This window comes from Psittacula echo, assembly GCF_963264785.1.
Source record: "Psittacula echo genome assembly, chromosome: 4".
Classification (NCBI taxonomy): domain Eukaryota; kingdom Metazoa; phylum Chordata; class Aves; order Psittaciformes; family Psittacidae; genus Psittacula; species Psittacula echo.
In genome coordinates this window covers 111,964,183-112,108,361 of record NC_137738.1, presented here as the reverse complement: position 1 = coordinate 112,108,361, position 144,179 = coordinate 111,964,183, and the positions used below count along the sequence as shown (strand labels likewise).

Genomic DNA, 144,179 nt, shown 5'->3' with positions numbered 1-144,179 from the left:
GTTTTTATGAGAGCTCACACATGGACATCTGTTTCAAGACATTCCTATGACTGCCAGGACGCTGGAGGGCTTTCTTCCTGCCTGCCTGGCCATAATACTTCAGCTGTCCATTGGGAACCTCCCTAACATTACCTGTGCTTTCATCAGGTTGCCAAGGTGATGTTACTCCATTCACAGACACATCATGGATAACTAAAACCAAATCCTGAGAACAGTACAGCAGCCCCACTTTTTTGCACTACTTTTCAAGGGCTGTATTTGGTACTCATATTATGCAATTTCTTCCACCTGACCTACTCTGCTGTGAGACACTGGTTACTACCTGGAGACAGGACTGTACAGCAAGGACTTAATGCCAATTAGTTATTTGGCCTAATAGGTTAGGATTCATCTGTTTTCAGTGACTGCATTAAATGGAGACACTGAGAAACACTGGCAAATGTAAGAGAACAGTGTTAATTTAGAGTATCTGCTGTGTGGAGCACTTAGGCAGACATGGAACGTGCATCTATCTTCCTCAAGGTACAGCTGTTTAAGGCTAACCTTAAACAAGGACTATACAAGGACTCCAGGGAGAAGTGTTGGGCTCCTATGCTTTTTAACAAAATAAGATTCAGTGAGAGTTTGTCGCTGTCAAGACCCACTCTAGCCATTTCCTCCTTTTCCCAGTCCCGCTCTTTCCTTCCTCTTCCCAGAACCACACTGTTGGTAAACTGCTTTCTTCCAGCATATAACATTACAAACCCATGGGCATTTTCCTTTCCTCTGCAGTTCCAGCCTCTTCTGGGGAATTAAGTTATGCATACTGCATGAAAATAGGACCACAGGCTGGGCCTCTACAAGCTGCTAATTGAAAACCTTGTCGGAAGTAGGAGGAAGTGGCAAGAAACTTGGCAGGCCCTCATGTTTTTCATGCTGTACTTAGCTCTTGGTACTTATGAATGGCAGCTCTGCAGTACTTTGCAGAGGTTTACAAGTTGTGCCAGTGCTGTCTCTGCAATTACAGAACAACATGTTCTTCTCTATAAGCTGAAAAAACAGAAAAGAGTGTTTATATCCAGAAAGCCACGTCCTGTGTTTTTCATCCAGGTAATATTGCTGCTGAAACGAAAGTAAAGGAGACGGAAAACAAGACTTCACATCAAACACATCAGACATGCATGGCTATCAGCTACAGAAAAAGCTGATGAGGCAATGTTATTCTTTGAAAAAGAACATAAAAATCTGCATGCTAGATTCCTGGCAAAGATGATCTTAGGCTGTGATAGGTAAGACAGTGAAAGAGGGCACACGGAAGATGCCTGGACCTGATCCTGCAGTTCTCAGTTGAATCCTCTAAAACACCAACTCACATGGGAGCTGAAGGATCCAACCCCATTAAAAATTACTACAAATTACCTGATATGAAATGCTTACATTATGAAAACAGAGATGATTTTGCATCTGTTAATGAGGATAATGACTAATATATTCAGGCAGTAGACGTGACAGCTGTCTGTACGTTTTTAGGGGCATGTATTTTTAGATGCCATTTACCTCCAAACATATTAACTACTACATTATCCCAATGTGCTCCAAGCCTCCAAAGCTTAAGAATGCAGGTTAAATTTCTTTCTGCTTTTGCATCACTCAGTTACATCACATTGTCTCATTATTTGAAAGCTCTCCTAAATCTGCCACTCAGATCCTCAACTAAGTGTTATGGAAAAGGGAAATGGCTAATGCCAGTGTGAAACAAAACAATTTGAAATCACAGTCCACTGAAACACAAGTGCTGCTCCATTTTAACTAGTTTAATCGCTTGCTGACCAAGCAGGGCTTATAACTGTTAAGGAATATATGTTTGTACTTTTCTTCTATTTTTCAAAACCAGAGATTTACAAGACGAGCTCCAATTGTAAGACAAAAGTCACCCCATTAAATCTTAACAGATGTTTCTCAAGTTTAGAAGATTAAGAAAGATTTCAGCATCAAAAATCAAAGAAAATATTCTATGACCTTAAAAAAGGATAAATCACAAAGCTCTAAACAAACCAAAAGTCCACTTTGACAGCTGCATCTGACTGAATTGATGAGGTGCTATTGATGTTTGGATTAAACTATGCCTCTGTGATCAAGTACTCAAACATGGGATAAAAGAGGAATATATTCTTTAATCCCACCAACTAATTTCGTTTAGGCAGCAGTCACAGAAAGCAGTGGTTACAGAACAAACGTTGGAAGTGGCTTCACTTTTCCTTATTGACAAAGCTATTTTTATTTCATTAATTCACCGAGTATACTATCAGCGTTTAAACTAACACAGGGAAATCTATATCAGGCACAGTATTCTCCACAAACAAATCACTGAAAATTTCAAAGTCATTAAAGGTAGAATCAATAGGATATGATTCTGAAAGGCTAGAAAGATGCAGTGCTAAAGTGTAATAGAAAAATTAGATATTGATTCTTTCATATAATCTTGATAAACAAAGTAAACAACACAGGAGATTCCAGTTCTGGTTTTATAGCATCTCTTCTCCAAAAAGGAAAGGCACAGGTTAAGAGACAGTCAAGTAACCTTTCAATTATTGTCTTCATCTATCACTCTGTAACCCTAGAAACTTCCCACCACTTGGAGAAGACTACATGACATGTGATTTCCAAAACTCCCAGCAAGGGAGGAAGCAAAAGCTAGGCTCCAGATGCTACATTAGTGGAATCTATATAGGAGAAACTCTAAAACAAAACTAGCAGCCTGGATACCTAGATTCTCATCTGACTACAACTGGGAAAAGGATTTGGGGCAAATGAGAATCAGATCTACAATGTTTAAACAGTGACATTGTGTTCACTGCTGTATGCTGGGATACCTCCTGATTCCAGACCCATCATGAGGTATATGAAGGAATGGGAAAGACTGGCTACTTGCAGGAAGACCAGATCCAGGCTGACACCAGGTTGCACCATGCAAAAGTGACAAATGATATGAACCATAAAAGAGAAGCATTACAATGTCTTCACCTGACTTACAAACCCAAAAAAGGTATATTCTCAGCTTTGGGATAGTTTAGACTCTTTATACGCACGTTTTCAGGAACAAGTTGGATGCAAAAAGAACTTTACATTGCTGTCAGTTTATTGTCTTTACAGTCAGTTGTTCTTGAGGGATGCCAAAACACACAATAATGTGGCTGGAAAACACCAGATGAGAAAATGTATGTAGGAATATGTCCATGTATTAATGGTTATTTCTATAAAAGTATTGTGTTTCTGTGTTGTAGAAAAATACACAGAATATTGACAAAAACTTCGAGCTTATTGCTGCTTTTTAGTTTCAGCTGGATAAAATAAATCTTTGTGATTCTTTGTTTCAAACTCTTTTTTAATTCACAAATATATCTTACGCTTCCAGAATCATAAATATGAAACCAAGCAACACCACTGGTTATGATTTATATAGCCGGTCTGTGACTATTATGCAAAGGCAGGTTTTACCATTACAATTATATTTATGTAATTCTGACAGTTTTCTTTGTGTTGCTAGGGAATTCTGTAAACAAACCAAATAAAACCACAGGGTACTTCAATAGCAGTGACAAAATTTCATAGCCACAATACTGAGAATATGGTCTAATTATTCTATAAACACACACTGATTTGTTTACTTCAGTGTCAAATTAACTTCAAATATGTAACAACAGTCACTGATTTGATATGGTATACAATACTGCCAGAGACTGCTTTCATTGTAGTGTGTGTAAATCTATCTCTTTTGAAAATGAGTTCATTTCTGCAAGCAGCTCTGCCGTACATTGTGAATACTAAACAGTGAAACACATATGCAACTTATTTAAAAGAAAATTATTTCCAATGAATTTTGCTATGATCCAGTATATTTGGGCTCCATTTTCTTTTTCCTTTTGCACAGTAGAAGGAATAATTTCTAGGAAGATTAATAACTCATGACTTAGCAGAAACAAATTATAATCTCACAGGGGAAAAATGAGCCAAACTAACCTCATCTCCATCCATGCAGTTGCCCTGAACCAGTAGATTGTGCTTACTTTAAAAGAAAGACAGAACTTTGACATTATAACCAATATATAAAACTGGGACAAAAATCAAATTTCTTGAGCAGTTGCAAAGAACACTGATCCTGGAAAGATGCACTGAAGAAACAAATGATTACACTGCGGTTTTCATTTCATATTGTATTTGACTGAACTCTAATCCAGGGAAAACATCAACGGCTTACAAAAAAATGGCTTAAAAAAGAAGTTCTTTACTGTGAGGGTGGTGAGGCACTGGAACAGGCCGCCCAAAGAAGCTGCAAATGCTCCATCCCTGGCAGTGTTCAAGGCCAGGGTGGACAGAGCCTTGGGTGACATGGTCTAGGGTGAGGCGCCCCTGCCAATGGCAGGGGTTGGAACTGGATGATCTTAAGGTCCTTCCCAACCCAAACCATTCTGCAATTCTATGTTGAATTTTTGCTCTGTTTAGGGAGCTCTTTTCCGGGAAGCGGTTCCTGCACACCATGACCATCAGTGGTGGCAAGTAACAGATTCAGTAATGGCAGCTGCTGCTCTGCACAAATTACTTTGAAGTGGCTTGTGATACACATGTCACAGCTTGGAAAACCCTGGCTTGTGTCACAAAGTGCCTTTCACAGAGAAGGATCTCCAAATGGTTCACAAGCTGCGCATGCTATAAACAGGTCAGAAGCCCTCTCACTGAAACAAGACCAGCTCAGGATGGAATAAGGCTGCCGAATGGCATCTGTAAAACTAAATAAGATCATTAAGCAGAAAAAAAGAAGTAGCCCCATATTCTGTCAGAGCCAGCTGCTCCTGCCCATTTGCCTATATGGTACTGGGAGGTGAGACAATATCCAGTGGACCAGTCTCCCTTTCAGCAAGAGAGCAGTTAATGTCCCGCTCACAAGGGTATAATGCAGAGAAAAGAAGACAGGAGCAGGGACTTGAGACCAGTCGCAAAAGCAGAAGGGGGTAAAAAAGTTAGTAATGAGAGATACCACTCTTATCCAAGGTCTCTCAGCACCGGACTGGCAAATTTCCTCCCCTGGCATAAAGTTTTGCAGTTTCATTAGGCAGGCAGAATGCACTAATCCATGCTGGAATTTCTTCAGGAGACCAAACACCCATTCTTGCCTCTCTGGAAACAGCAAGACCTGCAATGAGGTGGAAAAGATGAATCTTCATTTTTTTATCTTCACAATAACAGTCCTTCAGCAAGTCTGTGTGAGAGACTGACTCAAAGACAGAGGCATACATCTCTTTAACTCCATACCACATGGCTTTCCTATCATGGAGGATGTGACTGCATCCCAACCTGTTTATGCAAGCTGTCTGCTGTGAAAAAAGAGCAAAATATTTCTGTTTCAATAACTGAAATGTCAAAATATTGCAGAGAATCACTGGAAGTTTGGGGGAGCCTGCGAGGACTTCCCTCACCCTGTAAGGGAACCTCCCGGGGTTCCCAGGTTTCTCATAACAAACAAGACAGACACTATCTTGGCAATACGAGAGAGGGACAGAACAACCTCCTATGAGTGATTCAGGAGAACAAGGCTGGCTGCACAGCTGATGACAGTGTTGGGCTGGCATCCTTTCTGGCTCTGGCATGAGAAGTGATAATAAATAAATGGATTCTAGGGGAAAACAATCATAGAGACAAGATGTGAAAAAGACATATAAAGAAGTGTTGTATTTCCTCTGGGACATAAGAAACCAGCTTGGCAAAGACTCCCTATTTACCTTTATACTCAAAGATCGGGGAAGGAATTGAGGAAATGGACTAGGAAAAGGCAGAGGATCTGCCACTGTGTAGGGTCAGCCCCCAGCACGTACAGATGCCAGTACTGCTCAGGTTGCTTCAGCCTTCTGGTCTCTACATAAACACTTCCTGAGACATCTCGCTCCTGTTCTGCTGTGGGACACTTAAGGAAGCTTTGGACTCACAGAGATCCTAGTGACTGTGTACTGTGGAAAGGATTTGGTCCCAGGATGCTGACATATACAGTGTAATCATCAGCAACACACCACAGTGGACACCAGTGTTGCCAGCAGTGCACCTCAAATGGTGCCAAGCAGAGACGCAAGGACTCATGCGCTTTAAAGGACTAAAATCTTCAGGAAGAAAATACTGGATTTACAGTCGTTAAGATGAAACAGTCTAGGGATTCATGGAGAACTTAGAGTTTTAATACTTGTGAGGTAGAAATTGTGGAAATTAACAATGAAGTTGTGGAAATTAGAGCTTATTATTACAAAGCCTCTACTTAAGGGATAATGTTCTTGGCAGAGAAATATATGAGGCAATAAATTGCATTAGTAGGTGATAATATTCCCAAAGCAAAAACTTCAGTGATGGCTGAGTAAGTAACCACAAACACCATTATACAATAAGGGATAGGATAAAAGCCATCATATTGTGCCTTCTAAAAATATTTCATACACACACATTATTTTCCTCCATTACTAGTGAGTTTAAGAGTATTGTGCTTCATCCTTCTTGGCATTTCCATATTTACCCAAGTAGTACAGATGAAGGCTAAAGGAATTCATTCAGAGGTGGGCCTTCGGACACCTGACCCACCTTATATCCATTGTTAAGGACATACAGATCATTTGTAGATCAAGTTCATGGTTAGGGAAACATTTTCAGCTTCTCAGAGGCCCTCCTATATAGTTCTGCACTTTCATAAGCACAGGAGTATAGCAAGGAATCAAGGGGAAAGGACCATCTTCCCAGAAATCTGTGGTCTATCCCTCTGGGGGCACTTCCACTGGCACAGATAATATAGAGCCCCAGATCAGCTCCTCAAGCTGATGGGTGTATAGACAGCAAATCCCTCCTCCCCATCCTTAGCTCTTAGTTTTCTCAAAACCCACTCCTCCCTCCAACTTATTCAGGGTGAATTTCATCCAAAAGAAATAAATCTTCAAGCACACAGCCCATATGGTTAGCTGAAGCAAAGCAAACTAAGAAATACAGCAAGGGCCTTATCTTCATCTTTCCTGTACTTCAGGCTTTGCTGCTTGGGGCTCTAATGGCCTCTTGGGCTATTCCAAGACTGGTAACAAGGATTCCCTTCTTTCCCTCATTATGTACGGCTGAAAAATTTTAACTGTTTCACAAGGCATGAGCCTCACTGCCATTATTCCTGACTCCATCACGTCACTGTAAGCTTGCTTTATGTGTATGGAGCACGCACCAACCCCAGGCTACACTTAAACTTGCTTGAAGATGGGAGCAGAGCTCAAGATACCATTGTTATGCGCAAGTTCCCAAGAAAATGATTCCTCCTCTAGAGTTTGCACTGACTGAGAGTAAGCATCCATGAGCGGGAGGTGTAATGCAGCTGATTTTGCCCTATAAATCACTGCTTAGCTCACAGCCCATCTACCTGGCTATTACTCAGTTTCCAGAAAAGAAGGGGGTGCTGGAGCCTCTGGAAAGACCAGTTTCAAGCTCAGGAAGACCAAGTTCTCTAGCCAGCATCTATGGGCAACAGAGGGAAACTCTTCTTCCAATGGACTGGTGAAAACTGTTATTCTCTGGAGTCACGTGCCTGGAAGGAGGATCTATCCCTGTCTCTAGAGTTTGGGTTCCCTACACTGGGGCTACCCTCTATGAACACACTTCCCACTCTGGAATAGTGGCAGGTTTGTGTGCACAGACGTTCCCCAGCTCTGCCATTAACCCCTCTCTAGCTTATTTAATGAGTTTGTGAGAACACTTCAGTGTCTCTTTTCTGGAATGGTTTTATGGATCCAAAGAAGGGCAGAGATGATGGGGGTCTGTTGCAACAGGCCCTAAATAGTTTGTCACCATATTCCTTATGGGCCCTCTTTAAGTATAGAAAGGCCACAATAAGGCCCCTCTGGAGTCTTGTCTTCTCCAGGCTGAACAACCCCAACTCTCTCAGCCTGTCCTCTTAGGAAAGGCATTCCATCTCTCTGATTAATGGATGCACTGATTTGCACTCCTTACTTTTGAAAATGGGCCCTTCCAAAGCCTGATAATTCATCTTTTATTTATCATGTTGACTTATGACTTCTGAAGGTGAAACACAAATAACACTGTCCTTCTGTTAGCAGACAAGTACCCAAGCACCCCACCATAACTGTCGCACAAGAACAACAGGCTCTGCTGCTAACTTGGGCTTTATAACTCCTAGTGGTACTTCCAAAACTCAACACCAAAGCAGCAGAGCTATTGCTCCAAAGGGTAAACTGAAACTTTACCATCTGTTCCTCCAGGAGGAACATTCTTTGACCATTCTACTTATCAAAGGACCAACATTAATTGATTAAACTCACCCTGCCATGGACAGGAAATCCCAATAGAAGGCAGCTGCCCAGGAGGGATGAGGACCAGTTAGAGGCTGGAATTGGAGTTCTGGAGATCAGCATTTATTTCTCCATACTGCATAGATTTCCTGTGCAGTCTTAGGCCAGCCACTTGATCTCTCTGTGAGCTGGCTCTGTCTCTGTTACACTCAGGTCCACGTCGCTATGTTCTTCCAGTGTGCCTCACTTGAGACTGCCGGGTTGGGGAGCTCAGGGATCAGCAGGTTTTTCATGACAGCACAACCCAGCACAAACTCTACCAGTTTGCAGCAAGCGCCCTCTTCCAGAGATGGCTGTGCCACCTGGGGACATTCTCAACACCCAGTATCTGTGACTTACCTAAACTGAGTCCCACCTGTATACTGCTGGCACTGGCAAAAAGGCTCATCACAAAAGCTCTCACCAAATCTGCATCCAGCAAAGTGGAATTGCTCAGCTCAAATGATCTGTTTAAGACAGCATTGTTCATTTTGTCTTGCAATGACTAACAGTGGCTTTGTTTGAGCCTTGCCTTTCTGTTCCACTGTGAGCTCAAAACAGCTATATCCACCTCTACTCTCCTCCCCTCTTTCCTTAACGGAATATGCAATTTCTCCTATCTCCTGGCAAACCCACCTTGTCTCCAAACCCCAACCCCACTTTTAGCACACAAACACATACACATTCAGCCTACCCTACACACCTGCTATCTCAATTCAGCAGCATTCCAATCCTGAAGACACCTTGTCGAGGCAAGAGTCAAACATTCACTTCCCTAGCTCTTTGGCATCTAAGGAGTACAAACAGCCATGAAACTCTCTTGGGCAGGAAAGCAGGAAGACATTAACTGTAAAATCCTTCCCAAGGTATTTTCTGTGAGTCCTCAAGGGATGACATCACCTTGCCTGAAACTGGGCCCCTCACACACTTTCAGAGAAGTTTGATTCATTTTCTACTATCATTTGCTAACCTAATAATCAATAAACTGGTCATTGGTTAACAATCAGTTTAAACCAACCCATCTGGATTTACCTTTAACGGATTAGGGACAATGCATATGATCCCTTTTGCAGGCAGAGTTATTACACTGAGAAAAAACATCTGGATCGTTTTCAGCTCTTGCAGCTGCTTGCAAAGCCTTGGACACAACAGCAGCAGTATTAAGTGAGCGACACAACAGCAGCAGTATTAAGTGAGCAACACTCCCACTACAAGGGCTGGAGTTGGTCCTTTGCAATAAGCATGTATTTTTACCTATAAATGGGTTTCCAGGCCTTAACATCTGAATCAGATGTGCCTCTGTTACCTGAGAACTGAAAAGAAGCAAAGCCAAATCCAGAGCAGACCTATTCAGAGGAAGACCTATAGAAGTACCTGAAAGCAATATAAGGCTTTAGGATGTTTTTTATATATTTTTATATATATATATTTCCTACTTATCATACTAGCTTATAAAAAGGAATATGCCCTTATGAATAAGTCTAACTGATGATATTTTTTGCCTGTCCTTTTAAATATCCAACACAAGGATAATGCTAGCTTTTTTCCCAAAGCCCTTTTTTTTTTTTGCCCTCAGTGGAGTCTTCTCTCTTACCTCCTCACACTTCTACACGTGTAAGGTGAATACCAGCTGCATTACCAGCTATGCTGCCAGGATTGTGTGCAAGAACAAAAGTCTGGGGATTTCTAGCACATGCGTTTGGTGTGTCAGACACTTCATGGAGTGCTGCAAATCCCCAGTGAAGGCTTTGGATTTGTGTACATTGGCCGTAAGCAAACACATTTCTTCTGTATCCCTCAGTGCTCACAGAGGCCTTGTGCCACTCACTTCTCCACATGAGTGGACCAAACTGGCTTCCATGCATGTGCTGCACCAGGTTATGTCTCTGCTGAAAGTCACCCCAAGGAAAAACAAGTTAGTAGATATCACAGTTCTTGGTGTTCTTTTTTCCAAAGACCAGATACATTTGGGATGCAGAATAGGTAGAAAAAATTAACGGAAACCTGTTTAAAATATTAACCCTCCTACCATGGTAATGATGTTTCTGTGTCTTTCTCCTCACTTCACTCTGACATGCTCTACCTTACACATTCCACTACTACCAACACACAAGGCAGTAACACACCTTCCAAATCAGCTGATGGTACAGACAAAAGACCTAAAAACCACCCAACATGTTAAATCACACTGCGAGCTGTTGGGGGAATTGCTGCAAATGATTGTCCTGAGATTCAGAGAAGAAAAAGCCCAAGCCACATATAACAGGTAAGGGTTTCTATCTCTGCACCTTCAGTAGAGCAATTTGTAGCTGACAGGATGTGACAAGCATCCCACTAGAAAAAATTTCTTCCACATATGAGCTTCAAACCCCTGGGATCATCAAGGAAGAGGATGGGAAAAGGTGTGGGGGGGTAGGGGAAGTTCTCTGCTCACTGAAGTTCAGTCAGATGCAGTAAATATCATCAGCAACTGTGCATTGACAAACCATCCCGCCAAGGTTTTTAGGTGAGGCAAAACTGGGATTAATGTTCTTAATTCATTATATTCTAATTTCTGCAGGAGATCTGAGGACTGTCATGTCCCACTGCTTATATACCATGGGCACACAGCAGTTCTACCACATCCTTCCATCAGTGCAAACTGAGATCTGGTGTCAAACTGAGATCCTGATCTCTCTCTAACAGGAGGAAAAGTGTCATTTTCAAATCAAAAAGATCTTGGCCCAGTTCCAGACAGGTAACTTTCCAGAATTTCCCTAAGATCTTTTTCTTCTGTGTCTGCTCCCGTGTGGGAACCAAAGCTTTGAGAGGCGAGGTCCTCATAACCAAGGGCTAGGAAAATGGCCATTCAATAGGAAGGAAGGCAAAACACAAAGGGCAATTGGGAAACTATGTATTTAGTAAATCAGACCTACCTAAAAATTCTAAGTGCATGGCACACAACTTCTCTGAGATGCCCAGTCTTCTGAGAAATTTTCATGCCAAGACCTAAGTAAAAGATTAATAAGGCTGAAGTCTCAGTTTAAAAGATGAAACTTGGTACCTAAGCAAACTGTTCAGTAAACTTCATTGCAAATTAAAAGGGCCAGTAGCCCAGATTGACTATAAAATGGGCCCAATGGCTTATGCCACTGTCTAAATAGGAAGAGGCTATACCTGATTCTAAAGTGATAGATTCTCCTTTGTTGAGTTCAGGAGGTCTGCAAAGCAGAAGGGAGGCAGGACCCTGTTATTCTGTTAAATGGCAGGAAAGAGCCTTCCTTATTCAGTCCAAGAGCAATTCTTTAGCTGTAGAGCACTAGTAGGATGGGCTGTCCCCTAGAAGCCACAGAGAAACCAGGCACCAAGCAGAGGAGAAAAAGAATCTGATATTGCCAGAAAATCCTGTTATGTGTTGCTGTTAGAAGAGGCTTCAAACAAATGACCTTTTGGGTCAGTATTCAAGCTCAATGAATCATTTAGTCACTACTACTATTCACTCAGTAGCTATTGAATCTCACTACATCCAATTCAACAACTAACAGCTAAAACATTACCTAGCACATCCGAAGTCAAATACCCTCAAGCTACTCCAGAGAGGGGCAACAGCAAAGAAAAAAAAGATGTAGATACCTTTAAGGCAGATACAGAAATACCAACAAAAAGGTGGCTCAGAGATGCGCTACCTTTTTTAAATAGTTCCTTAATAGACTGTGGGTGTGTAAGAGAGGAGTTGGCTCAGCTGCCTGCAGTAGAAACCTTAATGGTTTTGCAACACAGTAAAACACACACTGAGCTGAAAGTAAGTTGGAAGACAGAAACCAAATTTGGGGTCAGAAAATAAAAGGGCCTCTGTACCTGGCAGGAAGAAGGGAGCATTAAGCTCAGCCAGGAGCTTGGAAACACCATGAGAGAGCCCACGTTAGGAACAGGCTGTTTTGCTGGTGAAAATGTCAGTTGTGAGTCTACCTGCCGACTCTGCAAATGCATTCATAAAAGCAGAGCGAGACAATTTAATAAGCTCACTCCTGCTGCCAATTCCTTTTCCTCCATTAAAAGAAATAACCCATCCCTCTGGTTCCAGTCTGCTAACCATCTGGCATAAAGCCCAAGCGGGGCTCGGCTCTCCAGCCCTGAAAAGGCAAGAGGTGAAATCCAGTCCTTGCTTAATACGAACAGTGTAAAGCCAATTTAAAAGTCTTTAAAAATCTATCTTTGATCGAAAGGAAGATGTTGTTTAATTGAAAAGTCTCCTTTTCTGGAACAGCTGGATTTTCCTCAAGCTGCAGTCACTTCAAAAGGATTCCCAGTAATGTCAGAGCTTCTTAGGTTTAAACTGTCAGCATAGGAAGAGCTGCTACAGGCTTTCGTCTCCTCCAGGTTCCTAAAGACCTCTGGTGTATAAAGATGCATTTTAAGTAATATAATTGCTTTAAAAATATAGAAAGGAGGGAAAATGCTAAGAAAAAGAGTTCCCTCCAAATATAAAGTTATCACAGTTTCTGCTGAGGACTGATTTCTGCAGCAGGTAGGTATTTTCTTTAATATTAACATTTTTCTTTCTTGTTCCTTAATTTGCATAGCATGTAAAGAGTAATGAGGTACCCACTGCTACAGACACCCAAAAACACAGTTTGGAGTTGCTGCTTTACTTCAAATGCACTGCATTTAAATGCAGATGGAAAATGCACTTAGGCAGGCATTATTATTCAATAAAGTGTGCCCTGTCATGTCTCATCATGCTTGACTCAAACTTTGTAACTGTGGCATAGATGGCATAAAAATAGGGATATGCAAGTATCTGGATGGAGACATAACATTCTCCTCCAGGGAGAGCAGACAGCAGCTTAGCAAAACTGATGTAATTCCCAAACCCCACTGAGCCCTCAAAATAAGATAGACCAGCTTTTTAAAACTTTCACAACTGCCCTCCGCACCTTAACTTTGATGACCCATGTAAGGATTTACCATTTGTGTATACATAGCTTCCAATTCCTGGCACACTCCATCTTTATAGATCAGCAGAAAACATAGGCAATCGGCTTTAAAAGTAATTCCTCCACACAGACAATGCTGAGGTCTGTTCAGGATTAAAGTAGATGAACAGAGATACACCTGTATTGTCAAATCTATGGGCTGCTCAGGGTTAAGGACAAAAGACTTGAGACCATTTCACTATTGGACTAGGGAGCGCTGTGCCCTGGTGTCTGCAGAACATGAGGTAAGATTAGTTCCTCTGTTCCCTCAGCTCTCTGCTGGACTCACACAGACCATATTCAGCTGGTCTGAATTCTACTACATCTCCACACCTTGCTTTCCTGCACATAAGCTCTAATCATAGAATCACAGCCTGGTTTGGGTTGGAAGGGACCTTAAAGCTCATTCAGTTCCAACCCCATGCCACGGGCAGGGACACCTTCCACTAGAGCAGGCTGCTCCAAGCCCCTGTGTCCAACCTGGCCTTTAACACTGCCAGGGATGGGGCAGCCACAGCTTCTCTGGGCACCCTGTGCCAGCGCCTCACCACATCTCAGGGAAGAGCTTCTGCCTAAGATCTCATCTCAATCTCCCCTGTGTCAGCTTAAAGCCATTCCCCCTTGTCCTGTCACTACTCTGAGAGACTTTCTGTTCAGCAGCTCATGTAAGCTTTGGCACTTTCCCTCCTGGACTTAGATCTCTTAACAGTGAGGTCCCCTGTGAATCTTGTCCCTGTGTTTCTTTCTTTGTGCTTAAATTCCTCACTTGCACAATAAGAACCACAGGACTTCAAGGGGTATTTGTGAGGACAAAACAGGGCTGCTCAGAGACTGTAGGAATGCAAGTCATAAAGTGAGACACTGCAAAACACATGACAAGAAAATCTTCTAGAAGATATGCACGTATTTAATAGCAACTGATTTTTGGGTTCCCCATGCATGAGAACCCATAAGGAATCTTCTGTCATGTCACATTTTATTAGTCATAGTTATACCAGTGTATTCCCTTTACAGCAACCGGGGTGGCTGGTTTTCTGAATACTCATGTTTGCTATCAGTAAATTTGGGAGTGAGGGACAAAGGGTTAGATAAGGACAATTAAAAGCTTATTCTATTATCAACTACTTATATTGCTATGCTATCTCCATGCTGTCCCTGGTGTCATTCTATTAGTTCTTGGAATTACAACAGGGACAAATTTGGCTCAAAAGCTTAAATATTTTTTTGTATTTGATACTCATGGCTGTATTTATATCCAAAGCAATATGTCTCTTATTACAAACATAAGTCTTTGTAATGGCATAAGCCCTGAATGCATAGGACATTTAGCCCATAAAAATAACCAAGGTCTGATCCAGTCTCCATTGAAATCATCTACAAAACTCCCATAATTTCTGATGGGAAAAGAATCAGGCCCCAGCTTTTCTGCCCTTCGAGGGGAGAGCTGCATTATGAGTTAGTGGTAATATCCCCATATTGATGAGCCCCTCACTTTGCAGTACATAACATTTTATGAAGTAGAGAATCACTTTCCCTAAGCAATTACAATTTTGAGACAGGATCTCAGGCCCTGGCAAGTTCCTTTGTTTCACAGCCCACTCCTGTGTGGCACTACAGCCATTCTTAACACCCTGCCTGGTTATTTGCTAGGGTAAATAATTGGTAAAATGCGGTTTCTGCGATAAGAAGAGGTCCCAGATGGATGTTAAAGTGTGGGTTAGGATTCTGATGAGTGAGGGTTTTCCTTAAACTTCTCATCCCATTTCTTCAGCTTCTTGATTAGGGACCTATCAGTAAGAACAAGAACATCCACCTTTGAAGCGCGTTAGCCCTACTGAAAGGAGTCCCCTTTAACCCTTGCCCAGTGTTCAGTATGAACAACAGAAGCTTATCATGTATGTAACAACATGAGCAAGTGCAACTACTACAGAAATCTTTAAAAACCTCTGTGTGTTACCACAGCACTGGCAGAAATGTGGACATTACTTCTACCACATCTTGGGAAATACTTCAGATCACTAACAAAACCCTCTCATATCTCCAGCAAGGCTGCTAAGATCTGATGTGAGCTCTGCCCGCAGGAACAATGGCTGCACTAACAGCATTCTGACATTTACCGCTCCATCAGAGAGAAAAGTATGTGTTGGTATCAATCGCTCAGCTTTGGTCAGTGAAAATAGGAAGATTTAATTTTAGAGGATGAAGCCGCAAAGCCACTCCTCTTTATTAAGAAAGAGAAAAGATGTAAAAATGGACAGGGCATCTAAAGGCATTTGCTAGGTTCGTTCGCGGGGGTGACTGTATTCTGTTCAACTCGGAAGCGTTTCACAGTACTTAAGCAAAGCATTGCCTTGGCCACTTGCTCCCTCTAGTGGCCGCATGGCGAATAACCCAAGCCTTCTCGTACAACAAGGCTCGTACAACGTTTCAAAGGTTTCTAAAGGAGAAACACTTTTAGAAAAGACAAAACTACAGGCTTTAAACGGAGATCATTAAACATTTGATCTGCCACTCAAAGCTTTGTCCTCTCACCATCAGGCTGGGGAGGATGTAGGAAACAGGACTGAAGTACGTGATTTTCCTCTAACAAACCTCCTTCAGCTGCTAACTGAACTCCCTGCTTCAGCTCTCAACATGGTCAAAGTGTCCTTGAGACACACTGCTGATGTACAGAATGACTTTAGATGGGGGAGAGGGATGATTCAAACAGTGAAGATCCCAGTTCTGCTTAGCTTTTACATGGTATAATACAGACTACAACCTGCTCAAAGTCCAAGAGCAGAAAAAAATGATGCTCCTAGAAATTAAATTGCCATGGACACTGAAAACATTCAGTTCTTTTTTGAAAGGGAAATGCAATTATTACAACCCAACACAGTCATATCAGCCAGGCTTTCTGAACCAAAGTATCTGCTTCCTCTTCTACTATAGCTTCTGCTCTTACAACCCTCAGATTGCCCAGCAGCACTGTAAATCCACTTCTAACATTTTCCAACAAAGGGCTGTGGATCTTTGAGTTATGTTCCACTAGAACTGGAGAAGACGACTTTTAGAATTTAAGAAGAAATAAAGGTTATAGATGAGAGTCTAAAACAAGTGGAAAATAGACATAAATTAAACAACAACTTACTGCATAACAGCAATGGAAAAGACAGTGCCAAGGCTTTGGTTTTAAATAGAATACTTTCATTCCATGAAATGTTTTAAATCCAGAGACTGAAGTTCCAAGGCACTACCTCAGTCTATTGTTTAATGACATTTATAACTCTATAATAGTATTTTTCAAAAATTATTGCTTAGGCTTAACATTTCTGGTTATGGAACAGACAATACAGTGATGTCACGAATGCAAAGCTAGCAAATTATAATCTGTCATTTGGCTTTAAATAAGTGTATTTCTTCAGACAATAGGCATGATGAATATAAGCACAAATGAACCATGAATCTTTTCAATTATTCTTATTTAGATTCATTTTCCTCTGAATTTTCATTTAATTCCAATCACAATCTCTTTACCATAAATCAAAGGCAGCCCAGTCTTGTGGCAACATGTCTACTTAATAGAATGAAGAAACACCTACAGTCATTAAAAATAGCATTTCTGTGATCCAAGGTTCTTTTACAGCAGTAGAGTCTTGTGTTTGAGGCTATATTCTGGAGTTTACAATATTGTCCCTTCTTTCCTACCCTCAGATTGCTACTAGCAACCACAGCAGTTACAGGGAAACTACATTGAAAGCCCTTAACACTAAACCCAGGTAACCTGTGGTGAGTAAGGATGTGATTCTCTTAGTGCCAGAACCTCAGCTCATCTACCCATCACCGTTCACCTCTTGCCCTGGCACGATGGAAATGAGCTGGTATTATCAAAATAGCCCATGTTGCCTCACTTGGACTCAAGCCCAAGGCCTGAGAGATTCCAGATCCAGCTTTTCAGTTCAGGCAGATCCTCAGGGGGACAACGTGGGCTCTAATTGCATCAGTACTAATAAAGATGCTTAGCTTTAGCTGTCCCACTCAAGTCCACAGCCCCCTTGAACATGGCGAGCAGCTGGTTCAAAGTTTCCTAGCCAGAATCTTTGTGCTTCATCTGGCTCCTGCTGTCTTTTGAGTTGCAAACCACACATCTGCAATGGGATTTCCATGCTGCTCGTGACACCCTGAAACCCTCCTTCTGGATGTCGTGGTCTCAGCTGAGGTCATGACCCCTCGGCGAGAGTAAGCAAATGCATCCTAACTCTCCAAGTGGCTCCAAAAGACTCCTGTCATGCCCTCTGTTGGGAATCCTGATTTAAAGCCCCACACAAAGCCCTAGGGTCGTAGGGTACAAAAACTGTGCCACGATTCCTTTATGTTGCTTCTCCCTCACCTGTTTGCCTCTTAATACCATATCAGGTTTTAATCTTCTGTTTTCCTAACCTTTGTGGCAAACAGTTGATCAACTTCAGCCCACTTCCCAAAGTGATCCTGTTCACCAGTGGAGCCTCCTGCTCCTCTCTCCTGACACTCCTATTGTAAGCTAGCAGAATAGGCGGAAGGCAAGGAGATAATCAGGCAGCCGATGTGGTCTGAATACAAGTCTCGTTATCTCTTTATGCATTCTCTCCTCAAATTGTATGACCTGCATTTCAGGCACCCTTGGGCTTGGGATTTACATTTTTAATATCAGGGGCTTGTGACGCCGTCCTCTTGTTGGTTAATTGGTATCAGAGAGCAAGTGTTTTCCCTTCCACTGAAATAAATCTCCCCTAAAGCTGCAATTGCTCATTCTTTTGTTCCAGCCTCATTTGAAATGGGTTCTGCAAAGCCTCCACACCATGCTAAATAATCTTCAACTCTCACTTTTTAAAATCTGTTGGTTTATGCCTTAATGGCTTTGATGGGCTTTGCTATTCAGTCTTGTTACTTAAACCACTTTCCTCCTATTCCTAAACTCTGTGTTTTCATTCATCCTTACCACAGTGGACTCTTTGAAGCTGAAAGGATTTATTTATTATCCAGAATACTTTTCGCCCCTGATTTTGGAAACATACCCTTTTAAAAGACAATGTGACACAGTTCAGGGCATTTTCTTGGTCTAGAATACTGAGCCTAAAACAAATGCATTTTGTTCTGATCTGCTGAAAAATCCATCTGTACCTCACAGGGAATCATTTTTCCAGTGGATCTGTGTCAGGTCCAAACAATAGAAACGTTGCACTCATCATCAGTTTAATGTGATCTGAAATAACATTCTGTTTGAATTCAGTTGTTAGTGGTATTAATAAAAGCTAATCAGGAGCAATGGTGAATTTCTGGAAGATTACTGCACATGAGCTTTAATCCTCTGTCTTCAATATGCATTGCAATTTTAAATTAAACTAATTTGGACACACATAGGAAATGTCAGTCTGGGTAACACTGTGTAAACAGGCTGAAGTATCACAGAGGAGGATCAGGAACAAATAAACTCATCTGTGTGACTTTGTTCTTAAATCAATGTTGACACTTTTGCTGTTTCTACAACGATAATGTAACTTTCAGCTCTTTCTTCATGTGCTGTCCTTATTGTGCAAGCATAGAAATACTGAAAAGTGTAATCATCATTTTGCCAGTCATTTATTTTGATACTGTTCTCCAAATATTTGAAAATATCTAAAAACAAGGGCAGAATTTCCAAAGCTCATCTATTAGTAGGAAGCAGTCAGCTCTCTTTCCAACCCACACACAGCTTCTTCGAAAACTGGAAAGATGTCCGTGGATTTGAAACGTTGCCAGCTGCTTCCATGCCAAGACAGCTGATGTGCTCAGATTCCTCCATTCTCTGGGGGGAAAAAAATGCAACCAGAACCAGGAGCGGAAGTTGTTTTGGTTTCTCTTATATTTTTTCCACTGATTCCAGAAAGAGATGGTGTCTCCAAAACACTCTGGTCAAAAAGAGGTTTTCTAGTGATGGAAGCTGTGATTCAGCTGCAGAAGACATGGGCCTTGAGCCAGCCTGAAGCCAGAGATTTCACTTCATCTGGCTTCTATGAGAAAAGAACTGAACCCACACTGAGCCCCAAATTTCTGGGCTGATACGGAATAGCATTTGCCCAGTTAAAGTCCATCTGGAGGCTTACTGCATAGGAGCATACAGTAAGCTTTTACTTCTTCAAAGCTGTCATCCACAAGGCTTGGCTGGAGACTGTTGCATTCTGTGACCTAGCTGGGACACGATGGTAGTTAATGGAACTCTTACTCTTTTTGTATTGCAGAATGGCCCCTGGGAAAGCTTTGATTTCCCTCCAGCCATGGTCCCTCACCTGCAGTACTTACATGCTCCAAGCTGCAGGCTAAATACCAGGTTTAAGGGTGCGGTCAAATACAGAGGCAGGAGCCGAGGTGTGTATCTGCACTGGGTAGCCAGGGGTTAACCTACTTAACTACATTACAGTCATCTGCTTAGTTTCAAGTTGAGAATAACACCACTTATTTTAGTATCTCACAAGAGAGGAGGCACTACCAGCATTAGTTGATGCTCGCAAAGTGCTCTCGAAGTTGTAAAGAATTTCAAGTGCTATTTTGAGAAGTTGTGTGCAGAGCATGACAACACAGGCCACTCCTTACCAGGTCTGTTGGTCATGATGGATTTCTCCAGCATCAGGTTTCCAAGTGATGCAGTTCCCTGCTCAAATTGTGGCTTAGATTTCACCAGTGAAGAACTTGGAGGGATCCTACTCTAGGGCAAATGGGAAAATTGAAATCCATTGACAGAAAGTCTTCCAGCAGTCCTTCCAGGTTAGAAACAGGGTTCTGCACTATTGGATAGGCTGGGGCACAGTGGTCTCCTCACACCTCAGTGAAGTGTTCAACAAGGACAAGAAGAAACATAGCCCTGCTCAGCAAAATGCACCATGGAGCAGTTGTTCATAGCCACAGCTCCCCATGCTTCCAGGGGGACAGTAAATGGAACTTCAAAGCAATGTGTATTATCTCCACACTCCAGTAATACCAACCAGTATCCATTAGGACTGAGCCCTGTTATTTAGCACAGCAAAAAGACAGCTTGCCTGCCACGTATTTTTCCCAATTTTTGCATGATGAAAGAGTCTCAGGCATCAGACACACATTCAAGACAGCAGAGCTGTGGTAATTGCCCACGCATGGACACTGAATCTAAAGGAGGACTTTGACTCATCTGAATTAGCTTAACTTTCAACAACAGAAATCAGCTACATTCGAAGTGCATTCCAAGCTCAGGGACTAAGTGGTTGTGCATGCATATTCACCACAGGTCAGACAGCATGTTTGAAAATATTATTGCCAAAGCTGGCTGACAGTCTGTGTCCTGATTTAATTATTTTAGACATGGTATTTATTTTGTAAACTAACAGAAGTAAATCCATACACACCCTTCATGCTGATATTTTTACAGAAGAGCAATGGTATAACTTCTACTACTTTCACATATTCTCGTCTTCTTTAGTTCTGGGCCCCTCATTACAAGAGATATTGAGTTGCTGGAGCGGGTCCAGAGAAGGGCAACGAAGCTGGTGAAGGGTCTGGAGCACAAGTCTGATGAGGAAGGGCTGAGGGACCTGGGGGTGTTTAGTCTGGAGAAGAGAAGGCTCAGGGGGGACCTTATCACTCTCTACAGCTGCCTGACAGGAGGATGGAGTGAGGTACGGTTGGTCTCTTCTCCCAAGTAACAAGTGATAGGACAAGAGATAACGGCCTCAAGACACACAAGGGGAGGTTTAGACTGGATATTGGGAAAACTTTCTTCACAGAGAGGGTTGAAGGCATTGGAACAGACTGCCCAGGGAAGTGGTGGAGTCACCATCCCTGGAAGTGCCCAAAAAACAGTGTAGATGAGGCTCTTAGTGACACGGTTTAGTGGTGGACTTGGCAGTCGTGGAGGAACAGTTGGACTTGATGATGATAAAGGTCTTTTCCAAACTAGTTGATTCTATGATTCTGGCCACAGAGGACGTACCTCAGTCACTGCCCAGCCTTCCACCTCCACTAGAAAACATTAAGAGTGGGCAGGTCATGCAACAGTTAAGTGTTGGTCTAAACAAATGGGGCTAACTAAATAAACCAGCAGCAAGACCTAGTAAAAATGACCCAAGTTAAAAGGGCAAGGCTTGTTAGCAACCACTTTAACTAGTGAAAACTAGTTAAATTAAGTGGGTTTGTTTGGACTTCTATGAGTTGAGGCAGTGACCACACATACAGTTCAGACAGCAGATGTGAAGGGAAGAAAAGGAATTAGACCCCTGTCATTGGACCTCTGTCATTGGGCCCACAGTTATTAAATTGGTGAGGAGCTAAGAGAAAAGACTCCATCAGCCAGCATAACTACCTACCTTAGAAAGGGACATCTGAGATAGCACCTTTCTTAACTGGCTTGGTGCCATCTTAAGGCATGTCAAGGATAAGAGGGTTATGAGGGGCAGTCAACATGGCTTTACCAAGGGGAAGTCATGCTTGACCAACCTCATAGCCTTTTATGAGGAAATAACACGGTGGATGGATGATGGCAGAGCGGTGGATGTGGTCTACCTTGACTTCAGCAAAGCATTTGACACAGTCTCCCACAGCATCCTCATAGCTAAACTGAGGAAGTGTGGTCTGGATGATCAGGTAGTGAGGTGGACCGCGAACTGGCTGAAGGAGAGAAGCCAGAGAGTTGTAGTCTATGGGGCGAAGTCTAGTTGGAGGCCTGTATCTAGTGGAGTGCCTCAAGGGTCAGTATTGGGACCAGTATTATTTAATATATTCATCAATGATTTAGATGAGGGAATTGAGTGTACTGTCAGCAAGGTTGCTGATGACACTAAGCTGGGAGGAGTGGCTGACACGCCAGAAGGCTGTGCTGCCATCCAGCGGGACCTGGACAGGCTGGAGAGTTGGGCAGGAAATAACTTCATGAAATATAACAAGGGAAAGTGTAGAGTCCTGCATCTGGGCAGGAACAACCCCAGGTTCCAGTATAGGTTGGGGAACGACCTGTTAGAGAGCAGTGTAGGGGAGAGGGACCTGGGAGTCCTAGTGGACGGCAGGATGACAATGAGCCAACACTGTGCCCTTGTGGCCAAGAAGGCCAATGGCATCCTGGGGTGTATTAGAAGGGGGGTGGTCAGTAGGTCGAGAGAGGTCCTCCTTCCCCTCTACTCTGCCCTGGTGAGACCGCATCTGGAATATTGTGTCCAGTTCTGGGCCCCTCAGTTCAAGAAGGACAGGGACCTGCTGGAGAGAGTCCAGCGCAGGGCAACTAAGATGATTAAGGGAGTGGAGCATCTCCCTTATGAGGAAAGGCTGAGGGAGCTGGGTCTCTATAGTTTGGAGAAGAGGAGACTGAGGGGTGACCTTATTAGTTTATATAAATATATAAAGGGGGAGTGTCACAAGGATGGAGCCAGGCTCTTCTCAGTGGCAAACAATGATAGGACAAGGGGTAATGGGTACAAACTGGAACACAAGAGGTTCCACTTAAACTTGAGAAGAAACTTCTTTTCAGTGAGGGTGATGGAACACTGGAACAGGCTGCCCAGGGAGGTTGTGGAGTCTCCTTCTCTGGAGACATTCAAAACCCGCCTGGACACATTCCTGTGTAACCTTATCTAGGTGTTCCTGCTCCGGCAGAGGGATTGGACTAGATGATCTTTTGAGGTCCCTTCCAATCTCTAGCATACTGTGATACTGTGATACTGTGATACCCGGAATCTCCACAGGTCACATTTCCCAAGTCCTGCAGCCTCCTCCCTGCAGTGTTTAGAGGCCAAGTGTGGATAACTGGCTCCTGCCCTGTGCTGCTTTGGCTGCTGGCGCTGGTTTTGCTAGTGTGCCTCTTTCACCCTGGCACTATCAGCCCAGGATTTGAATCAGGAAGTCTGAACCCAGAAACAAAACAAGCCTGTACCACCTAGAGGAGACAACTTCTCTCTCCCTTTGCTCACTGATTAGTATTTTTTAGATGCTTCTACTCCCCCTTAAAACTTTTAATTCAAGAAGGAGAGAAAAAGAACTCCTTTCATTAGGAATAACAGCCATGTGAAAAAAAAAAAACCTTTTCTCACTAATTATGGGCATTGTGTTCGCAGTCCATTTGCTCTTGATCACTTCTTTCCAGTTACTCCTTGTACTGCTGCTTCATCCTGCTCAGTGAGTAGGACAGCAGCACAGGGGGATCCAGTACCTCTTACTGCTCACCTACTTCTATTTTTGCATAACCTTAGTGAGGCCTTTCCACCTCTCTCCCAGAGGATAATTAAGTATAGTGAGGGATAATAGTAGAAGTCCAGTGAAAGCAAGTCCTGTCTAATGCTACTCTTTACAGACAGAACATATCTTAAACAGGTAGGCCAGCAATATTTTTCCATGGATTTTTCCCTGTCTCAAAGGAAAAAAGAAAGAAACCAATAATCTAAATATAGCAAAGCACTTAAACTGATATTATTTCCCTGGTCATCCAAAGGAGTGAGTGAGGACAAGATAACTCTGTGCTTAAAAAATGAAGTTAGAATAACAGATGAGGTCAGCATCCCCAACTGGAAAGGAAAAAAAAAAGACAATTCCAAACTGTTTTCTGTTCATCTTGTTTGCAACCAGACAAACCTCATTACAGCTGAACTTCTGCAGAGCATCATAGTCACATTCAACGGACCACTTGCAAAGTATGCATTTCCTTCAAGTGTCCAGAACAAACTCTGGAGCCAGGGCCAGCTGTTAGTTAGAAAGCCAAGCTTCGGGCAAAACAACCTTCTAAGCTTCCACACTTGCTCAATTTGCCAATTAAACATACAAAACAAATAATGGGGAAAGGGAAGAAGGAGGGGGGAATTGCAGTGTTGCTTTGCCAGAAAATGTCAAAATAAGCCAGAGATAGGAGCCAGTAGAGCTACTTACACCACATTATAATACGCAGAGCATTGCCTGCCTCCTGATCCTGATAGTAATTTGTCATTCTACTGAAGCTTCATTGCGTTTGTTTCCTTTAAGGGAGCCAGAAGTCTCTTAATCCACCCCCCATCTTTGAGTGAATGTGGTCAGGCTGCCTATCAAGACATTTCAAGGGAAGGCCAAGATCCGTGCCTTGGAAAGCCAACAGTTTCTCCGTCTGTGCGGAAACCTAATGGACACAACATAATGTGGAACAGTCTGTCCCAGCAAAGGGCTGAACTACTAATCTCTGGTACTGGCTAAAAGCAGCAAACGCTCCTGCTCTGGAAGCACAGTGAGGTACAGCTCTCAGCCAGCTCACACAAGCAGTCAGCACTGCAAAGGATGCCTTGGGATGCCTCTCCAAGTTTCAGTACCTGCCCTCTATCCGTATCCAGAGGCAGGTAGCCACACACCAGGCAGGCTAAAGGCAGACTTGTGTTAAGACCTACACAGACTCATCCTGACCTCCAGTTCTGTTTGTGCACCAAGAACACAGCGACTGGACACCACTTAAAAAAAGAACAATACTGAAATCCTCTCATTTTATCCATCTCTCTGGCTCTCTGAGGGATATTTCTGGCTGAGAATTGTGACTTAGCAGGTTGGGTGTCAAAGCACACTCACTATGGTAGCTCAGGTTCCTGTGCAAGCTAATCCAACCTTAAGGAGAAGTCAGCTCAGTATTTTAGCCAGAGCTGGCCTGAAACAAGTTTGCACTTCTAAATCCCATTCCCCCTTCCAGCTTCTAAAACATAGCATACCTACCTTAAGCCAGGCCCCCAGCAATGCCTGAGTTGTCTCCCTACCCTAAGACTTAAATTCCTCTTGCCTTTACATGCAGAGCTCAACTCTGTTTGCAAACCTGTCCTTCTTTTTCTAAGTTTTTCCCTTTTTAAGCATCCAAGCCTGAGGGTAAGGTTCCACAGTAGCTCCATCAAGCTGTTTTGATCCCATCTTCATCCCTGTAACAGAAGTCACATAATCCAGCCTCCTTCCTCGCACTGTTACTGGTGGTCATACATGTGGACCAGTTTAAGGAGTCAGCACAGCTGAAAATAACCAATACCAGAGAAAAAAGAAATGAATAAGTTTCAGACAGATCAGTCTCCTGAACAGATTTACTGCATGTGAATGGAAAAGGAGGGAAACATCTTTTCATGGGAAAGATGCAACAAAGCAGTATGGACGTACTACAGTAGAACTATTCTCACAGTCAGTTACTAGGTGGATCTGGCCAGGTCAGAACCTGAGGACAGATGGACAGAATGAAGGGAGGATAGTCCAGGATAGCTCCAGCAAGCTGTGTGTACCTAAGCCCAGTTCTGAGCTCTGCACTGCACTGTAGCTCTGCAGTACAGACATACATATTCATTGATCTCAGAGGTGGCAAGCAAACCCATCAGCAGTGACTCTGATTCATCTGTAATTTCCCTTTCTAGCTCCAAAAGTGCCCTGTGAATCTGTTCAAGAGTCTTTGTATAAATCAGGAAATGCACACACTTTGCTTCATTCATGTATTTCTCTCACTACTAGATGACCATCTTGCAGTTAGAAAGCTTCTGATTGCCCTTAAAGTCTAGCTCATATCCACCATTTACTACAAGAAAAGCAGCAAGTCTTACAAAAGACAGACTATTCCAACCCACCATCCTGTTTTAGACCATAACAATGAAAAAAGGTCATTGGTAATTCGGGCTATTGCTGAATATGCCAATTGGTTTGGTTTGTACTCTGAAAGGCAAATCAGATCTTTGCTTTGGCAAAACTGCCCATTGCTTATTGTACATGGTTACTGCAAAACCTCCAGCAAAGACATATTTAAAGCCAAAAAGTTATCAGAGACTCTTGCCTACCCTCTTGCCCCCACATCCTCTTTTTCCCACCCCAGAATCTCACAGCTTTACTTTATCCCTGACTGCAAAATCAGCATAGGAAGTGAAACCTGACAGGAACTGGGGGAGCAGTTTTTAATTAAAGGCAAAACAAACCTTAAAAGGATTTTGAACATTTTAAAATATTTAAAGACTGCGACCACAAAATCAAAGTTTTGTGTTTCGGGTACTTTTATGTACTGGTCTAACCAAAACCAGCTTTGTATAAAAGTACAGTTTTGCAAGTCAGCCCACTTCCATAAAGAGAACTATCCCCTTAAGCTATTGCTGAAAGGTCATTTGGCCTGCAGGGACTTGCCCCCTCCTCTTGTATGCTCCTGTTAGCAGAATGGGAATGACCCAGCATCCCATAAACCTCTAAGCCCTTGAAATACCAGAGGCACCCAAGTCAAAGAGTAAGAAAAGCTATTAATTTGGCATTCATTTCCCTTTTTAGATGCTTGGTGTGAGCTGTTTCTGGACCTGGATCCTGCAAAGGCTCAAACACAGGTTTAGCTTTACACACTGCATGGGTTCTATTTACTTCAACAATTGCAAATGCTGGGAGGCCCAGGGACTTACAGACATACTGGAACTAAGGCTCTGCTATCTGTTTAAAAAGGATCCCCTCTATCTGGAAAGGCCATTTGCTTTTGGGGGGTTGGGGTTATTAACGTATTACAGTTACATTACACCATGATTAGTCCAACTGAAAGAAAACAGCAGGAAGAAAAAAAAAAATAGCTCCTACTTCCTCTCCCCTCCCAAGTTAGTTTATTATGTGTATTTGACGGCCCTTCACGAAGAGGCAGTAAGACCCTGAACCTGCAATGACCCCTGTTTCCACACAGAACATATGCGCTTCAGTGCAGGGGTTTGCCTGGAGAGGGCTTCTTGTCAGCTGAGCTCCAACATCCCTGAGCAAGCAGGAAAACAAAAACATCTTTGAATATTTCCCTTTAAAAAAGAAATGAATACGTCGAGCAGAGTTTGAATAGTCTGGTTCTATGAGACACTTCCTATCCTGTGGTTTTATAACTGAACACATCCCTGTAGGTGCTGGATGCTCCGCAGGTCTGCACTATTTGCGTGTATGGCACCATCCTGCAGCATCTTGAGCTGTGTTACTCAGCACCTTTAATTCTTTCTGAACCCTGCAAGAGTTGAGGGCACTCAGCTCCTCTCCGGATGGGACCCAAAACTAGTTTACTTTGATCTTAAGTGCTGGAATTGTTTGTGATTATATCTAATCTACTCAAACCCTTGAATTTATCTGTTCCCCTAACACTTGCAACTTCACTGAAAACAATACATGTAGAAATCACTGGCATCACACATCCTACTGAAGATGAAGTTAATTTACAGAATCTAGCCTTTAAAATACAAGGATTTCACAACAAATCTGTTGCTATAGCAACAGAGTAAGCTTATGTGAACTTCAGGCATTCATATTCATAGAAACTCCTGAAGCAAGACTGACTGTTTGCCATAACATCCCTACTCTTGCCAAGTTTCAAATAGTGCATGAATTATGCCAAAAAAAAATGGGTGTGACTAATACAAGCACACAGAACACCGAGGGGAAAAGAAACACCCAAGCTTTTGCCTCTAAGGCAACATTTGTTGATAGAAAAGATGGGCATTTGGAGAGCATGCCTTTTCCTTCCCTCTATCTTTTTTGCTTTATTTGCACTTCATAAAAGCCCCACATGCACATTTGCCTCCCATAAATTGTACGACTGCTAGTAATGGCACATCTTTGCAGTCTATAGAACAAATCTTGTTTTAAAGACTTGCTCCCTTTGTACTCCCTTGGTATTTAAGGAGCACGTGTGCACTGGAGGAGGAAAGTCAATCTGGTTTAACTCATACCCTTCTCTTACAGAGCTGCAAGCAATTCTTTTTGCAGCCTCTGAGAAAAGCATGCCCAGCCTTAGCCTGTGACAAGCTCTGTGATATCAAACCCATCTCTCTCCCATCCCCTCCTGCCCCTCTCTTCTTAGCACCCCAAGCCAGCCTGCCCACTTTCATTTACCAAGGTCAGACTTTTCTAACGGCCAGCCTGCATTTAACATGCTGTATCCAGGTCCCGAAGCTTCCTGCTAATTACTGTGGTCACACTTCCTAATCCAACAAGCATCAAACTGCACAGTAGTCTCTCAAGTGGAATAGGTCACCTAGCTATCTGCTGCAGGTCACTCACTTGGCAGATTCTTCTTGATGAAAGAGAGTTCTGCAAGGTAGCTGTTCCAACATGAACAGCAATCTAGACTAATTACATGTGATACACCCACTCTGACTCATGCGATAGCACAGAAGGAAAGGGAGGGAGGAAGGGGAAGAAGATGAAGAGAAACAGGAAGGGTAAGCACAGTAAGTCTTTAACTCATCTAAGGAACAGAGGAAAGTCTCACACTTTCCACTCTTCCCTATGGAATAGAAAGCTTCTGCAAATTTTGGATTACAAGAATTAATTCAAATCAAGATGTTACCCCTCTTCACCTGCCCAGCTCCATTTCCCATTACAGTTCAACCAAAACATTTCCTTCTCAGAACTCAGTAACTGCTTTTGGGTTTGATAAACTCTATAAAGGCTGAACACCACATTATTCAAGCAGCAAAAGCATCTCTCTGGCTGCCATTTCATCCCATGTTCCCACGGTTGATTTTACATTCTTTCACTCTGCCCAAATCCTGATTTTTAATGATGGAATTAACCCAAACACATGTTGAGAGCAGAATGTGAAGAGATGACAGAGCTCAGGAGACTTAGCGGTAAGGAAAACATAAGGCCCATAGGATTAATTTTACAACTGATGTTGAAATTCAGAGTGGGGATATGGAAGAAGGATTTTGTCCTTGCATGCACTGCCCCAACATTCAGTCCACCTTCTCAGGTCAAGTGTTAGGCCCTGAACCCATAACCTTTCACAGCACGTTCTACATAAAATGCTGGTCTTCAACATGCGTTCATGTCAACATGCCTTCCCTCCTTTCAGGAGTAATGACATCCACAAAGCTTCAGCTCAGCAACTAAGTGTGGACAGAACTTTATCCAGGTCTTCAGATGATCACCCCACAACTCCTATGGGCTTATTAGCATAGCTATTTTTCATTTATTTTGCCACTGAATTGATTTCAAGTGAGTTGAACAGTGTTCATTACAGAGGCTGGAGATAAACTGTTTGATAGAAGTCAGGCAGGTCAACAACTGAAAGCAAGAACATGCCATCTCCTTGGAACAAAAGAGTTGGCCCAATGGGATAGATTAAGTAAGACACAACTTGTTATAACATGGTTGCTTCAGGAATGATGCCACATGGCTGGGTTTCCTTGCATGAGTCCTGTCCTTGGTGGAGGTTGTACTGGTTGCATTTGATGTTCGTTGCTGCACCAAATAAAGCCACCTATGCAATGCTTGCTAATTATAATATCTTCTGTTAGAACGGCTACAAACGATCGAGAATGAAAGGCCATGAAATACATTAGGTCCTTATGATAACAGAGGACAAGAACACAACTTGCTGAACCATTTTGTCAGTCCATTGACAAGTCCATTTGTGAGAGAGAAGGAAGTTTCCAAGAGCTAGGCCTGGAAGCTGGGAGATATTCATAGAAGCACAGAACAGTTTAGGTTGGAAGGAACTTTAAAGATCATTAAAGATCATCAAGTTCCAATCCCCTGCCACAGGCAGGGACACCTTCCACTACACCAGGTAGCTCAAAGCCCTGTTCAACTTGGCCAATCTTGTGTGAAGTATGAAAACAAGAGAAAAATAAGGGGGCAGGGGAAGGTGAGAAGTCACAAAACTACTCATGGTCCACAGATGATTTCAGAACACCTGTGTTACCTGAACACTTGACCTTGCTCTGCCCTGGATAATTCACAATGCTGGCATCAAGTTGCCACTTGCCAGGAAAATTGTATTGCGTTACTCACCATCACATGAGCTGGGCCTACCTCCAAGCACTGCAGATTCAACCAGTGCTGAAAATTGCACGTATTCATAACCCTTTGCCAATTGACTGCCTATTTCCCAGCCGTAAGAGTTTTGGTAGTTTACCCTCCAGCCTTCTTGCTAACAGCACTCAACTGAACATAACATTTCTGCTGAGCATGCTGGGGCACCAGCAGACACTATAAAGCCAAATATGCATCCGAGGGCTTGCTCAGAGCTCTTAGAAGGACTTACCTTGGCTAACACAGGCCTTGGGTCAAACTCCAGTCCCTCATATCAAGGCCAGCAGTGGGGTGAGGAACCAAGATGTGGCCTCACCCACTAGATTTTACACCACCAATCACAGTTGGTTTACCCTTAATTTGAGTTAGAAGTCACCTCAATCTAACTGAGCCCTGTCATCTCATCCTGAAACGTTGGCTGTGGATTTTGTCTTCTTGTTTCACAATCACACTTTGGTCTCAAGTGATGGGTTCTTGAACTCTGATGGAGCACTTTCACTCCTGTCTGGTCACAGCACAGCATTCACTGTACTACATGAATGCATTTTCCTCTCAGAGCTTTAGTAAAGGGCTTCTGCGGGATGCTAACTTGCACTCCCCCAGGCTTTAGATCATGCATTCTTCCAGCACCATAATGCCAACATCCTGAGGGCAACACAGACAGTCCCTGGGAAGGACTAGCAAGAGGATCTGGAACTTACTTTCGTTTCTACTCGTTACACATTTCTGGTGCCCCCTACCCTTTGGCAGAAATACTGAACTACCAGAAAGCAGAAGCAAATTCCTGTAGTTTCAAACTAATAGTAGCCAAGGCTGTGTTGGCAGGCCAAGTAGTGCCCATTGCCTTTAAATGGATTAATTCTGCTCTTTGGAGAAGCATGCAAGTGAGTCTTGGCAGAATAGGAGTTAAGATTTCAGGGTGGCTGTCCTATAATAGTAGCTTAGCTTAAAGAGTTACAGGTGTTCCACATGTGGGCCATCATGTTCAAATTGGCATTCATAATACCAACTTCCAGAACTGCTCAGGACTTGTAGCTCTGTCTTTCCAAGAGCTGTGATTAGCTGACTTCACTGGAAACCTGAGCTCCCAGTCAAACTCCATCTTCTATTTCTTCCCTCTAAACCAGATAAATATACTTCTACCTATTTTAATCTACTGTACTTCTTACTCTTTTCTCCCAGAAAAAAAATGTCAGCTGTTTCTAGGCTGCAGTTTTGGGGAGGCAAAGAAGTTTCAGGCCAAAAAAAGCATTTCAGTCAGTTTGTAGCTGTTACAGCCAGGAAGTGTTTGTTCTTCTGTGAACAATGAAGGGGCAGTCTCTGCAGAAGTGCAGGATGTTCTGGACACTGCCACTGAACTGCCCACCACTACACAGCTGTTAGAGGCAGCCTATCTAAGCAAGCACAGTGGTCTTGGCCAGGTGTTCTCCAAGGCCTGAAACTACCTCTGGAGGAGATCAGTTTGGTCTTGAGTGCCTCAAGGCTGCCCCTTCCTTGCAATACAGGCAATATCCAAAGTCCCTTAATACTCCCAGGTAAGTGACCAAGTTCTTCTGGGAACTGAGAAGTCCTATGTAAATTTGCAATGTCAGAAGTGTAAGTGACAAAGGACATGGTATTGCACAGGGCTTCCCATTTTCCAGCTCCTGGGATCCAAAAGGCCACATATTAAAATTGAGTAGACAACACACTGACACCACTGTGAACTACTTGGGGCCAGTAGAAAAGACTCTTACAAATATTCATGGACTGAAACAGAGCCACTGGTAAGTGTTTGTAGATGCATCCTATTACTCACACTGAAAGAGCTTAACTACTTCTAAAAGACAGAAAAGAAAGCACATTCCTAAATGTTATTTCAAATAATTCCAGTGCTTTAAATAAGTGCACTAAATATCTCTTAAAGTGTCAGATTCAGAATGATTCTGCTCATGGTAAATGAAGGCTTGAGGTTTCCTGGTAGCAAGATGGAGATCTGGTGCATAGAGATGAAAAACATCTCTCTCATTAATTTCAATGGGTCTGCCTGGAGACCCAAATCTTAAGCACATGCTTATGTACTTGACTGAACACAGAAAGGACTTAAGCACATGTTTAAGTGTTTTGATGAGTGTTGCCATATGAATTTCAACATGGATTTTCAGATATCTGGCTTGACTGACAGACTCAACCCTTTCAAACATGTATTATCTAATTAGTGCCTGAAGGGAAAGGCCTAGATATAGAACATTTGTCTTTTAGCATACAACTCACACAGCATTTCATGACGTCTTGACACTTATTAATTGCATTCAGTTTGAATATAAACACTGTCACATGATCCTTAATCGAGAATTGGCTGAAATACCATAAACAAAGGATTACAAGCAGAGAGAGGGAAGGATGGATCTCAGGGGATGCCACGGGGAATTTTGACTGTGTCCAGTCTTGTCCTCAAACGATAAGGAAAATAGATTAAAAAACAAGCCAGAGTTTGTAGATGGTAGAAAATAGACATGAGAGGAGCTAGAAAAACATACCTAGAAATGTTTGAAATTTGGTGGAAAGAAAGGAAGAGTTATAATGGAAGGGAAGAAAGAAATTTCTGTCTTCTTCCTCTCAGCTGGAACAGAGACAATATTCTTGACACCTTCTCAGTTAACAAAAACATCCATGGATGATCCAAAATAGGCACAGAGCAATAGGAGAGATAGTATCACAGTATCATACAGAGCAGTAAGAGTGGAATACTGTCTCCAGGAAGAAAGGCAGAGGTAGGAGGTTTCTGTAACACTACCATGTCTTCTTAAAAAATCCTAGCAGCAGGAATGGCACCAGTATAAATCCCCTTCCCGCCTCCCTTCTGCCTGCCAACCTTCCTCCCTGAGGCTGTTCCAGATTTGCCATTTCCAGGTCTACAGACTATGGACTTAAGTCAGCCCAACTCCTGTTACAGGCTGGAACTTGCGACAGAGGCAAAATAAACTACTTTTCCTAGCTTTGCCATGACATCTCATCCAGGAAATTCCTTCCTTGCTCAAGCAATCAGAGCCTGGGACCAGGATGTGACTGCCACCAACAGGCAGTGGAAGAAGTGGATGACACAGAAGCACTCCTGTGGTTTAGTCTCCTACAGGCATGTAGGACTTTGCATGTGTTCACAAGAACATGGAAGCTTCTAGGAGACTGCAGGACAAGAGCCTAACCATGCATTGGAAACCAATAGAAGGACTGCAAGCTGATATCCTCTTTCTGGATGGAATATGCTCTACCCTTCAGCTAAGAGGAAGCAGAATGCTGGAGCCTGCACCCTGTATTTGTAGAGCTGCAAGAAATTAGCCCAAAGACATTTTTCCATGTTAGTCTGGCATTTGCTAAAAGCCACTACAGTTGCATTTATAGCGTATCATTTTTCAGATGACCAGAAGACTTATTTTCATCTGTCTGTCAATTCATTCATTTATCATTCAGACCTTTCCTTTAAGTAAAAGTGTTCTCTCATAACTTTCATACCATTGTAAATTTTTACCATGTGGGGGAATCAAGTAAAATTCATCAGAGCTTTCAATCAATGTGAGATATACATAGATACAAAGAGAGATATATGAAGAAAACGCAGCAACAGTATTAAATTTCAGAGCAAAATCATTTATTCTGCCTAACAATGAAGCTGCTATCTGGAAACAAGACTGATTATTCATACTACTACCCACTGCTATTACCAGAACTCTTTACAGCCCCCGATAAGCTTTTATCCAGCATGTTTAACATGTCAAAGTCAATTTGCCTTTCCACATGTATATTTCATAACGTTACTTAAGTATACAACCAGACACCCAAGTATTATATAGAGTATACATTTGTTTGTATTTATTTAATATTGCCCTAGCTCTTGACAACTTTAAAAGAACAGGCGTCTTACAAATAACTGAGGTTTCTTTAGGAAAAGATCTGCCATGAAAAGTTATGGTTTTTCTAAACCTCTTAATGGTAGAGGGTTTCTATTTAGAAGTAGGAAGAAAGGTTGTGTAATTATATATCTTTATAGCTACATATTGCAATATACAGTCTAATTTACATAGCTAGAGTAACAAAGGACAAGGTTACCTCTCCTAACAGCCAGCAATGGCAAACTCCAGGTAACATGAGAAATAAGGGGTACACCAGGGAGCACACAGCAGATAAACTGACCACACAGATTCAGCTCAGATCCACCAGGCCTCCTGACCCCTGCAAGGCCACTAGTCCCAAGCCAGCTACTGGAATCACTGAAAATGCACTGTGCAGGTGGGGCTTCAATAGCTCAAGTACAGCAACATATAGAGACACAGAACAGATCCAGGGCAGCCAGTGCTGAACCAGAGCTTTCAGCCCCACTGACACAGGGGTTGTCTCTACCTGTGCTCACACTTCTAGAGGCACCAGATCTATCAGCTACCAGCTCAAGGGCTGCTTAACAGCAGTGCCATCACTTCTGGCATCAAGTTACTCCTGAAAGACATACAGCTATTCTCCCTCCTGCATCTAAGCCAACACACCCTATGTCTCTACACAGAGCAAGCCCAGGTAGCCCCATATTCATAGCCCTGGTATAACCCAAAGTACCCTGACAACATCCTGCAAATAGTTTCATTTGCCCAAGGAACTCCATGGTTTTACCTGGAGCACCTGCAGGGATAACACCCGCTGCTTCCTCCTCACACCCCCCTGCCCATCCCCAAGTACATCCTCATCAGCTCCCAACACTGCCAATGGAGCTAAGAACAGATCACCCACCCTTCAGAGAGCAGTTTCTGCTGCCTGGTAACCTCAGGATCCTGCTGCACCTCAAACACAGGGCCCCATCTCCAGAACCATCCTTCCCACAAAGGCACAGCTCTCTCACTCCACTTCAACTGAGCATCCTTTTATAGCCCAGCCTCCTCATGCCGCACAGGACTCCCAGGCTGACTTGAACGCCTTTTAATGCTCCTCTGCCTGGTGAGGGTGGGAATGTGCCCCCTCACACTGCTTTACAAATACTGGACAACTTCACATTGCCCCTGCAGGACAGAGAAATTGTCTTGTCCCCAATGGGGAAACTAAGGCAAGCAGCTTGAGCATCATCCCTGCTGACTGTCAGTACCAAAGCTGTCCCTTTCTTACCTTAGCACACTAAGTCAGGAGTAAGCTGTGTAGGCTGTAAGCAGATCAGCTCCTCACACACAAAAAGCCTGTCTGAAGTGCCCAGCACCGATGAGCTCTGAAGCTGATTTCCACACAGTACTAGCAGGGCTTTCTTTTGGATGTAGCACCTGCACAGCCAAAAATGAAAGCCTGAGGAAAGCTTATTATCCATGAAATGTAGACTTACCAAAAAAATACAAAACCCCTCAGCATTTTGAATTTAGCTTACCTTGGAGCATCCCTGCTAGTTTAATGGACAGACACATAAGCATGCAAACACTGAGGCACAGGTTAAGAACAGTCAGCTGAAACCTAGGGCCCAGTTTTCTTCCTGTTCACATCTCTGAAATAAGCCCATTGAGGCCAAGATATTTTTATGCTTTCCCTTCACCACAATCACGAGCAAAATCTAAACTATTCCTGGTAAAAAACTTCTGGAACATTCAGCTTTAAAATATGCGTGTTCCTTCCTCACACTACGTACCTGACGGCACAAGAGAATGACAAAATACACTGGTTTTGTGTGATCACTTGTGTTCTTCTGATTAAATACAGAAAATACTGAAAATTTCCCCCGAAGTTACTTTGGCAAAGCTCCTGCAGTCATTCTCGCAGTCTACTGAGCAATTCCTCTAACAAATGCAACACCCAGAAAGATTGAGTTCATGTCACAGTGACACATCTTTACAGCTGAGAATCGTTTTCAGGCTTTGAATACAGCTAAAAAGAGACACATTAGCAAATGCAGACAATGCTTTCCTGTTTCCTTTTAAAGGAGATACGACCAACACACATGATGAATTCTGAAACCTTTGCATAATATAAATAAACAGACATGATTTTTCCCTATTATTAAATGGAGCATTAGGCAAACTTTTTTAGTTTGAGATGGAAATGAAAGAGACCGGACTTTTTCCCATCTATACCTTGGACAGCGCTGACAACCATGAAAACGGGGTAAAAAGGCTTCCCCAATACCTTGCTATTGTCTGTATGACCACTGAATTTTAATAGCAAATTCAAATAATGAAGGTAGGAAAATACCAGGATCATAAGAACAGTGCCATTTTATTGGGAAACCAGAGGATTCAGCTGTTAGCCAGCAATGAGAAATCAAAATAACTGCAAGTAGCCTTGGGGCTAGAATCTGCTCTTATTTACACCAACCAGGTAATTCCATTTATTGCAGTAGGATTACTCCAGGCAGATATTGTGGTCATGCAGCTGTTTAACACCTCGTGCAGAATAGAGCCCTCCAAGGAGAGAATGTGGATCCATGCATTTATGCTTTCTATCAGGCACATACCCCTCAGGGGCTATAATGCAATGTTAAATAAATAAGGTAAAATAAAAATAGGGACTTCTGGCTCAGGTTTTAACTCTGCCCTCCCACACAAGGTTCCAACTGATTTACCAAGTTAGTATTGTGCCTGGAAGGCACACGGAAGTATGAGGAGTAAAGAGCTCATTTCTTCATTACTAATTCCTATTACTGTTATCTGGAGTCAAGAATAAGGTGATTCAGAGTGAAGATATCAGAAAAAACGATCAAATAACTTGAACAGACAATAACAGCACACTGACTAGCTACAGCAGCTGGACTACAGGTGGTAGTTCTTGCTCCCATAGAATGGCTGGCATAGGAAACAATTTTCAGGGTGAAGCATGAGACACTGCTCAGCAGAGCAAGGGAAGATAAGAGTCTCTGAATGAATTCTCCATTGCTGCAACCTGAAGTAAGATATCATCCTAGGAGGAGAAAGATAGACTTTTTATTTCCACATGACCTTATGTTTCCTTATGCTCCCTTAGGTTTCTCAGTCACTGTGGAAGAAGTGTCAGCTGTTGATGAATTTATCACTGAAAGGTAAGCAAGTAACATGGCTGGGGATCTATCCCCTGCAAAGGGTCTTTCTGTCAGGCTGCACATGAAGATGATGTCTTTGGTTGAGACCAGTACACAAGGAGGTGCTTGTGCACATCAGTAGTTCCAATGGTGTGACCAGCAATAACAGAAATTTACTCCCTGCCACTAGCTCAGGCAGCAGAATCTCATCCAGGTGGCTGGTTTTTTCCTGACCTTTCCCAGCTGTGGCCCTTTGGTGGAGCATATTAAAACAAATGTATTGCCTCCATCATATCCCCTCAGCTCCTAAGTAGGTTCTTGTGACCTCATCACAGTAAACTATGAAACAAATGATCCACAATATAAAATGACTTCCAATCAAACTGATGCAATTCCACAGGCCTTTAAGGACATGATTTCAATAGAATGTATGCAGATGCTTTTAATCAGATGCAGACAGAAGCGGTTTGCTGAATGAGAAGCTAATGTGCAGCTGTGAAAGAGAAAGGTTGGCTTGTTAAGTATAAGATTTCTCACATACCTGGAATAATATACCTGCTTAAGTTGGAGAGAAGTAACTATTTTGTACCTACACTACCCACTGAAGGCCAAGCAACCAAGTATGTCTTTTGTCTGCACTGAAGTTGCAGAAAAGTCCAGGCAAACAACTTTGCAGAGAGAAAGCACTGTGTGCCATTGCACAATATCGATGACTTTTTCCTTTACAAAACACTGCAGGGGAATGGCAGGGTATCAGTACAGAGAAGTTCTCTGTATTTGGTGACTAATTCAACTTTGTAAGATACTGCTACTACAGCAGATAACAGACTTAGACAGAAGTCCTGCCCCTGAAATCATTTCCCATCAATCTCAATCACTCTGAAAGGCTCAGCCACCAAAGGTTCCCAAGTCAGCTGGCACACAAATGTCCAGGCCCTGCCAATATTTTGTGATCCACTTACTGTAAACACACAGCTAATGAATGTTCATTCCCTTGATGAGTCTTTTGGAAAGTGGAGACACGTCTAAGAGTGTTTAGGAGGTATGTAGTACTCCAAAAAATTGATGAATGTTCTGACACATTGAGAGGCACCAATGCCTTCAGCCAAATGAATAATGCTAATCTTGTATAAAGACATGAGTTATCTCAGGAGCCTCAATGTATTAATTTCATTATCACTGAACACTGCAGTTGTTAAATATTCTGACCCCATGGCTTGGGGAAGCAAAGGAACAAGACTAATGCAGATGAAAATGGTTGGCTGTTAAAGAAACCTTTGCATAACTGTGATGGCAGTTTCGTGCCTGCCTGTGGATTACATATTTCCACCATCAGCAATGGCCATTGCTTACCCAAAGTGCCCACTTAGCAGATTCTGGGGCTGTACAGCCCTTCCAGCAAACAGGATGCCTGGACTCTGGAAGAAATGCTGACCTGCAAGTGAAAAGGAGATGTGCCAGAGTTGCTGCCTATCTTCCCACTGAGCTAAGCCAGAACTTGTCAACACAGTATCAGTAGCCTACAGTAAGACTTGAACTCAAGTTGTCTTGGTGCCCAGAGGGACTGCTCTTCTAAATAGCTGGGCCCAAGATGCACTGTAGAGACACACTGGTATGCACACAGACATGCATAAATGTAAACAGAGAGTTTAACAATGTTTTAACAATATTGTGCTGAACCACCATGAAAAACATTATTTGACTTGAGTTTCTTTTCACTACAAGGCAGATGATGGCACTCTTTGAACACAGTAAGAATTTGGCAGTATGAAGCAACTTGCAGATGAGGTGTCTGACACCGCACATCTCCTATAAGGCTGCATTCACTGACTGCCATCTTAGAAAGCTTCGAGGCATCAAGGAAGCTGAATGTAATCTTCCGGTCCTCTCGGCCCTTCCACAGAGAGCTTGTCTTCCAAGGAAGGGAACAGGAAACCTGCCTCTGTGTGTGATCATGTTGCCATCTAGTGACCGCAACCTAGAGACTACTCAAGCCCTAGCACTCCTCCGCAAGCACCGACAATACTGTGCATGAAGCAACAAGGTCTTGTATAACCAAGACCTCAGGGGAAGTCCAAGCTGTTGCCAAGATATACAGGATTATTTCTCCTAATGTTACAAGTCTCACTTAAGCAGAAACAGCAAGTTCCTTGAGTAGGGTGATAAGGATCACAGAGGTTGTAGCTCTTGCAGTATCATTTCTGTGCCACCCTTCAGCTCTAGGGCCAACATAGTGGTTCCCTTTCCTGAATTCACACGGGGAGTTGGCCAGACCAACTACAACAGGCAGTCATGGCCAGCGGGCCTCTGCCACTCCTGTGAGATTTGCTTAACTTTTCCTGTTATGCACAAAGAACAAAATATCCCAGAAAGGTAGTGGGCAGTGCAAGGCCTCCTCTACTGCTCTTTGCACCTAGATTCAATGGCAGATTTTCTGGGACAGAGGGGAAAATGCAATTATTGTCTACAGCCCAAACTATGTAGGTAGCCAGCACCCTCTTTTATATGACCAAGACATGTAGGCAAATAAAATGTGGGGATTCCACACACAAGGCACTTCTGAAATCCAACTCTCCCTGCTCTTTTAATCATGCTTTACCAATCCTGGCCCAAGACACAATCACCATAAAAGTTGTTTGAGTGTTTTTTGAACTTACAGTTATGATGCCACATTTCTTTTTCGGCAATTTGAGAAGACAGACTTCCTTTCATAAACATGTGTGTGCTCAGTCCATATGTATGTAAATAAGTGTACATATATGCGTGTGTGTGTGCACGTGTGTGCATGCCTATAAAGACATCTACACAAACAGAGCATCCTCTCCAGGGTCCAATTTTTTTTCCCCCATATACACATTGCTACAAAGTCAGTTGTAAACAATTGGCCAAAAATACAGGGATGCACTTAAGTGTGACTCTCTGCAGTATCTCTGTGAGTTTTTCACCCTGCCTAAACACCAGCCATTACCACTCCAAAGTCTCTGCATCCTGAAAATTACTTCTCCCCACAGTATCAGATTTTGTGGAATCTCTTTGTTTTTCCCTTTATTGGAAGAAGGACTCTGTTTCTGCCTTAACAGAGTCACGCATCAATTTGGATCAGTATCATCTCCTTGGTTCTGTCTATAAACATACACACAGAGTAACAAAACCAGTTCATATGTTTTCCTCTTATTATTCTATGTATTATCTATTTTTTTGCTTTGGGATCTAAGAAGCCACTGATTTGTTTTTACTAAAATGTAAATAAATTTTCAACCATATATTCCCTGATCAAATACAGACAATGAAAGGCTAATTTCAGCATACTTTTCTCCTTAAACCGTTATAGAAGTCTCGGTGTGGTTTCCTGAGAGATATGATACACACAAGAATTGCTACCAGATATCATTTACTGGCTCCAATTTATTAGAGATCAAAGAACAGGGAAAATAGGCCTCATCTTTCTTGTTCTTCTTGGCAGTGGAACCTTTAGATCCTCACAAAAGGAAAAGAAACGAACATGAGGATATACAATTGCACTGGGGAGAATATCACGATCACACTGAAATACCCAAAGGACCTAAGGATGGCTTCCAAAAATCTTCATAATAATTAAATGCATAAACCAAGTTAGATTAAGATTACCAGGCACCATGGCTATCAATCAACCTTGGTGCAGCTATGCAAGTGTGAAACAGCTGAAGATCTTCTTCCACTGTGGTGACGCTCTAGGGTTTCGGATGGGATAGTTCCAGTGGAATAGGGAGGAGAGCACACAGCATGGGAAATAAGGGAATCACATTTCTTAAAACCTTTTCCATCAAAATACACTAGCTGATGAAGCTAACCTCTGCCACTCTGGTTAAATTTGCTCACTTTTCCTGTTAAGCACAAAGAAGAAAAAGACATGAAGCAGAATGAAGGACGCCAATGTGCCGCATTGCTCTTTTTGCTCTATTATGCTATACACGATTATTCATGTAGTTCAATTAATTCTTCCCAAAAATAACTCACTAGCTGAGACTAGAGACAGAAATTTTGTTGTATCCTCTCCTATGAGAATTTATATTCCTCAGGCAATTCCTTAAAATCAGGTTTTACTTTAGTCTTTAGCAAAGTGCTTCCTTTCCAGAGAGACCACCCAGCAGAAAATAGGACACTCCATAGTTTCATATTCTTTGAGGAGCAGAATGCTGAGTTGCAGCCCAATACTTACCCAGCCAGCAAGGAGTTAATGTGTTGAGCAGCTACTTCATGTTCTGCAGCTATGTATGTACTGATTAGCAGTGGTTGGAATAAAAGACTACAGCCCAAGGAAGGCGGAGCATTCTCAGAAACAGCAGTCTGGCAAGAAGCTGTCAAGGGAATAGATCCAGAACCCCCAAGAAGAATGAGACGGACTGACTGGGAACAATTAAGGAAAATCATTCCAGCTTCTATAAAGGAGAGAACAGAGCATCTTTCTGATACTGTGGGGTCCCTGGAAATCGCCAATAACATACGATACTGAAGAGACTAAAAGACCAACAGATTGGACCATCCATAATGTCTTGGAGGATAACAGCAAAACCCCTCACAAGAAGAATGGAAAGTCTTCCCCAGCATTAGTCGCTATCAAATGTATTAATGATGCCAATAGTGCTTCTACAACATGTTTCACCACTGTGCAAACCACAAAACTGCTGGCTGTTTGTTTGAGGGGTCATTCACAGTAGTCATCTATTACTGCCTCGCTATGCAAACTTTCAAATAGCATAGCAAACTGCTCCAATGCCAGTGACCAGAGTCTCCATTCAACCCCTATCTGAGCAGAAGCTGCGCTATGCTGCTAGAGAAAGCTATCCAAAAGTCCATTCCCAAGCCCATTAGTTTTTTAATTACTCTATCGACAGCGCTAATGATTAGCAATGTCTATGGAGAGATGTACGATTGAACTGGCTGACTGATATCACCAGCTCGCTTTATGCAGACACTTGAACAATCCCCAGTCCCACCTAAAAACTTTCTTAGTGAATCTTACTCCATTCCAGCTTGGGAAGCAGACAGAAGTAGTCACCTTAGAGAAAGATAAGGATGTTAGAGATCAACAATCATCTATTCCCCATCCGTGTACTTGGACTTCACCTTGATTCCATCATAAGCTATTATGAAGCTGGTTACCTTAATTAGGCAAAGAGAATTCCTTCTGTCTGTCTCTTGCTGAGTTTTGGTCTCAGTGTAATCCAGCAGCAGTGAGCTTGGCAGACTAATTCTGCAAGGAGCAAGTCTCCTTAAAGACTGGAGACCCAAATGGACCCATGTTTCAAGCTGGAGTTAAGGGCAGGTTAAACTAGGAGAACTGGCACTCTCCTCAAAACAGGACTGAATGGGGAGATTGAGTCATGGAAGTGTGAAACAGAGGCATATGAAAGGAGAGCACGATAAGCAGGGACTCAGTGAGTTCCATTGCTACTGCAGAGGATGTGCCAGTAAGTTGTGTTCCACAGATGATGGAACAAGGAGAAAATTCCTGCCGTCATTCCTACCCTATTCCTTATTTGGGGAACTTTATCACATCCCATCTCCTTGATCCTTGTAAGGCAAATGAATCTGTTCTGTGGCACTGACCTCCTTCTGGTACGTGGGGACTAGACAAGCTGAATGCAATACATGACCTCAGCGCTTGTGTCAAGTACTTTTGTGCCTCTATGCCTCTTTTGGGGATGAAGACAAGAGCAAAGCTGGTGACTTGCATCCTGTCAGTCAACATGTATTCTCAAATTCCCCTGATCATAACGTGCCTGGGTGGAGCAAAAAGATGGGCCTGGTTTTCCAGACTAATACGCCAAGCCCTGGTGTGGAAACAAGAGGCAAATCTGACTTTCAGAGAATTGTCTAATAGTTGAGATTGGAAGGGATCTATGAAGGTCATCTTGTCCAACCCCCACTGCTCAAGTAGGGTCACTTACAGCAGGTTGCCTAGGACCATCATAGAATGGTTTGGCTTGGAAAGGACCTTAATATCATCTAGTTCCAACGCCCCTGCCATGGGAAGGGACATGTCCCACTAGACCAGGTTGTTCAAAGCTTCGTCCAGCCTGGCCAGAGGTGGGGCATTCATCACTTCTTTGGGAGACCTGTTCCAGTGCCTCATCACCCTCACAGTAAAGAACTTCTTCCTCGTATCCAACCTGAATCTCCCTTAAGTTTTAACACATTACCCATTTTCTTATCACTACAGTCCCTGATAAGCATTGTCCCTGTTGTTTTTAGTGGAAAGTACTGGCGCTTACAGCACCAGTGCAAGGCAGATCTCTCACCTTAGGCATGTGTTTTATTTACAATAATATATAGATGAGGAAAGCAAGTGAGAATATTTCACAGGAAGTAGTGCTATTTGGAATGGAGATGGGTTCTGATACAAAAGACTGTAAAGCAGCTATTTCTACATATACACACAAAAAAGAAAGCAGAAATTATTAAAATATTTATGTGCAGGATTAACGCACAGCCTGTAAAACTCTGACTGCAATCTTACATCAGAATGAGCCATCTGCTTATTTATCCATCTTAGTACACTGAAAATACATAGAATAGCAAAACTGCACAAACCGTCTTTCCCCTGAAAGAAAATACATGTTGCTATCTCAACAGTGGGACAAAAAAGAAAAGCAAGCGTCTTTGCAAATTAATTGATTTATTGAAATGCTTAAAGAATCAGCTGGAAATGGTAAAAAGTAAGGCCTCTTAGGCTGTGGAACAATTCAGTAATACAAATTCCTATTATTCTCTTTGAAAGGTCTTAAAGTGCTTTGTAAGGGACTGCTATTAATTTACAGATGGGAAGACCAAGGCCTTGCAAGGTGATATGACTTATCCAAGATTTTACCACTCAGTAGTGGAAAGAGGAACACAAACTAAGTTTCTTAATCCCCAGTCCACAACCAGCTTCCTTTAAGCTTACCTCTATCACAAGCAGGATTCGAACAGCAGTTGATAACGAATCTGTTGACCCTTGTGCTCTCAACTGTGGTTTTGCCAGAATACACGTGGAAACTTGGAGGGATACGATGTTACTGGTGGACACTCTGTCACAAATCCTTCTTCCTCAGGCAGCTAAAGACATGAAGATGCAACGGAGGTCCAGGTCTTCATGAAGAAAAGCTACTGCAACTTCACAGTAGGCTTGAGGGAAACAGCCTTGTGTGGGAAACGCTGGGCAAAGGCTTTGAACAGCTTGCTCCAGAGTTACTTGAAGGTGTTGCTTCTCTCTCCCTTAGGGGAAGTCACTCATTAATGTGCCACCACTTCCTTGTCTCCTTTTACATCAGAAGTGGAACGAGAACATGCAGAGCTCCTACTCTTGAGGGTACAGTTCTGCATACCCATGCTGCTGTGTCAACCTCTTTCAGACTCCCACTTGATCCCCTTTACAGGTACCTCCATCTTCAGAAACATTAAACAACGTGGCAGGTTTAACGCTGCAGCCGTGGCACCACATAGCAGCCAACCAGGCCTCTCCGGCGGGCCGGAGCAGAGGGCTTCAGCCGAAGCGCAGCCCCCCTCCAGGTGAGGATGACCCGGCTGTGGGAATCCTTTCCACCACAAGTTACCTCTTCCAGCCAAGCAGAGCAGGGAGCCCCTAAAGCCCCTCGGGCAGAGGCAGGGCCGGATGCCGTAGGCCCCATCGATGTAGGCACTGCTCGGGCTGGCGCGCTTCGCCACAAGATGTCGCCGTCCCCTCAGGCAGGGGGGCGGCGGCCGCGGGCCCCGCAGGGGCGACTCCGCTCCGGCTGGGCGGGAGCTCACCGGGGCCGCCCGAGACCTGCGGGCCGCCGGCGGCCTGGCGCGGAAACGTGCCGCCATGTCGCGGAGCGGGCTACGGGCCGCGCCGCCGCGGCCTCACAAGGCCGAAGGAGAGACGGGTTTCGGGGCCCGCCCTCTCCCCGCGGGGCTGCTGCCGCTTGCCTGGCGTCCCCTGCGCAGGTCCGAGGCCGCATAGAAGCGTTTGGGTTTGGAAAGACCTTTAAGATCATCCAAGACCAACCATTCACCTAACACTGCCAAGTCCATCACTAACCCATGTCCCTAAGCACCACATCTACAAGTCTTTAAATACCTCCAGGGATGGTGACTCCACCACTTCCCTGGGCAGCCTGTTCTAATGCCTGCAACCCTCTCTGCGAAGAAAGTTTTCCTAATATCCAGTCTAAACCTCTTCTGGTGCAGGTTGAGGCCGTTATCTCTTGTCCTACCACTTGTTACTTGGGAGAAGAGACCGACCCGACCTCACTCCATCCTCCTGTCAGGCAGCTGTAGAGAGCGATAAGGTCCCCCCTGAGCCTTCTCTTCTCCAGACTAAACACCCCCAGGTCCCTCAGCTGTTCCCCATCACATTTGTGCTCCAGACCCTTCACCAGCTCCATTGCCTTCTCTGGCCCTGCTCCAGCACCTCAATGTCTCTTTTGTAGTGAGGGGCCCAGAACTGAACACAGGATTCGAGGTGCAGCCTCACCAGTGCCCAGTACAGGGGGTGATCACTGCCCTGGCCCTGCTGATGATACAGGCCAGGATGCTGTTGGCCTTCTCGGCTGCCTGGGCACAAGCTGGCTCATGTTCAGTTCTGTCAGTCAGCATCCCCAGGTCCTTTTCCATGAGCAGCTTTCCAGCCACTCTGCCCCAGGCCTGGAGCAGTGCATGGGGTTGTTGTAGCCCAAGTGCAGGACTCAGCACTTTGCCTTGTTCAACCTCATACCATTGGCCATCATTGGCCCATCAATCAACCTGTCCAGTTCCCCCTGCAATGCCTCGCTATCCTCCAGTACATCAACACTCCCAGCCAAGTTCGTGTCATCCACAAATCTACTGAGGGTGCACTCGATCCTCTCATCCACACCATTGATAGATATTAAACAGAACTGGCCCTACTACTGAGCCCTGGGGAACACCACTTGTAACCGGCCACCAGCTGGATCAAACTCCATCCACCACCACTCTTTGGGCTCAGCCATCCAGCCAGTGTTTTACCCAGTGAACAGTTAACCATCTAAGCTGGGAGCAGCCAGTTTCTCCAGGAGAATGCTGTGGGGAATGGTGTCAAACCCTCCACTAAAGTCTAGGTAGACAACATCCACAGTCTTTCCCTCATCCACTATGCTCGGTCCTACTTGCTGAAGAAGGGAAGGCTTAAGCCATTTGGTCCCAGGAGGACCAAAAGGGCCTCCTGGGGCGCACAGGCTGCCTCCCCTCTGCAGCGATGTGCCCTGCAAAGCCACAGAGTGCTGGCTTCAAACCAGGTACCCTCTTTGCACCCAGCGCATGGGATGCTCCAGCTCTGGGAGGCTGTTCATGGGCCTCACTCTCTGCTTTACAAGACCTCCTTTCCATGGCCAGTTCATTCTGCTGTGCTCCTGTGACACCACTGTCCTTTAGCCAAACTTATTTTCCACTGTGCCGTCAGAATAAAACAAAACAAATCCATTGGTCTAAAAGCATGCCTGCTATTCCCTGTTGCTAGGAGCATTTTATGGTGACGCGGTGGTAAGGTAAACCTACCATCTTTACTAAATCCCCCCATCTGGACCAAACATCCCCCCAAAAATTACTAAATACAACAAATTGATCCTAAAATGTGTCTCTTGCAAGGCTCAGCAGCCTCCACTCCTGTTCAGTTGACTCCTGGAAGGCAGTTACAAGTTAGGACTAAACAACCTGGCTAGGATGCAAACAGCTGGTCCGCTGGAAGATGTGTCCACCTCCCACTTACTTGTCAGCTCCTGTCTGCTAGAGAGTTACCACCTTCCCAGCTCTGTAGGTGGGATCACCTTATCTAAGTGCTGCCTAATCCACTTCAGCCACAATCAGACAGGCTGGCTCAGTCTGAATTGGTGGGCTGAGCTTAGCCAGCAGATTTTCCTTGAAGCCTGTAGTAGATGCTAGACACACAACTCCATTGAAGTGGTAGTGGTATTAGCTTGCCATAGGTGCATCCAGATAGAGAAGAGAATGAATGTCTTGAAAGCTGAGTGACCCTTCTCAAATGTACCACTAACCTTTCACTAAAGATGTTCTGGTGATCCTGGAGGAGGCCTCCTATCCCTGACATACATAACATCTAGATCCAGCCCAGACCACACATGTTAGTACTCTGGTTCTGAGTCCAAGAGACTCAAACACATGTGAACATAAGTGTGGGGGAGACAGGAGGAAAGAAGTCATCCACAGCAGCCTCTGAGCAATCCTGTAGCGATGGTGTGTACGGCAATGACTTAGGAGGGTTCAGAACGGGAATCTGCTCTCAGAAAATATTTGCCCTCTGTGACACGAGGAGTCCTGCTGATGTCAATGAGACAGGAGTGGCAAGCCCTGGTCCTCCGTAAGGAGTCAGATTTTCCTTTTTTTCTTAATATTCACAGGATTATTATGAACATCTGGTAAACAAATTCTTTCTTAACGATTGACAAGATTTTGACCATTTCCTTTCAGACAGCTGGCTTAGAATAGTGAGACACAGACTCTAGGGTTTAGATTCACTCTTTTTTTCCACATACAGTTTCTTCCACACAAGAACCAGGCAAAGTTTCTGCTTATGCATAACTGTATACACCATAACTGGTGGGGGGAGAGTTTCCCCTAAAGACTGTGTTTCAATTCAACCATCCCCCTTTTCAAGACTGTGCTCATTATTACAAGATGGATGCAATGGTACCAGCTTTGTACAACCCAGTGTTTGTTTGGTACCTCTGGAAAAGAAGATTTAACAATCCTAAACTGTCCAGGAAGTTAGAGAGAAGAGTTACGTTGCGATTCAATGCACAACAAGGAGATAATTAAACTGGCGCACAGGAGAATCTTTTCTAATTGAGTCCCTGGATCGGGTTTTGCTGGCAACCATTGGAAGTGGAGATTAAAGGAGTTTAACAGCTTCCATTTTCAAAAAGTGACTTTTAAGAGGAAAATACCATACTTCATTAAGGATTTCATTGGAGCCACAATGAATTATGCTCTAAGCAAGACAGACTTCATTACTATCTTTGCTTACACTGGTTCTGTAGATTCAAGTGCATTCTAAGGGAGGTTATTTTTTGTTACCATGGTAAAAATTATTTTAACTGTATATGATCACCATTGCCCCCTCTGTTTGCTCATAATCTCTTCTACTCCTCCACTTTCCCCTTCCAAATATATAAGCATCAAGATTTTTTTCTTCTTCCTTTCACTCCACAGAAAAACAATCTCTTAAACACATGCAGGGATGACACCTGTTTATTAACTGCTCTGGATAAAAACCAGCTCTCTTTGTACAGTTAAGTATTCAAGACAAATCCAAAGATTTTAATAGCTAGAAGTTAAACTCTCTTTTTTTAGCCTGGCTTCCTAATGAAATGAGGCTTATGTGAGCCTGCTGTCTGTTTTCCTCTCCTTTCCCATCCTCCTCCCCCATTCAAATGCTTTTAAACCTGTTGGCCAATTCCAGCTGAATTTGGCAGAGAGGTAGGAAAATAATATCTTTGCAACTTTACCAAGCTTAATGAAAATCAGCACTGGGCTGAGAGGAGATAGATACCCAAATGAATGCCCTTGTTTGAGGAAAGATGAGGTAGTTCCACAGTCACCCGTTTGGCTCAAGGGATGACCCAGCAACATGCACACACCCGCCAGCCTTTACATACTGGAGCTTTCCCACCACCAAATGTCTGTTGCTTGGCTAGCTGTTGCTGTGGTGCAGGAAAGCAGGTGGGAGTTACACAATGTGGGGAACTGGAGGTGGTATGGGACTGTGCAAGTCACTGTGTGAAGCTGTAGTTACAGGGTTGTGTATACAAGGTATGGGGTAAAGACGCATAGGAAGCAGCTTTCACTGCATCAGCTGCTCCCAGAACAACTACTTGCTGTGACTGATACTACCCACTTGATAATAGCCACCTTCAAATAGCACAGTAATCCAAACCAGCACGATTCTTTCCCCATGATAACATTTTGCTGTTCTACATAAGCAATTTGGGTAGGTCACATACAAGAAGATTTCCTGTACAAAATACTGAGCAGGAATATTCCTTATCTTTCACAGCCACTGCCTCCAGACAACCTGCATTATGCCCTTTGCATCCTGGGTGGGAGCCAGGACTGCTAGAGTGATGAATCAAGAACATCCATAAGGAAAATGAAATGGAGGAGGCTCTTATTCAGTACATTCATCTTTTGTTAATTGTTGCTATATTTCATTCCAGCCCCCCATCCTTCCAAACGGCTGGGACTGTGACTCAGCTTCAGCAGCTTACATGCTCAGAAGAGAGAGGAGTCACCCTCCTGGGGCTGATTTCGCTATCGCTTCATAAGCTCCACTGCTCAGCAGGCTTGTCCATCACATGGATCCTTTTGCAGATCTCACTTATCCCACATCCCGGGTCCGTGTCTTGTCCCAGGCAGCCAACCACAATGGACAAGGACAGCTACAGCATCAGTGGCCAACAAGATTATCCTGCTAGCAGGACAGCTGCATACTGGTTATGATACCAGGCAATGCTAAACAATGGTACAAGGATTTGATCATCTGGCATCATTGTCCTATCCTCATCACGTAATCTAAATGACAGAGCATGAACCGGGCCTACAGACAGAGAAGCAAGACCCACTCTCCAACCCTGCTGCAGAAATGCCAGCACCTGATGGACAGGCAATGCAAACCAAGAAGGGCAATTCTTTCTTTGGCTGTTGGACTTAAATCCGGTAGATTTGGGTTCAGTCATGAGTCAGCTCTGAAGCAAGCTTGTGCCTTCAAGGTATGGTATAGATGCTTCACAGTTGACACCTAATAAGTCACTCTGTGTATGGAAAGCTTAACATTGCTGTTCCTAGGAAGCAATTACACTAGATGGCAGGTTTGGAAGGAGGGGTTCATGTAACTGGCAGCCAGAAAGAAGGACTCAAAATAAAGTTAATGAGATTTCTTTTTAAGATAACTGCTGTGTACTCTTCAAAATAGGGCAAGGCCCCTCAGGTGAAAACTGAGCGAAAAACATAGTGAAAGCACAACAAAACAGCAGTGAATAGCAACTGGAAAATAAACTAGAAACATATGTAAAACAAAGACAGAGGCAAAACAGACAGGCCTTTCCAAGCCTCACGCTTTATGCCCCAGCCCCTGGAGCCGGGAGATTGCACACCATCCCCCGTGTCATTAAAGACAGCATTTTCTCCTTCTTGCTACCCTCTGCAAAGAAGACTTTAAAAACATAACGTAGATGCACTTTAAAAAAAAGCCAGAAAAGGCACTCAATTTCGGCGAGCAAACACTGGGTCTTTAAAAGCAGAGCGACCTGGTAATTCCTTGAGATTTGTCCCACAACTTTTGAACAGCAAGGAAGTGTTCAAAATGCTGGTAATACTGCCTGGATTGGATGAATCCATAGTTTGGGCCCTGGAAACACTATACAACTATGCTGCTTTCTAGACATAATGTGACTATTTTCACTAAAAAGGTGTTTATATGCAAATATGTAGCTCTCAGGTCAAAGAGAAACCTGGTATCAGCAAGTAAACAAGGAGGACGGAGATGACTAGAGACGCACTGAAGCCTGTAAACTCTGTATTGTAAGTCTAATGTTCTCAAGTGCATCTGGAGATGCTACATCTATATTGCTAAAAGACCCAGCTCACACCACAATGACAATGGGACACTATAATGATATTGCTGGGACACTGTAATGATGCTGGCAGCTGACTGCAAGCCTTCTACTGTTAATGTTTTAGAATAAGTCAGACACCACAACCCATATTTAGAGCATGCTTTTCAGAGACACTGGCCACCCACAATTCCTACAGGGCTGGGCACAGACATCAAGCCAACAGCTGTAAAGCTCTCATTTCCAATGTTGTGTTTCCAGTCAACACACAAAGCTTAGGTAGGGAACATCTTGTCAGGAATGTCTTCTGGGTTTGTCCTTTGGTTTTTTTCTCATCCTGTTTCCCAGCTACTCTTACTGAGGAACAAGAAAATCAAATGACTTGCATGGAGGTCACAGAGTGAGTCATCAGCTCAGCCCAGTGACGGTCAAATAATGCTTATTTGTAAAACTATAATTTTATAGTGCTCTGCTGCATAGCTTTAAAAATGAATGTATGGGAAAAATACACCCACATATGACAAACGTACTTACACTCTCTCTGCTTTGGGTGGACGTTCTGTTAGTCACAGGGAAGCATCTGTGTAAAGCTTTTTTTGTTGCTGCTCTTTGCTTCTCTAGACATTTCATCAAACGGTCCCTGAGTCAGAAGAAGTGGGTTTTGCTATTAAAGTCTGTGTGGAGGCTGCATTCCAAAGCTGTTGGAGGATTCAAAGATAAATATTCCTACTTTGGGGAAAAGGGGGAAAAAAATCAAAATCTTTGATTTAAAAACCAGCAACAACAACAAACCAAACTGAATGTAATGTTTACGAAGACAGTAAATAACTAATGATCCTGCCTGATACTCGCTTTGGAACTGAAACCCAAGAGGAGTTTCATTAGAGCACAAGTTCCTTTAAAATTGCTTTCAATTGTATGGCGTGTGTGCCTACCATGCTAAAAAAAAGGGTATTGATTCATATTGAAACTAATTCCAACAGCAACAAAGTATTAGCCAGCAACCTCATACAGCCACTGTGCGACGAGCAAAGCTCTCTGGAGCAGGAGCCATCTCTGTTCTGTGATTTGTATTTTGTGTGGTAAGGGTGGAACGCAAGCCTGTAATAATCTGTCTCAAGAAAATATCTGGGGGTGAACCTATAGGTTATGACTCCATTAGCTTGCTACTTTGGAAGCCTCATGTATCCTCTCAAATACAGGGCTTGCATCAATAAAATGAGGGAGAGCCGTGCAGGGGAAGATGGCAGAATCACCCCATCCTGTGAAAGAGTTTCCCATATACGTGTAAAACCAGTAGCTGAAGAACACACCAGAGGTGCAGTATGAGGAAGTCGGACTTCAAATTGAATTTAGGTATAGTACTCAGAGTAGAATCCCGGCCTGAGTTCAGGGCAGCCGCTGAGCAGCACCTTCAGACCCACAGTTGCCACGGGCAGCAGACATGACAAAGAAAGTCTGTGCTTTCCCTACGTAGTATCTGTCATCAGCCCTTCCATGGGGGTACCCAAGTCTAGATGATTTTAAACTGAAAGAGGGGAGATTCAGGCTGGATGTGAGAAAGAAAATTTTTACAATGAGGACGGTAAAACACTGGCACAGGTTGCCCATAGAAGTGGTGGACGCACCATCCCTGGAGACATTCCAGGACAGGCTGGATGTGGCTCTGGGCAACCTGATCTAGATGAAGATGTCCCTGCTCATTGCAGGGTGGTTGGACTGGATGGGCTTTGAAGGTCCCTTACAACCCAAACCATTCTATGATTCTATGGCCTTAGAAGGATTTTGCCCTCCTGCATGAGGCAGAAAGTGTTTCCTTCCTTTTGCCCTAGGTATGCTGATGTGCAGGATGGAAGGGCTGAGTTGTTTAAGGACAGGGAAGCCCACAGCAAAGCTGGGCCCTGAGGTTGACTGCAAAGTTGAGTTCTTACCCCATCCCACTTTGCCCATGTCCAGCAATATCCCATGGCTGGGATGATCTACTTTGTACTAAGAGTGTCCTGAATGAGGGGAGGAAGTCTAAGAAATTCACCTAGCCTCCCTGACCCCTGTAGCTTTAACTCTTTCTTGCCCGGCCTAGCAATAAGCAGCTTAGAGTGAAGAGCTCTGCCTCTAGAGGTGATGAGCCTCTAAAAGTGGAGCTTTGCAGAATGAAAGCTGTTGAGCAAGTCTGCATAGGAAAAGGGGACCAGTTTGTTGGAGCTGGCTTGGTCCCAGCCTCACATTGCCTTTGTGATCGTGACAGGGAAGAACAGTCCTCAGGCAGCATTGATGCACCTCATCTCCGATAGCCAGATCACTGAGGCAGCTATAGCTCATGTCCAAGAAAAACTCAGAAAATGAATGAATAAAAATGTTGAAATATTAGATCATCAGTAGAACAATGAAAACCCCAAACAGACACAAACAATGTTAGTGCCTTTTTTTTCTGTTTTTTTTAACTTCAAGCTGAAAACCTGTTTGGGCCAGAATTCTTTGGAATCATGCTACTGAAAGTGCCTATAGTTAGAAGATAAAAAAAAGAGGCGTTAAAGCTGCTAGGAGATGTGATCATCACAATGAGGGACTGGTTGCAGCCTGCAGGAACCTGAAAAGAAACTGGTGAGTGCGGGAGTTAGAAGGCATTGCTATGACAACAAAGCAAACCACCCCTGAAGAGAATAGAAAATACGTACAGCCATGCCAAGATCATAAGCAAAGAAATGTATATTCTAAGAGGAGGCAAATGAAACATTGGCTTGGAAAACAAAATTACGCCTTTAGCATGATTTCTTCTTTATACATGGCACCTACTCAGGAAAAGCATGCGTTTAGCAGAGGGAAAGAAACTTTCGTCAAAGCACTTCTTTGCCCAGTCCTTACCCTTTGAGGAGGTAGCAGAAAGATCTGTGCTCTATGTTTACACTCTCAGGTTTCGGTTAGCCGTGGCTGTTTAAGTTATCCGTAAGGTGGTCTCTATGCTTTTTTCCAGCCAACACTTACTGTACTTGTGAATAAATTTAATGCTTACTTGCTTACATTTTCCCTCCTAGTAAAATTAATCTCATTTACCAGAAGACACTTTTTTATTCACATTCAAAGCTTAGGGTACTCCATGGAGCGTTAAACCTAGAAATTCCTCTAGCATTCTGGCAGAGAAGGGTTCCATGTTCCTCTATAGCTGCACATAAGTCATTAACAAGATTGGTCCAAGCAGTTGTCTGGACCATACCTAGCAGAAAGCTCCCTGGTGGCACTGATGCTTGATGACAGTCAACTCTTGAAATCAGAGCCAGCATGGATGTTGACATAATGGTCTACACTTTGTGTGCTCAGTCAGGAGGGGGAAAATCCTCCGGTTCCCAAAGTGAAGGAGCAAATGAGCAGGCCAGGGAAATACACTGTAACAAAAGTGTGCTGAAGAGACACTGAGCAGCATCTAGGGTTTGTCACTAGGAGGAGACTGGGCAGCTCTGTGCCATGGGATTGTTCTGCATAGCAGATGTCCTACACTGGGAGAATTGAACAGATAATGCTGGAGGCAGAGCAGTATTCGGCTCTACCTGGCCAGTCTTATGATGGCAATGGTAGGAGGGAGGATGTTGTATACACAGACTCGAGTGGGCTGCCCTCTGTCTCTACAGGGCCCTCATGATGAAGCCCCTGCCTTCCTCCAGCAGACCTGAGCAGTTCTGCATCACTTTCTGGCATAAACACTTTCCTGCTTCAGCCTCAGAGATTTCATTCTTCTGCACCACTCCTTAGCCAGAGACCAAAACACAGAGCTCAACTGTTACAAACATACGCTGTGCCCCATAATACTTCTGGAACATCAGCAAACTACAGCATGAAAAACATCATTGTGGGCTAAGGAGATATCCTGCAGTAACAACAACAAAGTGTATATGTCCTTGCCTGTCCTGCGAATGCTACTGCCATGGAGCTGCATGCCCCCAAGCAGAGACATGGCCTGTGCCACCAAAGGGAATTTCAGCCTACGGCAACGCCACCTACATACCCAGACACGCTAAACTGTCAGAAACACTCATCTGTCAGCATAGCTCTGTCTACACCAGCGCCTTGCCAGCAGTGGGGGAGTTGATTTCTTTCCACACCCTAGAATTACACTGGCAAACTCTGTAGGTTACACTAAGCCACAGAGTTCAGGCCACGTGTGCATACACTTTATTGGCCTTCATTTGATCCTGTGCATTAAAGGCAGCTGGGCTTCCTCTCTTTCCAACTAAATAATAATTACACCTATTGTTCCCAGTGGGCAAAGAGACCCTGTTCGCACATATCCAGAAAGACAAGGCATATAATTAACACCTTGCTGGGATAGAGAGCTTTTGTTCAGGTTAGTTATTACATGTCTTGCAGCCTGAAAACAGTGCTTCTTACATTCATTTCAGCTCATTTCCTCCCTGCCTCAAAGCTTAACTCCCTGCTTCTTCCCAGGTCTTTGAGCATGAATGTGTCCAGCAGCAGTGCTCAGTAAACTGAGGCCAACAGCTTAATACAGATGTCTGAAGCAGGGGGTCCCAAACCACCATGTGCATCCCGTGTTCCTGCATGCAGAGGGGTGCTGTGGCTGTCCTTGCTGTTGCCAGACCCATTTGCAAATGAATGGCAAAGCTCTCCACCAAAGATGCAAGGCAAGGACAGCTCTCTCACCTTGAGACTTGGGCTACAGGAAGAAGGTGAAGTTCGACCAGATGGATGAGTTTAAATAACAGCTCATTGCTTTCTTCTTCCTCCTTCCTTTGTCTTTTGTTCCTTATCCCATTCCCATCCACACTGCAGCTCTCATTCTCACGCTGTGTTCTGTTCCTTCCCTTCCCATGAGCTGGACTTCACCCTCTGCTGACCAGTGTGCTAAAAAAATCTCTTTTTTTGTGTATGTGTGTTTAGATTTTTTACTTTTTTCACTTTAGTTTTCATTTTCCAAGCCTCTGGTTCAGTGCATTCAACTGAGGGATCCCAAACATGCTGAAGACCTGCACAAAGGGGGAAGCAGAATAGTCATGGTTAAGGGCAGAAAGGGGGTGGATAGGAAAAGGGGGAATATGCTCCCCTCTTCCAGCAGCAGTCTGTCATTAGATCTGCTTAAGCTCTCTTCTGTAACTTTGCCATTCATTTTACCATCACAGTGATTCGGATTATAGTGCTATGAGGAGGTAGGGAAGGTTGAACTACATTTTGTCAGTAATAATGTTGCATAGGTACAGTTATAGCAGCAAAGAATCACTTCATTTCAGGGCCAAAATCACATAGGTACTGTATTGCCAGAATAAGGGCTATCTTCATGACATGAGCTTCCCAGAAAGGCAACTCACAAACCCTCTGGGACGTGGTTACTCCCCAGCACCATGACCTATCCAGGCAGAGCAGGGAAATCCTCCCCACTCCAGTGCCCCATATCGCAGCCTCTGTGTACATGAACTGCTGACAGGACTGCACTTGCCCTGACAGCCATCAGCACTCAGGAATACAAGGCAGAGAGCAGCTGAAGAGCAGAAGCTATACTTAAGCCATGAGGAACCACAGCAAGACCAGAAACCAAACGGTTTGAAACAATCAGTGCAGGTTTTGGCCATCGACTGACAAAGGAGCAGCTGTGGCTACTGCCTTACGGCAATAAGCCCTGGCAAGCAGCAGGGTTACCGACACCCAGCTGACAGGCGCTTGCATAGCCAACATTTCATCACCTCACTTCAAGCTCTGCCCAGCTGGAACTACCTGATTTGGCGAGGCCTCTGCAACCCCAGAGTGGTGCTTTGCCCACCGACAGCTTTAACTATAAATATCCAAAGCATCCTACTGATACAACCTGAGTGAGAAGGAGCACTTATATCAGCTTAAAGACACCTAAGTACCAAGTTCCTTTGATGGGACTACTCTCTGGTGCCTGTCATCAACGTGAAGCTAGAGGTCAGCTCTGTATCAGAGCACTCCCAAATCAGCAGGATTAACTTAAAACCCCTTTGTCAGCTCCATAAACTAAACATGGTGCACAGCTGGGTTGGTAGTGTATTACATTTTCACTGCCCCAATACAGATAAAGCAGCACTGGTGCTTTGAGGAGAAAAGGTATAAAAAAGCCCATTTCACACCTGTACTAACTTAATAAAACCAATGGTAGCTGTGTTTTGTAAATGGAAAGTGCAGCCACATTCACACGATCCTGGCAGACCTAAATCTCCTGTAGTTCTCTCTTCTTTTGCTGCCTCTAAATGCAATAGCATCTGGTGCCTTGGGGCTTCAGCCCTTCTAATTAACTAACAAGCTTTATCTCCCACTGGTGCAACTGAAAGGTGATTCTGCCATCTCAGGAAACACTGATTGCTCTTTTTTTTCCCTCCCTGTTCTAATTTAAATAACATGCAGTCCCACCCTACCAAATAGCCACTGTAAGGAGCTTTAAATAGGTCTGTACTTACCACAATGAGACGGCAGGAGACAGGTAAGCAATTAGGCAAAACAAGCAGCAAGTTCCTCTAATACAACAGCCATGCAAAGGTACTGTTCATTTCCTGTGACAACTGTGTCTGAATGACACAGGATGTTTAAATGGATTTTGCACATAACATTTTGATAATGATCTCTGGTTTGAGACCTCAGTGTTATGAAATAACATAAAGGTCCCTTATGTACATACCCCACCAAGATTAGTAGGACCTAAACAAGCATCTAAAACCACCATGATAGCAATGTCCCTAAAACACATGGTGATATTATTGGGCTATGATTTGAAATGTTATTGTTAGAATTAGCAGTTAAAAAAAAAAACAAAAAACGCAAAATAAACCAAACCAAACCAAAACCCCAGGGCCAGCTTTAGTTCTCCTTATTTTCCTGTTCTACTCAATAGTATTTCTCTATGCTCTACTCAGCAGCTGCCTCTGGAGAGGCTAAAATATCCCTGCACAAGAGTCAGGCACTGCCAGGAGAAGGACACAATGTGCTTCAGATGGACACTACTTCCCCTATCCCATGAAGCTAGCACAGAACAGCAAGCAAAGGAGTGTTCTTTCAGATCCTTTTGTAATATCAAGCCAGGAGAGCTCAGCAGTGCCCAGCAGGCCAAGCAGAGGCAGAAAGGATTTGTCTCAACTGCCAAGGACACACCTTTCCTACTTTCCATGAGAGGTCTCTAATCTGCTTTTGCTGCTGGTAGCTGAAGATAATAGCAGCTGTGTTGCCTTGGGCATTTTTCTCCAGGATCTCATCTGGTCCCTTGAATAGGAACAGCGGACACACTTCCTTAAGTTCCCAGTCCGTTCCCTCGATGAAAAGCTATCTTCCCTCCCGGTTATCTCAAAAGGACGGCTCTGGGAAGCGTGGCTTAGCCCTGAAAAGGGCCCTGTTGTGAGGAGACAGGGGAAGTAAGATTAAAGAGAAAAGCAGCAACAAAGCTGGATCACAACACCTGATTGAAATCTCAGGTTTTACTCACGGTTTACTGAAACTCTCCCCCACTTCCAAATTTTCTCATGGCAGAATGAATTGCTCCATCAGCAAGTGTAAACGGAAATGATTAATTTACCCCTCCCATCCAAACTGATTACCAAGACTTCCATATCTTCAGGACCTGAGTAATGAATGAGCTTCCTGTGATTATAGCCAGGCACACCATGAGGGCTCTGGTGTTAGCATTCACGCCTCTGGGTCAAAAGCTGTAAGGACCACACAGGGTATCTGTGCTCATCAGAGACAGCAGCAACGTTTTAGCATGGCAAACAGTAACCCCTGTAGTCTTTGACCTTGTGCACAGTAGTAGTATTGGTTTTAAAAGAAAAAACATTACAGTCTGTGTTTCACACCACATGGAGCATCAGGCTAATGGGAAAGTGCTGGATTCCTCGTTTCCTCACCACACAGACCAGCTTGGACTTTGTATCTGAAATGTGAGGCTCAGTTTCCTGGGAGAAACACAAGAGGAATCAGAAGCTCCTATCTTGCAGAGAGACAAAAAGCTGCCAGCAGTTAATGGACGGTATCTTGCTTTCTTATGTGACAAACCTCACTCCTGGTGAGACAGGAATTCAGCGTGAGCTGGAAGCTGCAATTTCTTACAGCTCTTTCTCTTGTAGTGGCATGGTTCCCAGTGGCTGATCTTACCATGTGCCAAGCAAAAATCTGTCCTCCTGCTATCTTTGGCCTCCATGCTATCAAATGCTGACCCTGATTCAGAGCTGCGCTGGTCTGAGTTAAATGGCATAGCAGCAAGACAGCCAGGCTTCTCTGCACTAACTCGCTCCCCGCTGCTAACAGCTATGGGAAAACCAAGCTGGAGATCCAAGCAGGGACATGATGGTCACCCTCCTCTGTTCTGTCCTTCAGGCCAGATGTTGAGCCAAAGCCTCTTCTCCAGCTGCTTTCAAGGTAGAAATAACAAACTGTCACCATCATTCTCAACAGAATAAAGCCCAAACCTCAGCCTTAGTGCACAGGCCAGCATCCCCCTTCCCCCCAGAGGAAAATGGTTTCTGTGTTAAACTTTCACAACTAAACCTGAAACCCAGTGATGTTTGTTTTAGGTTTTGTTACAAACCTAGAACACAGGCCAAGTTTGGGGGAAAAAAAAACAAAACCCACGGGCAAAGTTTCAAGCAAATCAAGACCGATTTATGGTATGAGTGGAAACCATACTCAATTCACTACTTTCACAGGGGTTTGATCTGAAACCAGGCACAGTCTGGCAGCCTCAAGCTGACTTTTGCTTCAGGTTACATTGAAAGCCAAACCCAGCACATCTCCCCAAGTACCCATGTCCTTGCAAGAAGATGGATTCACAATCACAGATATTCCATAGATCCCATAATTGCACAGCAGTACCTACACACCGCTGTGTACTGCAGTCTCACATGGGCAATAGATCTGCCTTCAAGACATGAGAGCTCTCATTATAAAATGTCATGTAATTCAAATTCTAGCCTATCTTTTTTTTATTTGCTGGGGGTTTCCTCCCCCCATTTCCTTTAATTGTTTGTTTTGCTTTTAGTCTCTGTGCTGCTTTGGTACAGTTGGCTTCTTATCAGATTGCAGGCAAAAATTCTGGTGGGTTTGTATCAAAGGCCGTAAGTTGTTGCAGTAATTGAGAATGCTGGTGCAGCACTGATAGTAATTCACCAATTTTACAGTGAGATAAGGTGCATGCCTTACTATGAGCATATACTGCATTATCTCTGATCTTTCTCTGCCTGACACTGATACTTGTGTACGTTTTAGGCCTGCTTTTGAAATACTAATGTGTCCATGTGGAAAAAGCGATGGCAATTGTGAGACAGACAGCGCAGGAGTCAGCATTTTCAGAGGCACAAGGAAAGCTGAAGTAAATAATGGACAACCAAAGCCATTATTTAATGATCTATGCCTGGCTTCTGCCATTATTTCACATCGTGAAATGTAATGTCTTGCCTCCGTGTGCCAGCCCTCTATGTTCCAAGTCCTGCTTAGCACCTTGTGGATCAGACAGTGAGGGTTTATGCATCCCTGAGCTCAATGAGCCGCTCCAGACACACAAACATTCACAACGTGATAGCCCTAAGTCAGCACGTCAGTTTTAGGGCCATGCAGTCCTTCCTTACACAAATGTACATCTGTGCTTGACTATATGCTGGGAGCAGACTTTCATGGGATTAGGCACCGGGAACATTAAGTGCATGCTGAAGTGTTTGTGGGACTGGCAGCCTATCTATTAACAAAAGAAACAGATACATAAATACTACTTTGCACGTATCCAGTCCCCCATCCTAATTCTTTGTATTTTAATCAGATTAAACTTTGCAGAAACATATTATTTCATGACAAAAACACCACGAGGAACAATCCTTTGTATAGGATATCAAAGAACCATCTTGAGACATGGCTCCAGTTGAGTTGGCACGGAAGAGGTAAAGAATCTCCAGCCACGAATCCTCCCCAAGACGGCAGGAAGCCACAGGGAAGTTTGCTTGCTGGAGCCAGGCTCCTGGAAATGTGCTGCTCTCTGTAGTGGTTTCAACAACAACAACAAGAAAATCTGATAGCAAGTATGATGGGCTTAACACATGAGCTGCTCCCCATGCAGCCCCCCTTGATTAGCTTCAATGGGTGCAAGGGAATTGTTTCATTGCCACCTATTTCCCCAGGTCTCTGCTGAGATGGGCTTTGCCCCCCAGGCAGTGCTTTCCCAGCAGATATGGGTGGAGATACACGTACTCCGCTGGCTGCAGCTGTGCTGGCCAAGTCTTTCCCCCCATTGCTGTCCCCATGGGTCCCTCAACCTGCTCCCTTCAAAACCTGCTCTTTAAGCCACATATCAGGCTCATTTTCACCTTGCTGTGACATTAATTGGAAACGGGCTGTGAGCAGCAAACATCCGTCTGCATCTTCACAGGCACATCTCCCATGGGCCAGCGGGGGCCTGCCGGATGCTTTGGCTTCCTTCTCCACAACACCTTGAGCCCCAGCAAGCTGCGACAGCCTCCTCCAGACACTGCTCTGAGTGAGGGACCAGCCAGTAGGTTTTGCCTGCAATTCTTCACTTCTACATTGACTTTGCAGGGCGTTAAACCAAAGCAGTGAATAGCCCAGCACCATGTAACCTGAGTAACCCTAGTCTTTGCTAGCCAGAAGGCATTTGGGGTTGGTATTTCTTTACTTATCCTTCCCAAATTTACCAGGCTATGTAATATTTTCACCTGGGGTGACTAAGGTTAGGAATAAATTTCTAGATGTTAATAACAACTGCCAGCCATGCCACCGCGCAGCTTTGTGCAGAGAACTGCCAAGCAGAAGACCAAATTCCTCCCTCATATAATCCCAACAAAAGGAAGGTTATTCCAGCAGCAGTAATTCTTATTTCTTCATGCTGGCCACATTCCACTTCTTAAATCCAGTTTTCTATTTACATTTTAAGTATCCTCCTCAGAAGATAAGTGAATTAGGCTGCCACGCTGTCTACTAAGGCCGACTGAAAGAATGAAAAGAGAAAACTAGTCCAGCTGAAGCACAGCTGGACAACTTTTCTTGTTCTTATTATTTGATGCCCTTCAGGATATAAAGAAAGTCCATGCTCCATTGTTCCAGTGACAGAATAAGGCCTGCTGAGACCCCACCACTTCATTACAAAACATCGCATGCTGGAGCAACCACAGAAGGCCACAGCTGGCCAGCTCTGGGAGAATCAGAGAACGAGTTTGCTGACTTGAAATGGCTTGAATTCAGAAGTTCTGTCCCCTGCTAGTCAGAGCACACAGCATTATTTGTTGGTCTGGAAGGAAATGCCTGTCACCTAAGCTGCCAGTTACCATACATCTGGCTTTAAAGGGCTACTGCCTTCACGTTAGATGGGAAGAGAAGCTCTAGGACTTGACTGTCCACTGGACATTGTGGTGCAACTGTGGTCCCCCTGGACCAGCTCCCACCTGCCCCTGCCTTAGAGTGCCAACCAGCCAGGCAAACACTGGAGCTGCAAACCACATTTCTGCTTCAGTCAGTTGCTTGGGATGTTTCTCTCACGCTTATCAGCATCACCTCTCTTATCTGGAGCGAGCACAAGGCATTTTGCTCCTCCGTACGTCCCTAGCCTGACTGCTGGTGAGGAAGCAAGCCCTCAGCTTGAGTGAGGAGGTAGCTCCAAGTGTACACATCCATAGCCCTAACAGGGGAAACCCACTGAAGGAGAGAGCCTTGCAGAAGCCCACAGGGGGTGAGGTGCACACTAACAAAACTAGCTCACAACACCTTTCCCATGACTCTACACATCTTCCTCTCTACAACCTGCCAGCAAACTGAGAAAACCTGGAGTTTATTGGGATGAAAGGCTGGTTCCAGTGATCCAGCTGTTAGAAAGCCAACCATCCAGTGGCATGGCCATTTAAAACCACATGCCATAAAGCTGCATGCATCCATCCCCATCCTCAACTCCTTCCTCACCGCTGCTTCTTCAGTAGCTCTGCGGGGAAGTAAGAGGGCCCTGGTAATGCTCTTGCCTTCAGCTATAGCCTGGCTCTGCCTCAGGTGCTGTGGTGAGCTTCACCCTGTGCCCTGAAGACACGACCAGGAGCTGCAAGCACTCCTGGGGCCTCTTGCTAACGTAAGCTGTGGCCCCCATTCCCCAGGTTACATGCTCCCCTCTTCTTGTTCCCGCAGAAGCGATTGCTCAGCAGGAATTGAATGAGACCAAAAAAAACCCTAAAAGATATCTAGGGGAAAGAAAAAAACAGAAACCCAAAACATGCAATTTCTGAGCTTCTAAAATGAATGAAACATGGCAAACATTTTTAACTGTACCCAAAATATAGGGGGAAAGAACATACGTATCTACATTTCTTGAAAGAAATGGTTTGTTTGGAAAATGCCACAGCATTTTATTTCAATGCCTCTTAAACACAACCCTTTGATTTGCTATTTTGAAGTGGCATTTTCCACTCAAAAGAGACCTGAAATAAAAGAAAGTGTGAAAAGCAAGAGGGGTAACTAACCTCAAAGCAAAACATTACATACAAAATGTGATTTGGGTTGACCCAAAATAACATGTTGGGGTTTTTCTCATTTCCCCCAAACAACTACAAAAAAGGAAAAACAACCATTTCTTTCACTTTGACCCAATGCTGTTCATTTTTCCCTGCATTTTCCAGCTCAGCCCCTCAACTGAGGCAGCTATTATTTTGTCAGGTCTTTCCAGAGGGCATATTTTCTGCTTTGTCCTTCCCTGCCATGTAATGTGTGCATGGGCAAACACACAGAGAGCAATAAAGCTTTGCTCCTGCGGAGCAAACCAGACCCTCAGGTGCCTCATTTTTACTCATCTTAACTTCCACTTAAGAGTTGGTATTGTCCAGGGTGGCTTCAGGAGCATCTAAAATACTCAATGCAGATATAGTCTTTGCATGAGTGCATGGAGCAGGCAGGGTAAGGGGAATCTGTTCATGTTTAATCTTCTCCCTAACCCTGTCACAATTACTGTGTGGCTTTGGCAAGTCCATTTACTCCCATGGCTCAGTTTCCCAGACTCCAGAGCAGACACGAGCTTTATCAGCACAGCAAGCTGCTGTGCCTGCTCGTGGGTGCTGTCTCCTGCAAACAGCATGTTAACCACTGCACTCTTGTTCAGCAATATATACTTCTTCCCCCCTATTTCAGCATCTACAGGATACCGAAAGGTTTTAATGGTCTAAAGCGTGCATCTCTTGGGGGATGTCTCTCTGCCTGCAAGGGCAGCCAAGCTTTGAGACAAACAGCTTCTTCCCTTCCCCCTTTTCCCCTTTTCACTTTTTCTCTGCACCTTCCCCTGTGGGTTTCCGGCGGTTCCTCACAGCCCCACAACAGACAGCTGTGCTCACTGTACCTGTGTGTGCGTCTGACTTTTCCTCCCCACGAGATCTGTCTAGAAGATAAGCACAAGCCTGCGGAAATCCTGTGACACCGATCATAGGGCAGCTCTTCAGAGCAGGGATCCCAGCGGCATTTTGTCCTTCTGGAGGTCCCACTGACAGCCACATCCATGCATTTTGCACCCCCTGGAAATCTGAAGTAAAGCTTTGGGTGCCTCACACCGGCTCCACAAACACACAGTGCTGCACTGCTGCTCTGTAGTTTCGCTGTGGCCAAGCTTACTTTCATTTCCACCTGGTGGACGGGAACGTGGTTTGGGTTTCAGAGAGGGAATCCTGCATTGATGTCCTGCGTGCTGCACCTTGAAAACACTGCGCACACACAGGAATGATCCCTCTGAGTGGGATCAAAAGGGAATTTATCCCTTGAGATTTGGGAAAGCAGGGGTATAAGTGCACCAAAGTTATGAGGCACTTGGTTGGATGATGACTTTGAAGGGAGAAAGGATCAGTGAAGTGAGGAAGAGTTGGGGCGGGTGGTGACATGGGTCAGGCACGTGTCTCCTGCACAGGAGAGTCCTGACTTCTTGGCATGGAATAAGGTCAGTCCATTGCAGATTAAGAAGGGCTTGCTGGAAATAAAACCATATCCAGAAAAAACAACCAGGACAGAACAATACCCCAAGGATGCTTGTTAGGACTCCAGGACGGACCCAAGCCTTGGATATCTGGTTGCCCTGAGTCAGAGACAAGTGGGGTGCAGAGCCCCAAGTGGTTTGACTGAGGTTATTGAGGAGCTCAGGGGCAGGAAAATGGATTTCAACTGTTCCAAAAGAGCCACCTTAGTGCCTGAAATAGCCACCTTCTCCTTAAGGACAAAACTTCCCAAGGCTGACTTTACAATATCCATAACAAAGACACTCAAATAGACTTAAAAAGTCAAAGCCAGGCTTCCCTTTCCCTGAAGCAGTGCGTATCAGACTTTTCCAGCTCCACTCCAACCAAAGGGGTATACGCACACGTTTTGTTTTCCTAGTTTAGAAAAGCAAAAAACATTGAGCTTTTGTTGTAAAAATCACTCTGCTGTGACATTTTTCAGCAAAATATTTCAATTAGGGGTTTATTGTTCTGTTCTTTTTTTTCAGCAGGACAGATTTAGTGTCTGGTTCCATGTACTCAGCAAGAGTAAATCAGAATTTACAGGAAACTGGGAAGTCCCAAGTGGAAATACCTGGGTACAGAGCAAAGATTTAGGACTTATTTGGGGACATGGAAGTAAAAAGAACAACATTTCCTTTGGGAGGGGCAGCTCTTGTATTCATGGCTTTCAGTTTAAACAGAGATTTTGCATCACAGGCAACCTGGAATAGAGCAGGGAGGGAAATCCCTAGAACACAATGACAACCTGAAGTAACTCCAGAGAATTCTCCTACAGGAAACAAAAGTCAAAAGAGGAAAAGGAAAAAGGCCAATGTCACCTTCCAGTTCAAACCTCTCTGTAAGCAATTGTTTTGCAGATGAAAATATCAAGGGAGGCAGTGTCTTCTGGTGGTGAATATTCCTGTATTTCCTCTTCCTTGGGAGCTTGGCTAGCACGTTTGTGTTGAGCCTGGTAACCACACAGGCAGCTGAATAACATTTACTGCAATGTTTAAACACAGGAGAGCCCTGCACCTCCTAAATTAGCCCAGGATACTCTGTGACCACAATGCTTTAGGAGAAGGATTGCCAATATCTGATACTTGAAATGGATTGCAAAATCCTTCCCCCAACAGCGAGTTACGAGTAAAGAGGCAAAAGAGGAAGTCTCACTCTGGCTGGAGTTTGGGGGTTCTCTTGGTATACCCACACGCTGATGGAGCTGATGGCTCTCCACAGCTGTCTGTTTGGCTCCTGGGAGTCATGGTCATGGAGAGTGAATTTGGCATCAATCACATGTGAACCCAAAAAGGAGGACTCTGGCTCTGCAGGGCTGCACAGCCTGTGCAAGTTTTCCATAGCTGCATACCTTCAGACCAGCTGCTAGCCTTTCCATGATATATATATGGAGGTGTTAGAGTGAGTCCACAGATGGACCACGAAGATGATCAGAGGGCTGGAGCACCCTTAAAGTGCTTAAAGGGGGCCTACAAGAAATCTGGAGAAGGACTTTTTACAAGGGCATGTAGTGCCAGGACAAAGGGGAACGGCTTTAAACTGACAGAGGGGGGATTTAGATTAGACATTGGAAAAAAAATCTTCACTATGAGGGCGCTGAGGCACTGGAACAGGTTGCCTGGAGAAGCTGTGGATGCCCAATCCCTGGCAGTGTTTAAGGCCAGGTTGGACAGGACTTTGCACAACCACTTTGCACAACCTGCTCTAGTGGAAGGTGTCCCTGCCCATGGCAAGGGGTTTGGAACTGGATGAGCTTTAAGGTCCTTTCCAACCCAAACCATTCTGTGATTCTATGATACCCAAAATAAAGGTGCCAGTGCTGTTACTCCTGGTCTATACCACCATACTGGAGAGGAAAAATTTTCTCCTACAGTCTTAATGAAGAGAAAGACACCTAGAGCTGAACAAACACTGGGCATGACCAGCCCTCCTCAGCCTGCAAACCACTGAGCAAAATCTTCACACCACCAGACCCTGATCCCTGAGCAAGTGAACCATGTGGAGGAGGAGGAGGAGCTGGAAGGCAGAAGAGGGAGAGTTACCCCATCACTGAACTCTGCAGCTCCCTGGGTCGTGCCGGGTGCCTGGCCACAGGGGTTCCTGCACAGGCTCACATCATCCATCCAGCCCCGATTCAGTGCTGGGCTCAGTCTTCACAGTCGCACATGTCTTCAAACCAGTGGGAATTAGAGGCTTTTTGATCCAACTTCCATGATTCAGAAGCTTGCAATTTTGCGGGATGTGGGTGCTTCCCTCGCGTGGGACATCTGAAAAGCCAAGCCTTGCTCATCTTCGAAATTACATATAGTGTTTGGATATCTTTCATGTCGCAGTGCAATTTCCAGGATGAATGCATGTGCTGCACCCCTTTATGGTAAGTGTGTTTTAATTTAGGCCTCTGTGATGTAAGACCCTGAAAAGCGCATTTAAAATGGAAAAGGCAGCTGGTCCTCAACACTAAAGGCACAAATACGATACCACAAAACATTTTCTGAAGGGTGTGCCTTCTTCAAACACACCTTCATTAGAAAGATTAAAATTCAGCAGAGAGGCAGCATCTGTCTTACAGTCATTATTAAAAAAAAGTCAGGGGAAGCATTAGAACTAAGAATCTAAGTTTAATTCTTTATCCAACTTACATGTTGGCACAAGTGCAAAGGAAAGGGCTCTTGTTTAGGCAGCAGAAAGTATTTGTAGGTGAAAACACTTCATTGGAGGGTGAAAAATGTGTTTCATCTGTACAAAGTCTTTTCAAGCTTGGAAATCAGGGAGTGAAGAGTTTTCCTAGGGTGCAAATGCACACTGGAGCATTTTTACTCAAGCCACACCAAGGCAAACGATTACAACCACGTTCAGTTTGATGAGGCAGCTTCACAGCAGCATTTCATTTTAACCCATGCTGCTATAAACGATGAGAAGAGAATAAGCGGTGTGGTATTTAGGCTTGAAGCATTTAACTTTACTCCAAATTCTCATAAGTTTGGAGTAATTCTGATAAGTCTCTGTCCTTTCTGGTAGTGAATTACCAGGGAACAGAGGGGCTTAGGTGATTTAAACACCACTTAGAGCCAAGCAATTAGACACACATAAATAAGCACGGGGAATTAAGCTCAAGTGAATGTTATTTTCCTGTCCTAGATGACTCCCAAGTGCTCCTAAGTCTGAGTTCTCCCCCAACACCTGGGTATCTCCTCAGGCTGTGATTTCTTCTGCTGTAAGGGAAGGCCAATGCTGTTCTTCACCTTACAAATGACTGTGAAGGATACTAATGAAAATTAGCATGTAAGAGCAGACATGATTGCACAGATGCACTAGAGATATAAAAAGTTGCAATATTTCATTTATTACCTGGGTGATTATCTCTTTTCAAGATCTCATGTGCCTCAGTGATTATCTCCTCATGATACTTGGAAAATGAATATGAGAAAATTCTGTACAATGAAGTACCATTGGTAAAAGGTCAAAGCCTCTTTTGAGGTAATTGTGTGCAGCAAAGCTACTGCAAAGCTTGCACCACTTTCTGGTACGGCAGGTGTTATGATCAAGTAAAGCTCTGGCTGTGATTTTGGTGACAGCTGTGTAGTAGTAGCATGAAGTCCTTTCCAGTGTTAGTATTGTTCAGAAAGCAGAAGCCAGCAGGCTCTGGTGCCCTTACTCAAAGAAGGCTTTGCTCATCCCATTACTAGCAGAGGTAAAGTCCATCTGTGAAGGGGATAGAGTTGCCCTTGACTTGATACAGCAATGTGAATATCACCTCTGCTTTGCACCCTCTCAGGATTTTAAAGCAAGACAGATATCCATCTTTCTTTCAAAAAGACAAGGACATATCCTGGTTTGGCTGCAACCCTGAGAGAGGAGAAAGGCCAACATGAAGACTGCCATTTCTCAGGCCTTTGATCAAGTCTTGTGGGGAGAGCTTTCACGTTTGTCACTTCCTTAAGACTCAGAAACGTCAAAGAGGAGACCAAATCCCTTTAGAGCTGAGCAGGAACTGATTTATAAGCAGCTTTTCAATGTCACTGTTGCCCAGAGCATTTTATGCAGTAATAAATGAAACACTGGTAGCGTGGCAATGGCTTTGGTATGAGGAGCAGCAGTCAGATGCAAGGTAATGAATATGGGCCATGCGGTTAGAGTAGTTCTGTCACCCCCTGATGAGTTTTGAACTACATTGTAAGTAGTTCACACAAGGTTCTAGCACACACGTGTTCTCTATGTCTTGAATGGGACCTCTCTGATGTGTGAATGAGTAGGCAGGAATTTGCCATAAGCCACTGAGGGTACAAGTGGCTATTTAAAATAAAATACCTCCTCTTGCTGGCCTGATCTTGCTTCCACTACCTTCAGTAGAGCACTTATCATCAGTGCCACGTAACTCCTCCCACACAAACCACCCCTCCAGCCATACTTTGTAAAGCTGCAGTCAAACAATTATCACATGTCAGAAGTACATGCAGGAAGGGATGAAATTCTCTTCCTAAACACAGCTTTCAGCACATCCACTTAAGTGTAAATGCTGGGGTTTATAGACTCAAAGAGAAAAACAGAATCAGAGGCAACTGTTTACCTGCCATGAATCTAGGTTTCCTTCACAGTCCCTGCAATATAAGTCAAGTGTACTCCTGACTATGGGAATTAAGCTTATTTTCCAGAATGTCTTCTATTTGCTGTTTTCCAGCACCTTCTGAATAATTCTTCTTTGTCACAATAAACCTTAAATTAACCCCACTCCTCCCCTCTTCAGTTTTAGCACAAAAGTATTAACTGCAGAATGAACAAAAGAAGCCCTTCAGTTGCCACTTCAGTACGCCCCATATGTTGGATTGGTTTTACTTTCAGCCTTTAAGGTCAGAACAAGCACTCAACAATAGCCAGTCCTTTTTTTATCCATCAAGACACTGGAGAGACTCCTGTCTAAAACACAGGAGTTTTGTGAGCAGGCTGCAAGCTCTGAGGAGGCAAGCCTGTGCCTTTAGCTTTGCAGGCGTGAAGCTCTCATAACCTGGGCTTGCACTTCTGGGCTTTGTTAACCCTGGCAGCAAACACTGCTGGAGATGCAGCTGGTGGCAAGCATGGGAAAGGCCTTGCACCCAGCTTCTGCAAATGGCAGTGTGTTAATAACCACACACAAAGCAGAGCTGTGCATCTTCATTCCCTTCCAGACAGAGCTGGAATACATACTGGAGTGTATGTACAGTCCCAAAAGATTTGTGTGGGGTGACTAATTACTTTTCTCCTTAGAAGTGGGAAGGGAAGCATAATATGTTTGTGATTACAAGGACATAAAAGGAGCATATGATTATTTTCCATGGGAATCCTTGGGAACAGTGATGCAAGCATCTTGGAGGATGGCTGTCTAAGGTGGTGCTTGCTCTCTGCAGGACCATTAAACTCTCTTCCCAGCTTCTTTGTCGTGTTCTGCGATTTATCCCTGGCAAAGCTATCCAGTGGTGCATGTGGTTAACCATGGACTTTCTTTAGCTCTAACTCTCCACCTCTGAGTCCTCCTAGGACACTCATATGCCATGTGCTATATTTGTCTAGCTGGAGTTGTTATGAGGACATTGGCACAATGGAAAATACCTGCCTGGAGCAGAGGGTGGACTGCTAGTCTTTGAAATTCAACATCGTTGAGCATCTGTGTGGGTCAGTGTCACTGAGCAGCCCTGAAGCCAAGGGCTTGGTTAAGGAGGATACAGGCAGGGTAGAATGCTCATTCCACTTATTTCCCATGTACCATACACCCCAAATGCATGTCCTCATTCCCATATTTCAAAAGCTTAATTTAACTCCAGAAGCCCTTCCTGATCCATACCTATGTGTGGCTTTCTGCCACAGCTGGGTCTGGACTGGGTAAACCTGCAATTATAACTACTCAGGTACTGAACTGAGACCCTCTACTCACAGCAGGATGCTAGGTGAGAAAAGCAGGTCAAGCCACAAAAACTGGTTTTGCCAAAGTAGGTAGTGAACAGTTCATCCTGTCACCTGCTGAGGCCAACCAAAGAGCTTTTCAGTAAAGGAGATACAGTGTTCAGAAGGGATGTTCTCCCACTAGCTGTGTGAGAATGGGAGAAACAAGTTATCTACTGAAGTTTGGGTATTGTAAAGCAATTTACGTGTATTTTAATACACTTAAGGGTTCAAGCCTAGTTCAAATAATCCCAAAGGAGGAGAGGAAAAGGTGTGCACAGCTCCAGTGTTTTTCCCAGAAAACTTTTGTGCTCCCTGAAGTAAAACCGGATTATTTGGCATCTGTTTATCCAGCTCCCATGAGGCCATGGAAACAGCTGTATCAAAAATGCAGAAACCTCTCAAGAGTGGAAAGGCACGTTGAGAGGAGAGCGGCCCTTCCCTCATGCCTGAAGTAGCCCGGCTTCAGGACTAATCCTGAGGTTGCCAGTCCATCCATGCCACTGGCAGAGCCTGTGCACACTTATTTTTCGACCCAGTGGGCCAGGGCATGCTCTGAGCTGGGACTGCACAGAAGCAAAGCACTGCTAGGGGACTGATAGTGACACGTAAAGGTTTTGTTGCAGATGATCTTTCCAAGCATTCTGCAAAACAAAGGTGTGCAAGAAGTTCAAGAAGCAGCTGTGCGCCCGTCTCTTGTTGAGTTCGTGCTGGGGACTCAACTGTAGTGGGACTCCCAAAAAACACCATCCTGCATCACTATGTCTGAAGGATTCACTCCCACCAATGCTGCTGTCTCACTAAACCTGCTAGTGCCACCCTGCCATTGGGGTGAGGCTGAAATGCTGAACTCAAGATCAGAGCGTTTTCCTGCTATCTGCACTTCAAAGACAATGTGCCACGTGCTTGTGAGATTACAATTTAGGGGTTTATCATCCCTTTGTATCAAAAGGAAGTTATGCACACAAAGGAAACACCAAACCATCATGTCATAGAATCATAGAATCATAGAATAGTTAGGGTTGGAAAGGACCTTAAGATCATCCAGTTCCAACCCCCCTGCCATGGGCAGGGACACCTCACACCAAACCATGTCACCCAAGGCTCTGTCCGGCCCCGCCTTGAACGTCAGCGGGCTTTAAATCACATACTGCTGAATATTAAGAGGGCATCAGAGTGCTCAGGAGGAAAGCAAGGGTTTTGAAAAGGCCTCTTTTCCTCACAGACCCCTCATTTCAGTAAACTTTGATTTTATTTTGTGAGAGGGTGAAGGAGAGCACATGGTTTCATGAACACAGCTACAAATGAAACCAGGTTTGTCCCATATGTGTGACTCATGGCTGACTGCATGTGCTGGTCAATGTCTTCCTGGCCATCATGACACTGCTGTTGCCCAGGTGGATCCTGTGGTGTCCAGAAGGAGCTGAGCTCCTACTCCACCTCTGTCTTCAGCTGAAAGCACTAAGCTGCTCCTCTAAACAGCCATTTATTTCACTTGAACCTGAGAGCACTGTGTTACTTTGGAGACCTCTACTCTCCTTCCTGGTTCCTCCTGTTCCCTTCACCCCCCTGGCCACCAGCCCCAGCATCTCAAAGTTGTACAGAGGTGCACACGTGCAGTAGCTAAGAGATCACATAAGCTTTGTTGCCATTTTCTGTCATAGTAAAATCCATGCTTATAAAACCCAAGAACTGGAGAAAATGGTGAGATACTCAGATTTGGGCAAAGCAGCCCATCTGGCAGCGAGGGTCTCTTCCTGCTCTGGAAGGGCTTTACCTTCAAAACATCCGAAGGACATCCTGGGAGGACTGCGAGGAACTTTCCACCTCCTCTTCCCCCAGCAAGTGACAGACAATTCTCTAAAATCACACGCTGAAATCCCACTCCTGCTGAAAAACAACCCCTTTCTATTTCCAAACGCTGTGGCCCCCCAAAACATGTCAACTCTGAACGCTTTCAAGTTGACTGCAAGTGTTGTGGATCATTTTTGCAGCTCTTACATTCAGAGTGATTATAATGGGGGAAAACACGGATGTAATCATCGCTTTTAAAATATGATTGCTGCTCGAAAGAATTATCGGGGAGGGGGGTAATTGTCTGGAGGATGGCATGATTCAGGACTGCTGACTTCCACTCCTCACTCATTCAAAGTCACCGAGTGACTCAGTGGAAAAGTCATTGAAACTAGCACAGTCAACAAGGTACCAACATTCATATTTAGATTCCTAAATCAACTTTGTGGAAGATTTTAGCTCAAAGGCATGGGTTTTAAAGGCAAGGACAGGTGAAGGTAGGAGGCTACATTGCAAGCCTGCAGTAGATAGAATCATAGAATCATAGAATAGTTAGGGTTGGAAAGGACCTTAAGATCATCCAGTTCCAACCCCCTGCCATGGGCAGTAGGCAGGGACACCTCACACTAAACCATGTTACCCAAGGCTCTGTCCAACCTGGCCTTGAACACTGCCAGGGATGGAGCATTCACAACTTCCCTGGGCAACCCATTCCAGTGCCTCACCACCCTCTCAGTAAAGAACTTACAGTAAAGATGCTATCCTAAACTCTGCCACTTCAAATTCCAGTGCTTCTCACCCTAAAAAAGTACTAGCCAAAGGTGTAACAGCACTCAGGGAAGTCCATTTTCAGTCCAGGGGTCCATAAACCAGGTTCTCCACAGTAGCTAAAGTATTTCTCTGCAAGATAAATGGTCCTTTTGAATATAAAACACAGAATAGCCATAGCATGCAAACCATCAGCGTGCAGAAGCTGCTGTCTTGAAGCTCTGCCACCAATGGCTAATTAATCCTAGGTACCGTAACAATCTCATCACAGGGAAGCGCTACTCTGCATGTAAGCAGATGCTCTGTATCTGAACAGCACAATGCACAAACAGAACTCGCACCTCTGAGAGCCTCTTCATTCAGAAAAGACAGTCATCTTGAAAGCGCTATTCACAAGAACCAGCGCAGTAACCTGAATAGTAGCAAACTAAAATCCAATATTTATTATTATGAAAGTAAAAGGGTTGTGCAGTAAGAGAAATCCCTCAGAGAATAAACAGCTTAGCAGCGTCCAAATTAGCTGGACAGTGAGAGCAGAGATCAAATATGAGATCTCACAAATCCGCAGGAAATGAGTCAAGAAACTAGATCAAGTAAAGACTTCAGCTTCCAAACCTCAGACACATTTGCTTCTTGCCACTGGGGCAAACATACACATGTACATAAAAATACATCCAGATCATACATCAAGCTCCCAGGCATTAATCATGGATTAATACCCAGTCCTCCTCAGCCATATATGCTTTTTAATGGCCTTTTAATTACATGATTGTGTCCTTGGTTTTTCACATGGACATAACCTTCTCTTTATTCTGGTTCTTCGTAGCTAACTGCTGAATGCCATGCTCCCCACTTCACATGCATCAATGCTCCTGCTGACCATGGAAATTTTTGGCATGAAAGATTTTACGGATGTTAGATGTCTGTGCAATCTCAGCATCGTTTAAGGGGGAAAAAAAGACGTAAGATGGGTGGAAGTGTGTCAAATTGTTACATCTGGTCTTTTATGGTACAGCAGCTGAAGACGTTCCTGCCATTTCCTTGCCCCCAACCCCTTACTTCTGCCCTGACACTTCCTTTCACTGCCAGCTCAGCTTTGCCAAGATGTTTATCATGCCATTCTGCAAGCTGGATTTTTGCATAACTTTCCAAAATAAAGAGGTATTGGGGGGGGTATTATTAGCTGGGACCATTTAGCAGATCCAGCAGTGTAACCCCCCAAAGGGGGGATGCATTAGCACAGCCAAAGGGGTGTTTAACTGTGCTTTGCATTGGAATGAACGGGTGGGAAGGGGATGGGGAGAGGGACAGCGTTGCCACCTGAAGGAGCATGCCACAGGCTGCAGAGGGGCTGGAAATGGTCTTGCCTTCTCATACATTATCCTGTGTTACGGTGAATCTCTAGCAATGAGAAGATGAGAAGTGTTTTGCTCTAACACTGTAATGCCACCAAAGCTGCAGATTCTGGACATGCCGCTTCTTGCTACAGGGAACCTCCCATAAAGAAGACCTCAAAGCTTTCACCAGCTCTTGCCTCCATCACATTACTAGCAGTCCACAGATTTTTCTCCAAGTTTCCACTTCTGGTCCTGAAACGAAAATTTACCGCACTTAGAAACTGATGCATGTGTAGAAGCATAATTGCCATTCCAAAATCTGAAGGCCCCTTCAAGACAAAATCCCATAGACTAGACTTAAAAGATAAACCAGTAAGGGGCCTCTTCAGGAATTGCAACTGTGCAGGGTCTGAATATCCCTATACAGTGAGAGGGGTGACAGGACATCTCCCTGCCCACAGTGTGAAGGAGATGCTGCAGCTGATGAGCTTGTAGAGGCCAGAAGGGCAAGGTGATGTGTTTGGATGGGACAGACAGATTTCGTCTCCCAAGACTGCCCTGATCACAGAGGACCTGATAGAGAAAGCAAAACCAAAACTCAGTGCTACTTATTCAGCATCTTAGATCAAAGTTTCTTTTCAAAACTCAGCTCCTGTCACTCCCTCTGCTGCAGACCAAGCAAGATTCCAGGGCGGGAGATGTCACATCACATGTTGGGAGAGTGTTTATGGTTATGGCACTATTCATTGTGCCAAAAAACCATTTAAACTGACTTAGAAAATAAGCTGCCCCATGCTACCAGCGCTCACCCCATTGTCTTTGTCAGCACGGCCCCAAGGGTTGATGTGAGCTCTTGTAAAGGGCAAGGTAGGGTGGGAACTACACAAGGGTAGTAAGACACTTAGCTGTATTGGGCAGAGGAGCCCCTCACCTCACACAGCAGCTCGGCAGGGGCAACACGGCCTCCCTGAAACTCCTCTTCTATCAACAGGCTGCTAAACCCCTCACAGTGTGTGTAAATCCTTCCTACGGGCCTTGCCAGCCGTGACAAGGCACTGTGCCAGGCCAGTTGGCTTGGGCCGGGCCGAGCCGAACCAAGCCGGGCCAGATCTGGTTTGGGCTGAACCCTACCTACGTGGTTTGCCCTGAGGAGAGCTAGGCCTGGCAGGGCAGATATGAGCCACTCTGTTCTGAGCCGGGCCTTGCTCGGTCAGGCTGAAGAGGACAGACCGAGGCCGGGTGAGGCTGAACCCAGTCGGGACAGGCTGAGGTGAGCCGAGCTGAGCCGAACCGAGCCGAGAGCCGCACCGAGCCGAACCGAGCCGAAATGAGCCGAACCGAAAGCCGAGGCGAGCCGGGCCGAGCGGCAGCGGGAGGGCCTCGGGGCTGCGGCGCGGGGGGCGGTGCCGGCGGGAGGAGGCGATCGCGGCGGCGGCCGCACCCGGGGCGCTGCGCCGCGGGGACTCGGTGGGCCGGGCCGGGGCGGGCCGCGCCGCCGCGGAGGAGGTGCCACTGGCAGGCGCGTCTCCTCCTTCCTCGCTGCCGCCGCCGCGGCTCCCTCCCTCCCTCCTTCCCTCCCTCCCTCCCTCCCGCCCGGGTCCGGCGCTGCCCTGCCCGCTCCCGGCGGCCGCGGCCGCTCGGCAGCGCCGCCGCTTCCTGCCGGGGCTCCGCCGCTCCCTCCCCGCTCCGCCGCCACCCGCGGCGCCCCGCCATGGCGTGAGCGCGGCCATGGGGCTGGCCCGGCGCCGCCGCCTGCCCCCGGGCGCTGCGCCTCTCCCCCGGGCCCGGACCCCGCGCCGCCGCCGCCGCCGCCGCGCCCCGCCGCGCCCCCGCGGCGCGCTGACCGCCGCCTCGCCGCCTCCTCCCCCTCCTCCGCCCGCCGCCGCCCGGCGACGAGAGCGGCCGTAGTCCCCCTCCTTTCCCTTCCCATCCCCTTCCCCCCCTCCGCCGCCGCCCGCGCTCCCGCGCCGTCGGGCCCGGCGCGGCCGCCAGCCCCGGCCCGCCGCGGCGCGGCCTCCCCCGCCATGTGAAGCTCAGGAAGATGCGGAGGCGCAGCCCGGCCGCCCGCGGCGAGGGATGAGCCTAGACGGGGAGAAGATGACCGAGGAAGCCTACCCTGACGAGTGAGCGGGACCGGGGCCGGGCGGGCGCGGGGTGTGGGGGGGTTGCCCTTTGTTGCCCGGGTGCGGGTCCCTCACCCCCTTTTTCCCCTCCACAGACACACCGACCGCGGGCGGACAGACGGACACGGACACGCGCGTACGAGTGCGCGCTGCCCACCCGTGCATCCGCCATTTCGCGCTCCCCCCCGGGCCGCGCTCATTTGCATACCGCCTTTTCATTCATAAAAACCCCCGGACGGCGCGGGGACTGCGGGGCGCACCCCGGCCACCCCGCACCGGCACCGTGCCCGCCCCGCTGCGGGACTCGGGGCGCCCGGCGGCGGCCTGCGGCGGAAGCGGGGGTTGGCGATGGTGGTGGTGGTGAAGGGGGGGGCCGAGGAGGGGAAGGCGGCGGTGCGCTCCGCTTCTCTCGCAGCGCCGGGGCTGGGGGAGGCATCGGGGCGTTGAGGGGGACACACACGGGACGTCGCGGGTCCCCGCCCCGGCCGCCGCCGTTTTGTGAATAGGAGGGCGGCCGCCGCCGCCGTCACATGACGCCGCATTCATAAACCCGGTCACCGGCGGCCTCCCCATTCACCGCCATCTCCCCCCGTACCCCCGCTCCTCGGGGGGCTGCGGGTGCCCGCTGCACGCACCTCCCGCACCGGCACCCCCTTGCTCAGCAACGCTCCCACAACCTCCCCACGGATAAACCCTCGGAGAGGCCGTGCCGAGGGTTTCAAAATGCCTGACGGTGCTCTTTTCCCTTTGGACAATTTTTCTTCCCCCAAAATACAACTTCAAAAGGCATTAACAGTGAAATTCCAGGAGAGGCTTTTAACAAACCGTGCCGGGCCCAAGTGTTGTTCCTGGCTATCTCTTTCTGCGTTTTGACAGTCGAGAAAAATGAGTCACTTGCGTGCAGGGCTGGTTTCGTGCCAAGCGCCATAGGATGTACCAGGCTTTAAAATGACTTCTCTCAGGGCTTATAAAGCGGCGTCAGAATTGTGCAACTTTTCGGCTCGGTTTTGGAGCCCTAAAAAGAGAAGAAAATGCCATAATTGGCGGCGTGTGCTGCGCTTATACCTTTGTAATGTCAGCCTTGTTTTGAGGGGGTTCACTGGAGGAGCGCGAGTGGCGAAGGAAATGGCTTCTGCCTGCGACGCGTGTGTGAAGAGGAATTGTTATTTTGGCACTTCTTAATGAAGAGACTATAAATGCGTGTTTATATGGTAGCTTCTGAAATTGTGGTTATTTTGAAGTTGGGATGGCTCTTCCCAAAGAAGAGAGAAAAAGTTGAGTTTCTCTCTCGTGGATTGCCATGACCTAGCAGGCTGGAAAACTGCAGCCAACTTGTTTCCAATAAAACCCCACTGGTTCTTGATTAGTGTTTTGGGTTTCATTTCTCAAATTGGACAAGAGGAGGAGAGGTGTGTCCCTCCCTCTGGGTTTGAGAGCGCAGGGGCAAACTGAACCTGATTGAGTGGTGCTCGCCAAGCTTCATCTTGCAGGAAGATCTTGCTCTGAGCATGTTTTCCTGCAGGGCTTGGTGTGGAGGTGAGTGTTGGTGTAAAACAGTGAGCGCTTGGCTCTGATGGTTGGGTCGGTTGGGTTTTTTCCTAACTTAATTGTAGGCTGCAATTTGTTTTGGAGTGAATCCTTCCTCCACGTGCCGCCGTGCTGCCATGCCCAGCGAGGCTTTGCTGGGTGGGTTTCATGTGCTGGGCTGGGAAGGGAGGCTCTTGGGTCATGCTGCCTCTATTGAGGGTCACCAGTCAAGCCAGCAACGCTGTGCTTTGGTCCCCGAGAGACAGGGAGTGCTTGTGGCCACAGGGAGATGGTACCCACCCCACTTCCCAGACCAGTGTTGGCTGTTTTCTTGGCGTACAGATGTGTTGGCATTCAGGGTAAATGACACACTGTGGTCCTTACTCTGTGCACATCCCAAGCAGCTGTTTCGGAGGCTGCGGCTGGGCTTGTCGCAGTTTAGTCCAGGCCTTCTCCTTGCAGGGCATGGTGAGGTGTTTTAGGTAAGCCGTGGTTTCCTCCATAAGCTCTTTGCTTCCAGCCTTGCATTGATTGATAGCGTCGCTGAAGCCGGTGACTCATGGGTTGTTTTTCATTTCGGTGGTGGGTGAAGTGATTTGATTTTTTTTTTTATCCAATATATATGGTGTTAAAAGAAATAAGGACAGGCTCTCCTGATAAGTTTTCTCAAGCTGTCAGAACAATGGTAGTATAGCGTGCTATTTGCCCTAGATATCTGGCTTTAATTTGCATAGCTATTCTCGTTTCACTGAGTGCACTGTGAGCAAATGTTAACAGCCAGATTACAAAAAAAGGACCACTGTTAGGATGCATTTTAAAATAACCCTCTTCAAGGAAATGATGAGGGTCACCCCCTGCCATTTTTGGCTTTACTTTTATTTTAATTTGAGAACAACTTCGTAAGATTTTTGAGTTTTGACACAATTTATAAAACCAAGGAGGGGGAAAAAAAATAGGGCTCAGGATGCTGGAAACTCATTGGTCCCTTCATGACTGCACCATTTCAGATCGATACTTAGAGGTCAATTTGTCATTGCGAAGTGAGCACCTCTTTCTGCATCTCAGCCTTTATTTCTGCTTCCCTCCTCCCCCTGACTGTCTCCACTGTGCTTCTCCTTTGCATGTTGCAGGGCTGGGGGGGGGGGCGGAAGTGGGGCCGCCCCGTAAAAAATCAAAGGCATGAAGCTGTGGTGCTGAGTGTAAGTGATGGGAGAGTTTTGGGCAGCGCTGCCTGTACCCAGGACAGGGGCAGCTGCCCATCACCATCCATGACCTCTTCCACAGCTCCCAGGTGGGCTGCTGGCGACTTTCCGTTTGTAAGTAGGAGGATGGAGCCAAACCCTTAAAACGATTCGGTTATGCCCGGAGGCTGCCGCCTGCTCGTTCCGATGCACGGTTCCAAGAAAGTCACAGGAAGTAATTAAATGGAAAAGGTCAGAGAACGAGGAAGTGTTGGTCCGCAGCCTTTCGTGGCTTGGGATGGAGCCGCGATGCCCTGCCCAAGCCAGGCAGCGGCTGCATCCCTGCAGGGTCCCCACCACTTGGCTTGATTTATTCCAGCGAGCCCCAAGTGTGTGTGCGCCAAGTGCTTGCAAGTGGGAACGGTCCCCCGGAGGCTTTTAACAGGCTGGGTGAAGCGGGATATGTCTTGTGCAGTGGAAGGGGTTGCTGTAGTGTTGTCCAGGACAGCAAAATGTGATGTGAGATTACACTGATGCTTCAGGGTGATGCGTTTTTCCCAGTCCAGGGAAAGAAAATTAAGCTTGACTCACTCTCGTTTGTCCTTTTGCTGGTCCCCAAATCCCTCTTCTCTCCATCACTGAGCAGGGACCAGCAATACTTGCTCTGAATAGCAAGGCATTGCAGCTTGCCCTTTACACTGAAAAGATAATTCCTTTTTTTTTTCTTTTCCATCATTTTCACCACACTTTTGCCCAATACTGATGATTTTTCTGTAGGTGTCATAAGCGGCTCATCCAGCTAGATTTTTTTGCTGCAAGCTTAAGCTGGGAGGAAGACATGGGACACACTCTGTGTCATGACATTATTGCTCACAAATAGGACAGGAAATGAAGCGTTGCCAAAATATAACTGTTTATTTCTTGGCCTGAAAACGGCTGTTTAAAATACAGCATGTAAGTAGCTGCTTTGTTCAGTTGCTGGGAGAAGTTGCTGTTTATGAGGGAATAATAGCTCTGTTTGATGAAGGAGGGAGGAAAAAAAGAAAGGATTTACCTTTTCTACTTCTGTCTTGGGAGTGCCTTGGATAGGAAGGTGGAAGACCTATAGAAAGGGCGTTTGGTTGAACAACTGGATAGGTGACCTGTGTGAAGAGGGTGCCACAAGCATGTGGGAGCCAGACTCATCTCAGTCCATCCTCTGGCCACAGACAGCCCTGGGATAACCCCTAGCTTGTAGCGAAGAGGAGAAACCAAACAACCTGCCTTTGGGTGAGAAAATGACGTTTTTTGGTGAGGCTACTCTGAGCAAGAAGCGTGGTGGGACAGCTATGGTAGGATGGTGTTCCAATGTAGCACAGATGCCACACCAGCAATGGGATCACCCTCCAGTGTGGCTTAAAAGGTGGGCTTTATCCACCCATGTAATGAAATCCCGAGGCTGCAAAAAAAGGTGTGTTGTGCAGTTGGGCTTGCTCTTAATGTGGACTTGGTTTGCTGATGGCTGGATTTAAACCACAAAATTGCTTCCTGTCAGCCACCAAACTGCAGGAAGATGATGGTAATTGTCCTTCTTCTTCTGGACCAGGCTGGAAATAGTTCGGAAATGAGACACAGCTCTTGGTTCCAATTACTCCTTTTGCTTTCTTATACACTCTGGCATGCTTGAGGAATCGATAAATCCAATTTCATTCTCTCCAGCAGAATAAGGATAAATGATCCTCCAGAGGTATTAAACTTGGGAGAGACGTGCTCGGGAAGTTCAAATACTGAAAGGGTGCGGGCAGTCGGCCACACCCCGACACAAGTGATGTTGTGTGTTGATCCAGCCTGTTGAATGGCAGCGCCCTCATTCTGCAGAAGTTGAGATCTTGTGGCTCATTGGCAAAGGTGCATCTCTTGCTTTCTGCCTTATAAGGACCAGCTTTGGCTGTAAGAACTGTTCCCTACAGCAGATTCATTGAAAACTGTGTTTTGTTTCATTTTCCCTTTATTATTTTTTCCTTTTTTTATAACAGTAGAAGGTAATCCTACTCACAAGTGATGTGCAGGAGTAGAGAGGGCATGGAGGTCAGTAGAACTAAAAGTACAGCTCTGGAGGCTGCATTTTTGATATCTGCCCTGTTTGCTAAGTGGAGCTTTTGCTTTTTGAAGGACTTACACTTCTGAATCAGTGCAGAAATGTAAAAGGAAAGAAAATGAAAAAGGTCGGTGGACTAAAAAAAGGCACAAATAGACTGTGGAGTTGATTGACAGCAGATGAGAGCTACAGCGGTCCCTGTTTCTGTGGACTACCAGAAGCAAGTGAGAAGCTGTTGTCACATGGATCCCAGCACTGGTAGGAGATGTCTTCTCCTGCAGCAAGCAGAGCAGTGCAGCATCTCCCAGCACCTGGCTTGCACTGACCCTTTCTTCCCACTTTGGCTGTGGATAAACTCAGCTGATGGTTTCTAATGCTGCTTTTTTTGTTGTTTCTTTTCTTACCTATTGATTTTCTGTGAAGATCTGGTGAGTTTTCTTTCCTTCCTTCCCTTTTCTCTGCCCACGTCCACCCCCTTTCCTTGTCAAATTTCCTTTAGTCATTTATTTTTCTGGTGCTTGCTCAGTACTGAAAACCTGAGCCTCTGAAGCTGCAGGAGAAACACAGCAGGGCTGCACCAGCTGCCTGTTTGATGCCTTCCCTTTGCACCTAACCCTCACCTTTGGTTTTGCAGCAGCCTTTCAGAGCAAAGGTTGGGTTTGCCTGTGTAGGATCTCATGCTTTGTTTCCTCACATGGCAAGGCTGGCTGGCTGCTGGTGCCCTCTACTCAGTAAATTGAGAGTGATGTATTGCAGGCAGAACCAGGGAGAGGGGACAAGCCCTGCTAATGCAGCAAGAATAGCAAAGCAATGTCCAAACACTGCTTCTGCCTGCTGGTGCAGTGATTTTGGGCATTTTATCATATCTGTATGACCACTGTGTTAGTACCTGCAAATATCATAGTGATGCTCCTCACCTCTCTTTCTACACCAGCTTGATGCTGAACAGATGTTGAGTGGGCAGAGGAAGATCACCTCCTTTAGGTCCAGGAGGATGTTTTAGTTAAGCCTCATCACTGTTCCTCCTCTAGCACAGTCCTCTAGCACAGTTCCTCCCTCCCTTTCCCCGTACCCATCGCACCCACTGGCCAGCTTTTCAGTGCAGGAGGCTCTTTGCCTTGGGCTGAGGTTGAGAGAAGCTCTCCATGCAGAAATGATGAGGGGCTGTTCCTTCCGCTGGGTTTCTGCACTTTCCTGACCACTTTCTCCATTTCACTTCTCGGTTTGTGTTCTTTTGTTTCCTTTCTCCTGTACTCGTGGGGTTTTGTTGGTTTGGTTTTTCCCTTTTTCGTAGTTTATTCCTTCATGTGTTGCTCTTATCTGGAAGCAGAACTTCTGCCATTGCTGCCTGCTACTCCTGTTGCAAACCAAACCCTGCTGCCTGTGTTTTTTCCCTAGTTCATTTCCCTAGGTGTTCTCCCATAACATACACCTGGTGTAGCCATTGGAGCAAAACACTGCTTCATGCTTCACCTTTAAAGTAAGCTGTGTTTTATCAAAAACAGTATTACAAAGTACGCTTTCAAGGCTGTTAAAGGCCTTTCTGCCAACAGCTGGCAGGTTCTACCTGTTGCAGTAGGTCTAAGTGAGATTTAACCCAAATTACTATTTTTGTCTCTGGTTTGCTTGTTCTTAGGCTCTTTGAATAACTTTCTTTGACTTTCTTTGCTTGCAACTCACACTTCACCAACTATGTTTTGGATTTTTAGTTTTTTCCCCTCCCCTCTGTTCTCAACTCCTACGTGTGTTGTAATCGGAGAAGAGATCTTGAGTCTATCAACTGAGCCCGAAATCTGATGACTCTTCCAGCTAGAAAGGAAACTTCGTACTGGCAGGCATGGCGAGGAGGGGTTACAGGGCTTTCTGACAAATAACTTGGCTTCTTCATCTGTGGTGTTTTCAAAAGTGAGGTTGTAGAGTTGTCCACCTTCACAAAGTTCTTGGACTCAGACAGTGGTGCCTAGCAAGGAGAAAGATTGAATACTACATAGTCTGAATACTGCCATTGTGGTGGAGCTTGTTCCTTGCTAGCTAGTGCTTTTTATCCAATGTGCTACAGAGACTAGGCAAAATGCAAGCCAAAAATAGCATCTTCAGTGAACTAACTAAACAATTAAATGGATGAGGCCACGCTGGACAGGGCTTGGAGCAACCTGGTCTAGTGAAAGGTGTCCCTGCCTGTAGCAGGGGTTGCAACTGGATGAGCTTTAAGGTCTTTTCCAACCCAGACCATTCTATGATTTTTTTTTTGTTTGTGTGTGCATCAAATGGCCTTTCAAAAGTAACCCTGGGATTTGTGACCTGTGTGCATCTTTCTCTAGGAACAAAATTATGTATGTCTTATTGAGTGCAGCCACTTCCTTCCTCTCCTTTAATTGCACAGTTGAGTTGGTCGCTGTTACACCTCTGCTGCTGCTCTTTGAGTCTCGCATCGATGGCGCTGGGAGACGTGTTGTAAAACCCAATAGTGTCTTTTGATCTAGCATACGGGAAACTTGTCTCTCTGCTTGTAAGGACCTGTGCTGCCATGCAAGGACAGGAGCATGTTCTGCATATGCGCTCAAGTCCCAGGGAGGTCTGGAAACATTTAGATTATTTTCTTTAATTGCGTTATACGTACATCCTGTTTGGATAGTCCCATTACTTCTTTTTAGCCTAGTTAAAAGTGGGTCTGAAGACTAGGCAGCTTCGCTCCCTGTGCTGTACATTGAAGCGTTCAGCATTGCTTGCCTGTTCGTTGAGTAGTTAGGAACAGGATTAGTTTCCTTTGCGATAGCTGAAATCTGCTGAAGGTGTTTGCACAGCAGTCAGGGTTTCAAAAAAAACACAAATCACAAAGCTTCTTCCCTAAACACCAGAGCCTGTTGCAGCACCACGGTTTCACCTACCAGCTCCTTCCCGGTCCTCCCCTTGCCTGCGGAAAGACAACAGTTCTTAAATGATGTGGTTTTAAAGGAATTAAGCCTGTGTTTAAGATTAGCTGATGCCACTAGCAGCAATTACCATCTGAGCTAAAGCACATCTGGGTAATTATTCTTTCTTTTCCCTGAGTCTCTAGACTTTTAATGCTTTTTTATTTATTAATTCACATACTGCTGGTGGGAAATGAAAATTCACATGCTGGTGATGGAAAGCATTTTTCAGGGGGGACATGAGGTGAAAGAAGGCTCTCCTTGTGTATATCTGTTTCTTGGTGGGGTGCTCCTTCATTTTGATATGAGCCACACTCATTTTTCTGCAGCCAGAATGACTCCTCACCCATAGCACCTTGAGCAGGTCCCTGTGATGAGGGAGATGCAGCCTAAAAAGGTACCCGTAGTGCTCGTTCCCCCTCCATCAAGCGCTCGTGCTCACTGAAAGCTGAGAGTTCAGCTTACCTCTGCTCACTGCATTTCTTCCGCTGACATGTCCAAACACTCCTGCCTGGATTTTTAAGTGCTTGGAAGGCAAGCTGGCTGTTTACGTGGTTTTACAAGTGGAAAGGTATGCCCCCAAGCTGATATAAGGTTACTAATGCTTCAAGTTGAAGCATATAGGGGAAGCGTGTGCTTTGTCTCAAGCTGGGATGAAACAAGGGAAGGGGGAGTGCGAATAGCTGGGTTTGTGTTCCTGCAGTGGGCAGCAGCCTGGGCAGCTTGTCAGGAGCATCCTTCTTCCCTTGCAACCCATTGCCCTGCCACTGGGATGGGGTGCCAGGAGGATACCACCAGAGTGGTTGTTCTTGGGATCTTTATATTGTCTCTGAGGGCTGAGAACAGTATCCAGGTGTTAACACTGGAGAGCTGCTTTTTTTTGTTGTTTTCTAGAAATCAAAGGGATCCTGTTAAGAGCTGCTGGAAGGCATCAGCATTTCTGGCAAGTAGACTCAGCCGCTGCTGCAGGGCTCCTGGCTCTGGGCTTGTGGGTTATTTACAAACAGTCTGGTTCTTAAAAATTATGTAGGGATCTGAAAGTATCACCCTGGCTAATGCAAAGCACGCTCAGAGGGGTTTTCAGCTGTTTAACTTAGTTCTTGTCCAGCTGCATGATTCCTATAACACTTGCACCTTTGCATCTCTGTTGTTCATCTCTATTGTATGGTTGGGAGCGTGAGGACAGAAGTCCAGTGACACAATGGGGAGATGAGTGCCTAATTTTGCCTTTGCTGGCAAGCTGGGAAATCCACCCTCCTCTGCTGCCAGACTGGCCGTTGAATGAGAGAGCATGTTGCTGAAGGTGGGGGCTAGATCTGCCTATACCATCTTCCCTACAGTTTTGGTAATGCAGCTGCTTTATTTGATCACATTTCCTGAATCCCAAGCTGCCTGATCCCTTAAAACTGATTTATTTTAATTACTTTAATTTACTTCTCTTAAAACCCCCAGTGTCTCAGTGGGGATGAAGAACCAGGGTACAGCCACCTCCTGGTAGACAGCAGCTAAATCCTTGTATTTCAGAGCTTGTTGCACTCCATGTATTTAAAGTGTATGTGTACATTACAGAAAAGCCACTGAGACTTCAGCAGAGCACACCTGAGCTTTTTGCCTTAAATGCTGGTGAAATTGCAGCGAAAACTTTATCACTGGAGATTTATAGCACTGCCAACATAATTCATCCTTGACTGAAACTTGGCATAGGAGCTGGTTGCAGCCCATCATTGCTTTACATGTTGTTACTGGATGCATGCAGTTTGGTGGCTGTAAAGAGCGAAAGGTTAGGAAATGGTATAGAGTTTAGTAGAATAGTACTTCCAATACTTACATTGCTTGAATGATCTTGTGTTTTTCAAAGGGCATCTGATGTTTAGTTGAACTGAAAGAAAAACTTACTGCAGAGCTTGTTTTCAGTCTTCAAAACCAGGAATAAAAGGCTGCAGTACAATTAAGCCACTAGAGCTGCTTAAGAGAAAAATTTCATGTTTTATTTCTCTGCAAGTACTTAGCATTTGTATTGTAATACTGCAAGAGAGCCCAAACGTTGAATGGCTGGGAAGTTCTTCAGCGATGCTGGAGATGAGCTTCTGCTTGTTGTCTGAAGGAAGTGAAATGTGGACAGTTGGCTAGATTGCTTAAAAACAGCAAATAAAAAAGGGGGAGTTAGAGGAGAGGGGGAGAAAGGGAGAAAAATGCATTTTAAAGATGTGGTTAAAACCCCGTACAGTGTCATGTATTATGTTATATAGACAAGGATAATTTGCAGGTTTTTCTAGGAGAAAGCACATCAAGAACAACTGTAGTTTTCCTGTATCTTGTCTGCCTCAGTGACTTGGAGCTCAGTCGTGCTGAACCGCAGGACTTCTCATGAAGCATCTACAGCTTCTGTACTTCTGAGGCCCTGGGTATAAATACTGCGGACAGACAGGCTCCTGGGGGGGGAGCGGGAGGCGTATGGAGAGCACAGTCTCACAAATGCAGTCAGGAAGTTCTAGAAATACCTTTTATAAACACTGCATCCTACAGGAAGAACCTTAAAGCCCAAATAAACCATTTCCCCTATGCCTATGTATACATAAACTCCACTGGCCTGGAAGATCTTATCAGGTCAGTGATGTGCCTTTTTACAGGAGTTCCTAAAACAAGTTATCTGATAAATAGCAACTTTTTGTTTGAGCTGTTCATCAGTGCCTTTATCAGCTATTAAAAAGCCCTTTCCCAGGAGTCACAAATCTTCCCAGGTCAGTTCATCTGAATAAGTGACTGGTTTTGGTTAACAGCCTTCCAAATGCAGAGTTGTGCGGATGAGCAGAGGCAGAAGGAGGGTGGGTGATATTATCCATTCAACTTGATGTGTGTGTGTGGGGTGGATCTTCCCCCACCTAAAAGTTGTGCTTATATCTATATATGTGTAGGAATGATTAACAGATAGCAGGTAAAGAGGAGGTGGAAATAGGCTTATTCTGATGACTTGGATTGAACTCTGAAAGAGTTTGTTGGTCCTGGGATTGGCCATGGTCATCTTGCATGATGCTAGGCTTGACAATGTATGTGTGCTTGCAGTACAGTATGTTTTTACCCAACTTTTCTCCTGTGTTTGCACATTGGAAATCTCCTTGCTTCTCTTCCAGTTTTATTATTAGGCCCCAGAAATGCTGGTGCACCCAGAGGCTAGGATCTAACTGGGATCTCCCACTTTTTGGTGTGGAGCTGGCAATTGATGTGCCTGTTGACCTTGGCCTTGCCCATCCTCCCCCAGCAAGCAGTTAAGAAGCCTTTCGATATCACAGCCTATGAATGAAAAGAATTATGGCTTAATGAAGCCTGGCACCAACCACTCATTTGGCTTGGTTCTGCATGCATGCCTTTAAACAAGATCCCTGAAATCAGTTTCCACAGCATGCAGAAAAGGTCCCCCCCCCTTCATCCCAAACCTCCATAAGCAACAAAACCCCCTCTTCCCTAAAGTTAGCAGCCGCATGGATTATTTTAGGAACGGTGATCATAGAGATCTATAAATTGAAAGCCCCATCTGTGGCATTTTTATCTGGGATGTGAGGGTTTGGCTGTGGACCACTGAAATTCTGCAGTGCTTACTGCCTCTGCAGCCATGTGCCTCTATATATCCTTGTTCAGGAAAGCGCTGGGTGAATTGTAAACTGGGTTAATTTGTTGATATAATTCACCATTCTGTATAAAAGTCATTAACAAAGTATTTCTGGCAGCTTTGTTGCTGGTGGGGTGTTTGGGTGGGTTTTTTTTTCCTCCTTCCCTTTACTGTATCTCTAAGGAAGTGTGGGCTACCTTTATCAGAGTATTGGTGGAATAGCTTCCCCAAGCTTTCATAAGGTCGAATAGAAAAAACAAACACTCCTCGTTATGGGAAGGAAGGGATGAGGAAAGAAGGGTGTTTGTGTACACTTTCCCATTCATGTTTTAAAAAGAAAATACATAAACTTGTGGAGTGGGTGCTGTGTAATTCATGCTATTACAGGAGCTGAAAGTCAGAAGCTTAATTTGCTTTCTCAGTGCTGACTTAAAGAAACCAAACCAAAGGGGAATAGCAGTGAGCAAGAGAGCACTTACTGCTTTGGTTTTGCCTCTGTTGAACAAAACGCACTCCCAAGTTCTGCAGTGATTTCAACACTAAAATCACCAGGTACTTTCGCTTCCTCTCTTGCTGCAGGAATAGGAGGAATCATTTTTCACAAGACCAGGTTGTGGTTCTGCATTGAGTCTGGTACCCTTCTGAAAATGCTTGGCTGCAAGCAGGACTTCTCTGTGTGTGTTTTAAGAAGGAAAAGGTTCTGCACTTGGAGTACAGATGGTAGAGGTGGGACTAGAAATGAGCATCCCTGGTTCGAACCTTCTCCAGGTGATCAACTTTGGGTTGCTAGTGGTGAGCCCTGGCTGCCTACTTCTGATAATAGATGTTTAAATCAGCCAGGTGCTGGGTTTATCCAACAGTAAAGCAACCCCTGCCCTGTAAGCAAGGGTAGGAAAACCCAGCTGCTTTGTGAGAGGCTTCTGAGTCTGTTCTCTCTGTCTGTGGAACAGTTGGGGACAATATATAAGATGTACTGTTTGCTGCTATTAATGCTATGAAGGACTTACTCAGTGAACTTCCAAGGATCTAGTCCAAGAACTTCCAAGGATCTATCAGCCTCGTCTAGTGGAAGGTGTCCCTGCCCATGGCAGGGATTGAAACTAGATGAGCTTTGAGGTCCCTTCCAAACCATTCTGTGATTCTATGGAAATTGCTGCTAGTGGTTGTGGGGAGCATGCCTGCGTCTGGAAGAGGTTGTCCCCTCAGATGGGAAGAATGGGATGGCAGAGAAATTTGTTGACTTAATGGGTGATGGACAGCAGAAAAAGCAGTCGTGTTTTCTGTACTGATTCGTTCTGGTTTGTGGTTTTACAAATTGCCATGATGTGAACCTGGGCCTGTTGGGTCGCCTCTTGCTACAAGGGGCATGGGAAGGTGACGACTGTATTTTTGTTAGACCAGTAGAATCGAGTCATCTTCATGTGTACAGATAGTGTCTTCCAGTGTCAGGTGGTGTGCATCTTCCTTGGCTTATCATTCAGAGGCATGTTACTTGCCAGGTACAGAGCACCTGGCTTTTTTCTTGCCCATTAAGCCTAGTATTGTGTCTTACTTTCTGGATTAATGGCGGAGTGCAGATCCCCAGCAGCATGGCAGGGGATGTGCTTTTGGCTTCAGCCCCAACCTCCAGTTCAAGTGCGCATGCTGTAGGTTCATTCTCATTGCCTTGCTCGCTTTGTGTCACCCACATAGAATCAGAGAATAGTTAGGGTTGGAAAGGACCTTAAGATCATCCAGTTCCAACCCACTGCCATGGGCAGGGACACCTCACACTAAACCATGCCACCCAAGGCTCTGTCCAACCTGGCCTTGAACACCACCAGGGATGGAGCATTTACAACTTCCCTGGGCAACCCATTCCAGTGCCTCACCACCCTCACAGTAAAAAGCTTCCTCCTTATATCCAATCTAAACTTCCTCCCTTCAAGCTTAAGTTTGAACCCGTTACCCCTTGTCCTGTCACTACAGTCCCTGATGAATAGCCCCTCCCCAGCATCCCTGTAGGCCCCCTTCAGATACTGGAAGGTTGCTATGAGGTCTCCACGCAGCCTTCTCTTCTCCAGGCTGAACAGCCCCAACTTTCTCAGCCTGTCTTCATACGAGAGGTGCTCCAGTCCCCTGATCATCCTCGTGGCCCTCCTCTGGACTTGTTCCAACAGTTCTGTGTCCGCATGCATGATGCCAGTGTGGCTTCAAGTGACTCCAGAGGTACAATGACAGCAGTTATATGCAGCTGCTTGGCAGTGCTGGGTTGCTGTGATGTTTGCAGAGGAAAACCCAAATCTGCTTTCTTCTGTGAAGTGGTGGGGAGCACAAGGTCATGCTGAGCTCCTGTGTGCGACATAGCCTAAGAGGGAGGGATGCTTTGGGTTTTGCAAGTTCTTTAATTGAAAAAGGCTTCCGACAGCTCTTTAAACCTATCATTTCCTTAGGTGGAAGGAATAAATGCTCAGCTTCTTCCCTCTACTTTTGTATGTGACTTTTGTCAGCAAGAAACTTCTGCTGCCCTGTGAACTTCTGAGTAAAACCAGCTCCTCAGGACAGAAGAGGGAAACTCCTTGAGAGCACTTTCCAGTGTTGAAATGCACCATATAAAAGCACGTTTGTACATTTTGTTACGTGAAGGAATTCCTGGCCGTACCCAGCCTTAAGTAAATAGCCAGGGAGAGGCGACTGAAGCATGACGGATGGCTGTGGTTGGCGAGGAAAGGCGCGCAGCGTGGAAGTCCGTGGTGCAAAGCAAACGATGAAGGGACCTGTGCTGCTCTTTACAGAAGTGGTGTTGTGTTAGGAGAAAGCTGTCCGGTGCCTAAAGCCGTGCCCAGGGTGTCCTGCAACAAGTATGGAATACACAGAAAGGTTTTCATCAGTCCATACGTGAACTTTCCTTTTGCGCCATGTATTCCAAGCTACTTGAAAACGATGAGTCTTCATCAGTGAAAGGAAGTAATCATTGGGGTATGTTGCTGATTGGATCTTTAGCTTCAAATTCTGGATAGAAAAAAAACTTGAGAAGCTTGAAATCCTTTTCTAGTGATGCATAATACAAGACATAGGAAGGTCCGACCTGTATGGCAGCTCAGGCAATCTAGGTTGGTGAGATGGCAGAAAACAAAGCAGGGTTTTCCTTGGATGGTTCAAATAGGAATATGCCCGACTGAGCACCTGGTTCAGGCACCTCTTGCTGTATAATTCATAAAGGGGACCCAGAAATTCCCTTTACAGCAAAGGTAAACTTTTAAAACCCAGAGAAAACTGAAGACTGGAGAGGGGGAAAATATGGCTGTTGGAAGGTGCTGCCTTGCAGGGAACTTGAATGCTGCTATCCAAGAGTTTCTGTGGTTGAGTAAGAGAAGTTGAAAGGGTTGTGCATGCTTGCAGCTTGTGCATATTCTTGCTACTTTGTATTTAACTTCTTCTGAAGACTGTATGCTTTAAATATGGGGAAAGAAATACCTAAAAGGCTAAAATTCAGTTTGTATGTATTAGTTTTATTTTGGAACATCTTAAATACAGGAACTTCTTTTGCAGGAATGTGGCTTTGTCATTCATGATCTAATTAAAATACTGAATACCATAATCTCTTTTGTGCTTAGGAAAGATGTTTGCTTCTGTATGTGGTAACTTCCCTCTGCAGGATAGCCTTAACTTGTCAAGAGTGCCTTGTTTAAAGGTCAGAAGATGGTTACCATCTTCCCTGTGATCAAATGTGTGCAGGCAGATGTGGAAAAAGCCTCTCTGAGATTGGTCTTTCTGGTTTTTTGTACAAAAACATGCAACAACCTGGAATGGGGATGTGTAAGCTTCCAAGAAACCTGCTTATATGAGCAGGTGTTTACCACAGAATCATAGAATAGTTAGGGTTGGAAAGGACCTTAAGATCATCAAGTTCCAACCCCCCTGCCATGGGCAGGGACACCTCACACTAAACCATGTCACCCAAGGCTCTGTCCAACCTGGCCTTGAACACTGCCAGGGATGGAGCATTTACAACTTCCTTTATAACTTGCCCAAGGAAGCTGTGAATGCTCCATCCTTGGCAGTGTTCAAGGCCAGGTTGGTTGAGGCCTTGGGTGGCATGGTTTAGTGTGAGGTGTCCCTGCCCATGGCAGGGGGGTTGGAACTGGATGATTTTAAGGTACTTTCCAACCCTAACTATTCTATGATTCTATGATTCCTTGGGCAACCCATTCCAGTGCCTCACCACCCTCTCAGTAAAGAACTTCCTCCTTATATCCAATCTAAACTTCCCCTGTTTAAGTTTTAGCCCATTATCCCTTGTCCTGTCACTACAGTCCCTGATGAATAGTCCCTCCCCAGCATCCTTATAGGCCCCCTTCAGATACTGGAAGGCTGCTCTGAGGTCTCCACGCAGCCTTCTCTTCTCCAGGCTGAACAGCCCCAACTTTCTCAGCCTGTCTCCATACAGGAGGTGCTCCAGTCCCCTGATCATCCTCGTGGCCTCCTCTGGACTTGTTCCAACAGTTCCATCTCCTTTTTATGATGAGGACACCAGAACTGCACACAGTACTCCAAGTGAGGTCTCTCACCATGTGTTTGGTGATCAGGAGGTAGCTTGATGATACAGTCTTCTGCCTGGGCACAGCCAGCAGATCCTGTGAGGCCATGCATTTGGTTATGGTAGCTTAAGGATGAGATTTGCAACGGGCTCCTTTAGTGCAGATGTGCATGGTAGCTTCAAGGGTTGTGTCCCCGTTTTGTATAGCACAGCATTCTTGGCTTATGCTGTCTATGACTGTAGCTGTGGTTTTGTGAATGCTTTGTGCCATTTAGAGCTCCCCTGTGTTATGGATCACGCACAAATAAGTGTGTCCATGTCATGGAGCAGCACGGATTTGGGGTTTATTTCTTTAGCTAGGCAGTGTGCTGAATATGTTCATCCTTTTGGCTAAAATTAAACCTTCTCCCCACCCCAGGCTGCCCTCCCACCCTTGGACTTCCACTACGCAAGGCATGAGAGACATGCAGAGCACACCATAGGTTGGCATGATGTTTCAATTAAGTATTAAATTCATTATCCTGGGATATGACCTAATGAAGCTTGAAGAGCATGCTTGCCCCAGGTGAATAGAAGGCCTGCCTGAGCAAGCATTGGGACACCGGGCAAGCATTAGTGCATATCAAAGGAAAAGCTTAATTTTAGCCCTACAAGTCTAAATGTGATGTGGCACCTTCAGCAGCCCATGGATGTGGGTTATTGTGTTGCCAGCTTTTAGCAGGTTAGAGTTAATAAAACCTGTTACTTGGAAATGGTGTAGGCACTGCTGGGCTTATAAGAGCTGTAAGTGCCCATTTCACACCAGCATTTCAGGGAAGCAAGTGAGGAGCCACTTTGAGCTCACAATGCTGCCTGCTTGGCAGAGTGTCACGAGGAAGTCCCTTGTGCCAGGAGCAGGATTTTTGGGATAGTCCCCGTACCATCCTCCATACCGGGAACAGCTGGTCATCGTAGGCATGATGGGCATCTGGGGTCCCTGGCACCAGAGCCCAGCCTTCCCTCGTGCTACCTTGGTTGGCAGGAGAGTCACTGTCTGCAATGGGAATCATCTAAGCTGCTTGGTTTTCATTTTTTGTTGTTGTTATTATATTTCTGATGCCATTGGCATACATCTGACTTGATGGACCTTAAACACTCCTTGTTGTAACAGGTAAGGCCAAAACACCCTGTGCAGCCAGGGCTGTGCAAAGCCAAGAAGCTGTGAGGTGCCCAAGAAGAAGAGATGTATGATGCTTTGAACATCAGTTGGTTTACAGTTGTCTGTGTGCTATGTGTTCTGTAACCAGGGCTGTCAAAGCCTGGGAGGCTGCTCTGGACCAGGCACCCATCGCTCTGTTGTGCTTTCTTGTTACTTCATACTGGTTTTATATACTTTGAAGAAAGGGACTTTCAGAGTCTATCTTTGGGTATTGGCAAACAAGGGAGAAACACAGCCTGTTGTATTTTGCTCACTGGCTCTTACTTGATGAACTGCCATAGTGGCCAAAGTTTGGTGTTTTTGTGGAAGTATTGTCTGGGTGTTTTTTTGGTAGCTCATCCTTCATCTTCATCTAGGGCAAAAAAAGGGGTGAAGCCGGAATATCCGGGTGTAACTTCAGGGTTGAGATTACATTTGTGGGTGACATTTCAGGGTGCAAAGCACAGGGAGCCTTGTCGAGCACAATATATGGGTGCAGCTTCTCACCAATGCCTCAAATACTTCATCAGCCAAAGAGCGTGAACTTTAACAGCACTCTTGATAGCCATTTCCTAGAAGCTGGTGCTCAAGGGCTGTCTGTGTCTGTTATTATTATCCTAATATCTGCTTGTAATTGATGCAAGTTTAATTACCGATGCTGTCAGTTCACATGAGGAGCTACAAGATGGTGTAAAACACTTTGTCACACAAACCCCTGGTATGCTAACATGTGGGAGACAACAACAAAAATTAGGGCAGATTAACACCTGGTCTACTTGGATGTGCAGTGGTTTGGCAGGGTTTTATTGGAAGTAATCACTTGGAAAAGGGCATGGGAATTGGCATAACTAGCTAGCTCAGGTGGGCTTTTGAGCACAGACCTTTGCTTATCCTTCATCATTGGGGAGCATGTTGATGCACTCTGTGCCACTGTAGCAGCATTGATGTTCCTCTAGACGGGAATAATTTGTGTGAACTGGGGTTTTACATTGTTTCTGAGTTGGATACTTGCTTCTCTGATTTTTACAGCAATTTAACTGATGATACTGTTATAATCAGTTGCTATCCTAGTTGATACATACAAACCCAGAAAGTCTGTGGCTTAGTAAATTGTGTCAGGCAAATAGTAAATGCTTAATATTTGAGACAATGTATATTTATACAAATGTTCCATGCAGTAAGCACGCAAATGGTGTTTAGGTCTTCACTGCAGTTGTGGTAGAGCTCAAATCCAGGTGGAAAGCAGGGTTGATAGTATTGCACTTGCTTTTTTTGGTTGTTGTTTTTAATGCAGATCACTTCCTCCCCCATAGTTAACTAACATCTGCTAACTAAATGTGGAAATACAATTTCTGAAGCAATAAATGCCCTAGTTCAAAGGGATCACTTCCAGTAGACAAAAATAATTCAACTATATATGGTACTAAAGAGCGAAGTGCTGAGAACATATTAGAAGCATAAATATTTAAACCTTGTTTCAGGTTAAATTAAACTTAATTTCTGTACTGATGGCTTTCCATGCGCTTGGAATTCTGCAGACAGATGTGAGCTGAATTCAGCTCTGAGGGTGGCATTCAGTTCATGTGCATAGCATTGGTTGCAGTGGGAATGATCTAAATTTCTTGAAGGCTTTTGCAAGAAAAGAGTTGGAGAAGTTGCTTCAGAAGGTTCCTGGGTTAGGACAAATGGATGGGGTGTCCCTGTCCCCTGCTCTCCCCACCTTCTTTAACAGAAGAAGACCCTTTGGCAGCTTTGTGCCTCAGCATGACTCACTTAAAATAACTTATGTATGTGTTGCAAGTCCAAGTGCTCCTTGTGATGCCACCATGAGCAAGCATGAGACGTTTCTGAGGTGGAAGGAAAGGTTAGTGCCTCTGGACAAAGCTGTGGTGTCTCTTACAGCTCTGGTGACTTGCATTGGTCTGAAAATACTTATGCCACCAAGCTGCTGCAGAAGCAGTGGTTTGCTCAACCTGTGCCTGCTGCATCCTTAGGAGGATAGTAACTCATGGCAGTGGTAGTAGTTTTACTTTCATTTGAACAAAAACCAAAGCAGGAGAGTCCAGAACAGCTTTTCTTGATAGCTTTGATGTGTGGCAAAACATTTCCAGCAAGTACTACCTTAATATTGAGTATTACAGTAAATACACCAGTATCTGTATATCTGGAGGGAGCGCCTTCATCCTGTGGCTGTGGGGGAAAATGCGACAGCAAAGTAACTTGATTTATTGGTATCAGCTATGGAACATTGTGCACACAGTGACAGCCCTTTCAGTGACTTTAAGTGGGGTGAAAACCGAAAAACAATATTGGCTAGGGAGGCAGCTAATCCGTAATGTGCAGGATGGCCTCCCTGGATGGGCAGCTCTTGGGACCTTGATGAGGAAACTCTGTGCAGCTGCTTTTGCATAGAGAATAGTGTGACCTGCAGATGGAGGCTTTTGCTGGTATCTTAAGCTTCAGAAAAACAAATATTCCCTCAAAATAACATAAAAAAAAATAAACTTCCCCTTCTTCCTGTTTTTATAGTTCACTTATTTCCTCAGTGTCATGGTTTTGTCTCCAGTACTGTAGATTATTAATCTTCAGAGGATCAGGACCTTCGTAGAAGTATTTCCTGTACATGTTTATCTGTCTCTTTAACAAATCAGTATCTACTTGTTCTCTTCTGAATTTTCCTTCAAATAATGGGAATCTCTCCCTTATTACTAAGGCTTTTTGCTAAAAAAAAGTCTACATGAATCACTGCCAGGGGTTAAAGTACCTTTTGTATGACTTAGTTGATGGCATCCTTTAGGACATCTGCAAGTAGCACCAAATTCCAGAGGTCATTGTCTTCGTGTTGTTTTTGGCAAAGCACTGTTTCAGCTAAACTTCGTTTATTCAGTTTAAAGTGCATCTGGAGGTCTCCTGTCCAAGTGTTACTTGGTCTTCTAGAAGAGGGATGCTGCTGTGTGTAGAGCGGCTTCTGAGATGGCTGTGGATTCCCATCTAATTTATTAGTAAGGTGATCATTGGCCCTTGGTCGGGAGAGAAGTGCCCATTTTGTACGTGCAGCTCTTGCATTGCTGTGTTACAATGGAATGGAGGCAATCTCTTCAGCCACTGCACTACTAACATAGCTAATCTCAACTAAGTTTGTAAATACATACAATTATATATGTGCACTTAAACATATTCCTCCTAAAACGTGCATGCATGCATGTGGTGAAGGGGAACTCGGCTCCAGAGTTCTCCATGGACTCATTACAGCCTGAGCACATCTGGACAGGCTGAAGCGAGGATGTGGTTTCTCCCTTCTACCTCGAAATTGATGGTATGCATCATCCATGCATCTCCAAGGGAGAGCACTGGATTGGGATGAGTAGCTATCTTTCCACCTTGGCTTTCCATTTCAGACGGAGCTGTCATCGTGTAACCCCATCACTGAATCTGATGAAGCTGGGTCTGTTATGCTTGTAACTCAACCTTTGTGCTGGTATTACCTTGGGTTTCCACAGCAAGCACAGGATTACATCTATCTCCACAGCATCCTCATAGTGTTTGCCTGGTGGCTCCTGTAGTGCTATCCCCATGGTGGAGGAAACATGGGTTGAGCACCTGCCTCATCATAATGCTAACATTAATAAAAAGGCATCTGTGGATGGAGACATAACGTTTGAATTGCCCCTTGTCCCACCTCACAAATGAATACTGGAAATGGCACTTGATCAGGAAAGCTGGATTTTTTTTGGTTGTTTGGCTTTGGTTTGTGTTCTGTTGGTTTTTTGGGGGGGGAAGGTGAAGTTCAGACAACTTGCGATTTCCCATCACGGTGCGAATTGTTTAGCAAAACTCATATTCAGCTTGCTTTGTGGGGGGGAATGTGTGTGTATTTCTTCCCCTTAGCACACCAAAATGCCATTGCTGTTTTCTCTGAATATTAATTTCTAGCTGACAACAAGGCCTTGCAGTCTTGGCACGTTGCGCTTCCGCTGCTTTCTTGTCTGGGAGCCAAAAGGTCCCACTGGAGTGCTGGGCGTGGAGCTGCCTTCCCTTTGCACGAATGCAGCGGAGACCCATCTTCAGACCAAAGATCTTCCTCCCTGTAATTTCTCTTGCTCCAGAATATTAGTGGACATTGTAGCAGAGGCAGGTAAATCTAAGCAAGGAGGTCAGAGATTTGCAATACAACTGGTTGAAACCGCCTTAAGGAAAAAGAAAACCCAAGTTTGTAGATGGGGCATTGAAAGATAAGTGTGCACCTCCTGTCGATATTGTGTCCTTGGTAAACAGGAGCTAAAACCCGAGTTAAATCTGAGTTTAAGGGGAGGGGAAGTAAAAAACCCAACTTATTTTGGATTGAGATAAATTGTGGTTCCATTATCATCTGCTGAACATGCATAGAATGGTTGTAACACAGCTTGAGACAGAAAAAACCAAGTGGGAAGCTGGGAGGGAAAAATTCAGGGTATATCTGGTATATCTTCTTCCTTCATTCTAGATGCTACTGTAATTTACTGGAGGTGGACAACGTATAGTATAACTGGGGCTTTGCCTAAACATTAAAGGTGAATGCTTTCTTATTGCAGATCTTCAGCAAGAAGATGATGTCGCTTTTCTTCAGTAGTCATTTTTGATGTTTTTAAACAGTGTTGTGGCCCATTAAATGAATAAACTTGCTTAAGCTGTTACTAGATATTTTCTAAGTTTAGCCATTCTTCTGGTCTTATGTGAGGCATTGATGTTCTGGTATTCCCTGATAAACCCAGAAGATTGAAGATTGCAGCACCCAGTTTATACTGTTTGCATGAAAAACCCTGATGGGAACAGGATGAGAAGCTCCTTCACCATCTTTGCTGCTAAAAGGAAAGACCGTGGGAGGCTTCAGTCACCCTCAGATATGCCAAAGGACTCCATCTCCCTAGGCAGATGTACCCAAAACTTAACCTTTTTGGAAGCAATTGGCATGAAAGCATGAATTTGCAGCATGTTGAACAGCTCCTCTGTCAGAATAATATAAGATGACCCCGAGGTGATCTCCCCTGATTGACTTCTCTGCTGTATCTGAACAAAATCACTCTTGCCAGTGATACATTCAGCAGGCACTTCACACCGCCATATCTTCTAGCATTTAAAAGATCTGCCTGTTAAACCAGAGCACAGGAAATATAAGCTGTTAAATGCAAGTGACACTTGTGACCGGGCAAAGGGCCGTGGTAGGAAGAGAGGCACGCAACTGCCTGCGGCTTGAGGAAGTGCTTGTTTGTTTGTGCTGTTTCCAAAGCCCTTCAGCTTTGCAAGGGAAGCGAGGGCAGCGACGTAAACAGGAAAGCTGGCTGCAGGGAGAACAAAGTGGAGGTTGGGAGATGCGCACAGTTGGGTGGAGGGAACCAAAGTTGCTGGTGAGAGATCTCTGGCTGCTCTAGGACTTAAATAGTAACATCAGAAAGCTGAATAATAATGCTGGATGTCCTGCTACAGGACAGGCATGGCAAAGTTTGCAGTACCCAGTGCAGGAGGGGAAACCTGCCCTGTATCATTTTCTGTGCTCCAAAAGAGGCAGGCTGCAAGGATCACTGTCATAAATGAACAATAAAGTAATTCTCATACTACTAAAAATGAAAGCAGAATCACAAGCATTAACTATCTTCCTTTAAGTCTACAAAATAGGCTTAAGGTTGTTCCCAGGAGCACTGGAAAGAGCTGGACAAGGTGCATTTTAAGGGCAAGATAATGTTTTACTAACACCGTATTGTGGTGCTTGCCTCTTGGTCTGCTGGATCTTGCTGCCTTGCAGGTGCTGTAACATGGAGTCTTGAGTCCTGGCATGAGGGCTTTGTGAAAGATAGCACCAACACTTAAAGCAGCAAAGATGATTTGAAATCTAGAAAGAAGACATTTGAGAAGACAAGAAACTGAATATATGTGGTCTGGGATATACAGAATTAGACTAAGAGTACTTGCATGGGAAAAGAAACTTACCCTACAGAAGGGGGAAGCAAAGGCACAGTAGTTAGAAGTTAAAGGAAGATTCACACCTTAAAAACCCCGTATTTTTTAGGGGGATGTTGTAGGTTCTTCATCACTTGAGATCTGTTGCAGATAAATTGGAGTAATGCATTTGTTAGACTAAGCAGTTGAGATTAGAGCTGAAATGAAACAAAAGTTTGATTTAGGAACAACCAGCCAAGTCAAGCTCTTCAACCTGTATTATGAGCAATAGGTGTTCTCAGGGGATCAGAGGTATGAATCAATTTGTGGCAGTGATTGATCTTGGCTCGTAGAGGCAAGGAGCTCTTCAGTGGATGATTTGAAAGAAGCAGTTGAGCTCTGCCATCTGGCCAGTCTAGGAGATCCTGATATTGCTGCAAAGAAAACACAAATCCAGATGCAAACTGTGGAGGGGCACGACACCAAAAGCACCTCTCCTCGGAGCTAAGTAATGAAGCGTGTAAAAAGGGAGGAGGAAGGTCTTAATTTTCTACCAGCTTTCTTTTTTACTACTTTTTTATCATGAAAATGAAAATTTGCCCCCCTGTGATAATTGAGTCCCCGTGAATAAGGCAAAGTACAGGGTTAGATTTCCTGGAGTGTATTACAGCTGTTTGCCCAGGTATCAATTAGGAGCTATGGAGGAAGGGTTTAATTAGAAGAAAAGCACACAAGGCTTTTCCGGCGCAGAGGAGCTTGATGCATATCATTTGTGTAACCTCTTTTCTGGTCATGGATGTTTATTTGGAGTCAAACAAGACGCTCTCAGCAGCTTCTCTTTGATCTGTCTGCAGGAAAATTAAATCCATATGGCCTTCACTCAGAACCTTTCTGCATCCTGGATGGAAATACCCATCTATACTGGGGTCATATTTTATTGTCATCCATATGTGCAAAGGTCCATTCATCTGTGAGAATGATGTGTCTGTCCAAGGCCTAAGCTTTAAAACACCCAATAAAGAAAAATGGTTGTTGCAAGCTGTCAGTCACCTGGAGATGGACTTTTTAAACCAGTATGTAGAGAGTTGTCTTGGTTTGCACAGTTTGAAATGGCAGTGCTGCCTCCAACTTGCATGCTTATTTAGCATCTCTGTAATTTATAAATAGGTTGTGTCTTTGCTAGAACCCGGGCTTGTCATATGTGTAATTATCTGGTGTCAAAGGGATGCCTGCACCAGTCCAGCTGGGATGATGGCCTGGGCCGTGAGGTGCAAAGCTCTCACTGCTGGATGTTAATGGCAAGGTGCTCCCACCATGCTGGTGGCTTGCGGCTTGCCGGAGCCAGCTGCAAATAAAAAAAGGGATGGATCCTCTCAGTTTTGGATCAGATGGTGTCTACAAGAGATTGAATACTGCAGCCTTTCTCTTTCTTTAGTTTTACTGGAGAACTTGGGGTGCATTTGTGTTGGGAAAGCATCATGTTCAGTGACAACATCTGAGGAAAGTCTATATTGCATATAGAAATACAGAAATGCATAAGCAGAATTGAGTTGTGCTGTGAGCAGATCTGTTCCTGCATGGGTTCTTATGGACTAGCTATCCCTCAGAATACTTCTCAACTGCTGAAGCACTATTCAGCTGTACTCTTAATACACAGGTGTGCAGCATGGGAGAGCCTGACTCTGGTTTCATGGAAAATAGGGAAAGCATGGTAAATGGTGAGTAGAGAGGCGCATCTTGGTGCTCCTGAATATTTACCAGTCCCAAGCACATAATAAAAAGTTTGAAGTCGTTCCTAAGAATCAGCTTTTCTGCCCTTTTTCCTGGTTTTGCTATACTTCAGCTCTTCCTGTTCATTCAAGCATGACTTGAACACTGCATGCAAGAGAACTTTGTGGGCAGCAAAGACAGTGCGAATGATATGGGCGTCTCTGAAGTGCTGGACAAAAAGCTACGCTGACCATGTCTGTAAAGTCTTTTGTTTGGGTTTTGTTTGTCTCGTTTGGGGTTAGTTTTAATTAAAAGAAAAATGAGAAAAGCAATCTCTTTTGCACCTCACAAGGCACATTTAGGCGATACTGTTATAGCAAATCTTGACTACTGCACCGAATGTAGGTTGCTTGATGTTCCCAGATGATGAGACATTGCAAGTTTCAGAGTGTCCTGTGCAGAGCTGGGGCTCCATATACTCAGCAGCCTACACTGCACCCAAATTAAGTGCTGAAACATCTTTTTGCCTGGCTCACAAGCTGCCAGGGCTCGGTCCTGTGTGTTGTGCTAATGTTGTGCCGCAGAAGTTCAGACCATTAATGCAGCTGGCATTAACGAGGTGCCTGAATTTCGTTCTCTTAGTCACAGTCACAGCAGCTACAGTGATAATGGGCTCCCCTTGATCTGACCACAGTCTTGGCTCTTTGAACTGTGCTTGTAGTTGGCCAGTAGGCAGCAGAAAGCAGATCCATTGCCTTGCTGGCTCTCCAGTTGCAATGTTTACTTTGGATTTCTAATAGCAAAGCCCTGTAGCAGTGTGCCTCCCATTGGAAACTGGGGAAAACGTTCGTGTGTTAGAGCAGCCACTCATCAGTCCAAGCTAGGAAACGCACAAAAGCTTTGGAGGCTGTTTCACTGTAGCACCAAGCTACTAGGGATGGATGTGCTAAAGTGTACTGAACAGGGTAGTATTTAAGGGGAAAAATAATAGTAATTAAAAGAAAAAAAAGAGTTCAGCAGTATTGCCAAGCCTGGAGCTGAGGTTTGTTAGCTTAGCCTTGACTTTAAATAACATAACCCAACCAGTGATTCAGTTGATGCTCACAACTATCCGGTGACTTGATATCCGCTTCCTTTCAGAGAAAACCCTTGAGAGCAGGGCTTGAAGCCAACTGCATTTGGTGGTAGTGATGGTGGTTCTTGACTGATGCAACTTCTTGGTGTAGACAGAAGGTCAGGGCTTTATTTGCATCCATGCGGGTTGAGGATGCTGTAACATTTATAACAGAGCTTTTCTGTGTCTCATGTTTTCACATGCAGTGTTTCTCCCTACCTGCTCCAGACCCTGCCCCACAGCAAACGAGTGACTGAAGAAAATTCCAAAGTCATGGCTTGACCCAGCCATGTTTAGTGCTGGAATTGTGCTTGTTGCTGCCCCTCCATAAGCTGCCTTATGTGGGTGCACAGTCCGACTCCCACCACGTGCTGTGCTTTGAGTGTCTGTGATGAGCAGTGACTGGCTGGTCTGTGGAGCAGCAGGAAAACAGGGAAGCCTGGGGGAGATGCAACTGCTCAAGCTGTTGTCTCAAAACCATGGTTACAACGCAGCTTATTCAAGGATAGTTTTGTCTTGCACTGGGAGACTTAATTTCAGTTTCCACTGTCCCTTGGGGAAAAAGCTTTAGAAACTGGACTTGCAGCAGAAATGGCCAGGCATCTTTAAGTTTTCTGGCTGATGTTGCTTTGGACTTGAGTGCTGCTTTCTTGCTGGAAACAGCAGAGAACGGAGCTGATGGGTGCTGTGTTAAGCATTTGAGGCTAAAAGCAGTGCTGCTGCAGAGGTTGAAGAGGGAAGCAAGGCCCACTAAACTTAAAATTTACTTTGCCCACTAAATTAAGAACCTTCACTATGAAAGGATGGTGAGGCACTGGAACAGGTTTGAATGGGGCTAGTGGAAGGTGTCCCTGTCCATAGCAGGGGAACTGGAACTAGATGAGCTTTACAACACTTCCAAGCCAAACTATTCTGTGGTTCCATGTTTCTATGACTTCTTTATGTTGTGTATTGAAATAGAGTATATGCAGCTATCCCATGATCCCACTGGAACAAACTTGAAATTCTGTTGCCTTCAGTGTGACTTTGGACTGTAGCTTGATTCCATTGTTGTTACAAAATCCAGCCAAGCTGCGCATAGGTGCCTGCAGCTACCCCTTCACACGTGCTTGCTGGGTGCTGGAAAGAAGCAGTGAATGCATGTGTCTGTCCCAGTGCCTTGGGATGTCCTCAGCGTCTTCTGTGCAGCTTTGCATCTGTGCACTGAAAATGGGTTCAAGCCTTGGTGGTCTCAAGCTCCGTGTTTCCATGGTCCAAACTTGAAGTTTTCAGGATCATGTGTGATTTTAGGTTATTTTGTCTGTAAAATGGGGCTGTATCTCTCCTAAAGGATGCTTTTAGTTAGCATCACCTCAGCCACCGTTGTCCATCCAAGGGAAAAAGGTATTTTTGCCCCAGTTGAGGTTTGAAACACTTTGGATTTAAGGAAGGCAGAGGCAGCTGTGCCTGGAAACACTTAAATTAGCTTTTCCCCCTCCCCGCTCCTGCCTAATCATCAGTGTAGATTAGTTCAGAAACCAGGCAAGTATTTTTAGAAGCTGCTTTCAGAGCCCCAATGTCACAATTTTTATTCTCGTCGTCGGTGCTGAGGCAGTTCTTGAGCAACATTTCTGCTTTAAAGAAGCGGGAGGACATTTAGGGATGATCCTATAACTTGAATGGGGAGCACACACTGCCTGGTGAGGAGATAAAGCGATTCTGAAAGCTTGTGAGCAGTGAATGCTTGAGCCCGACTGCCCAAAGTGAAGCAGGGTGTTGCTGTTTTGGCACTGCGATTGGCTGGACTGCCTGCAGAGGTAGGGTATGCAAGGACCTACAGCTGATATTTATTAATACCAACTTGTTGCGAACTGGAAGCACTTAAAACCCTGGTAAAAGCTGCAATGGAGACGAGCGCTTCCCCCAAGCCTATCGAGTTGTTTGGACCCTTGTTCCCAGCGCTGCGTTAGCAGCTTTTGGGGAATAAAGTGCAGCCAGGGTTACCGGAGGAGATGACGCCCGGTTCAACTTTGGACCTGTTTGCAGTGCTGGGTGAGCAAGTGACGTGCCTGCCGCTCTGGTGCAACCTCTGGGCAGTGTGTTTGCTCTGTCAGCTCCTGCTGAACGCCCCCGTTATTAGTTTATGGCGGTTGTATCATAATCACTCTATTTTTTTTTCCAGCCTATAACCGGGGTGGGGAAGCAAAGCAAGGATCTTTGGTCCGTGAGTGCGCGTGTGCTCTCGGAGCCGGGAGGAGGATGTTGGGAATGAGTAATGGTCCGGCCGGAGCTGTAATATGCAGAATACCTCTGGGATGACTCACCCGGTACAATGCAGCACATCCCTCAAGGAGACTGAATCACGCATGGGGGGAAGCCGCTGGCTCGGCAGCAGCCAGCTGGGACTTGGGGCAGCCAGCGCTGATCCGGAGGCTGGTAGTGGCAGTGATGGTAGAATGGAGCAATCAGGGTGTAAAATGTAGAGGAAATGGCATCCCCCGGCAGGTACGTGTGCGTGCTCCCACCGGGTGAAATTTCATGTTTTCTTACTCTTTTTATTTTCCTCCGCCTCCCCCCATCTGCCCCCCACAGCCCTTCTGAATCTCTTTTAAATCAGCATGTAATTCATCAGTGAATATGGATGACTGTGAAAAACAGGCTTTCTTTGATGGTTACAGATCGAATTCTTTGAGAAGTAAGGGTTTAATGTGCACCCTCTTACTAACACCAAGAGGAAAATAGATGCTGCTTCCCTTGATGTCCCTCTCCATGGACGCTTTATGGAGTAGGGAGGTTAAAGAGAGGTGGAAGGCAAAAAAATCAATATCCATATTGGTTTTGATGTAGTTAAAACTGTCTTCTTTTAGTTTATTTCTTTAAATGCATTTACCTGGCAAAAGATAAACCCCATTTAGATTTAGAGCACAGTTATCCTTCCTCCCTTCTCTGATAGAAATTCAGCTGGAATTGAGTCATAGAAAATGTATATATATTTGCAAAATACTGTCTACTTTGTAGTCAGATCATACGTGTCACGAAGGATGTTTACAGGGGGATAAATATAGTTGCGTTCTGCACTCATCAAAATGGAGGAGAGTGGGGGCAAAATTGCTTATTGCATATTGCTGAAAGCAAGAAATTCGGGGGGGGTTCCTCTGTAAAGTTTGATATTTTTCAGCACTATTGTGTATATTTGTGTGTGCATACAGAAGTATTTTTATGGTCTGGAGCATCATTGATTCTGTAGCTAAGGATAAGTGTCCTTTGCATTATTTTCTCTTGTACTGTAATATTTATGGGTAGTAGTATGGATGGGTAGCACTTAGTATGCAAAATGTATATATGGGAGTAATGGGATAGCTCTTCAGGCCAGCTCTTTTGTGGCATCACAGTCTACAGTGTGGCAGCGAACTCACTGACTGAGGAAGAGGGTCATGTGGAAATAGCATCATCTTGTGAATTGAATGGATTTCTCCATTGCATTCCTCTGTAATTTTTTGGCAAGCAGAATCAAGCCTTGACTTTCATTTTGCAAAATAAGGAGGGTGATAAAACTTTGCGAAGCTGGAATAGTTGCTGGGCTTGTTAGTTTTCTTCTTTTTGCTAAATATCACCATTCATTAGGTAGCAGGGTAATAGGAACGGAGTGTGCATGGTCAGTTTATGCTAGAAAAAAAGATAGGGTAGAACTTAGTTGTGGCTTTGTCTGCAGTCAGGTAGAGGGGAATCAATTCAGGATGCAAATCCCATGCAGCTACCTGTTTGGCTGGGTAAGCTTTTATGCGACTTTTGCTTATCTTGCATGAGATGTAAAACAAATACCATCTGTCATGCAATAGGAACTTCCTTTCTCATTACAGTAAATGATAGTGCTAATTAGCTTTCCTTGAAACCTGTTAATATTTGTATCCTTGCACAAAAAATAGCAGGACTCGAGTGTGCAGCTCTTCCCCGTACCGCGCGCCGGCGGGATGAGCTGCAGGGCAAATTATTCAAATACAGTATAGTATTAAACTGATTTATTTTGTTCTGCTGCTCGTTACCTCTCTCCAAGACGCACTATCCTGTGCTGTTATAATGCTTTACTGCTAAATTCATCCATTAAATACATTTGAAGAAAAGTCTTTCGTTTTTGATTGGGTTTTTTTGAAGTACACCCAAAACCTGTAATTTGCCATCACTGACAAAGCAGCCGCTGGGCAAAGCTGCGAGGAAGCATGTCCTGAGGTAACTCAATTCTCCATTGAGCCTGAGGTTCACTGTGATTTTCTGGGTTATTTTTAAAGAGGTTTCATTAAATAGTCATTCATTAAGATCTTTGTCATTAGTGTGTGTCCCTGTGGTGTTGTGGCTGTCTTTTAGGGAGAAATAAACAACTTTTGGGTATTTGTGTAGCGTGGTTTGCTGTGGGTTTTGATAACTCCGACATGGTTTCAACAATACATTACATGGATACTTCAGTACGGCCATAAGGAGTAAGTTAATCTGCCCCTGGTGTGGTTAGACTTTCATTTTAATCCAGCATTGTTTGTGTAGTAAGCTAATTTCTGGGGGTAGCCCTTAAAATCTGTGCGTTTGAGCTGCATCAGTGGATCTCTGCTTGCCCATCAGCGTGTTTGCAAGCCTGCTTTTTCCCCTGAAAAGCCACTTGCTGGTTCATTTGGGGTTTTGCTTATATGTGTGGCACTTTGTGGGGGTCACCAGGCAAGCCTGGCACAGGAGAGGTTGTGCTGGCCGAAAACATGGGTTTAGCCTATGCAGGGCTAAACCACCAACCCTACAGCTGTGTGGACAGCAGTTGTGTTACCCTGCCTACGCCAGATCTTGTTGGGTTTTAACACTAGATCCATAGGGAGAGAGGGCCAAGGGCCCATCTGCAGCTGAAAATCGTTCTCATGGAATCCATCCCCTAGTTCAGTGCATCCAAATTAGTAGGGACATTGCATTGTAAAAATGCGCTGAGAGTTACTCTCACAGCAGAAGCTGATGGTTTTGTGTGTCGTATAAAACACTGACATTATATATGGGTATAATATTATTTATATCATCATAGAATCATAGGATAGTTTGGGTTGGAAGGGAACTTCAAAGCTCATCTAGTCTAACCCCCCTGCAATGAGCAGCGACATCCTCAGCTTGATCAGGTTGCCCAGAACCACATCCAACCTGGCCTTCAACATCTATATTATAGTAACTGTATTATAAATTATACATATTAAGTGTATATATATATGAAACAGGTTTTCATATCTACATAGATGCATATAAGGTAGCTAGAAAAATTGTGTTTCATGTTGATATGTGTATAATTTTTATCTTTAACGCATAAATATATTAAATAGATATTAAAAATGAGTTTTCTGTGTACTTCCTGGAAGGATCTGAAATAACCATGGAATTCTGAAATCCCACTTGAGCAAGTCAGGATAGAGCTGTTTCTCGTAAACTCAATAAAATCAGCTTAAATGCTTAACAAACGTTTTGGTGAAAGGCTTCCTTTGTTCCCGGTTGCCTCTGTGTTTAAGGGAGATGTGGAGGCGGGTGGCTGGATCGTTGCAGGTGTCTTGGTTTCTCGAGAAGTCCTTTTCCTTCTGAAAAAACCAAACAAAACTGCTATTAATCTTTGCTATGGAGGGGTTTTGGTTGGGCTACAACACTGGAAGCAAACCCAGGCTTTCTGGCCCCTCTTTATTCTGCCTTTTGGGCTGCTCTAGACCCAGAAAAGCATCAAGGAATGAAAAATCAAATCAAAAGATGGTACTTCGGGCTTGCTCCAGCCTCCTGGAGCTGTGTTCCTTGCATGAGGCCATGTGTTGCATAGGAAGACAAGTTTCTGAGGGCTGAAGGTGCTTGAGCCTTTGAGTATCCCTGCCACATCATACAATCATAGAATAGTTAGGGTTGGAAAGGACCTTAAGATCATCCAGTTCCAACCCCCCTGCCATGGGCAGGGACACCTCACACTAAACCATGCCACCCAAGGCCTCATCCAACCTGGCCTTGAACACCACCGGGGATGGAGCATTCACAACCTCCCTGGGCAACCCATTCCGGTGCCTCACCACCCTTACAGTAAAGAACTTCCTCCTTATATCCAATCTAAACTTCCCCTGTTTAAGTTTGAACCCGTTACCCCTTGTCCTGTCACTACAGACCCTGATGAAGAGTCCCTCCCCAGCATCCTTATAGCCCTCCTTCAGATCCAGGACCCTCACAGTCCATCAGTGATGACCCTGATGGGTTGGGGTTTTCTTGCTGCACACAAGATTTTAGGCAGCACTCAGCGGAAAAAAACCCAGCGTTGAGTAATCTGTGTGCAGAACTACCCCTCTGGGGTGCTTTATGGGATGTGCAGGTAGGACTGCGCGTGCATGAGCATTTCCTTCAGGGTGTGATTTTCCTCTTCCACCTCCTGCACTGCTGAAGTTAACAGTGTGCTTGGAATTCCTTCTTTATCCCCTCTTTACTTTGTGAAGTGGTGCGGGTACAAGCTGAACATGCACTGCAAACCTTTGTTCAGCGGCCAGGCGTGAACTGGGGACCTGGAAGAGAAAACTCCTTTCCATTTCCGGAGGGAAGCTGGAAGGAAATACTAAATGCCAACAAACCTTTCTCATTTTGTTGAGACAGAAAGATATGGCCTAAAATGGAAGTTTGTAACGTTCATAGTGGCTTAAGATGCAGTGGCCCAGGACAGGCGTATTGCAGGACTCCTCCAGCATCTCTGGAGCAAGGCATGTGGAGATCAAAGTGTCTTGTATTTACTCTGACCAGATGGAAACCAGGATTTCACAGGTGCCTTTTTATTCTGGCAGTATTGGATTGGAAATATGGAAAAGTGCAGGTTGCAGATTCATTGTATTAGGGTTACACATACAGTGGTGCTGCGTTCCTGGTGTGATGCAGAATGAGGGTAAGGAAAACTTCCTGGAGTTTTCTACAGGCTCTGTTTTACTGTTGGATCTGACAAGAGTGATGCAGATGGCTTTTTTTCTTTGCTGATATTTTGTATTTCCAGAAGGTTTAAAGCTTTTTTAGAAATGGTACTGAAATACCAACTTTATTTTGCTGTGGTGCCATGCACTCAGTTTGCTTTCTAACAAAGCACTAAGTTAGGGTTTTGAAGAAGAAAATACTGGTTATAACCTGCAGATATTTCACCCTTGCTGGAAGGTTCATGACCCAAGCATCAGATCAAGAAAGTGAGAATCCAAAAATAGCAGGTTTTCATGACTTCCATCAAAATGCTGCTGCTTGCTGGCTGCAGGATCAGCTCCAGAGGCATCCGTGCAGGGTAATTCCCAGCAATCACCTGGGTGGAACGGAATGGCTTTAACTCCAGCTGTCAGAGTTGCTGGGGCAGGGATGGAGGGCAAAGGGAAGAGCACCATGAAGCACATCCAGCTGAGTCAAAGACAGGTTATGCCTCAGTAATCATAAAGTTAAGCTTGCATGGTTCCAAGTACTTTAAATTGTGTTTAAGTGCCTGGTGTCTGTGGTTCAGTTGAACAGCCCATCCTGTGCTGCTGTTGCATTAGCAGCATCCTGCTGTCCTTTTGGCTCTTCCCTGAAATCTGGGAATAGTGATGCATTAAAGACAGCAGTCTAATTTTGAAACCTATTATATACAGTTATCTTTCTGTCTGAGACCTGAATCTCCCTTGGCTTTGTAAGATGCAAAGTCAAGAAGGGAGGAAAATGCTGAAGTGCCGTACAGCAGCATGGACATGGGAGTTTGTGTTTTGGTCAGCTGTCATGGCTAGAGGAAAAAGTGTTACTGAATTAGAGACCATGTCTGGAGGTGTTTTAGGTGCTAAATGTGACTCTAGAAAGGGAGTAGATGTAGTGGGTTGGGCTACTATTGGTTAGGGGGTTTATTCCCTTAGGATTTTTAGACATCTCAGATGGTATTTGCAGTTGCCATGTTTGAAGCAAAGTGACTGCTGGAGGGAGCTGTGTGCTTTGACCTTCCTTTTTACAAAGTCACTGGCAAAACTAAAGCCTTAATGAAGAAATTACTTGCCGTTCAGTCCTGGATGCAGGATTGCAGCTGCAAGTCCACACCAGGCATACAACAAGGCTCAGGGCTTTGTGCCCCGCTGGTTTTGCTGCGCTGTGGTTGCTGTAAATGACGTGGCTCATGCTGGAGAGCTCTGGACGGTGTCAGCTGCATTTTACACTGTGATTCATGCATGCTGAAGGAAAGCGCTTTTACCCACCTTAAACATCACCTGTCTTAGACACACAAATGTGCTGTAAAAGTCAGGCTATAGGTAATAAAACTGCAGTTCAGCTATCACAGAGGTGATCATTCAGTCACTTATGTAGGAAAACTCTCAATATCCTTCAGAGTAGCAATTATACACACACACACACTTTTCTTTAACTATATTTTTCATATATACATGTATGCACACCCACGAGCTATCATTTTTAAAGGGCTCTCTTTTCCTTCCAATAAAAACAGCACGTGGTTCTCCTTGCTACCTTTACTCCCCATGTTCATTATGGGCTTTCTGCTCAGGGTGGGGCGGGCAAACAACCTGAAGCAGCATTGGAACACACTGGCTGGCTGCCATGCAGCTGGGTAATCCCTGCAGATACTTTCTTCCCAAGCTTTTAAGGCTGCTGAAGACAAATCTGTAGGGTTAAGATAGCAAAGTATTGCATTTAAGAGCGTAATTAAGAATAGTTTGCATGAAACGCGTAGCGCGTAGGCCATAAAGCCGACAATTAGAGCAGTCTTAAAGTTTTAAGAAGGCAATAAACTGAAGGGAACTAAGGCTACTGCAGGTTTCTTTTGGCTGTTTGGTTTTTAACTACATGAAAGGTTTATCTAATCTGAGCTGTAGTCAATGGTAATGGGCCAAATATTTTCATGTATCTCATTAACCATTTCTCCTGCAATAGTCAAGTTGCACAGTTGCCGTGATAAAAGTGGAGGTGAATGAGTTGAACATGATTGTTTGTTGCTTCATTCAGTCCAGCAGGGTTTCAGCAGTGACATGCACGTGGGCTTTGCGGATCACTCCTACACTCCTGAGGATTCTGAATGCTTCCAACCAGCTGGAGCCTTGGTGTGGTCGTGTAAAATTAAATAGCAAAGAAAATAAACAGCTTTTACTCTAAGGAAGTGGGGTCCTCATATGGACCTGAAATATCTGAGTACCTTACAAATATTTGTAATGCTGGCATAAAGGAAAGAAGCATTGCCTATTCTAGGCAAGTGGATGGAAATGACAGGCGAGATTTTGCCATAGAAAACTAAAGGAAGCAGTGTGTAGCCTTGAAAATCCAATGTACAGCTTCCAAGACCTAGTCCAGTGACTAAAGCAAGATGTCAAACCCTAAGAAGCCTTAACCCTGTTCTTTCCTCATTTCTTCTCTTTCTTCTTCCTGAGTCACTTGGCATAGGTTGCACGCTGAGAAACCAGCTTGTGGCTGGAGCCCAGTGGGAGCAGGGATGGGGCTCTCCAGGAGCACAGCGTCACCGGTGACTTTTGATCCTGCAGGAAGGCGTGCCAAGGGATTATGTTAATGGAGCCGGAGCTCTGCTTACCTTGCCAAAGGTGAACCCTTTTGCTGGACAAGGCCCTCTTCCAATAGCAGAGGTCTTGCCATGGTAGGGAGATGGAAACTAGGTTTTCTGGTTTGATTCATTCAAGGAGGTAGCTCTTCAAGGTGGGAGAAATGCAGTTTATACAATGGTCTCTTGGCACGTGGGTGAAATCAGTGGCTTTTATAACAGAGGTTAGGTCATGCTATTGGTGTAAATATGAAGATGAAAACCATATGGCTCTGTCCCACCAGATTGTGGTTATATTGGGCAGGTATAGTAGTCAGGGGAGCTAAATTGAACATAGAATCATCCACTGGTATTCGGACGTAATTATGAGCCTAGAGAAATCATGGAGAGGTGATGGAAATATGCAAATAATCAGTAGAAGTCACAAAGCACTGAGGAGCTGCTCCTTCCTTCATTTTCCTTTAAGTGGATGATGCCTGCTGCAAAGAAACCGAAGAAGACTTTGCTTTTGGGACAGCCAAAGGCTCTGGCTGCTGCTGTGGAAGTGAATGGTAAATCCTGCAGGAGGGTATGTTGCTAGTGGCAGTTTCCAAGTGTGGAAAGAGAAGCAGCAGTTTGTGTGGATGACTTTTGTGGGAGGATGGGAAGGAAGGTCGTATTGATCAGCTCTGGCTTCCGAAGGGAGCTAAAAATAAGTCCAGAAAGGATCCTTGGTGAACAGGAGGAAAATATAGAAACGTATAGTTGGCTTTCTTGTTTTATTCATGTGTTAATTGCTAATTCTTCCAGATCATATGGGAAAGGTACAGAGAAGGAAACAAAATTGTCTTGGACAGAAGCAGCTCAATGTTTGCACAGTGGAAAATTGGCCGAAGTATTTTGATTAATTCTGAGTATCAGGAAGCCAAGGGACTCAAGTTGCCACTGGTAAAATCCAGAAATGGGTTTTCATTAGAAAGTGAAAAGGTAACTGGATCTGTTTATAGACATGTTTGCCCTGTTTCCTGTACCAGAATGCTGCTTTAAGGACTCGAGAGCAAAAATACTCTTTAAAATAGCATTTCTCAGTTCTGTGAATGCCTTATGTGTGTTAGCTGCGGTACAGGCTCTGTATCTGAGAGTACTGAAAAGGTTTTTATCAACGAGTGCAAAGTCTTCAAAGCAACAGGGAATGAACCTTCAGCGTCTGTGTATTGCCTTCATCATGTAGGTCCAGTGAGAATGTTGGTGTATCCATAAAATAAAGCTGGTAAAGGGAAAATTGCAGCCTGTGTTTTGCAGGATCTATCTCGCAGGAGAAGAGATGAGCTGGTCCCAGGTGCCTCTGCCTAGAAGGTGCTTGGTCTATCCTCAAAACTGCCTTCAGGTAGGATCTGTGAGGCCACTTGCTCAGGTATTAAATACAATGTGGTCGTATTAGAGAAGGGGAGCTCAAACTTCAAGTATTAGCACTTGGATACAGAAGTGATTCAAAAGTGTCTGAAAGCAAGAAGCAGTTTTGCCTGGTTCAGGATGAAGAAAGCTACCACTGCGTCTAATTTTGGATAGAAAGGGCCCATTCTCTTGTACAGGATGCTGGGAAAATGTTTGGATACAGAGCTTTCTGCAGGCGGACTTTCTTCTCCTATAGGTGTGATACCTGTTGTTTTCAAAGGTTGGGCTTCCTCCTTGTGGTGCGCTCTCCTGATGGCCTGGAGATGGACAATTCCTGGGCAGTTTTCTTTGCAGATCCATTTTCTTAGCCCCTGTTGACATTCCCAGGTTTGAGTGCCCTGCAGCACTTCTGCAGGCACTGGTGGCTGTCTCGGCAGCTCTGCAGCCCACAGCGCCGTGGTTGTGCATGGCTGACATCCAGCCATGCCGTGGTGACCTCCCTGTGAGGGTGTCACGGCTGTCAGCGCTGTTGCTGAGCAGGCACTGGGTGAATCGATGTCTAACATGTGATGGGATGCTCTGAGCCAGGACTTGGCAGTGTGAGGACAGAAACCCAATGTGGGTATTTCCCAGCAGCTCTGGGGTGGGGACAGCTCGTTTCAGCTTGGATCTGTTGTGTGTCCCATGCAAGGAGTACAGCTTCTGCTTGCGTCCTGTAGTGTTTTCTCTGCTCCTAAATGACCTTCTCCCTGTGACGCTGGAGCTACTGCTCTATGGAAGGGGTATGGAAGGAAGCCTGAAGGGGTATCAGGATTATCCCCAAATCTCAGGTGCTTCCAGAATAGCATCTTATGAGGTTATGACATGCTGCCTTTGAAAACCCCTCATAATGTTGGTTGAGCTATTATAGGGACATGATGTGATCTTCATGACCTGAACTGAGATGATTCTTGTCTCCTTTTGTCTGAGGTACCAGCCCTAGCCACACCTATAGGGTTTTTCCCATGAGGTTGTCCTAGTTTTGGAGGAATTTTGAGTGTCATCTTCCACAGCTTGCTTCATTACTTTGATCACAATGGCTTATTTGTGCTCTGTGTGTTCTTCCAGTGCTTTGGAGACCTGATGCCCCAATGCGCCTCTTGGGGGTGGTGGCCTTGGGGTGCTGCCTGGCTCATCCTCCTCTGTTATTCCATGTGTCCCCCTGCATAAGAGAATGAGTGTCAGGGACCATGGGTTGTTCGATCCGTATGTGGACATCTGGAAACCCAGTGGGTTCCTTTCTTGCTCTTTGGTGGGCCTTCCCTATGGTGGCTTGAGTGGTCAAGGCCATCCATCACGGAGGTAGACTTCAGTCCTGGGCGGAAACTGTGTACCAGGGTCAGAGCAGTGCTGTCTAAATCCAGCCCTCAGGAAGAACGCTGTAATGACTGTGTGATGCTGACAAAAGGTTTTGTTTTTGTTTTGTTACCATTGCAGTGACAGCTATATTGTGCGAGTCAAAGCTGTGGTTATGACCCGAGATGACTCCAGTGGGGGATGGTTGCCGCAAGAAGGAGGCGGTCTCAGTAGAGTTGGCGTCTGCAAGGTCACGTACCCGGAGGGCAATGGAAGAAGTGGATTTCTAATCCATGGTGAAAGGCAGAAAGACAAACTGGTAATAGACCCTAATTCAACTTTTGTCTGTTCTTATAATGAGAATTATCCCAAATCTGTTGCTATTGTATTCTTGTACAAGTTTTTTTTCTAAACATAAAAGCCAGACATGTTCAAATAGTACCAGATTGGACCAAACAAACCCATCCTCATCTAGAACTGCCATCTTTTGCTGTCTAGGTTGGCGTGCCGCCACCTGGAAGGATCAGGTAAATTGTCAACATCTATATGCAAAGACCCCCTTTGATTGAAAAAGAGCCTGTTTTTTATCCCTAAGACCTAGCAGGGGAAGTGAGAAATGAATTGAAGTGTAAAGAACCCATGAAGCCAGTCACATTGCACTGAGTAATGCAGTGCAAGCCTTTAAAATGGCCATGAATTATTTATGCTGCGTGCCGTTCAAGGTTTGAACAGGCAGAGTGAGAATATGAAGACAAGTTGTCTCTTATGAATTGACGCACTCCGTTTCTCCTGGTAGCTGTTTATCTAAGAAGGAGCCCTCTTCTTTCCCTGCACAAATCAAATTAATAAAGCCTTTTCCCTATTTTCAGGGTCCGGTTTAGATGTTAGAGTTTGTTATCTCATCCCTATGTATTTGACTCTCTGAAATTGACTCCTGTGAAAGAGATGGGCTAGCTTAAAACTAATGCTCCCTGCACAAGCTCTGTGAACTCAGTGTTTGAGCAAGAAAAAATGTTATTAATTCGAGTCAGAAATTATTTTGGCTTCAAAAAACCTAGTGTTTTAAAGCTGTTTCAAGTATACTTTGTCTTTTGCAATACTACTCTACTTAGGATGCTTTTTTTGACACTGTGTGGGAGCCATGCTTATGGTTTTGGGGGGTGGAATAAGACTAATAAGCCATTCCTATTTCTCCTTCAGCATCACCCTAAAGATGGTTTTGGCACAGCAGAGCTTGAGATCGGTGCCTGGCTGGGGGTGAGGGAGGGAAAAAAGGTGGGGGGAGTGTTGCAGCACCTCCTAAGTCTGCTGCTGGCAGATACAATTTCTGTTGAGCACAGTTACTGAAGGAAGAGGTTCTGTCTCCAAATAACCCCCCACTAGTAACCAGTACCACACTGGGTCCAAAATAAGCTCCTAGGGTAGGGAGCAAGCACCTATTCAAAGCGCAAGCAAAAGATGAATGTGCAATGGTTATGAGAACAATTACAGTGTCTGGTGTTTGTTAGTCATCGTTCGGTAGGGAAGGATGCTCCCCTGTGCGAGGCATGACTTAGCTTTCATTTGGGTCTGGGCTGAGGTGGTGCCAGCTGTGCCCTTGGAAAAGTGACTTTGCTCCTCTTTTGGGGCTCGCGCCCTGCCAGGTGGTGCTGGAGTGCTTTGTGAAGAAGGACCTGGTGTACACGAAGGCGAACCCCACCTTCCACCACTGGAAAGTCGACAACAGAAAGTTCGGGCTCACTTTTCAAAGCCCCGCCGACGCTCGAGCCTTCGACAGAGGAGTGAGGAAAGCCATCGAGGACCTCATCGAAGGTACCAGGGCATGTGGCAGTGTCCGCTTCGACCCTTGGAAGACTGGGGAAGGGGCTTTGAGTCATGGAGCTAGGAAGAGGGATGGGTTTAAAATCAGTTCGTGGGCTTGGACGTGTCTTGTGCAGGTATCTTGAGTGTAGCTGGGTGCTTACGCTGTGCTAAGCAAGCCCCACCTTTTAAGAACTGAGTTTTCTTATCCCTTAAAGAGAGAAGGGGTTTTAGCCCAAGTATTTTCCAATCCTATCTGGCCTGGGCTGTCCAGACTTCCCCTCCTTAATTTCCATTGAGTTTGTTATTACCCCTTTTTGTGATAAGCTTGGGTTTCATGCTAGTGATGGCAACTCAGACAGCCCAGATCTTCTTCATATGCAGCCAAATCTTGTCTGAGTGAGTCTTTGTTAAATCATGGTATGAATTCCTGCCTGGAGTTGAATAAAACTTTGTTTTGTTTTGGGGTTTTGTTGCAGTAATTAGTTCTGTCTGCGTCCTCTTGTCTGAATGGTCCTGCTTGAAGACTTTGTTGTGCTGTTGGTTTGGGCTTGGTTTTGTTCTGTAAAAAATGCGTTTGAATTGCCTGGGCTTTGAAGTTGTCATAAATTTTTCCTTTTCACGTTTCGTTTCAATCAGAACAACCATAACACAGCTATAATTCAGTGGGGCTTCATTGTAACGAAATTGGAGTCTTCGTGAGGGATTCTTATTTAGTTAGTTTTCATTTTTTGAGGATACTGGCTCAAATGTATATACAGATGTATATGCTTTTTGAGGACATTAGCTCCATTAGACAGATTAATGTTCTGAATGCCCTGTTCCTTGCTTTAACATGGAAACGGTAGATACTGGGAGAGAATTAATCCCCCAGGGCTCTCTCCTGGTAAATACCTCATCTGCTAAAGGAAGGATCTTCTCAAGTAGTTGTTCATTTGCTTTTTCCTGTGTGATAAAGGTGAAGAAGTTACAGTTAGGCCTTCTGCTTTTTGCTTGCTTGCTAAAACTGGGGAGCATTTTGAGTCGTAAAAGTGATGTTTTATGTAAGTAGCACAGAATCGATTTAAATTCTTTACTGTGAGGTGCTGGCACAGGGTGCCCAGAGAAGCTGTGGCTGCCCCATCCCTGGCAGTGTTCAAGGCCAGGTTGGACAGGGCTTGGAGCAACCTGGTCTAGTGGAAGGTGTCCCTGCCCGTGGCAGGGGGTTGGAACTGGATGAGCTTTAAGGTCCCTTCTAGCCCAAACCGTTCTGTGATTATATGCTTATGCAAAGTTTCATTGAGATGATAATTCAGTTGTATTGAGTCGTATTTTGGAGATGCCAGTATGTGGCAGCTCCTGTTCTGCTCTTTCTGATCCGTTTTGCAGTGGAGGTGTTTCAAATCAAGTTCTGCTGTATCTCGGATACTTCAAAATCAGCAAATCTATATTTATCCCATTAACAGCCCAGCCTGATCCTCATGAATGTGTTCCTCCTTAACTTCCAAATAAAGCTTTCTGAATGAAAAACAGTAACTGGCTCATGTGCACACAGCATCAGGCCGTGGATTTTGTTTATCGTTCATTGTTTTGATTCATGTAGCTGATCAAATTCAGCAGGTAACATCAAGCTCTGTGCATTCAGAACTTCATGAAATCCCTGCCACCTTTTAATACTTAACCAGGAATTTGTTCTCCATAGCATCAGAAGCCTGGAAGTTTTGTGCACAAGCACAGGACTCCTGTGCAGCTCTGTAATGTGTCTGGATTTTTTACTTTTAAGGCTAATGTAGCAAATGGCACAAATGTTTTCACATTACTTAGTGTTTTAAGTGGGCTTTCGCACTTAGCTCTGCACATCTTCGTGGTGATGCAACTGAGAGCAGCCGAGGCTGGTGCAGAGAGCATTATGTAAAGCACATTACTTAAAAAAAAATCCAGAATGAAGGTGGTACAAACTGTTCAACTGATTCAGTTGGGGATGTGATATGGCCTGAATTCAGTGTAACAGTGGGCTTACACTAAGAAGAGCCTTTGACTTGGGGTTTCTTCCCCCCATCAGAGCATCTCCTGCATCCACCCTCCTTAGCAGCCCCATAGGGGGTGAAGCCTACCAGGAATGGGGCCCAGGATCCTTGAGGGTTAAGGAGAGGGATCACCTCTGTTCACTCCCAGCATAAATTTGCTGCTAAGTCCAGCAATGGCATGGTCCACCCTCCCCGCTGCCCTTTTGCTATGTGGGAGCTGACCGGACGCTTGGGCAGCTCCAGAGGGGGACACTCGTGGGGTGGGGAAAGAGGTTGGAGGAAGGCTTTTCAATATCATTCCCCGCTTTTCCAGATGCTTGCTGTGTAATGAATGAGAACTGCACCCAAGTATTTTCCTCCTGTTCATGTTTTTACACATTTCGGCTCCTTTCAAATTCCTGCCTTACGTGGGGTGAGGTGGTTCTCTGCGAAGCAGGTAATGACAGGGAAGACCTTTACAATGTAACAACTTCTGAAATGAGAAGAAGGAGGAAAACCCCTTCATTGTCACAGTGAGGTTTATTTTTTCAAATAAAAAGTCATTTTCCCCCCAGATTTAGGGCATACTAATGAAGAATAACTCACGCAGGGTTCCTGACAGCTGAGGATCAGTCTCGAGCACTGATTAGCGCGTAGCTTTACCATTCTTCAGAAACAAAAGTCTTCTGTAATTGGAAATGGTAACTGCTATTTTTAACATAGTTAATGAGCATTGGCAGCCGTGCAGTTGCATGTCAAGAAACACTTTCAGATTTTACCTTTCCTCTTTACTCTTCCTTAATTTGAGTCACTCGTGTGCACATCCACAACGTACAAACTTGTGAGCATCCGAATGTTTACCAGCCTAATTACAAAAAACCCCTAAAGCTGCATAGAAATACTGAGCTTAAAAACCTGTTGTGTTGTTTTTCTAGGGTCTACGACGTCCTCATCAACGCTTCACAATGAGGCTGAGGTCGGCGATGATGATGTCTTCACTGTAAGTACACATCACCTGAGGTCGTTCTCCTTCATACTCTGCTTTACATGGTCAAGTTGGAAAGGGTTTTTCTTTCTGTGCCTCAAGGGTTGGCTTCCAGCAGTTGTCGTGCTTGGCCAGTGGGTATGTTTTCTTTGATGGAAGTATGTCCTCTACACAATGTAGAGCATTGGGTTTCTGTTGGCCTCCCGTTGACATGGCACGGCAGATGTTGTCAGGAGTAGAAGTGAGGAAGTAAGCACAGTCAGATTTCCTGTGGGTTAGCCTGAGTGGTGTGCACGGCTCTTAATACCTCTCTTTCTGTCCTTGAGAAGCTTCCCACAAAATGAAGTAGGTGGCTTCTCAGGTGCGTGCTCAAGGAAGTAAGATTTTGAATTGCAGTTGTTAATGAAAGCAACTTTAAAGGTGTTTGAGCTTCCTATGTCTCATAATGGGTGAAACAAGTGGTTTTCAGCTAGACGAAGGCACAGCAGCATGCCATTTACTAACCAGCAGTGACTTAAATAGGAGTTTGTCGTGGTAATGTCTAAAATGTACCTTGGAGCTTTCCTGAAACAGAAGCAGCTAGTCCCAACTACACTTGCACACTTTAAAAGGGGGGAGAGAACAAACAAAAGTCAGATGAAATGGTAATCTGGTCACAGATATTCCATGGGCTTGAAAACAACACACTCGCAATGAGTACTTTGTCTCACTATGTTTATTTGCACGGATCTGGTCTCAACCCCCCCCACACATCTGTGCATTAGTTATATTATAAATGCTCTCCTTGTCCAGTGGTGCAGTTGGGGACTAGGTGGCAGGAGGACAGAAGGTGGGATGTCCTCAGCGCAACAGCAGCAAACTCAAAGTCATATTTGGGATACTTCCTTGTGTCTCTAAATGTGGGAAAACTGAGGGCAGGCATGAAGCTGTTTGAAGATGGGCACTGGGAATCACTGCAGCTGGGAGGTGTTTCTGAAGGGGATGTTTTTGCCAGTAGGGGACCAGGGCAGTCTCCCTGCCGGGCTTTGACCAGTTCCTCCCCGACAACTGGCATGTTGTCTGCATCTGTCCTTTTGTCACGGCTCTGGGAGACAAACAACAGCAGGCAGGGTTAAAAGGTGACTTCCTGCACTCCACAGCAAAACTATCATTAGCAGCTGCTTCCCAGCTACCTGCCAGAAGTGATTTATAGACACTGGGATGGAACGGATCAGGGGGAGGCACCGCTGGAGCCAGAGCGGTTTACCAGTTTGTGCTGCTTTGTCCCCAAATTCTCTGCTGGGGATGGATGGTCGTGCTGAAAGTGTGTGCAAGTCTTCTGTGCTCGTCACATAGGGGACTATCATCAGAATGTGCCTTGGGGAGGGGTGCGCAGTGTGTGTGCCAGCTTTCGCTGGGTTAGACATGGAATTACTCAGTGTTGAAGCAGTGAAAAGTAGCCTGTGGAAATAGGAAAATGCGTTTTTGCTAAAATTCAGCCGCTGATGTTTAGGGACCTGGGAGTGCTCCTGGATTTCTCCACAAGCTCAGTCTGAGTGTTGATTTTTAAACTCATAGGGTGCCTTTTACCAGAAGGAAGAAGTTGTTTCCTTTAAATAGGTGTTGCTTTACATTGGGGAAGTTGGATGAACGGTGCTCCAGCTGCATCACACTAACTCCTGCATTCAAAGTGGAGAGCTGAAACTATGAGAGGTTTTTCCCCCCTACTTGACCCTGGGGAGGTGACAGATAACTCCCTGCTGTGCAAATATTTATGGGTAGGATGCTTGGTGGAGAAGGAGGAACGAGCTACTTGACAGCATTAGGAAGGAGGGAAGACTTGGCTGCAGTTGGCACCTTGTTGGGATGCAGGGGGACATTCACACCTCAAGTTGTGTCCTGCTTAGCAGATCTCTCTGTTGATCTGCAGAGCATGAGAGAGACTTCGATGGTAGTAGCTCGTGTGGTGCTGTTGGTCAAGCTGTAACATCAGGGTGGGTGTGTTGTCGGACTCCAAAAATAAGGCTTTATCCTTTTCCCCAATATTTGTTCTTTGCTTTCCCAGCATGAAGTCGCTCCTTTCCCTGCAGTCCTTAAGCTCTTAGAATCTCTCGGCTTCCCATGTATCTCGTAGGAGATGATGGAATATGAAGTCTGCCTAAGCCAGAAATAACATACTGAAGCGTGGAGGGGTTTTAGACTGGAAGAAATTGATAGGGCTGTGATAGATTTTATTTTTACCCTTCTGTTTCATTCTTTCCTTGCACATCTTTGACTTGTGTCTTACAGTCCGTTTGGTCACCCTTGCACACAAAACTTTACAACTTCCCTGTAAACTCTTTTCCCCAGCCCCAGCAGTGAATTGTTCAGGTTCGGAGGTCTTTTTGCTCCGGTTTAAAGAGAAAGGAGATTTGTTCTTTTTTTATTTCCTAAGGTAGTTATTAAAATCTTCACAGCCCTCCCCCTCTCCCACACATGCATGAATACACTTAACTGTGTGCGGCAGAATGTGCAGAAGCATCTGCATGATTGAGTCATTTAATCAGTCATTTACCCGTCTCTGAAAATCCCAGCCGTCGCTGCTGCCTCAAACATTTGGCCTGAGGTCCTGCCTCTCCTTGAAGATGTTTCAATCCCTTCAACCATAGCAGCCCAAACCTTCACCTTTCTTATGCTGTTTTGCAGGTGGCCACCCCAACTTTATCTGGCACATCAGCACTCATGTTTACACCAATGTAATGGTACCAGCATTTAAACAACCACCCTCATTACATATAAGCACTGATCCTGGTATGGCTGTTGGATATTGGTTGACATGGGGCTTTTGTACTGTTCCTGATCCTGTTAGATTCAATACAACTCTGTGTATATTTTTGTGCGTGTAACTCATACATCATTGTTGTGAATGCTCCATTCCTGGCGGTGTTCAAGGCCAGGTTGGACAGATCCTTGGGTGACTGGTTTAGTGTGAGGTGTCCCTGCCCATGGCAGGGGGGTTGGAAATGGATGATCTTAAGGTCCTTTCCAACCCTAACTATTCTATGATTCTATGATCATCCGTTTCATTTATTCATAAGCCAGCACGCAACCCTTCCAGGCATCCAGCAAGTTATTTTCATGGGGAAGACATTTGCCCCAGAGGTAGAGCTCTCCTTCAGGCTATGATCTTGTGTGACTTGATGGAGGTTCGTTTTCTTATACCAGAAGGTGGTTTCTTTTGTATTTCAGGGGGTGAATTATCTGTAGCTGTGGCTGCATGAGCATTTGTTTGCAAAGCGTCACTGGTGTCAGTGGCCTTATCCCTTCCCATCACTGTAACTTGCAGTACTAAGACAATAACTTGGGCCGCAGTACCTTGCCCCATTCCTATGGCACGTGCTCCCCAGCCATCATTCTAACATGTGGGGTATATCTTTAAAAACAAGACTTTGCCATCTAATAATTTTTCTGTGGATTAGACCTACAGCAATTAGACAAATCAATATAACCCCCTGTTCTGAGGCTCATACCTGACAGTGCAGAAAGCAAAAGTATATAGAACTAAATGTCAGCGGCTTCAGGGGAAAAACGCCTATTTCTAAAGTGAACTCTCTGCTTAGAACTTTTAACAATATGTAGTTGTGTTTCTTTAATTCCAGATCCTCAGTAGAGCCCATAAATGTTTTCCATATGTTAGCAAATAAATTTCTCCTGTCTTGTACATTATAAATCGTCCTCTCAAGAGATGCAATCTGAGTAAGACTAGCCATCCGTTCTGTCTCCATTGGGGGAAACATTGTCATTGCAACGAGCTGAGATTGTTCTGTTTGTCTTCATCCATCCAGCCTGCATCTTCAGCCTTCTTTAATTAACATTCACTTCAGAACTAATATTTAAGGACTGAATATATTCTGTAGTTCCTCTGCCACAGAATTTCCCATATAATTGAGTTCTTGGGCAAATTTTTGTCTTAATCTACACTTTTAGTTTCAATTACAAATAATAATCCCACATGATCATGAAGTGAAAAATGTGAATTGAATCCAAGGAAAGAAAGGTCAATGTCTTCCAGAGTCTGCAAGAGTGCCTGAAATGGTCTCTTTTAGCAACCCATCTGAAAAAGCAGAGGTGTTTGTTCCGAAGCCATATGACCGGTTAACTGAAACACTGCTCATGTGTTTTTCAGATACATCCACAGCCCTGTGCCTGCTTTAGTGCTAAAGAAAAGACACCCACTGGCAGGAGGAGCAGCAGCTCCCGTGTCAGTTCTGATTTGTGAGCCTAAAAACTGCAGTTGCCTTCTGGCTTAATGGAAGTGTAAGGGAAAAACTCAACCCTGCTTAGTTTGATGTGCATGTTACAATCATAGCTGTTTCATGTCATCAGTAATAATTGTTGAAAAATCCTAGGTTTTGTTAAACATGAGACTTGCAGAGTTTTGCAGGTAGAGCAAGCATGATCTAGAGGTGCATGACTGAGCTACAGGGTTGTGTTTTTGCAAATCTAGGTTCAGTCCATTGTTTCTCATGCCAGCTCCTGGCTAAAACTACCAAGACAGCAAAACAGAACACGCTGCCCAGAGAAGCTGTGGCTGCCCCATCCCTGGCAGTGCTCAAGGCCAGGTTGGACAGGGCTTGGAGCAACCTGGTCTAATGGAAGGTGTCCTGCCCATGGCAGCGGGTTGGAACTGGATGAGCTCTAAGGTCCCTTCCAACCCAAACCATTCCATGAAGCATTCTCCTACTTCACAAAGGTTATGTGGGTAGATCTTGCTGCCACCACTGCCTTTCTTCTTCGGCTTGCAGCATAAGTCTTGAAACTCACATTTTCACCAGAAAGCCTCATGTTTGGAGAGATCCTGCACCCCTTGTTCCTTTTTCTCAGCATGAACGTGCACTCTTAAGCTCAGGGTTGTTTGAGTTAGGAAGTTTGTCATGTGGCTTGGCCGCTGCTGACAGTCGTTTAAGAAACAGACACAATCACCCATTCTGTGCTGTAGCGGTGCGGATTGTGGCAGATGTTAATGTTACAGTCCTCCTCACATCTCTTCTGGTTTCCTAATTAAAAAACCAGATCCCTCCCTGCTGCCTTTCCTTGAAACCTTTTCCCTACTTTCATCTCCCATGTGGGCCTCAAGTGTGTTGCAGCCTCACTATTAAAATTTATAAGATTTATGTTAGTTAGATAAACACTAAATCTAATTTTTCTTGCTGGCTTCGTCGCTTCACGTTCAGATGGTTCTTTTAAAGAATGACTGCACCTCTTTAAAGTAGACATGTAGAAACCCAGTCCAATGACTTTGGAGTATACTTGTAAGTTCTGTGTGATGCTGGAGAGTCTCTCGTCCCATGGAGAGCAATGTCACCGAGAGCAGACAAGCACTGAGTTGTAAGATTTATTTCTTTCATGAGTTGCATTCGGGAATTGAGGAGCCACAAGAGCCTGTAATTTCCTTTATCTTAAGGCTGAAGTAGAACAACAGGAAGGGAAAATGCCTTTTGGAGGAGCAGAGCTCCGGATGGGGGTGGTGGGGTGCGGTGCTTAGGTTGTCACCCTGAGCAAATCCACCTTGTTTGCTCTCTGAGGCAGAGCTAAGTGATTAGGGGATTGTCACAGTGATAGGACTGGATGGCTTTACTGATGTTGTTCTTCCTGCTCAACAGCCAGCTGTGCTCTGCATGTACAGCCGAAGGGTTCATTGCTGCTAGCCACATCCTCTGATGTCTGGATTTGGGGCTTGCATTGGAAACCACAGCTATTCTAATTCAGATTCTAAAAGAGAAAAAAATGTACTTGCCAAGAAGGGAGAAATTCACACACAGAAACCAGCAGGCTCAAATCCTCCCTCCAAAAAAGGGGAAAAAAGAACCCTTCCTGGCTTTGAGCAATGAACTGGACTAAGATTTGTTCGCGTTTCCTTATAGTTGAGTCTTTCAAGTTACATACGGTGCTCTGGGCATCCCTTCCCTCCACTTGAGCAGTCAGTGAGACACCAACTGAGCAGTGGCTCGTCCTGCCTGAACATGGCTTTCGCTCTTCACACTTCAGAGCTATGAAATCTGCCTTGATTTGCTCCAGCAGACCAAGGTAGTTCCGGAGTCTGAAGTCATTGCTTTATCTGTAGTTTGATTTTTTTCCTTCCTCCCATTAACACCAGGGTGTATCGGCTTCTCAGTGGAATTCTTCCTGCTTTTACGCCAGGGGTCAGGAGAGGTGCCACTAAAATAGTGGAAAGGTCCTGAACATCCAGCTATTTTAAGGCTAGCTTCTTTTTACTCCGTTTTTTTCCCCTGCCTTTCTTTAGGTTAACTTTGCCCATGACAAATTCGTGTCACTCAATGGATATGGATGCCAGTGCTCAGAGATTTTTCAGTAGGGAAAGTCAAGTGGAAAGTTTTCTAGGGCTGTCAGGTTTGTTATATAGTGTTGTGCTTCCCCCTTTCCTTCAGGAACTCCTGTTCTTTGAAGTGATTTGGGAATGAACCCATTTATTTTATTACTCTTTCCACCACTACAAGCAAGCGATGCTCACTGAGGATGCAATACGACTGTCACTGAGACGGAGGTATCGCTGCTGTCATCTGGAATGGCAGCTGCTCTTTTAAGTCCTTCAGAACTGCAGGGGCGATAACTCTGTGCTTCAGCCTATGGATTGATTATCCTTGCTCAATCACATCCTGTTGTCTGGACAGGAGGAAATACAAAAAATTACTGTGGTGTGGAGGTACCCAGAACATGAAATCTGTTTATTCGTGTGTATATAACAGAGTCATGAGAGGTAACTGAAATGAAGAGCTAAGGGGAACCGAGAAGGACCCCCCTGGAGAGAACCATGGGGTAGATTTGAAGCTTTATTTGCTTTCTTTAAAATAAAGGAATGGGAAGTAGAGGTCTTGCACAATTTATGTATTGCTTTATTGTACTTATCATGCTATTATTTTGCTTTTGGGTTAGTCTCTGGTGGGCAGAGCAGGCTTTTCTTGATGCAGATCAGGAATACACAGTTTAACACAACTCCCAAAGGCACTGAACTTCAGTTGCTTTGGCACCGTTTCACTCTTGGGCTTTCAAACAGTAAAACCTTCTTTTAATTTCTTCCTTTTTAAAACCAAATCACCGGTCTGGTTGTTTCACCACACACAACCCTCAACCTCCCCAGTCCCTGGCAAGGATGGGATCACCCCACCAGCACTACAGCGCTTCCCGAGGGTCTGGCAGCCGCAGCCGTGCCAGCGGGGAGATGATGGGAGTGCGGTCGGAACTTTGGTCGGTCACAGGCACCCGCATGCACTTTGTGGAGGAGGCAGAAGGGGATTTGCTGTCACAAAACCAGACCCCAAAGAAAGGATGTGATTTTTCTAATGTCTTTTTTTCATGCTGGCAGCCCAAATATGGGAAGCAGCCCTTTCCTGCAAGCCTTCTGAGAGCTTGGGGCTTGTGGGGTGTCTGTATGAAGGCAAGACAAGGAGCATCTCTTGTTCAGTAACAAATTACTAAGCAGAAAGTATCTGTATTCCTGTTGGATATTCCAAGTCTCGCTATTGTGTAGTTTTTACACAGCTAATTATAGCAGCGACTTGGATGTGTTGAGCTACTTTGCTGAGGGTAAGCAATTTCTCTTGTCACAATTCTTCCTCTCAGGACCATTTTTGTAGTGTATTTTCTGGCTCTGTATCATTCCCAAGTACAAACACAGTTGGTCCTGCACTGGGATTGGGATATATCCTGCAGGAAACTGAAATTTGATCTTTTGCTGTGATGGAAGTTTCCTTACAGCTGTATCTTGCCAGAACTTGTAAAGTGGTGTAATTTGTGCACCAGTATTGAGTTTTGTTCAGTTGGTCTCAGCATTTCAAAGGAGATTTCTGTCTTTTTGGTTTTCTTTCTTACTTTATAACCCACCTCCCCTGTGCTTAAACAATATGGTGGCGTATTTTAGTGTGCTCTTTTTGGTTTTATGCATAACATACTCTATATGTTACGTATAACCAGACTTGCATTCATTTAAGTAATCTTCAGGTTGCTGAAAGCCTGTTTTCTTGTGATTCTCAGTCACCTGAGGCTTGGAGTCACCAGCAGACCTGCCTGTAGAATTCCTTGACCAGGGGTGAATTGACTGCTGCCTCCTTAGCTGTAGTTCCTAGCTGATGAATCCGTGATCTGAGTGCATTGTAGCACCGTTTCACACTTGCAATCAGCTAGCTGCATGTTTGTCTTCTGAAGAAAAGAATTTGGCTGTGTAGTAATGTACTTAAACTATGTGATGAGTTAAAGTGTGAAGCTGTTTATGAGCGTGTTCCCTTTTAATTCATCTGGAGCTGAATGCTTTAGTGCGTTTGTGTGCATAAGGCACAAATGTGTCAGAAACAAAACACAGCCAAGAAGAAATTGCCCTTTCTTAATGTACAGCCAAATGGAGGGGGAAGAGGGTTTTCTTTTTTTACATTTCTCTTTTTGAAAGGATTGGTTTTTAACCTGGATCAGTTTACTGCTTGGACTCAGCACACGGCCCCGCAGGCAATAGCGGCAGCCCAGATAAAGGGGGATGCAGGGGGGTGAGCATCCAGAGGTGGAGCCAGAACTGGTGGCTGGTGACAAAGCCATCCCTGGGACCCCTTGCTGAAGGTGAGCTTTGCTGTTCCTTCCCAAAAGCAGCCACTGTGGCCCTTGCTGTTTCCCTTGCATAGCTCTGATCCCTCGTCCTCAGCCTCAGCCAGGAGGGCTGCTTAGTGCAGCTCCTGTTTTCCATGTTTTGCCCACCTTGGCTTGTCAGCATTGCTTTGCAGTCTGGATTTGTGGCCATCTCACTCTGGCCTTGCTTTTGTTCAGCTGTGGTTCCCCGGGCATTTCTTCGGCCTTATGTAAGAGGGACCTGCTTTGAGGCAAGATGCCTGTCTCCCTGGTGTGGGAGAGCAGGAATGGGGTTTTAGGGTTATTTTAGCGCTGTATATGAAGCCACAGCCGAGGGGTGCAACTTGACTGATGGGTCTTTAGCCTCAGCACTGCTGAGAGACAACAGAATGGAGAGGGGCTCCTGATGTCCCTCTTTCACCAGCACGGCTGACCTTGTGCTGAGCCAGACAGGGGAAGTGAACCAAAACCTAGCCCTATAAAAGAAAGCAAATACTTTTCCGGCGGTTTAGCGCCTCAAGCCAGCTCTCTGTAGGGCTGGAGAAGCAGAAGTGCTGGCTCAAGGAAAACGTAAGAGTGATCGGCTAAACGGATGGCAAGAAACCTCTGCTACCCCACTAATATTCATCATCCCACCTGCAATGTGTCATGTACCCCCTGGCCATGAATACACCGCCTTCTGCAAGACAAGCTTCACTGCAGACCTTTGCTGTGCTAGTGCCAGTGGTACAAGTAAGGTGGTTCTTGCATTTGTGGCTGAACCTGGTTTAGTATTTATGTCATTTTCCTCTTTCATGTCACTATGGCGAAATTCCTCCTTCAACTAAGAGGAGGAGACAGCAGGATAGCTAAGGCGATGTAGATAGGGGTCTGTTATGGCCATATATTATGCTTTTACCTTTTTACGTAGTTGATATTACTACAGCTTTCCATTAGGTTCCTTCTTTAATCTGTGCAATGCAGTTAGCCTTTGAAGCATATAGTCCTTTCTTTCAGCCACAGAGTGCTTGAAAGTTTCAGAGACACAGAAAGTGGCCTTTCCCATTATTTCAATATACAGCCTAAGGAAGTTGCTTTCAGCAAGCAGCTATATTTGTAAGCTATGATCTCTCTGGCTGCTGCGGTCAAGCACAATGCTTTGTCCTGGAGTGCTCATAGGAGGCAGCACCAGGGACACCGGCCGGATTTGGGGTGTCTCAGCCAGCCCCGGGTGCCACTTATGAAGGTGACAGCAGAGCAGACCCCATGCAGGGTGTAAACAAGGCTGGAAAGGGCAGCCTTGGCCAGGGGACAGAGCGATGATTGACAACTTCCTGCGCCACGGCTGGGATAAGGGGCTCGCTGCCCAGCACATAACCCAGCTGTGCTGGTTGGAGGGATGTGGGGCTGGAGAGAGCAGGCAAAGCCGTGCTCAGGCCCATCGTTCCAGCTTCTCTGCGTAATTTGAAGGGCAGTGAGCATTTAGGTCCTGGTGCTGAACTGGAGCATCCTCTTGGCAGAAGTATGAAGGGCACTGCGTCGGAACTGTAGGGCAAATGGCTACGTTGCCCTGTTCTTCGTAAAGGAGCCTATAATTTGCACATGCTGTCTAAACACTGGCAAATCTGGTTTGAATCTCTTGTCTCATATAACAGGTAGAAAAGAAAAGAGAAGAAAAACAAAGCATGGAGTTCAGGCTGCTTGAAGTACACTCTTGTTCCACTAGTCTAACCGTAATTTAGTTGCATCCTCTCAAAAGGTTGGTTTCGGTGTCTGGGATTTCTTTTTGGGGGGAGTTTGGAAAGGAAAAGGAGGAGTTTGTTAAAGTTGAACAATGAAACATGCTTTTACATGAGGTTTCAAGAATGATTTTCCTTTAAAGTGACAGGCTCTGCTTTTTACCCTTTTAAAGAAAGAAAAAAACACCCAAAACACAACCTTCTGACAAAAACCTGGAGCCCTATGCCCCCAGGCATGTGTTTGGTAGTAACTGAGGATGAAGAAGAGAAGAGTCTAGGGAGCTCAAAGTGGACCTCTGCCCAGTCCAGATATGCATTATAAACAACTGAATCTAAACAGCCCTGTTTCCCTCCCTCACCTGTCTAATGTGTTTTGCCAAGGGTCTGCTCGTCCTGTATCTTGTAAATATTTGATGAAAATTAAATCAGAAGTGATTATAGGAAGCAGTTCCTCTGGCTCTGGCTCTGCCTGCAAAAGGAGAAGGAAAGGCAGAAGTAAGCAAGTACCATCACATTTTTAAGCAGAGCCTGACATATTTGCAGTGCATGTGAAGAGGGTATTTTAGAAGTTTGCATCAGCTGTTGGGTTCTATTTTGGTGATGAATTCCAGCTAAAATAATGTGGATGCTCATAACTGTGTGAATAAATGACCCCTAACTGGCTTCTTAAAATATTGTATCAGTCTGCTGTGGGAAGTCTGCATTTAACTAAGGCTTTTTTACCCCCCCTCTCTGTTTGTAACCTGGTGTATAGTAGGAGTGCTGCTGAATTTAGAGGCTGAAGTGTTGAGTTTGTACATGACAAAGACATTAATGATGGATTAGGTGCGCTGATTCTTTTAGTTTAGCTAATCCAATTTTCATTGGTATTTTTCTCTCCCCTTCCCCCAGTCTTTTCTACCCCCAGGTGATTTCTGTGTAGGGGAGCTGAGATGCAGCGGTCAGTTATGTGGATCCATCTGTTCCCAGCTGCGCTCAGCAGCAGTGCATGCTCATGCCCTGTGCATGTCCACTGTTGAACACCCCTGGCTGAGCTTCACTCCTTTATGTCCTAGCATCCTTACCCATCTTCCAAAAGGAACACTTTTCAGTAGCATTGGATGTGCCAAGTTCTCTGTTTGCACCTTAAAATTAGGAGGTAGTGCTTTCCAAATTAATTGCAGCCATGCTGATGACAAGCAGGTCGAAGACACAAGACTCTAAAGAGGAGCTGGCACCCACCTTTCTTTCCAGACCCCCATCTTTATCCCCTGCTTTGCCTGGAGACCCTCCTGTACCATCAGGGCACAGACCTCTACGAGTGGTCAGACAGGGTCAAGGAGTTGATACAAAGATGATTTGGGGCTGGATTGCTGTGGTTCTCCACCCAAACATGTACACAGAGTAGGTGATGGGACTGGTGGGAGGGAGAAGCCAGGACCATCACCTCCCCACAGCCGTACAGATCTCAGTGGCCGTCTCTCATGGCCTTAGCAGAGCACAGCTGTGGTAATGTGGCTAATATTACTCGTTAGAGGAGGGAGCCTTTGCTAATCTTCAGAGCTGTAGGAACACAAATATTGGGCAGCTGATCATCCCAACAATGCTGTAGTCCACACCAAGATGTCATTTCAAAGGCATAAACAGATTAGTGGAGCCCTTTATGCAAAAAGGAAAAGCCTCACTCTGTCCCTAGATGGTTTTAAGCAATTAGTTAGCTTAAATAGTTCCCAGGTTTAGGTAAAAAAGTCCCACTGGATCAGTGTCACTCGTATCAGCATGGAGAAATCCAGTCAGGCCACAGCAAGGAGTTGTTACAGGAGTGAAGAAGGAAATGTAGGAGTCCTGGTAAGGAGATTGATGAGGATTTGAGCGCCTCATGGGTAGGCAGAGGCACCCCACTGACCACTGTGGGATTGCTGTGCTGTCTGGGGAGCAGCCCCAGTAACTGGGGCTTGTGGTCTGGGGTTTTTCCCATTACAGCATTTTGGTTTTCCCCTATAAATACCTGACGCAAAGACTTTTCCTTCCATTGAAGTGGTGCTCTGGCCCAGTGGTGTAAGGCAGCAGGTATTGTATGGGAAGGAAATGGTGTGTGCACCCGCTCGCAGCCTCTGGTTCTGGGCTGAGCCCAAGCAAGGTGGGGTACTGTCTACTTTCAGTCCACTGACTTTGGAGGCTTCTCTCTTTGTATCTGTTCAAATGCCTGCTTTTGCAGAGATGTCTGACGCCTCCTATGACTGGCAAGTAGTGAAACAGGAAAATCTCGCTGAGGTTCCCCCTTACCACATCTGAGTGTTTGCCGTATCACTTAACCGCGCCTGATTCTTTTTACTCCTCGAAGCGAATCGTTAAGTCACATCTGTGGTCCATGCAGGGCTGAGTGGCGATGCCAGAATCGGGTTTAGCATCAAGCTTAATGGAGATGATCTTGTGCACTGAATCCTTGTAAATGTTCCTGAAGTTTTGCTGACTTAAGACAGCGCAGCCACCAGCATCTTTCTGGCACTGAAAGCTGTAACCACAAAGCTTAAAAATAAAGAAGGTAGCAGTAAAACTAGATTTCTGTGCTTTATATTGGCATTTGTCTAAGTGGTGACTAGGAAACAGTCCAAACGTTGGAGAAATTATAGTCCTGGTTTGAGAAAGAAATCTGAATCCGTGCTTACTGTCATAGTTGTGTACAGCCAATTTGTCTTTGAACTGCGCTGGAATGTGATCTAACATGAAGCTTCTCCTTCAGAGTGTCTGCTAGGGAGCAGAACTAGATTCAGCTCCAGCAGTCCTCAGTGAATGAGAGCGTCAAAACGTTTCACACATGTATGGAAACAATTTTCTTCAATACAATTTCTGCCTTGTCTTCAGTGATAGCAAACAAACAGAAAGTTGACAAAAGCATTTTCTTCCATGGCTTTATCTTGCCATAACAAATTAAAAGCTTGTGCTCAGGAGACAGGAGTCTCAAAGCTGAAGAGGTTTTTCACACCGAACCCTCGTCTTAATACTTGGATAATCTAAGCCCTCTTTGAAGTGGGCTGCCTTGAGTATATGGGGCACACTTAGAGGTGGATGCAAAATGTCAACTGTTTCCTTTTCCCATTTTCTTCAATAGAGAGAAAAAGGTGTTTTGAGACAAAAATTAGGATTTTTGCTGTGAAATTCAAAAGTGCTGTATCTCCTCGGGCTTGAAATAAAGAAGGGAAAGGAAGGACTTGTTCTGGCAAGATTAAGCTGAAGGAGTTCTGGGAGACTACATTTTATCTTAATTTCTTTGGAAAGGTGGAAGTTGCTTTGCCATGTGTCTGAAATAACTCTCAGACTTCCTCTTTGTGAAGTTCATAAACAGTGGAGGCTCTGCAGATAGACTTCACATTGGCGCTCAGCGCGGCACTGCTCATTGCAGTACTGTTTTGCTGGCTTTATCATTTTCCTTTCCGTATTGATAGCACAGCTGTGTTTTCCTTTAGTCCAGCAAATGAAAAGGGCCAAGCAGAGAAGAGCTGGCTTGTGCCGGGGATCCCAAGGGATTGCACCTGGGCAGAGCACACAAACAAAGGGCTCTGGCTGCCTGTGGGGAGCTCATCGCATGGGTCTTGGCCGGAGGTTGAGGCTGCGGCATGGGGAGGATGCAGCTTGCTGGAAGTCATTTTTCCAGGCTCATCCACAAGCTGTGAATTGGTGAGGGAGCTGGTGTCTTGTCCTGGGGATGGCACAGATGTATTTCCAGACGATGATATGGTGATGGTCTCCTCTTTAACCTGTCCAGGCTTCCCAAAGTGAACACAGGGGCCACTGCAGGCAGCTTTGGCTGTTGCCTTGGTAAAGAAGAGACCTTGAGCCCTCACCATTGTTTTGTGTTTTCCATGCTGTGTGTCAACAGTCCCCATTAGATACGGGTGCTGAAGTGTGAAGCTTTCATGGCAGTGGGAGATGAGCAAAGAGGAGTTTGGCAATAAAGAGCAGGTCAGCTTGTAGAGCGTTTGTGCTCTGCAGAGGCCAGGCTGGCACAGGGTTTTGATTCCTTTAGGAATCATTACTTGCAGAACTGCTTGTTCAACATCATCATACTTCTATTCCCCCTTGTCCTCTCCACCTCACGTAGCCATTAAAATCCTAGAGGGGAAAAAAACATCTTGTCTTGCTTGACCCACAATTGTTTTTGACAGCAAGCTTGCGAATGCTTCTGCTGGCTGAGAGCACTTCTGGAAGTTACAAGTGACAGAGCTCCATGATTTCCCTCTGGCAGCCAATTTCTGACAAGCTGCTGCAGATTTATTGCTTCGGAGTTTTGAGATGAATCTCTCTTCTCTTTTCATAGTCACCCTTGGGTGTTGCATCACATGGGGTGAACCTAGTCTGTAAAGCCATTAGAGGCAAGGTGATCTGTCCAGGAACAGGAGAAAGCTGCTTTTTCTCACCAGTTTTTATGATTGATACTTATCAGAATGTTACTTAAGGCACCTGATTAGCCGGCCATTCCTGTGTAACAAATCCATTTCAATGAGAAGCAAACTGCAGTAAATGATTAACATAATCTTCTTTACTAATGACTATGGGTTTTTAATTTAATGAGTCACTTTGGAAAGTCAGAAGGCGAAACAGGGCAACTTTTATATATATATATTTATATAAATATATATATATAAATTATCACAGTGCAGCCATTTGCATGTAGAAGCCCAGTGTTGTGTCTCAAAGCAGTCATATCAAACATGCAGTACGTGTGCTCACTCAGATACGTACAGCTCACTTGCAAAAGGAAATGTGTTACGCGGGTTTTACAGAATTACTATTATGGTCATGATTAATGATTCTGTTATCCAAGCAGTGAAACCACAAGACTTCATGACCTCCATAGCAATCACAAAGTTCTACTACGTGCGGCACAAGCTTCTCTAATTGAGCATTTGAGGGCGTGTTGAAACAGAGGTTCTTACCGGACTCCCTGTTCCAGCAACTTTAGTTTTGGGTTCATTTCTCTTATGTGGCTACTGGGCATGTTTTCAATACTTTCCCCTCAAAAACAAATACTGGAGCTGGATTATTTTCAACAGGCTTTAGAGGAAGACAGTGTTTCTCTGACAGGACTGGTGGCTCAATTGTTTGGGACGTTTTTCCATCTGTGAAATAGCCTGGCTCTGGTGCCCATGTCCTTTCTAGATGTATTCCTCTAGGTGAGTGTGTTGTATTTGTGTTACCTGCAACAAACCTCTCATGTCTCCCTCCTCCAGCATCCTCCCCAGAATTTTCACAGCTATGCTGGTGGTAGAAAATCCCAGTCAAGACCCGGTGTTGTCGTGGGGGACAGAAGTTGTTTTGTTTCCATCACCAAGAAACTCTTGTCCTCATTTGTTTGTAGTGGCACTTGGCTGAAGATGAGAGTGCCTTTTCTTTGAGAACATGCCTAATTGTCACCAGTCACCAAGTCCAAGTTCCATCCCAGTGGAGTGGTACTGAGAGAACAGAACAATTCTGAAGGCCTGAGCATCATCATACCTTTGATCCTCAGTCACTTACTTTCTTCTGAGGGTTTCCATATGGTTTCTTGAACCATGTTTTAACTATGGGCTCTGTCAGAAGTACCTCCTTGTGTCTGAACCTTATGTGAGCCTGTTCCAGTGAATGCTTTGTGATCTTCTTTTCTGAAGAATACCAATAGGATAATCTCTTGCTATTTATATTCCTGTGGGACTTGGGATTCAGTAAACTTCTTCTCTTCCCATCTTCTTGGTCCCTTCCATCATCTCTTTTCCAGGCTGAAGAGACCCAGCCTCTTTAATTAGCTGTTGTTGAGAAGCCATTCCATGTCCTTGATTGTCCTGAACATGGCTGTGTGGGCTTGTGATGGAAATACCCTTATTGACACAGGAGCAGAACCGCAGACAGATGGGGGAAGCTCAGCAGATATGTGCAATGCCTTGATGATCATCTTCATTGCTGCTGCTTGATTTTGTTTAATCTGTTGCTGAGCCACCAAGCTGACACTGTCACAGGGCTGTCTGGTTTAATCCCAAGACCTCTTTCCTGAGCAGCAATAGCTGGCTCGAAGTGCATCATTGTACATGTCAGATGAAGGTGTTTCTGTCACTTTGCTCTTCAGGGGGAAGTTTTTATTTTACCATCCAATATCTCAGCATTATGACATTCTTAAGCAAGTTTTCAGGATCAGCTTTCATTTTTTACCTCCTTCAGTAATTTAAGTTTCATCAAAGAACTGTGTCATCTTGTTCAAGTTCTCTTCAGCTCATTGATGGGTGTGCTCACCAGCACGAAAGAGGATCCTGTGGGGTTCGTTGGTGACCTGCTGCTTAGGAGAGGGGGTTTTCTACCTTTTATTCTCAGTCTTTAAACCATGTATGAGAAGAGAGAGCCTTCTTTCTTCTCCTATAGAAGTTTGAAGTTTTGATGGGGGACCTTGTTGGAAAGTAACAGTGCTTATCACAGCCAGTGGTCAGCAAGGTAACCCTGCACACACTGCATTTGTCAACCAGTTACCTATAGAGTCACCAAACAGGAGGCAGCATGAACTGTTTTACGGACCAGTGAGCAGAGCCCTAGTCTGGGATAACTTGCTTTCCCCCATTCTGGGTGCTTAGAGTAAGTGTTTGTGTTGGCAAACTGCCCCTCTAATCTGAGGACATTGAACGTGGAAATACAGCAATTTTTAATAAGGTGAAGGCAGAGGCCAGAGCCGCAGCCTCTGTGGTATGCTGCAAACAGGTTCTGTAGCCATGTCAACACATGTGGAGGAGAGGCTCTGCTGCCCTGCCGGGTCTGAAGGAGAAGAAAGTGTGGAGGAAAGCAAGGGTAAATATGAATCGGGCAAGATAAAAATCGCTACAGCCTCTTTTCCAGTTGCCTGTTGCCTTCCCCGAGAGGCAGCAAATAGCACGCAGTTTGGAGGGCTGGTTATAGCTCCCAGCTGCCCCGCTGAGATTATCTTAGCAGTTATATCCACTTTGGGATTTTTATTTTCATCCAGGAGGGTGCGGGGGTTGCAGGCCAGTGTGTGCAGCCTCCTCCACTTGGGTAGCTTTCCCAGGCTGTGTTATTTTGACCATGAGCACCTATGATGTTTTCGGAGTGTATCCAAGACAGGCTTGTCCCAGCAGGGCTCAGCCACGGTTCCAGTGAAGGTAAAGGGGCCTGCTGCATGACACGGCGTTAAAGTCCTGCCTCCTTTCTGGTTCATGCCAGTCAAAGTTTAACTTTGAGAGCACGCTGCAGGCTGAGGCTGTCCGGAACATGGGGTGTGTGCCTTTCTGGTGTTGTTCTGAGCTTAAATTACGGCTTGGCATCTGGGTCTGCACCGCACACAGCACTGCGAAGTACTCATGTGAGGAGGCTGTTGTAACTAAATCCGAACTCTCCTTTTGTTTTCCAGATAGGTTGGAAGCTCAGTGTTACTATGAAGTACTTGCTTGGAGAAGCTGCTTGTTTTCTTTTGAAATGCCCCCAAAATATGCTAGGTATTGTAGGACCTAAAGTCCTCCAAGAGTTGTCTTCGAAGGGTTTAAATGCCAGATTTGAAGTGCCTTTGTCTTACAAGTCACAAAGACTGGGCTGATCAAACCACTTTTCATAAAGTGCCTGAATATCGGTGCAATTACATTAGGGAGGCATTAGCTACCTTTAGAGTCCTGCTTCTGCGTACTGGTCTAAAAGAAGAAGAAATAAAAAACAACCAAAACAAACACATGCATTAAAAGTCTGTTCCTGATGGCTGGGTCAACCATTCAGAACTCATTCTGCTTGTTGCACCCCTCAGATAACCCAGCCTGACTTTACGTCACACTGCAAACAGATCTCTGTATTTGCTTTCGACAAAGTAAGTTGGGAGTGCAGTGCTTTTTAAGTGCTGTACTGGTTAAAGAGGATCAACATCTGGTTTGTGTTGTAATGCTTCAAGGTGTTCTCACCTTTTGGACAGAGTCTTGCAGAGCGTTGTTTTCAGAATAAACAAAAATCCACAATGAACGTTCTTGTATTCTTGGAGTAAGAGACGTGTCTAGTACGATTCGTTGGAAAATAGCATTCAGAGAGTGCATTCTTGACAAGGAGAGAAGGCTTTTCAGGTGATACCAGTCTTCTCCCATTACCGATACAACTTTTTTCCGCTCTGGAGGTTGTGTCTCTAGCTAACTGTTGTGGCAAATGGAAACCTTTCCCTTGGACTCAAGCACAGCTTATTCGTTGGAGGGGGATGGAGATTTTTTCGTAGTTCAAAGCACCAGTATTTAGTGCAGTGTTCCAGCTCTTCTGATGCATGGAGGCTCTTTTTCCTGCTCGTGGTCTGTTAGTGTATTTAACAGTTGTCCTCTCATGGTGATACAGAAAAAGTCCAAGCAATGAAAAGAATTAATGGGTAAAATCCTGAATGTCTGGGTATCACATGGAAACTGTTTTAACCAAGGAAGGAATATGGAGTGAGGGTGGCTAAGAGTGGTACCCCACTGTGTACTTCTCTAGGAAGAAAAATACATAGATTAAGAAGCTGCAGGTGTTGGCAATGCCAGGTTATTGTGTGGTATTTCACCCTCTCATGATTGTTGTTGTGTAATGATGTAGCCAATTAACCTAAAGAAAGCTGTCACCATGAGGCAGGAATGTATAAAAATACAAGTAACACTCACTGCACATTAGAAATTGGTGACAAAGTGAGGGGGGAAAAGGTCCCTGAAGTTTCTAAAGGGAAGCTGATTGTTCAAGTAGCCTGTGATGAACTGGAATTCCATGAGTGTTTTGAGAACTTGTACAGGAGTTTTTGGCTTCATGGGATGCCTGCAGGTTAACAGAATTGCCAGTATTTCTGTAGCCTGACTAGCTATCAGGGTACAGCCTGGGCACACAGATGTCAGTCTGAGTCTGCCCACAAGACTTACACAATTGCATCAATTGACAAGGTTTAACTTTGCTCTTCAGAGGTAGTTTCTAGTGTGAACACTCATCATCTCACAGTGCCCAGTGTAACAAATAGCATGCCAAGCAAATACAGGTGGTGTTGGTGAATATGTCACGGGTAGGCTATGGCATATTATTTTTCCATGTGTGTGGTGACAGCTTTTATGGCCTGGCAACAGATCTGCCCCTTTCAAGTATTTTATGTGAAACCTTATGAAGCTGCCTGCTGTCAGGTGTTGCCTACATTGCAGGTGTGCACGAAGTCAGTGCGTAGTAAAACATCTCCTTTAATACCGTGTGCAGTGACAGCTGTATGTATGACAATTTTTTCCCCTCCTTTCCATTTAAAACAGAACGCTACAGATAGCTCCTCTAACTCCTCTCAAAAAAGGGAACAGCCTGTGCGAACTCTGGCTTCTCCTGCATCCTGCGAACACCGAAGAATTTGCACTCGTGGACACCTTCACGACCATTATAGCTCTGACCACTACCATCTAGAACAAGTAAGGTTTCTTCCAGTGTTGCCACCGAAAGGGCTGTGTCTGCCACAGCTAAGACTGGTGTTTGGGTTTCCCCCCCACAGCCCTAAAAGATACCATCCCACTTCTTTTCTGACCCTTTCCTTCTCAGTTAGCTTTAAATTGCTTCCAGTTATTAAAAATAAATAAATAAATAAATAAATGGGCTTACTTTATAATCCAAGTCCAGAGGAGGCCACGAGGATGATCAGGGGACTGGAGCACCTCCCGTATGAAGACAGGCTGAGAAAGTTGGGGCTGTTCAGCCTGAAGAAGAGAAGGCTGCGGGGAGACCTCAGAGCAGCCTTCCAGTATCTGAAGGGGGGCTATAGGGATGCTGGGGGGGGACTATTCATTAGGGACTATAGTGACAGGACAAGGGATGATGGGTTCAAACTGAAACAGGGGAAGTTTAGATTGGATGTAAGGAGGAAGTTCTTTACTGTAAGGGTGGTGAGGCACTGGAATGGGTTGCCCAGGGAGGTTGTGAATGCTCCATCCCTGGTGGTGTTCAAGGCCAGGTTGGACAAAGCCTTGGGTGGCATGGTTTAGTGTGAGGTGTCCCTGCCCATGGCAGGGGAGTTGGAACTTGATGATCTTAAGGTCCTTTCCAACCCTAACTATTCTATGATTCTATGATCTCTTCATCACGGACTGTAGCAATAGGACAAGGGGTAATGGGTCTAAACTTAAACAGGGAAAGTTCAGGTTAGATATAAGGAAGAAGTTCTTTACTGTGAGGGTGGTGAGGTGCTGGCACAGGTTGCCCAGAGAAGTGGTAAGTGCTCCATCCCTGGCAGTATTCAAGGCCAGGTTGGACAGAGCCTTGGGTGACATGGTCTAGTGTAAGGCATCCCTGCCCATAGCAGGGGTATGAAAGCAGATGATCTTTTCTACCCTGACCATTCTGTGATCTAGTACTTTATGCTGTACCATGTGCACACAGGCCATTGTAGGTCTGTGACAGTTGTTCTTATTCCCAAGACAAAGGCTGAAACTCTGCGATTTGTCAGGGAAGGGTGTACAAAGAAGGAAAGAAGAAATTATTAAATATTAGCTTTTCAGATAAGCAAGGAGGCAGTGATTGCCTATAGCAAAGTGACCTTATTTATCTTTTCTCCCTCTTCATCCCTGCTTCCACAGTCAGTACCGCGATCCTATCGGCACGTCAACTTTCCAGATGATGATGAGGAGATAGTTCGCATCAATCCTCGGGAAAAGATTTGGATGACTGGATATGAGGACTATCGCCATGCCCCAGCACGGGGGAAGAACTTTGATCCTGATGACATGGACTCCTACGTACGTTTTGCCAAAAGTGAGGCCTCAAAACACGAATACACTTATCCTTACGTAGACAACTCGGACTTTGACCTGGGTGAAGATATCAAGGGTGCTGTGATAAAGACTCAACCTGTCAAGTTTAAGCCCAGGCGGAAGGAAGATGGGGAGAGGTCGCGGTGCGTGTACTGCAGGGACATGTTCAACCATGAGGAGAACAAACGGGGTCAATGCCAGGATGCTCCAGACCGCGTCAAGACTTGCATCCATCGAGTGAGCTGTATGTGGTGCGCAGACACTATGCTCTATCACTGTATGTCCGACCCAGAAGGAGACTATACAGATCCTTGCTCGTGTGACACCAGTGATGAAATGTTTTGCCTCCGGTGGATGGCCCTTATCGCCTTGTCTTTCATTGCTCCATGTATGTGCTGTTACTTGCCGCTTCGGGCTTGTTACCACTGTGGGGTCATGTGCAGGTGCTGTGGTGGAAAACATAAAGCTGCTGGATGACTACAGATGCATTCAAAGTGTTACGTTTTTTCTGTAGTTCAAGGAACACATTGGTTTCGGAGCATTGAGATCACTCATTTTGATGCAGCCACTGTGCCCAACAGCATCCAGAAACCACCAGTTCGGATCACTTTACATTTGGTCGTCTGGGGCTCACACTGCATTGATTTGCTCATCAAGTGTTCTAACTAACTAACCTACAGCATAGACTTTTGTATTATTAATCTGTAATCAAAACAGACTGTCTTGTACATGTTTTGTTTTGTTTTGTTTTGTTTTGGGTTTTTTTCCAGTTAAAATGAGTTTGAGAGAAGAACTTTAAATGGTGGTGGATTGTAAAACATCTCCAGGTTGTGTCCGTCTTGCCTCCGCTTGTGTGGTACCATCAGCGTGTTAGCAAGCTCTGGCATTTCTAGAAACGGGGTGGTGTAGTGAATTGAAATCTCACTTGGAAGGTATTTTAACTTGCCGTCAAGTTATTGTGTGTGTATAGAAGGTGTGCTAGTAACAAACTTGTACCACAACACAGTATTTCTGTCACTGGTTTTCTTTGGGGTTTTTTTGTTCTGTTTTCCGAAGCAAAAATAGCCATCTAAGCTGCAGTTTCTCTTCTAGAGTCCATCGTCATTTCCTTCAGCAAACATCTTGAATTATTTCTGTTCATAAAGCTCTGTGAACAGAAAGCAAGGCTCGGTTACCATAGTCGCATAGCCATTGAGGATCTGGTAGTTCTCCTTACCTGTAATCATTTCAGACCACTACTTGAAAGAGAAACTTAAATTTTAGGGTTTTCTTTTTTCCCTAAATAACATTGGAAAAATAAAACTGTGTTTTTTTCAGAGTTCTGCCCAAAAGAAAGGGAACTTCTTCCTTAGCCAGCCATGTAATGATCTGTGAATAAAACACTAAGGTTCCAGATGAGGAAAATTGTTGTTATGCAAAGAATTACTAACAATGCAAAATGTCAAAAGCACTATTATGGCAATTCTGGGGAAATGCTGCATTAAGTGGTGGATTATATGGAAAATTGTATTTGCTTGTTCGTTTTCTGTATAATAACATGAGCATGAGAACATACGCGTCCACAGTAGAAACTACATTTAGCAATCTAAGCAGGTATGTAAAACCAAAAGCCAGGCTGTTAACCACCACTTCCATTTCCTGACCTGCGGTCCCAGTCCTCCAGATGCTTACACGTGTCTCGATGTATTGCGTGTAGGATGAAGCATGTGAGGCTTTGCAGGAGCCGGACCAAAGCGTCTCCCTGGCTTTCCCTTCCCCAGTTCACCACCCAGATTTATCAAGTGGATGCATAAAGGTGCATATACAGCAGGATAAGATTACTTTAAGTTTTTTATTGTTTTTTTTTTTAAATGTCATGTTGTCTTGTGTACAAGGCTTGTAATTAGCTTGGAAAAAGAGTATTTTTCTAATATATTACAAGGAATAGCCAAATAATTTTTATTAAAAATAAAAATGATTTAGCGCAGTGAGCTCTAACTAGCATAGTACAATCTGAATACTTTGAGGCAGCTAGGGATTGGCTTGTCAAAGCTGGCACTGCTGTTCCTGCCATAATTTCTTTCTGCAGTAAATTGCCAGTGGGCGCATGTCCTTTCCCTCCCTCTATTGCACATTGACATCAGTCTTAAAAAGAGAGGAATATTTTCTTTTTTTTTTATTAATTTGCCAAATAAATGTAAAAGGAACGCTTGCCATTCTTTCTTGGTGGAATTTCCCAACAGTTCCTCTGAGAGTTGATCACAGCTTTTTAGTCGACCATGAATTAAGTATGCAATGTGCTTATACACTATAGAGTTTGGTAGGTTTAATTCGTAGCAGTTGCTGGGGATTTTTTCGGTTGGGAAAAAAAGAAACGAATGACAGTGGCAAAGGGATGGAGTGTTACGCTCTGGGTGATGTGTCTGGGTTTGCTGAATGAAATAGAAGTCCTTTGTGCCTAATAGCAGTTGACAAATCTCTCAATGGTGTCTAGTAAACATCAAGCCAGCCTCGAGGAAAAAGAAAAACCATAATGGAACAACCTTTTCCTTTTGATTTCTGTTCTCAAAGTTGTTTCATGTAAACAAACATCTGTAAGATCTTCTCTCTATAAAGCACAACACTACAAAAGGATCTTACAGCTTTTTGTCCGGTCTTGAAGTGCCCCTATTTATTTAAGTAAAGTAGACATACTCCAAGCCTTTCTGTATGTCTGGAAATAAAAGTTTAACAAAAAAAAAAACCAACCCTTTTTTATTATTATTATTATTATTATTTTTTTTTTCCCTTCCTTTTCCACCCTTTTCTCTTGGGTTTTTTGTAATACTTGTAGATTTTGCTGCGTGTGTTATTTGGTTTGTGAAGGCAGTGGTGTAAGGGCACAATGATAGAAATGGGTGTTGTTTTGTAAATACTCCTCCTTAGTTTCCACACTGCTGCTGAACAGTGTGTGGCGTTCTCCCCGTCAGCTTTGCAATACTGACATTGATCATTTGAGAGGAATTATTCAGATTTTATTTTTGTATCTGTGGTAACAAACCATTAACCAAATTTTCCTCTTTTTTTTCTGTTTTTTGGGTGGGTTTTGTTTTTTTTTTTTTGTTATTTTATTTTTCTCCAAGCTATCGCTCACATTAACAAATTAAAGTGCCTGAAGCCTCATCATTATTGTATCTATATACTAAAAGTTAAAACCCTGTTGTATTGATTTTTATAAGCCTTTTTACCTCTGTGTAAAAAAAAAAACCAACAAAAAAAACAAAAACAAAAAATATATATACAAGTGTATGATGTACATTTTAGTTCTTAACTTCTTTTTTTATTGTTTCTAATATGTATGATCAGTGTAGCTATTGCTTTAAAATGTACCATGTAAATATAAATACATCATATCAAAATGATGACTTTTATTGTCACAATGATGCTGTTTCTTGTTGTTCAGCTGGAAAACGAGGGAGGGAAGGAAATGGGGACGCGCTCGGGAGCTGCCTCCCCAAAACCTTGGGGTTTCTGAGGTAAAAACTTGGTTTATTGAGCATTTTTGGGTGGTGAACATTCCCTGCCTTGGGCACAGGCTGTTCTCACCCAAATGCAGTGGGGAGCAGGGGAGCGGGTCTGTTTTCGAGTGGTTTTTAGGTCATTTTTGGGTGTTTCTCACATTCTGGGGAAGGCTTCCCAGAGGCCTATGCCCCAGGAGGCCGTGGTGGCCATGAGAGCAGCCCAGGTTCCTTCATCTCTCCCTTCTCCCCAGGCCCTCCTCCCATGCTTTGGGCAGAACTAAATACATTACAAGGGCTGTTTTTATTTTATCTTGCTTCACGCAAGCAGAGCAGCCCCAAATGAAGGGGAAAGCAGAGAGAAAAGCGGCAGGTAATGGCTGCTGAGCAAGGGCGGCCTTGCTTTTTGAGGGCACAGTGCAGCTTTGCAGGGCTGGCCAGGGGCTGCTGCTGCTGAGGGGA

The 144,179-nt window shown here is 44.9% G+C and overlaps 1 protein-coding gene across 2 annotated transcripts; it reads left to right on the top strand.

The window, feature by feature from the left end:
* Window positions 1–76,451: 76,451 nt before the first annotated feature.
* SPRED2 (sprouty related EVH1 domain containing 2) lies at window positions 76,452–140,718 on the top strand (the record flags this gene model as incomplete). Of its 2 annotated transcripts, none has more annotated exons than XM_080616681.1 (6): window positions 76,452–76,498; window positions 114,591–114,768; window positions 116,093–116,261; window positions 119,170–119,234; window positions 138,760–138,909; window positions 140,068–140,718. In XM_080616681.1, the coding sequence occupies 6 exons, from the start codon at window positions 76,452–76,454 to the stop codon at window positions 140,716–140,718; spliced, it is 1,260 nt and encodes a 419-aa protein (XP_080472807.1). The 2 variants fall into 2 exon arrangements, with proteins under 2 accessions (XP_080472807.1, XP_080472808.1); XM_080616682.1 differs by lacking the exon at window positions 76,452–76,498 and adding an exon at window positions 104,703–104,719.
* Between the last annotated feature and the right edge of the window lie 3,461 nt (window positions 140,719–144,179).